Below are 121,896 nucleotides of genomic sequence, written 5' to 3'. Positions count from 1 at the left end.
GACTCGTTGTTTTCTTTGCAGTACATTAAGCTTTTGTTCTGCTGATCGTGCTTGCCACATTTTTGTTTCCAACTAGAATGAAATGTGCAAAAAGTACTGAAAAAAGCGTGTGTGGGAATGAAGTGGTGATAAGCCGAATTCAAAATAATTTTTCTCAACTTTTTTTATGTATAAGACATTTTTCTAAATCATTCATTTCGGTGGGTGCGATGCGAAGCATGTAAAACATTTCATAGACGACGTATGACTTAACGCGTTGCACATTTTACATTTTACCATTTATTTATCAAGTTGTAAGCTATGCTTTATGAACAATTTTTTATTGGGAATTTGAAATTCGGTTCGCATTAAGTTCTCTATTTTATTTTTAAACGAATAGTGTGCGGTCTCCTTTTTAAATTGAATTCTGACTGGCCTACAATAGCGTGTAGATGAAGGTCTGGGACTTTTCGAAATTATTTTGGAGTTACTTTCAGCACATACTTTTTGAAAACTTTTGCTTGTATTCACTGGGCCCAGTACTGCCATCAAAACACCATTTTCACCTACTGTTATGTCTTTTGTATATTTATATGTTGAAGTCTTAAATTTGAGAATTTTCTCATAGCTTGGCAAAATATAGCATGTAGCTTCACTATTTATGAATTCACGAATAGGCAAGTATTGGGGTTTCGTTATTGCAGTGTCCATTAAAAGCGATAGAACCTTTTCAATATCTGCTTCGTATGACTGAAATCGGCAAAGCAGAAGCTGCAGACTCATCATGTTTTTCTAGCAGCGCTATCCGACGAAAATTTTGAGGACTCGGCAAGATCAATTTTGAGTCGTCCACGTTCAGCGCTTGAGCCTTTTTGTTGAAGAGGCAATTATAATTGTTTCAGTACTGTTTAGCCAATTGAATTGATATTGAACAATTTAACTCTTAATACGATTGTATTTAGCCCAATAAGCAATAATATTTTGCACATGTAACTAATTCAGTTTTCAAGTTTATTCATCTCAAAAGCAAACGTAACTCCTTTCCGCTGCAAAAATGGACAGCAAAGGTATTTGCTTTTAAAAGTTTCTTTGAGGGGTTTTTGTATTTCATACAAGTTTTCTAGTGAACAATGGATTCTTCTAACTAAATTGATCCAGCGCCCCGAGCCCCAGCGGCAACCGCCACTACAATCGCTTCTCATGGTGGCACGCGACCCTCCCCCACCCTCCTCAGCACCAGCAGCGAAACTTCAGCGCAGCCGATATCCCCTTTGTCGGCGCCCACATCGGCTAAAACATTGTAGCTTTGTAGCTGAAGCCTAAATTGCTTGACTACCTAAATGATATTTGAAAAAAATGTATTTTGCTAAGTTAGTAGAACTATCCGGAATTACTATACCAAATATACGCGATCCGTCAACCAGCTTGTTTACAGTAGCTGCTTAAGTCGGTACCTCAGTAGTACGTTCTGATTTTTACAATGGATAAAAATATCGAACAAAGAATTTGTCTCAAATTTTGTATTTCTAACCAAATTTCGTGTATGGAGTCGTTGTGAATGTTGATAAAGGTTTACGGTGATTCAAAACCACAAGTCTACAAGTGGTACAAAGCCTTCAAAGACGGTTGGGAGAAGGAGAAGGAAGGATATGGTTAGGGTTTTGAATTTGCGCGCCACGCGTAGGATGCATTTGCACAAATCATATCACTCATGGTTGCTATCCAAAACTCGACCTCTCAGTTGAGACCGTTAAGAATATTGTACTTGGTCAATATAACTTCAAGGAAATAAATTGTGGATTTTCACAAGTATTTGTCCAGCGATAAAAAATTAGTTTTATTAAAAAAGATTGGAGCGTCCGAAAAATATGTGAAAAGAGATGTTAATAAATGACGATTGTAGCAGCTTAGTGATAGTTCTCAAGTAGAGGCGGTATTACAATTGCCGTTATTCAGATAATTTCGAGAATGTTTGCAGTAAAAATTGATTCGAAAAATGGTATTAATTTTATATCTTCTTCTTAATTGGCGTAGACACCGCTTACGCGATTATAGCCGAGTTAACAACAGCGCGCCAGTCGTTTCTTCTTTTCGCTACGTGGCGCCAATTGGATATTGCAAGCGTAGCCAGGTCCTTCTCCACTTGGTCCTTCCAACGGAGTGGAGGTCTTCCTCTTCCTCTGCTTCCCCCGGCGGGTACAGCGTCGAATACTTTCAGAGCTGGAGTGTTTCCGTCCATTCGGACAACATGACCTAGCCAGCGTAGCCGCTGTCTTTTAATTCGCTGAACTATGTCAATGTCGTCATATATCTCGTACAGCTCATCGTTCCATCGAATGCGATATTCGCCGAATATGAACGAATGCGGCCAACGCACAAAGGACCATAAATCTTTCGCAGAACTTTTCTCTCGAAAACTCGCAACGTCGACTCATCCGTTGTTGACATCGTCCAAGCCTCTGCACCATATAGCAGGACGGGAATTATGAGTGACTTATAGAGTTTGGTTTTTGTTTGTCGAGAGAGGACTTTGCTTCTCAATTGCCTACTCAGTGCGAAGTAGCACCTGCTGGCAAGAGTTATCCTGCGTTGGGTTTCTAGGCTGACGTTGTTGGTGGTGTTTACGCTGGTTCCAAGATAGACGAAATTATCTACGACTTCAAAGTTATGGCTGTCAACAGTGACGTGAGTTCCAAGTCGTGAGTGCGACGACAGTTTGTTTGATGACAGGAGATATTTCGTTTTGCCCTCGTTCACTGCCATACCCATTTGTTTTGCTTCCTTGTCCAGTCTGGAGAAAGCAGAACTAACGGCGCGGGTGTTAAGGCCGATGATATCAATATCATCGACATACGCCAGCAGCTGTACACTCTTATAAAAGATGGTACCTTCTCTATTAAGTTCTGCAGCTCGAACTATTTTCTCCAGAAGCAGGTTGAAAAAGTCACACGATAGGGAATCGCCTTGTCTGAAACCTCGTTTGGTATCGAACGGCTCGGAGAGGTCCTTCCCGATTCTGACGGAGCTTTTGGTGTTGCTCAACGTCAGCGTACACAGCCGTATCAGTTTTGCGGGGATACCAAATTCAGACATCGCGGCATAAAGGCAGCTCCTTTTCGTGCTGTCGAAAGCAGCTTTGAAATCGACGAAGAGGTGGTGTGTGTCGATTCTTCTTTCACGGGTCTTTTCCAAGATTTGGCGCATGGTGAATATCTGGTCGGTTGTTGATTTTCCAGGTCTGAAGCCACACTGATAAGGCCCAATCAGTTTGTTGACGGTGGGCTTTAATCTTTCACACAATACGCTCGTTAGAACCTTATATGCGATGTTGAGAAGGCTCATCCCACGGTAGTTGGCGCAGATTGTGGGGTCACCTTTTTTATGGATTGGGCATAGCCCACTTAAATTCCAATCGTTGGGCAAGCTTTCGTCCGACCATATTTTACAAAGAAGCTGATGCGTGCTCCTTATCAGTTCTTCGCCGCCGTGTTTGAATACCTTGTCCGGCAATCCGTCGGCCCTGCCGCTTTGTTGTTCTTCAGGCGGGCGATTGCTTTTCGAACTTCTTCATGGTCGGGTAATGAAACGTCTGCTCCATCGTCATCGATTGGAGAATCGGGTTCTCCTTCTCCTGGTGTTGTGCGTTCACTGCCATTCAGCAGGCTGGAGAAGTGTTCCCTCCATAATTTAAGTATGCTCTATCGGTGACTAGATCACCTTTGGGGTTCTACAAGAGTATGCTCCGGTCTTGAAACCTTCTGTAAGCCGCCGCATTTTTTCGTAGAATTTTCGAGCATTACCCCTGTCGGCCAGCTTATCAAGCTCTTCGTACTCACGCATCTCGGCCTCCTTCTTCTTCTGTTTGTAAATGCGTCTCGCTTCCCTCTTCAACTCTCGGTATCTATCCCATCCCGCACGTGTAGTGGTCGATCGTAACGTTGCGAGGTAGGCAGCCTGTTTTCTCTCCGCTGCGACACGGCACTCCTCGTCGTACCAGCTGTTCTTTTGCACTTTCCGAAAACCAATGGTTTCGGTTGCAGACGTAAGGAGTTTGAAATGCCGTCCACAGTTCCCTTATACCGAGTTGTTGACGAGTGCTCTCAGAGAGCAGGAGTGCAAGCCGAGTAGAAAATCGTTCTGCTGTCTGTTGTGATTGCAGCTTCTCGACGTCGAACCTTCCTTGTGTTTGGTGGCGGGCGTTTTTGCTGCACAAAGGCGGGTGCGAATCTTGGCTGCAACAAAATAGTAGTCCGAGTCGATGTTAGGACCTCTGAGCGCACGCACATCTAAAACACTGGAGACGTGTCTTCCGTCTATGACAACATGATCGATCTGGTTGGTAGTTTTTCGATCCAGAGACAGGCAGGTAGCTTGATGAATCTTCTTATGCTGGAATCTAGTACTACAGATAACCATATTTCGGGCCCGGCGAAGTCAATCAGCCTCAACCCATTTGGGGATGTTTCGTCGTGGAGGCTGAATTTACCGACCGTAGTGCCAAATATACCTTCTTTGCCCACCCTGGCGTTAAAGTCGCCAAGCACGATTTTGACATCGTGGCGGGGCAAGCCTTCATAAGCGCGCTCAAGCACTCATAAGAAGGCATCTTTGGTCACATCGTCCTTCTCTTTCGTCGGGGCGTGGGCGCAGATCAGCGATATGTTGAAGAACCTCGCTTTGATGCGGATTGTGGCTAGACGTTCATTCACCGCAGTGAATGATAGTACTCGGCGACGGAGTTCTCTCTCCTACCACGAATTCAACACCAAACTTGCGCTCCTTTATATGGCCACTGTAGTAAATGTCACAAGGACCTACTCGTCTCTGTCCTTGTCCCGTCCATCGCTTTTCTTGGACGGCGGTGATGTCAGCCTTTGTTTTTACGAGGACATAAACCAGCTGGGCAGCGGCACCTTCCCAATTAAGGGACCGGACATTCCAGGTGCATGCCCTTAATTCGTAGTCCTTATTTCGTTTGCCATGGTCGTCATCAAAATGGGGGTCTCTCATCCGAGGCTGCTCTTGGTTTTTCATTGGGGTGAGCTTTTTACGTGGCGGGTCCCAAACCCAGCGCACAACCCTATGTAGGGGATGTTTCGCCTTCTCACTTTAGCTCTCCTTCGAACGGATGTTCTTAGGCTACCCAGAGGATACTTGGTCAAAGACCGGAAGTCGTGAGCTTCTTGAGCCATGTGTAAAAGAATCGCTTCTGGCCACTCCCAAGTGAATGGCGATCAGAGAACTTTCCTCACTTGCGTGAACTTCTACACATGACCCCATTAATTTGATTTAATTAATTTTATATACTCTTAACTAAATCGAAAGAATGATCTAAGAAAAAACAAAACGATGACAATCGGATGTTGTCATCGTACATACCATATAGCAGGGCGAGAATAATGAGTGACTTATAGAGTTTGGTCTTTGTTCGTCGAGAGAGGACTTTACTTCTCAATTGCTTACTCAGTCCTGCTAGCACCTGTTATCAAGAGTTATTATTCTGTGTTGGATTTCGAGGCAGACATTGTCTCAGGTGTTAATACTGGTTCCAGGATAGACGAAATTATCTACGACCTCGAAGTGACTGTCAATAGTAATCAATACCATCAGCGTACGCCAGCAGCTGTACACTCTTATAGAGAAATGTGACTCCTCTATTTAGTTCTGCAGCTCGAATTATTTTATCCTAAACTTAATTAAAGAAGTCGCACGATAGGAAGTCGCCTCGTTTGGTATAGAACGGCTCGGAGAGGACCTTCCCGATCATTCCGGAGCTTTTGGTGTTTCTCAACGTCAGTTTACACAGCCGTATTAGTTTTGCGGGAATACCAAATTCAGACATCGCGGCATAAAGGTAGCTCTTTTTCGTGCCTTCAAAATCAGCTTTAAAATCGATGAATAGTTATAGGTGTGTGGTGATTCCCTTTTCATGAGTATTTGGCGCATGGTGAATATGTGGTCAGTTGTTGATTTTCCAGGTCTAAAGCCACACTGATAAGGTCCAATCAGTTTGTTAACAGTGGGTTTTAATCTCGAGTATGTTCGATAGAACCTTATATGCGATATTGAGGAAGCTTGTCTCACGGCAGTTGGCTCAGATTGTGGGGTCTCCTTTTTTATGAATTGGGCAAAACACACTTAAAATCCAATTGTGAGGCATGATTTCGTCCGACCATATTCTCCTTACCAGTTCTTCGCCACAGTATTTGAATAGCTCGGCCGGCAATCCATCAGTTCCTGCCTCTTTGTTGTTCTTCAGATAGATAATTGCTATTCGAACTTCTTCTTGGTCGTGCAATGAATCGCCATCATTTAGGGAACCGGGTTCACAATCTCTTGGTGTTATGTTCTCGCTGCCATTAAGCAGACGGGAGAAGTGTTCTCTCCTTAATTTTAGTATGCTCTGGGCATCAATCACTAGATCACCTCTAGTTCCTGTTTTACTCAATGGGAATTTCGCTTTCGTTTCAAAATTAATTCGCATTGAATCGGTACAATCTAACAATTGATGTGAATAAGCGGGTAAAACATCTACATCAAAGTTATTTTCTCAAAATGAACTCAGTGATTTAACACGTGATCAAATTAGGAATGCCAAAACATTTTGTCAAAGAATTTTAGGATATTTTATAGAACATTTCCGAAGCTTAATATAGAAGACTTTGAAGGAAAAGTCTAAAGAGGGAATAAATGATGGTCTTTATATACCGCAGTTATTGATAGATACAGGTTTTGTCAAAGTTATGACTATTCTAGAAAGTGAAATAGGTAACCATTAAATACCAAATTATGAAGAAATTGTGCAAAATAAGCTGCGAAACTGTCAGACCCTATTTGGTTTCAAGTTGTCTGATTTTTGTAGTGCAAACTAGAAATAAAGTTTACAAATAAACGAGAGCAGATCTTAACAGTCCATAGACAGGTTTATGAAATGTGGGTTCAAATACGTAGGGGAATCCCGGGCCAGCGCGATATTTTTTTCCCTAGTATAGGTTGACAGCTGCAACCAACTGTCATCGGCTCGTCTCATACTAAGCTCAGTTTCTATATAGCACTCGAGCTGTGAACACGTGTTATAACCTCTCTGCGACAACAAAAAGAAATTAGACACTCCGAAAGTTTTTTTCTACTCTGTGTACAGTTGATATTTTTCACATTTTCCAATAAATTCATCCAGGTAAATATGTTTATTAGGGTGATTCAGAAAAAAATTTTTATTTTTTTTTCAATTAGTACTCGCAAAAGTAGGTTCCTAGACACCTCTAAGAAAGCCTCTCCAAATATGAGTTTTTAATTGTAACGGGAAGGTCCTTAACGGTTTTCTATTTTTTCTTATTATCAGATAGAAAAATTTATATCTTTCCAACTACTTGAAAAAAATATCTTGTTAATTAGGTTTTTGAAATTGAATGCTCTAAAATATGGTCTCTTATGATTTTTTCGTAAACCTAACCGTTTAAAAGATATTAACGGTTGAAATTTGACAATTTTTGGAAAAATTTTTTATTTCTTTATAATTTTATAACTCAATAAAAAAAAAAATTATAAGTGATTTTTCGTGCAGAATTTCAACAACACAATAGTTTTTCAACATTTCCTGATAGTTTCGTGCTCCGAAAAATTTTTTTAGTCATTATGCCGCGGTACTATCCCAAACAAGAGAAAATTGTTGATTTCGACAACATTTTGGAGGCGATCAAGTCGGTGAAAATACATCACAACAGCGTTCGACAATCTGTGACGGCACACAAAATTCCGACGACCAACCTGATGCGTTATATTGCAGCATTTGATGGTGCGAGCATCGACGTTACTACTGCCAATGCCGATGTAATGAAGAATTTGCTGGCTGAAAGCACGACGATGGGCACAAAAACAGTGAGTTCTGCTGGTTTCTTTCCTTTTTCTTTCATCGAATAATAAATATTTTTTTTTTTATTTCAGATCTTCAACATCGAACAAGAGAAGGCGCTGATAAGCTACATTCCCCAGGCCAGCGACATCAACTATGGAATTAGTTTGATGGAGCTTCGTAAGCTCGCGTATGAATTTGCTCGGAAAGTTGGCGCGTCGTATCCGGATCCATGGAACGACAATCAACAGGCGAGTAAGGATTGGCAGTTGGCGTTCATGAAACGTCACAAAAATTTGTCACTGCGAACACCAGAGCAAGTAAGCCAGAGCCGTGCGAAGCGATTCAACAAAGAGAATGTCGATGCATTCTTTGCCAACCTTTCATCCGTTCTCGGTAAGACGCCGTTTGAACCTCACCGAATATGGAACATGGATGAAACCGGGTGCCCGACCGTGCCAACCAGACCTGTCAAAACCATCGCGCGCAAAGGACAAAAGCAGGTCGGCTCATCAACATCTGCCGAAAAAGGCACCAATGTGTCTTTGGCTTTGACTGCTGTGGCCAGTCTATACCGCCATTCTTCCTCTTTCCCCGAGTCAACATGAAAGAGATTTTTATGACTCATGCGAGTCATGGCGCTGTTGGTGTTGCGAACGGTTCTGGTTACATGAACTCTGACGTATTTCCTCAATTCATGCGTCATTTCATCAAGCACACCGGTGCTAATGCCGATTCGCCAACCATGTTGCTGCTGGACAACCACGGTTCGCATTTATCGATCGAGGCGATAGATTTGGCGTTGGATCATGGCATCACGTTGCTGTCTTTTCCGCCGAAATGCACGCACAAAATGCAGCCGCTAGATGTTGCGGTATTTGCACCATTTAAAGGCATGAAGACCGTGAAGCATGATGCATGGAAAAAGTCCAACATTGGTGTCACTTTCGATCTGCATCATGTGCCGCTCCTTGTCGATCAGTGCCTCGATGTTATGTTAACGCCGCAAACCATCAAATCCGGCTTCCGACCAACTGGCATCTACCCGTTCAACCCGCAAATTTTCACTGAAGTTGACTTTGTCGCTTCGGAACTGAGCGGCGAATATTTGTTCGGTGACGAAGAGAAAGACGCCGACAATCAACGTCGAGTTCTTGCCTCTGGTGATGCCATTGTGACTATTTTATGAGAAGGCGTCAACGTCGGAGGCATCGACAAGTGCCCCAGCTTCAACAAATGGTGCTGCATCATCGTCGTTGTCTCTTGTTTCGGCTCCACAGCTCCGTGATGCATTGAAATCGGTTGGCCCGTTGAAATTGGTCACACCTGCGCCGAAATCAAAACGTGGCCACAAGACAATGGAGTCAACGATTTTGACATCGCCTGAGGTTGTTGACAAGGCCGAAAAACAAAATTGACGAAGGCAGCCGATGAACCAGCAGCCAAGAAGCAAAAAGGCCGTGGCAAATCGAAGACGCCACGGAAGAAACCGACATCGAAGAGGACTTCGATTTTTGCACGATTTGCGAGAAAAAGATGCCGAAGCACGAGAATCGTCAAAACATGGCCCATTGCATCGTTTGTGATCGAAGGGTTCACTTGACATGTGCCGGACCGAACCCGAACACTTACATCTGCATCCACTGCGAGTCGGAATAATTTTTTTCGCTAATTCCTATTTTTCTTATTATTTATGTATATCTCTTTCATTTCCATTGATAAATAAACGTTTTTCATCGGTAACAATCATGTTTTGTTGTTGGCCCGACATTCCCCACCTTTTCCATATAACTTTTAAATTTTTGTAAAATATTATCAAACCAATGTTATCAAAAGGAAGGTTACGACTCGCACTACAAATCCATGCTTTGGAATTTTCACAAAAAATAACTTTTATGTGACTTTTTAACCGAAATCAAAACGTGGCCCAACATTCACCTTCCCTACATACATATGTACATATGTATATCCAAAATCGTATATGGTATCTAGGACAACAACAGCACTTTAGATCATTGTAAAAAAATCCCCAGCAACCAGCACCAATCACCATTTAAAACTCGATTCTACACAATTTTGTTTTTGTTAAGTTTATTATATTATTTACTCATTTATATAATATGTTTATGTATGTGTGTTTTGTTTCCTTTTTTGCAGCTACTCGCTTTTAGTTAATGCATAAATCTTTTTACTTTAAATTCACTTTTTTGTAATGTTCATGCATTGCATCTGTGTATGGGTATGTGTGTGTGTGTGTGTACATAGATTTTCATGCATTTATGCAGTGTCAAGCATGTAAACACAAGTAAATATTCTTAAATTAAGACACATACAGGGTGTTCACTTTTCAATTAACTCATGAATGCGTCTGTTTGATTTACATATTTCTTATATTATTTCTGTATGTAGCTCCGGATTGCTTAAATATATTTAGTATATATAAGTATATATATATAATAATAATTGTCTATTCTTATTAAATACATCCGTTCATATGTAGTCTGCGGCTGCACGCAAAGATTTTACTGTATTATTATTTCTTATGTATATATGTATGTATGCGTACATATGAATGTATGTGTTTATGGTTTTTACATACATACTTAAACCATGTAAATATTTTACTATAATTTACATCTAACAGAGTATTTGAGAGAAAGACAACTATGAGTGCTCTATATATTATTATTTGTATTGTTTCTTTTATTTTAATTACTTTCTTTTACGAAATATTTATTTATTGAAGTGTTTTTTTATCAATTTGTTTTGCGGCTTTCAGCTTCGTATTGTTGGTTGCTTTCGGTTATTTAAAAAAAATATACAACTTCTAATGCAATTTGTGACACCTCACCTTAAGCATATTTCCAAGCAGCGCATTTGAACTCTCTAAACTAGGCCCTAAATCGTAAAGAACCTTTAAGCCAGCGAAGCTTGAAATAGCAGTATTTGAAGAGCTAAGCTTTGAATCGTAAAGACTATCTTATGCAAAACATTCATCCTTGAAGTAGCAATATTTTCAAAACTGAACTTGTAATTGTAAAGAACTTCCAGTCCAAAGCAGTCATCTCTGAAGACAGTATTTGCAGAACTTAGCTCTGAACCGTATTGAGCTTCTAACATTTCGTTGAAATTTCAAATTGTTTCACGTCACATGTATACAGAACTTGTTTAATCACTACATGACTTTCTATATATGTACCTACACATACATAAATACACATCGTCACCTGAAATGCAAAACAACACCAAGATCATCAAAAATCGAAATTTGTTTTTTATTGCTTATGATTCACTAAATCATATTATATATGTGATATCGTAAATTTTCAAGCTGAGATAACCGATGTATAGGTTATCTCTGAGGTCGGAAAACCAAAATATAGCATCAATATGAGTGCTTTCTATTACAGCGTTTTTCTATCGCCTGTAAAATTAAGAAAAGTGAGTTTACGTTATTTTGCATTCTATGTGACGATATGTATGTTAGCAGTCGTATACATATGTATCTATGGGGAATGAAGCACTAAGGATTCGCAAAATTCCTTCCAACGCAGTACATAACTCAAAAGCGTGTGGAACAGCATACCGAAATTTTTCTAATCTATTCCTTTAGCAACATATATGTATGTATAATGCTTTCACATTTCAAAGCTTTTACACCAATATCATGTATAATGAGTTACTATACATTTTAGTACGTGCAGCAAATGATGTGACCCAGACAGGCCAGCGTATCTACTTGTAATGAGTGAGTAAAGCTTTCATAAAGTCAAAAGTGTAAATAGCGTAGGTCATAAAACATGAAAGAAACCAGCTGGGAAATTTTATGATTTTGCTCAAAAATCAGTTTAGGCATCAAATTTAATATTAATGAACAATTAAAAAATTATCAAAACAAGAAAAAAACGTTAACTTCAGCTTCACTGAAGCTATAATATCCTTCAAGGCATAAATGAGTATTAGAAGAACTTTATCTTGAGTTTGATCGTTCAGTTTGCATAGTGAACCGATCTGAGCAATTTCTTGGCAGATTGTTGCGATGTTTTCGTGAAGATACCATAACGAATACAAAGGCTTGAGTCGATCGCTCAGTTTGTATAGCAGCTATATGCTATGCTTGTCCGATATCGATGATTCCGACAAATGCGCTACTTCGAACACACAGACGGACATGGCTAAATCGACTTAGCTCGCCACGCTGACCATTTATATGTACATATATATAAGTATATACTTTATAGCGCATCCGAAGTTCTCGTTTGGGTGATACAAACCTTGTGGCAAACTTAATAAACGCTGAACCCTCTTTGGTTATGTACTTATGGCTTAAACTAAAGCCTTATGAAAGTTTATTAGGGGAGGTTCAGAGGCTGCAATTCATATTCACAATAATTAACGAAGTAACATTAATATTATGAATATGTTGGAAGGAAAAACCCCCCAGAAAAATATTCTGCTGCTGTTACTGGTGGAGTCTTTGATCTAAATATTGTGTATCATCGGAAATTTGTTAAAGCATCAAATTCACTTAAGCTAATGCTGTCATTCTAAGCATCGGAGCACTTGCGCGCAATAACTGAGGCTATCTTGGCGTATTAGCGCAGATATTTGTATGGAGCGTTTAGAGGAATTTTAATTTGCGTTAGCCTATATGCTTCTAATTGCATAAGTACATACATATGTATGTATGTTTGTATATAATAGTTATGGACTTTAAACTTTTTTGAGCGGCATTTATTTACAAGTACATATGGGGTATTGCATACCAAATCGACCACTTTTGAACCCGACCCCTTTAGATTTTGCTGAAACTTATCCATCCTTTTCTATCCTTTGAAAAACATTTTTGAGAATTTTTTCAAAATTTTTTGTCCAACTTCAAAAAAGTTATGAATTTTTCAAAAAAATGGCTTTTTTATTTTCAAATAGCCATAACTTTTGTAGAAATTGACTTTTGGGGATCTTTTTTTTTTAATTTTTGTTTTTGAATGAACTTTTCGAAAAAATACACGAAAAAAATTTAACACGATCAATTATATAAAATAATCGGTTTTTTTAAGTAAAATCGTCATTTTTTTTTTTTTGGAAGTTCGCCATTTTTTTTTTTTTTTTTTCCTCAAAAAAAACTTCAATTAATTTGACAACTATCCCTGCTAATCCCGGAGTGGGCCGATTTTTTTTATTTTTTTTTATTTTTTTCATTTTTGAAAATTTGACAATTTTTTTTTAAATAAATTTTTTTGGAAGTTCGCCATTTTTTTTATTTTTTTTTCCTCAAAAAAAACTTTAATTAATTTGACAACTATCCCTGCTAATTCCGGAGTGGGCCGATTTTTTTATATTTTTTTTATTTATTTAAAGAAAAATTGTCAAATTTTCAAAAATGAAAAAAATACAAAAAGGCGAACTTCCAAAAAAAATTAATTTAAAAAAAAATTGTCAAATTTTCAAAAATGAAAAAATAAAAAAAAAATATGAAAAAAATAAAAAAAATCGGCCCACTCCGGGATTAGCAGGGATAATTCTCAAAAATGTTTTTCAGAGGGTAGAAAAGGATGGATAAGTTTCAGCAAAATCTAAAGGGGTCGGGTTCAAAAGTGGTCGATTTGGTATGGAATACCCCATATATATGTACATATCCATACATATGTATTTTAGCACATGTGTCACTGCATGTGGTACATATATACGAGTACGTGTCTGTATGTATGTACGTATGCTTGCATGCATATACATATGTATATATATGTTTCTAGTTTTCTAATTTATGTTGACTTGCTCGCAAAATAATTACGCGTGTGGCTTCATGTGAGTGTGTATGTATTTACAGGACATAAATATGTATATTACATGTATGTATGTATGATCAAAAGCGCAGTTATTACTAGCCGAGTTTATATAGTAATTCATTCGACTTTCTTTGGCTTCACGTGCTTTACTTTACTTGCATTGTGTTGAATTATTTATGATTTCTTTATTAATTTAACGAAATTGCCAATTTAATTCATATTTTTTATTTTAGTTATATTTCATCGCATTTCATTTTATAAATTTAAACTCGTCAACAATGCGTTGAGTATATTTTTTAAGTGTTTTACGACTAACAAACTAATATACACACATATTCCAGCGTTTTACAAACATACATATCTACCAAGTACACATGTGCATATGTATGTATGCTTGTTTTGAGTTATTTCTCTTTTATTTAACATATATGTATAGCTTTTATTGTACTGCTTACGGTTCGGTATCTGTTACGGTTTTGCACACTCACAGCTATTAAAACTACACTTTAAACTTCACTTTAAGCTTATTACTCCACACGCATGCGTGTGTGTATTTTTACTGTGTCGGATTTGTGGTTTCCCAGTTGAAGAATGCTACATTTCCCACCTAATCTGCAACATATATATATCTATTATGTACTTATCTATGTATGCGTGTGCTTAACTACTTTAAAAACGGTTACGTATTAAATATGCATGTATGTATGTGTGTCTGTATGTATGTGTATTCGAAAAAATATTAAGTGCCGAGGCATATTTATTTGACTGGGTTTTTCTGAAAGAATTCTGTATTTACGTTGGTTGGACATTGGCTTGCAGCAGTTTGTAGATTGAGAAGACTACAGATTTCATATTATGGAAAGTTATTGTGCAGGTTTTGAGTTTTTCAATTTTTTTTTTTGCATTTGTTTTACAGTATTACGCTTATTTTGTATGAGCAAGTATCTGTTGTAACTTGTTTTATCAAGACAGTCATAAAACTGTTTTCCAATATGCTAAAATGCTAGCTGAGAATACTTTCGCTGTGTTAAGTAAACTTAAGTCTTTCAAAAATAAATTTATGTGTTGAAAATGCACAAAACTGTTTTGCTACCGCAACTGCGTAGCAATTTCGCGCCTCCGTTCTGCATATTTATATAATTGAGTATTATATTTTACAAATAATTTCTTACAGTCTGCTAAATATTCATACAACTATTTTTTACACAAACATATTTTACATATTTTGAATATAATTTGGTGTTTTCTTTGCGAAACTCTTAAAATTCAAATAAAAATATCAAATTTATATAAAGAAAAGCTGACTTGTTGAGCATTGAAAAGGCTTTAAATTAGGCAAAGAAAAATTTTTTCTTACAAATCACATTATTGTATGAAAATTAAACGCCTTTTAAACGTTTGTGGTAATTTTTAGCTTAAATTAAAGCAAAGCGCGGAAATAAAAGTTTTTTAAAAATAGCAAAAACACGCAGTTATCTAAAAGAATGCCTTCCATCTAAATATTACCGTAAAATTACATAAAATTTTTCTACTAATTGAAATCCTTTGCTAACAAAACCACACACTTCTACTTTATTTGCGTTTCACTTCATCAAATTCTTTTAAAAGTACATATGTATGTGTATGTTTTTTTTTTTATAAATTCAACATTTGATTGTGTGTGTGTGTTTCTGTGATCTGTCCATGTTTCGAACTGCGTTGCTAATACGTACAGGTTTTATGCTTATATTACAGTTATAGGTGAGCATGCTATTGCAGTTTTATAATCGAAAGCTGATTTATAAGTTTTGCAAACTTGCGCTTTCATTAGTAATTGGAATTATGAATTTCAATTGGTTCAAACTCTTTTGTACGCGTTTAGCATATAAATATGCATATACTTGCTTATATCTGTATTGTGTGTGGTATGTTTACACATATGTATGTATGCGTAAGTGGTTTTGCATTACTTTAACATAATTTAGCAGCTTGTATATTTTCAGTACAAAATCTGTGCCCACAGCAGAAATACATTTCTACCCGAAAATAGTTTTCGTCTATTTTTCCTCCACTTTTCATTGTTTTACTGTAAGTTTTTGTTGTTATCTTACTCGTTGAGCTTGTGCCATTCGGCAATTTGTCTTCGTGGTGAATTACACACTTCATTCCAGTGGTTCAGCGCTGTGCCACCAGAGTTGGGACCGCCAAGCTCCAAACGACCAATTACCTAGCAAAGGTGAATGAAACGTTTGTTTTTCAGTTATTCGTTGTGATTTCAATTTTGGTCTGCAAGCTTACCTCATTCTTGGTAACCCGATCCCAGTCCAAAAGCATCAACTCCAGTGAAACACCGTCGAGTGTGGCGCCGATACCCTGAAAATGACAACACATTCAAAATAAAGATATTTCATACGAAGGAATATCCAAAGTACCGTACGTATAATTATATATGTGTGTTAATATTCAATGTATTAAACGTATGTTTTAGTGACTTAGCTTCCAAGGAATACTTCCTAATCGTAATGCCGAACAAGGAAACAAAGCACAGATTTGAACATAAAAAAATCGTTAACTTCGGTTGCACCGAAGCAATAATACCCTTCACATATACAAAAGATTCCATACAATAACGTAAATTTGATCATTGTATGGCAGCTATATACATATGTGTGTATGTATGTATGTATGTACGGTACTATAGTAACCTGATTTGAAGAATTTCTTCGGAGATTGCATCATTGCCATAGGCAATAGCACTACGCAACAAATCCGGATGAAAAATTTGCAATTTATTTGCTAAGTATTTTGTGGGGTATTTGAGGTGTCCTGTTTTGAGTTCTAAAATTTTTCATCTGGTACAGTTATTTTTGTAATTTTAGAAAATGTTGATGGTTTGACGCCTTCACCGCTTGCCTAAAACACAAAAATTTCTATGTGTTAGGAAATTTGCACTATCATTTTCGATTTTAACAGCCCGAAATTAGAAGAAACCTCTAACATCACAATATATATAAGGGGTTATCCAAGTAGAGGTACTTTTTCAATAGCTTTTTTAGCAGATCACGGGTGAGTCGTGTCAAGTTGCAATGTTATTTTTGTTCAGTATTGTTTGACATTTCATAATGGAAAGACTTACGCCTGAAGAACGTTTACAAATCGTTCAACTTTATTACGAAAACTCACGTTCTTTAAAGAATGTGCTACGCTTCGCTCAACTTATGGTCAACATAATCGGCCTACTGAACGCACTACAAGTATTCGCAACACCATCACCCATCTTGAGACCCTAGCATTCATTATTTAGCATGCAGTGAAGAAAATATAGCAGCCAGAGCTGACAGTGTACACGAAGACCAGGGATAGTCGACTCGGCGCCGTTCGCAGCAACTCGAACGGACGTATGGAACGATTTGGTACATTTTATGTCGAGGTCTTAAATTGAAAGCATACAAAATATATCTTGTGCATGAGCTGAAGCCGCTCGAGTTTCCAAAGCCACATCGCTTGCTTCTATGGGCTCTTAAAAAGTTCCTGGAATATCCGACGGTTTCGAAATAAATTTTGTTCAGCAATGAGGCCCATTTCTGGCTCAATGGGTATGTAAATAAACGATATTTCCGCCTTTTGGTCGAAAAGCAACCTGAAGAGGTTCAAGGCTTGCCATCATCGGTAAATCGCTGGAATCATCGGTAAATATTTCTGCAGAAATGATGCCGGTGAGAACGTAATCGCCAATGGCGACCGTTATCGCGCCATGATAACCGACTATTTGATGCCTAGAATCTCTGTGACATTTGGTTTCAACAAGACGTCGCCACTTCCCGCACACCGCATCAATCAATAGATTTATAGATCGGGCCGGTCGATTGGCCACCAAGATCGTGTGATATGACACCGTTAAACTTCTTCCTGCGGGGATATGTAAGGTCTAAAGTCTCCGCGGACAATCCCGCTTTGATTCAGGCCTTAGACCAAAACAACACGCATGTCATTTGCCAGTTACCAGTCGAAATGCTTGAACGAGTTCAAAAAATAAATGCCAAAGAATGTTCTTTCGAATGATAATAAATATTCCCCATTAAAAGTGAAATTTCTGTGATCTTTTTAAAAAAAAGTAGGGAACCTCGAAATTGATCACCCTTTGCATAATGTCAATTAAAAAATGTTTTTCATGTAAGGTCTGTATTCTGATCGTTCAGTTTGTATGGCAGCTAAATGCTATAGTGACCCGATGTCGGCGGTTCTGACAAATGAGCAGCTTCTTGGGGAGAAAAGGTCGTTTCCAAAATTTCAGATAGTTATCCTAAATACTGAGGCATTAGTTCCCGTTTAAAATTAGTTCAATATTCATCCCAATACTATTTATTTAATTTGGACTTTTACAATTTAGTTGACTAGTATATGCAGGATATGGTTCAATGGATGACTATGAAAGAGTAAATTTTCTATATGGATGATAGGAGGATGATATGGAGGATAGATCTTGCAAGTTCTGTACTTGTATAATGCTTGAGAAGTAACCGTGATTGTACTCTGATTTAATCTCCACATAACCTACATGAAGAACTACTTGAAATACCAGAATGAGCGGGACCTAATTTTTTTAATTTCGACGGTATAACAAATTATTTAGCAGATTTATAGCAAATATCCAACTTAAAGATAATGGTTGAAGGGAAACGTATTCCATTATATAGGAAGAGAGAGAATATATCTAACTTATTTCGAAATAATGCAGATTTGTCATGTAGTTAAAAGTGGGATCGAAGAAAAGTGAACTGGGCCATGTACATTTTACAAAAAAATTAAAACTTTCTAAGTATTGTATCAATCAATACAAAAATAAAATAAAATACAGTTCAATCAAATCAAAGTGTCAGTACAAAGTATATCTATAAACTTAACACACTTTGGAAACTTTCTGCATAATAGTAAATTCCTTTGTCACTCACCTCTGCAGCGGGTATGTCGAACGCGAAACTTTCATTAAACACTGGACTCAGTGTGCGCTTCTTGACGTGAGTCTTCTTCTTCGCAATACGTTGGCCATTATACAACAAATAGATCTTAACGTATGGATCGGCTAAACCGGTCACGTCCATGCGGGGCAAATTGCGGGCCTTCAATAGGACAACAGTCAAACGACCGGCAGCTGGTTGCCAGCACAGTGAAATCAACAACTCGCCACGTCCTTGAGCACGAATCTTTAAACTACGTGGCTGTATTTCCTTGCTAATAGAAAGTGCCTCCTTGGAGATGTCACCGATTTCAATGGATGATAATGGGCAAACTACCTCGCCAATGACATCATCACGCGAATAACGATCGAAGCTGAGTATAACGAAGTGCAGCGACATGTTCTGTAGATCGCTGATATTCAAGCCGTAAAATGTGAAATCCTCATCGTATACTGGATTGCGTGTATTGCGTACAACGCGAGTCTTCACCTTATGTTGTTTGTCGGGCAAAAGTTGAAGTTTTACATACGGATCGGTGGCAGTTTGAGTACGTCCATTCAAGCCTGTCGGTAAGTCATTAGAACCGTTGGAACCGTTTTTGTTGCCATTGCTGTTACTGCCACCATCACCACTAGCGCCATTGCCGGTACCGGAACCGCCACCACCACTCTTACAGGGTAAACCGCGGCAACGTATAATCGACACCATCAGTGCATTGCGTTCGGCCAAATAGCGTAGCTTAAAGTAAATCGTGCCCAATTTTCCATACTGATCGATAGTCAATTCCTTGGCTGTGTCTTCCATGGCACTCAAATGATGATGATGATAGTGATTGTGTCCATTATTGTTGCCATTACCGCCCGTGGTCTGACCAACGACGGTGGCGTGTGTCTCAATGGTAGGGGAATGCTTCTGTTCGCCGTTCATTAGCTGGCGACTGTGTCGGGTTGGTTGTATCTCATCTTCCTCCACATATTTCATAGTCGGTGGTGCAATCGGGGAGGTGGTCTGATCTTGCATTGGTTGCAAAATGCCCAATTGTTTGGTGCCAGTCGGTGAGGGAGATTTTTTCAGATAGTGTGGTGGTTGGCCGCTTGGCGAGCGCACAGCAGTTGGGCGCCGTGTTGGCTGAAAGGGAAATGATGCGTCATGCTGATTCTGCTTACGGTTGCGTGCACGTATTCGCTTTGCGCAAATGTATACCACAGCTGAGAGTGCTGCAGCGGCAGCAAAACCCAAAATCGCTGGAATTACTGTGAAAAACAATTTACATAAATAATTCGATTTCATTTGGATTTCATTTATGACATACTAATGATTATCATTAAATATTTGTGGTAATCAGTATATAATTTAAAGAAATATGGTAATAAACAGCAGCCTTTACATGCCAAATTATTTGTTTAATGCAACATTCTTTAGGTCTGGGTTCTTCATCAAACAATCAAAATCAAGTAGTGTGGGTAATTATAATTAAAAAAATTACATTTATTCATTCTTTTATTCGATGATTATTTATAATAACCAAAAAGCGTTATTCAATGTTATAAATTATATTGTTATATTCAATGTATAAAGTGACTTGGGAATGCGAATATATTTATATTACGTATAAGTGGACCCAGAGTAGTATTGACCCCATTCAAACCATTTTTGAAACACAGATATATTATTATCAGAAAAAGACTCTCTCTGAATTTTTATTGTGTATTCCATGATAGGTCAATTCGATCAAAAGTTAACTATAGACACTGGGGTCCACATATTCCCTACCTAGGGGTTTGAACAGTTTTGGTTGGATTTGGACAATTCTCAAAATATGTTCGTTCACTGTGACATAGGATTATGAAAATAACGCCACGTACTAAATATAGTCGAAATCGGTCGGTCGGGTCCCGACAAATACAATTTCACCAAAAAGTGGGCGACCCGGCTCCTATAAATCATCTCGGAGGTAAAGTTTAGTGAGTTATTTGTATTGATTATTCGTAGTTTTGAGTACCATTACATGGAGATTTGATTTCTTCCGATTTCATCCATTTTCACACTATCGGTAGGAGTTCTTGTAATATTCGTATTGAGCCAATTTGATTATCGTGGTTTAGGAGATATGTTCATTAAACTTATTTTTCAAAAGTTAACTTGCTTTGTCGCCAGGAGCCATACCTTTACTGTGAAGGGAACAGACGGTGAAAGCCCACGAAAGGCTTAGCTTGGACTATAGCAAACATGGAGGAAAGCCGGTCATACTATGCGTCTCGGCCACAATTTAAATCCACGGATCCAAGATTCGCAAACCGGATGATGGACGGGATTGCAGCCAAAAGACAGCAGTCTGCTGGAAACGAAACAGTTGGTCCAGCTAAAAGACCGAGGAAAAAGGACAACGCTTTAAAGCCAATCGTCAGGTTCGAGCGGGAGAGACCCTCTACGTACAAGGAGGCGACGACTGCCAGCGAGAGAGCCAAGAGACATTTAATGGTGGAAATTATTGAGAGAAGCAACCCCCCTTGAACAGATTAATCAAAAAAAAATAAAAAAATAGAGAGCGATAGAGCTGAAACAGCTGCTTGTGGTCTTCGCATGTTTGGAAGACCGGAGCTCGCCCATGCCAACGTTTTAAAATGTAAGGACGACCTCTCAATTGTATGGAGAAATAATTGTTTGCAAAGCTTTAAGGCCTCTGGGAGGGCGCCGTTCTGGCAATAGTGGAACATGTATCAGGACTAAAGTCACCAATAAATTTTACATACGAGTGCAATAAACAAAGTAAAGAAAGGTATACATTCATATATTGGTCTAAATTTCTTTTTAGATGACCTGACTAACTGGCGTAAATGAAGATTACACGCTACACGATGGTGAAGCGCCATCAATAGAACTCCGTAGGTTGGTGAATGTGGAAAAAGCTAAAAGACCACTGGAACAGCTTCTGCGGGAGGTCAGAAAAAACAACTAAGCTTAGGAAATTACTATACAAGCACCCGTCTATCCCTAAGCAACTTTGTAAAAATGTGGAGAGTGGACTGGATGCAAGTAAAGAATTACTTACAGACCTGGTCAACATGCATTTTCCAGAGTGTACTGACGCTCTAAATCTCCAACTGGAAAGAGGTAGTCCAGAATGTCTCCCTACCGGTGCGCAAATGCGAAGGGCAATCAGTGAAGGCCAGTATGATCTAACCTAACCTATTTGTGGCAGTTGCCAAGAAATGGTGTAACTTTATCATAATGCCATATTTAGAACATATGTTGGAAAGTTACTTTCTTTTTTCAGCATACGAATGATTTGAAGCGTAGATCTTTTTCATTCAAATATGTCGAACTACTATGTGTCTGAAAAAGTGTTTTCCGGAGAGTTCCTATTCTTTAATTTAATATGAAGAAAACATTAGCCGACAGTCATCGTATTTTGGTGGAAGATTATAATGAACATACAATAGTTAAGCGAACGTTCCAAAAGTGGTTAAACCAAAAGCACTTAAATATGGTGATTTTCGAAGAAAAAGTGTTTTTTGGTCAGATTGTGATTGAAGAATAATTAATCCATTACGGGAAATTTAAATGCAAAAAATGTTATGTGAAACCTGGTCTAACAGCCAGAATAACGGCAAATCCGAATATCTATAACGCCATGGAAATGATCTGTACTTGGTAATGTCAAAATGGCGTGCTCAATTATGAGCTTCCAAAAGTGTGTGAAATCAGTGTATATCGCTGATTTGAAGAGAGCAATTGTCGAACAAGCACAGGAATTTGCGGCTAAACACGTTGCAATCATTTTCAAACGCTCGAGCTCAAAGAGAGCTCAAAGGCGCCAAGCTCACATCTAACCTTAGCGCCCGCTACAGGCAAAAGTTTGACACGGGACTCTCCATATCCGCAATATTTTCAGTATTTAAAGTCCCGTTATTTTCTGAACACACCTCGTAGATCCAATAATTCTGCTAATAAATGCGCCCCGTTCCGTATTGTAAACTTAATTTTAAAAGTGGTACATTTGTCACCCGTTTTACCTCTAAAAGAAAAGTCGGCATGGTTGAGAGTGCTTAAACAGGTTAATTAGTCTTCTTATTAGCGTTTTCCATTTTCTAACGAAAAATCCTGTTTAAATTATGAGGATTGTAAAATACTTGAATATTACAGAAATATTTAATTTTTCCGATCAATAAGAAAGAGTTCCGACTAACGGTAGTTATTACTACTTTACAGATAAAGAATCTCTTTTGGAGAATATTTAGCAAATTAGAAGCATAATTATTTTCGCAGTCAATAGCTTCCTTTAATTCTGAAGAATGTTATCTTTCTTCTCTAAGATCAAATTTAGCAAGCCAATCGCGGTATACTGTGGCTCAGTGGAGCTTCTAAAGTGGGTTTTATTGCATTTATATTTATCAATTCCTGGAATTGATGTTTTTATTCACATGTATATGTAAATTTTATCACCAATTTTCTTTATGTACATATATTGCGACATTTCCGCCATTTGATGTTATGAGCCTTTGTTTTCTTTAAATATTTCAACGCAAAGAGTATTCGGTTATCCGGCAGTTACTAATTTCGGAGATATTAGTGTATTTTAACTTAGAGTAACCGGCTATCAAAACTTGAAACATGTTTTTCTCGAAACGCTGTTCATTCGTAAATACATTTTATAGGACTTCCAATGTTTCCTTCTGCTTTCCAGATATCTTTCGTATTCCCCTAATCCTTCTAAAGAGATTATCGGTCTTCAATAAAATTACGGACGAATCAAAGATTGTTAAGTTTGGCGGAAACGGATCGCGTCAATATGTAAGACGTTCACACAATGCCGAATACCAGCCGAAATACAAAAACATGGTGGTGTGGGACCCCTTTATTGCATTCAGGAAAGCATGACTGGTGATTCGTATGCCGAAATACTTCAGAAAACCATCTTGCCGTATGGCAGGGAAGAAATACCGCTTTTTTGGACGTTCCAGCAGAACAACGATCCCAAGTACACAAGTAAAGTTGTTCAAAAGTGATTTGAGGAAAGCAATGTGAAGGTAATGGAATGGCCGCCACAGTCCCGTGACATCAACCCCTTCGAAAATTTGTGGACTGATGTTCAGGAGTCAGTATCCCGATGTAAGCCTACATCGACCACGCAACTATGGGAGGCTGTGAAGAACACATGGGAGTCTATTTCCATCGAAATATGCCAAAAACTTGTTGACTCAATGCCACGACGATGTGCTGCACTACTAAAAAATAAAGGTCACACAACAAAATTCTAATTTCATAAACAGGCAATTTACAATTAGAAAACAAAATGTATTACCTTTTCGTCGAAATTTCGGGTTTATTTAGTTTGTAATACAACTAAGTTTTTGACTGCCGAAATTCATTATAATTTTTTTTTTGATATATTATAATTCATTAAAGTTAGTTAAACATTCAGTTTTTAGGGCTTTTATGGTATGAAATAATTTGTATTTATAAAGGCGATACTAAGAATTTGACCGCAGCTGTATTTTAGGATGGTCGAAACACAGAAATTTTTTTCAAATGGTACTCTGAAAATTAGGTTTTTAGACACCTCTAAAATAGGTCATTTGACATCTGTAAAATAGCCTCTACAAATATGAGCTCTTAATTGAACGGAGAAGGTCCTTCGCCTTACCGTTTTTCTATTTTTTCTTTGGAAAAGCTTTTCACCCAGCCTAGTATATAAATATGTACATATATCGTACTTAAAGAGACTTTTTTAGTGGTGTTTAAGGATCTATTTTTCAAAAACAATTTTCGTTTTTTATCCACTCAAAGTTCTTTTGTGTCGAACTTCTTTTTGCACTGGCGGTGGCGCTTCAAACAAAAAAAAATAACTCTGGTCGTTTCAACACCGGGCTGTTCATAGTTTTTTTGTGTCGAACTTCTTTCGGTATTGGGATAAGAGAATACGGTACATTTGCTTTTTAAAAGCATTAGATTTAGCTTTAGCAGAAAATATTTCACAAAAACTTAATTTTGATCGTTTAGTTTATATGGCAGCTATATGCTATAGTGGTCCGATCGGAAAAGTTTCTTCGAGGATTGTACCGTTGTCTTGTACAATAATCCATGCCAACTTTCGTGAAGATATCTGGTCAAATAGAAACGTTTTTTATACGAGAACTTTATTCTGAACGTTCAGTTTTTATGGTAGCCATACGCTATGGTAGCACGATATCGGCGGTACGGACAAATGAGTAGCTTCTAGGGAGGAAAAGGACATAGGCAAAATTAGGTCGATTTCTCAAAAACTAGGAGATGGACGGACAGACGGGCATGGCTAAATCGACTCAGCTTGTCTTGCTGATCATTTATAAATACATTTTATGGGGCGCCGACGCTTACTTCTGGGTTATACAAACTTCGTGACTAACTTAATATACCCTGTGCAGGGTATGAAAAGAGAAAGTTCACGTAATACCTAGAAATATGCAACTTTCTTTGCTTTTTAGCTGCACTACATTGCACTTACTTGTCTCCATGGAGCTGACATCTGGGCTGTACTCGTCGCCCATCTTGATTGCAACAAATCTGTTAATGCGTCGATGCTTAGTTGTATTTGTTGTTGTCGTGCTGAGTGTTCACCACGAGCTTGTTGACGTTGTTGAATAACGCGAATTGGAAATTTTTATCGAAATCTATGAAAAATCCCAAGCACATCTACATCTACGCATCAAACGTTTAGGCAATTTCTTTTGATAATCACAAATAACTGTTTTATTGTTTTATCTGAGCTTGATTGTGTTAATACGCGTTGCGTTTGAAAACTTCGACAAACGTAATCGATTTTTCCAATATGGCTCACACGAATAAACAAGCAGCTGTAATTACTATTCGCTGAATCGAAGAGAATTGTCTTCGCGATTCCCGAAGTCGTCGTCCTCGTCGTCGTCGATGTCGTATTTATCTACGGTGTGTTGTTGAGCTGGTGTTCCCAGACGAGTTCCATACGCTCTAGCGTGTTCTTTCGAAATCTATGCTTTGTACTTGGTGGTGGTAAGGATGTTTGTTATTGGTTTTGTTGTTATTGGTGAGGGTGGGTTTTGCCGCGGACACTTGCGGTTACGCGATGCCTGCAGGTAGCAAGGATTGTATGAATCACACTTTTTACTATAGGCCGCTTTCGTCGCTTACTCCTCGCCAACTCTTTCAATGACTTTGTGAGTAAGCCAAGTTGATGATTTTTTTTCGAACAAAAAATTCTTTCAAATTTTACCCTTATACTCTCTTATTACTTAAAATACTTTTACTTTTTGTTTTGAATTTTATAATATTATGTGTGCTGTACTCTCCAATTGTGTTGGTGTTTGGTATTTGGTATTTCACTGTCTAATTATTTTTGCGTATTACGCGTAGGTGTTCGGCTTGCGCAGGTAATACTTGTTAAAACTTTTAGTTTTGTGTATTTCCGCACTGCCACAGTGTAGTTCGCACTTCAAAAACTGCAGTTTACACTTTTCCTAAATTCCTAGTATACTTTCAGGCTTATCGAAAAAATGCGTATAGCAGAATTTTTAACACTTTGCAAATGCGTTGGCACAGCGCGCGTTAGCGTCGATATTCCGATTGTAGTCGTCTTCGTCTGCTGCGAGTTCACGAGTATTTACTGTTACAACTGGCCGTTGACTTCGTCTTGATGCGTAGCATTCAACGAGTTTGAGTCCATAAAATCATTAAACTGGCACATGCGCGGTGCAGCGCTTATTAGTTGGCTGGTGAAGAAAGCTAAGTTCATACGCTTTTGGCAGTTTACAGCAACGAGCAAAACAAATAGTAACGAGTTGTATATTTTGTTTACCTGACAATCGTTGGTTTACGTTTTGGCAACGAGTGGCGAATATTTTGTGTAGTGGAGACCGCATATCTCTACATAATCAAATAAAAACCTTATGACTGTGCACATCACAGCATAAATCACTTAGTTTGATATAAACTAATCAAATCAAGCTGGAGAGTCAATTTCTATTCTCCACACAGTCAACAAAAGTTGAAATACCACTGGGTATCTATATTACTGTTGATTTACTATTTCAAATATAAGGCTACCAACATTTTTGAGGATTGGATTCTCAAATCGAAACAAGTGAAAGGTTATAGAAAGACATTTTCTCCCTTAGAGCGGCCAGTCGTGGCATAAAAATTGCAATTAGTTTATTTTTCGGTCATGAAAAATTATCTATTTTCGTCCTAATAATACGTTTATTACAAAAAATATAAATTTAGAAACCAGACAAATAGTTTTCAACATTGCTTGTTTAACTTATATTACATTTAATAAAATCTCAAGCACACGTGGTTAACCTTTCCACGACTTTTAACTATTTTCCAATTCTTCGTACTAATGAATCGAGTTTTGGTAGGTATGGGTCGGGGGCCGATTCACAATGAAGTGAGGTCCCAATTTCACAATTATAGTTTTACTATGCTTTGAGATGTCAAATTATTCCAGATGACGGAGTAAAGACAGAGAACTCATAACAATGAGAAAATGCAGGTTCGACATCGAACATTTGTAAAATTTCATAACATTTGTAAAATTTCAAATTCACCTTACGACAAGGGAACTCACCCTGTGCAATATTAACATTGTTCTGATTTATAGCAGAAGGAAACCTGTAGAATGACAGCTCTGTTAACATGATCAAACAGGTACATTTGATGAGGGACCCAGAGAATTTATGAATGCTATATACCTTTTTTATACTCTTGCAACATGTTGGTACAGAGTGTAATAGTTTTGTTCATTTAACGGTTGTCTATACCACCTCAAAATATCTATAGTGCTATGTATGTATGTACATATGTATATATAAATGATCAGCGTGATTAGACGAGTTGAAATCCGAGTGACGGCTGTCTGTAGCCCGATTTCGTCCGTTTTCACACTGTAACATAAAAAAGTCAGGGAAATGCCACATACCAAATTTGGTTGAAATCGATTGATCAGGTCACAAGATATGGGATTTCACCTAAAAGAAGGCGGTGCCACACCCATCGTTCAATTTTTACCCCGGCTGCCATAAAACTATCTGAGGTGTACAATTTTATGTCTCTGGCATATTTAGTCATAGATTTATCTCACTTTTTGTAGTTATTAACAGTACTGTTCTATGGGATGTGAGCGGGGTTATCTTCCGATTTCATTCATTTTCAGACTGTCGGTAGTTGTAGCTTAAGTGGTTTAAAAGATATATACATTAAACTTATTAGAGGGACCACGCCCACTTTTTGAAATTTAAACAAAAGTGTTATACTCTATAGCAATATGTTGTAAGAGTATAAAAAACTAACAAGTAGTATTCAAAAAAAGTTGATTTAACATTTGAGGCTTATCTATTCATTAACATTATCTGGTGCCGTGGTTTATTGATCTTCAATACAAAGCGTGAGCGATTTCGAGGTTCACTACTTGAAACAAAAAATACAGAAACTTCAAATTTAATGGGGAATTTTAATGATCATTCGAAAGAACATTGTTTGGCACTTATTTTTTGAAGATTATTTCTATCAAATGTTGCTGACCGATGATTCCACCGGCCCACAAACCACTCCAAACAGTTGGTTTTTCTGTATGAAATGGCAGCTCTTGAATCCCTTCAGGTTGCTCTTCGTCCCAAATGCGGCAATTTCACTTGTTTACATACCCATTGAGCCAGAAATGAGCCTCATCGCTGAACAAAATTTGGCTCGCAAATGGAGCTAAGCGATGTCGCATTCTCATCTTTGGCTGCTATATTTACAGTAAACGTAGAAAATTTCTACGCAAAAGAGAGGACGTGGGATTCGAAAATCTATAGCGATGGCCTTGAGAGCTACGAAATGCAACATAAAAAACGTAATTATTCGTAGTCGACCATTATATAGGGCAACTTTTTCGTCAACAAAAATATTATTAGTCGCTTTTAAAATATATTTTAAACATCAGCACGTCAATATTAAAGGAAAAAACTCTAGTCATTGACTTTGGAGCCTTTTTGGTTCTTTCGATTAATTTTTTTTGATGTTCATTTGGACTGTTCCTTTGTGCGGAGATTTGAGTTTCGGGCATATGAAAAAGTTATATGGGAATTGCATGCAGTGAATGAGGTCATTTATATTTTTATACTCTCGCAACAAAGTTGAAGGAGAGTATTATAGTTTTGTTCACATAACGGTTGTTTGTAAGTCCTAAAACTAAAAGAGTCAGATATAGGGTTATATATACCAAAGTGATCAGGGTGACGAGTAGAGTTGAAATCCGGATGTCTGTCTGTTCGTCCGTCCGTTCGGTGAAGCTGTAACTTGAGTAAAAATTGAGATATCATGATGAAACTTGGTACACGTATTTCTTGGCTACATAAGAAGGTTAAGTTCGAAGATGCGCAAATCGGCCCACTGTCACGCCCACAAAATGGCGAAAACCGAAAACTTATAAAGTGTCATAACTAAGCCATAAATAAAGATATTAAAGTGAAATTTGGCACAAATAATTGCATTAGGGAGGGGCATATTTGGACGTAATTTTTTTGGAAAAGTGGGCGTGGCCCCGCCCCCTACTAAGTTTTTTGTACATATCTCAGAAACTACTATAGCTATGTCAACCAAACTCTATAGAGTCGTTTCCTTCAGGCATTTCCATATACATTTCAAAAATGGAAGAAATCGGATATTAACCACGACCACCTCTCATACAAAGGTTATGTTGAAAATCATTAAAAGTGCGTTAACCGACTAACAAAAAACGTCAGAAACACTAAATTTTACGGAATGGAATCGAATTAAATGGCAGAAGGAAGCTGCACCCAGGCTTTTTTAAAAACTGAAAATGGGCGTGGCGTCGCCCACTTATGAACCAAAAACCATATCTCAGATATATTAAAACAACTGAATCTTTCAATACTAGACCGATTTAGTTGTCAATTAATGAATATTTTTAATCTGATGACATGTACGAAATATGAAATATGGTGAAATCGGTTCTTTGAAATTTATTGTTTTAAATATTTATTGACGATCTTGAACGGCGGCAACAATTTCTCCGTTCCATATATTTTTGGTATAATTTCAATCTGGCCGTTCCAGTCATTCCTTCTTCCAATACAACGCTATTTTGAATTCCATCTGATGCCTTCTCTGTATAATACATATATACATTAGGAACCAATGATGATAGCGGAATAAAACTTTACACAAATACGGTATTTGAAAAATATGTAAATGACGGATAATGAAATCTCGATTATCACTTTATCATGCGAGAGTATAAAATGTTCGGTGACACCCGAACTTAGCCCTTCCTTACTTGTTTATTAGTGTTTTGAAAAAAATCCACTTTCTTGGTTTAGGACTGGCGGTGAGGCGTCAACAAATTCAGCAGAGATGTGGAAACATCGAACTTCACTTATTATTTTAGGTTACCTTAGCAGCAACATTTTCATTGACAGCATCAACTATGCTATGAATTGTGAGTAGTCAAAATTATCAGAGCAAATTTTTACTACCTAAACAATGAATAATTAACCTTAAAAAAACTGTACGACATTAAAGGGTGAGAGTTGGGTTATGTAAGAATTTAATACCTTCGAATAGTTTCACCGAAGAAAGTTTGGTTAAGACAGAAGTTTAGCCGATTTCTTAACTTGGTTATACGAGAAGGAGATACAAAAGTAAGCGAAGTTTTATGGTAAGCACAATATGGTCGGAAGATTTTCATTGCGCCCTTTTGATAGTGAAATCCAAAGACCTTGATGATGTTGGCACCTCTTACATGGCACTTTGAAGAGCTTGAGACAACTAGTAAGGTGTTTTAGAAGTTAATAATAAAACCGCGAATATTAAAAATAAAAAATTTGAAATTATTCAATGCACATTGTCTGATTCGTGCCCAGTGTTGCAAGATGGCCACAGAAAAATAGTAGCAACAGCAATTACTCGCTTGCTGAAAGACTGGCCACAGCTGAGCAAATCACAACACTAGCAACGCCAATTCCCGCTGCGTCGCCGCTCTCAGCGACTTCGGCAAATGCAAGCACGAACGCGTGTTTATAAAACAGCGAGGCAGACTGCAGAAACGGTTGTTTGATGCCGAACGCGAACGCGGAGGTTTGAACAGCTGACCACAGAGCAGCAGCGATCGAACGGTTTACAGTGCTTTATTGTGCGTTTCACAGTGCAATTCGAACAGAAAACTATTGAAACAAAGTTAAAGTGATTGTGTAAAGTGGAACTTATGCAAGCAACATAGTGCGAGGAGTTCTTCAATTAAACTGTCTCTTCGGGAATAAGAAAACAGTGTCGTGTTTACGAGGCAATAATTTGCGCGCTAAAGTATAAACAAAAACGAAAAACAGTTGCAACTAACGATATTCGGTGACAAGCAATATTCGCCAAGACAAAAACATAATTTACCACAGTCTGTCAATACTATTTGCAAGTTACTTGCAAGGGAGACCGTGAAACGGTAAATCGAAAATACAGTAAAACTAAGAAAGCATTCAAAAGAACTGTGCGCACATACACACACATACATACTTGTATTGTAAGCAGCGCTTTGCATAAGCTTAGCTTATGAGCACAAAAGACTAAAGCAGCGAACTCGGTTGGCTGTGTGTGTTGCTTGCAGCAAACGGACTTACAAACTTAAACGCCAATTTGAAATCTTTATCGACAGCTCAACGCACAAAAGCCAAAAAGTGGGTGATGCCTTGAAAGAAGCGCTTTTGGCCGAAAAAGACATACAAAAAATATAAGGAACCAACAACAACATTGCGCAGCGATTTCCTTTTCCTTTGTAAGTAGAAAAAACCAAAAAAAAATTAATTACCGTTACAAGACGAACGAAGAAGCACCGCGTATATGCACACACATAACTAAGTGCTGACGTGAGGGCAAACGTGTGTATCGATTGAAGGTTAAGTCAAAGTAAAAAGAATTAGTTGCAGCCGTTAGACTATGAGCCACAGCGTTAAGGAAAATATATGAAATATACGTATGTATGATTCTGATTACAGATTTCACCAAAAATTAGTACCAAATAGTCAAAGTCAATAAGTCAAAGTTGAGCTTGAGCGTGCACGTTGCAAACCAGCGAACTTTTTTTTAAGTTGCTTGCATTTTGCTCTTCCGCATTTACACTTCTTTGCCTATTTTGCAATAAAAATCTTGCGAAATTCGCTGCATTAAGCAACCAACTGCTCGTTCAATGAAGAAGCGCATGAAAAATAGCGTTTTTGGCACTCAGTAAAGAGCTTACTTTACTTAGGAAAATATTAATGTGTGATTTTTCAGATTTTTTTGAGTTTCTAAACTTACTTCAGGCTTATCTGTGACGAGTCTACTGTGAGTGCTTGCTAGTATTACAAATACTTGCATTTTTACGTTTATTTTAGTAAAGCATGTAATCTTCAGTTAATATATATTTGCTAATTTTATATTTAATTTCGCATTGTTTTTCTGCAAATATTCCCAGCATAACGAGATTTGCATCGATTACCGCTAAATCACATATAATTTAATAACATATATTAATATAGACAAGCAAGTACAATTTATATCAGCAAAGCAATTATAATTATGTATATAAGCATAATTTATATAAATTACAGAATTTTCTGATAATTTTATTTTATCAAATAGAATCATCAATTACAAACAATAGTAAAGTTAAAAACTTTTTTCTCAAACTTTTTCCTCCACCTCAAAAACTACGGCCATAAATATACAAAGTTTTAATCTAAACTTTTTGTGACATAACCATTTGCACCGGTTGAGATTCGAGAAATCCGCAACGAATTTTCATTTTACAGTACATCGAAAACATCAATATGTATTTTGCTTATAGCGTTGTTGAGCGCCATCTGTTTTTTCCTCGCGCAATTTGACTTCCTTAAGGTTTGGTTTTGTACAAACTGTTTTAATCTTTTTGAAAATAAAACAATATAAAGCTGTCACTCAATACTTTATCTTCTGATTTACAATTTTTTTGTGAAAAATCGAAATTTATTTAAAGATCACAGGAACTGAAAGTTATATTCTAAATCTATTTCGAGGTTTCATACTTTTTTAAAGAAAAGATCAAAGAAACTTCTAACTTAATGGATAATGTTTATTACCATTCGAAAGAACATTCTTTGGCATTTACTTTTTTGAAGATTATCTCTTTCAAATCTTGGCGCTGCCACCCCTCATATGGTCCAACCGTTGAGGCCAATTTTCGATGACGGGTTCGAGCATTTCGACTGGTATGATATCACATTGATAGCCAATCGACCGGCCCAAAAGTGAAATTATCTGCTCATTGAAGTGTTCTATACATATATAGTACATATGTTATACTATGTATTAACATTTCATATCAATGCAAGTACTAACTTGATGCTGTCAAAAAGAGAGAACATATGTTCAAGCCTACTAAAATAGAGAAGCCTGTTTCTACACAATCCAGACATTAGGAAAAACATGGTTCCAATAGTTATGCAGTAGACTCCAAATAAGTAAAATAACCATTTACGACAGTTCGTAGTTAGACTCACAGCCCCCAGAACATTTCAAATCAATTTTTAATTTAAGTAAAAAGTTTTGAAAAGTCTTTCTTCCCAATTCAATCAATAAAGTATAAATATAATTAATATAAGTGAAATAATATTTTGTTCTTGCGTATATAATTTATCCATTACATACTAAGTATAATGTGGACATGAGTACATGTTTTGAATAAATGTCAGATATCAGACACTCAGTGCACTATCGTATTATGGCTAAGTATGCTTGCAGCAATTAGTTGCAAGTATGTGTTAATGTGTGTGTCTAAGTCGTGCATTCAATGAACTAGAGCTTAGGTGAGTCGAGGACTTAGACACTAAACTGAGACTAAAAGTTATGCAACTGGCAAAGCGCATGTATGTGCTGCCATATATATAAGAGTCTATATATAGTTAAGCATTTACATATGCCCATTTCAAACTAAGCATAAACTATGTATATAAGCTGGAGCTGCACACAATTTATGGCACAAAAGCACGCGTCTATCTCTTATAATGGGTGATCCAAGTAGAGGTACTTTTTTCAATAGCCGTTTTTGATAGATCACGCGTGAGACGTGCCAAGTTGACATGTTAGCTTTGTTCAGTTTGCCATTTCATCGTGTAAAGTCTTACGCTTTATTACGAAAAGTCACGTTCTGTAAAGAATGTGTTTCGCGCGCTTTGCTCAACTTGTGGTCAACATAATCCATCTACTGAGCGTACTATTCAACACACCTTAGCCCAACTTGAGACCCAGCATTCATTATTGGATAATATTCGAGCAAAGAGACAACGTCCAGCACGCAGTGAAGAAAATATAGCAGCCGTAGCTTAGAATGTACACGAAGACAGAGTCGATTCGGCGCGGTTCGCAAGAAATCGGACTGACATATGGAATGACTTGACCCAGATCTTAAATTGAAAACGTAAAAGAACTGAAGCCGCTCGACCTTCCCAAGCGACTTCTCTTCGCTCTGCAGGCTCTTCCAAGTTCAAAGAAGATCCGACGTTTTCGAGCCAAATTTTGTTCAGCGATGAGGCTCATTTGTAGCTGAAAGAGTACGTAAACAAACAAAATTGCGGCATTTGGAACGAAGCGCAACCTGAAGTTTGCTGTTGTTTGCGGGTCGGTAGAATCGTCGGTCCATATTTCTTCAAAAATTATACCGCTGAGAATAACCGACAATTTGATGCCTGAAATTAAAGCTCGACATCTTGGAGACATTTGGTCTCAACACACATCGCTTCAATTAATGGATTTATTGAGAGAACACTTCGGTGAGCAGACAACTTCACGTTTTGGGCCGATCGATTGTCCTTTCGAATGATAATAAACTCTCTCCATAAAATTTGAAGTTCCTGTTAAATGTACGTGACCTCAAAATGGTTCACCCTATATAAGAGTCACTTTTTTGCACCAAATGTGGCACGATTGAACTTAGCGGACAATGAAGTTGCACATTGGAGCGCTTAATAAAATCATTAAAAAGAAATCAAAACATTTTGCTATATTCAAAGTGAATATAAAACTAAACAACGACTTCAAATAAAAATTCAGGATGATTTGTGTATTAGTGATGAGCTTGGGCACTCGTGGCGCAAGCGTGGAAAATCATGAGTTATGCAATAAAGATAATAATGTGGAGCAGAGCGTAAAATGTAGCGATTGAGCAGCGAATCCGCTTTTAATTGTTCATTCAATCAAGCGCTGCTTGAGCATGATATGTGTCAAATATATTATTAGGGCGGAGCTAATTATTTATTGCATAAAAATTTGAGAAAAGTATGTGTCTCTATGAACAAACAAAGTCATGTAAATATTACAAAAAAAATATTTACTATTTTTGAACCATTAAATGACACTCACTTGTGGTCTAATCATCATTTTTATATAAAATAAAAATTTCTATAGTACCAAAGTGTTTCTAATGTGTTACAAAATTAACCATTTGTAACGAACAACATGCAAATTGAGCCGCACTAATAATGAAATATACTCCGCATGTATATTTGAAAGTCTATTATATAGACACGTATTTACATTTCTATATTCGACACAATTGAAATATGCGTTCAGGCAACACTCTGCAACTGCCGGCCGTTTTACAATTCTGCGTTCAAACAATAGCTCAATAATAAAAGACACATCAGGGCAACCTCAATTTCGCCAAATAACAATCAATGACTCCAACGCCAGCCAAAGATGATTTTGAACGGAGATCGCCCAAAGCATTATAAGCTTCACGCACATAATAAAAGTCCATCTACAATGAGTCAAAGAAAAAATAATAATAACAAAAGGCGAATTGCAAATGTAACACCATTACGAACATAAGCGCTTCAAACGCCACCAACTCATTGCAATGAGTTGACGAAATAATTACTGTTGAATGGATCGTTCCGAAAACGCACGCTTTGCTGACACGCCATTCCTTTGAATTTACCCAATTTTGCTTATGCACTTTTCTTCGTGAATTTCTCTTGCAGATTTCGGTTTAGTAAAGTTTGGTAAACTTTTTTAACTCGCAATTTCTACGAACCAAAAATATTGAGGTGTTATATGCAGTTAAAGAAAGAAAGAAAGCAAATTTTCCAGAAATGCTTCTAAGATAACTTTTAAATTTATTAATCCAAAAATTTGTATAGATATTATGGTCTCTTTTAGTTGTATGTTAAGACTTGATATTTGTAAAAATATTTATTTAGTAGGAACAGCTGATCTCCTCTCAAAAAAGACGTTTTGCGGTAACCACTATATCCCTGAACTGAATACTCTGAAATTAAAAAACCAAACAGATTTCGTTATAGTAATTTTAAATCTAGTAAATAGTCGAAGGAATAAGCAAAATATTTTTTTTTTGACAAAATGGCGGTATCTAAGAAAAAATCTATTTTTGACCAAAATTTCGGCTTTAAATTGTTTATAAAAAATATTTATCGGTAAGAAAAAATCTTCGATTAAATAATAAAAAAATATATTTAACAAGCTCGTGTTAAAATTTGAAAGTAATCGGTTTCGCCGTTTTCAAGTAATATTGGTCACCGACTTTGAAAACACCATTTTGAGAAAGACACGTATAAAGTTTGGCCTTGTACTTCCAAGCACTTAAATTTGCATGTAATTTCAAAAATATTCACCGGAACGATATGAAATTTTCTGTGTATATTTTTAAATATACATATGTACATTAAGAAAACAAAATTAAAAAATTATATTTTTTGAAAATTCTAACTGTATATAACCCCTAAAAACGCTTAAGCAGATTTTTGACGGCTTCAAAGCACCGTTTCGATACATAACATCCAACATGGCAGCTCTTTGTAATCTAAATGAATAATTTTATTAACGACTAAAATAAATGTCAATATTTATATCACTTTGCATTTTAATTGGCCAAAATATCGTCGAATCCAAAACAGTTTGAGTGAACCCACGCTTATGGTTTCTCGATTTCTCTAGTGAAAATAAATCTTAATAGAAGTTTATATAGAACAGACAACAATACAACAATTGTCACACAAAAATACGTTTGTTTGTATCCAAATTGACGTCAATAAATATGAGTAAGCGAAATTGCAAAAGAGTCAAATGAGTTCAAGTTTAAACAATGGTTTGCTTTGATTCCTAAAAGAACGCATGTTTCTTTTGCCCCAAAGACATCATTAGCTTTGCTTCTCTTATTGCATTTCATATTCTGCTTTGTGAGATTTTTTAATTAACGAAGCGACATTATTTATGCTCTTTCATCGCTGAAATGGTCTATGCTTTCTTATAACAAGTCTTTTTGATGTCAACTAAGCATGTTTGCTAATGAAATTAAACGGAAGAAAGTTTTTCAAGTTCTTAGAAATAGTGTTTTGTCTGGCAAAAGAGCGAAATTTCCCTAAAGGCAAACTTTTCTACAACATGTCACTGTATCACTACTAACATTAATTATGTGTTTACTTTATTTATTTATTTTTTAAATAATAAATTAGTGAAATCATAAAACTCCGGAACTGGTTACTGGCTGTGAAAACTTTTCTTAGCATAAAAGGCTTAAGCATGTTGTATACGTATTCTAACATCATAAGCAATTACATTCGGGCAAAAAAACGATTAAACGTGGATAAAAACGAGGTAGTTAACTGAATAATTAACTAATTGAAATCGTACTTAATAAATGTCTTCAATAATGGAGTTCAATAGATGAGTGATGCAAAATGTGGTGTCAAAATGCCCCGGTGTCAAAATTTTCTGCGCGCCTCTTATTCTAAGTGTAGAAATAAGTCCGAATTCGGAATTCGGAAGTATAATAAGCTAGCTACGAAGTTTGTAGCATCCAGAAAGAAACGTCGGAGACCCTAAATATATGTATATACACATATGCATATAATTGATCGGAATTAAAAGCAGGGTCGAACGTCTGAACGATCAGAATTAAGAGCTTGTAAAGGGTGATCCATTTCGAGCTTCCCTACTTTTTTATAGAAAAAAACACAGAAACTTCAAATTTAATGGAGAATGTTTATTGTCATTCGAAAGAATATTCTTTGCTATTTATTTTTCGAAGACTAACTCTTTCAATTATTGGCCGCGACCACGACTCAAATGGTCTATCCGTTGAGTACAATTTTCGATGACTCGTTCCAGCATTTCGACTGGTAACTGGTCTATGATGCGTGTGATGTTTTGCTCCAAGGCCCGAATCGAAACGGAATTGTCCGCATAGACTTTAGACTTTTTAAATTCCCACAGGAAAAAATCTAACGGTGTGATATTACACGACCTTGGTGGCCGATAGACCGGACCAAAACGTAAAATTATCTGCTTACCGAAGTGTTCTCTCAATAAATCCATTGATTGATGCGATGTGTGGGAAGTGACACCGTTTTGTTAAAATCAAATGTCGCCGAGATGACGAACTTCAATTTCAGACATCAAATAGTCTGTTATCATGGCGCGAAACGGTCGCCATTGACGGTTACGTTCACACCGGTATCATTTTTGAAGAAATATGGACCAATAATTTTACCGGCCCACAAATCACACCAAACCGTTATTTATTTATGTTTTTTTTTTGAGTGAAATGGCAGCTCTAGTAACTTTTCAGTCAGTGGCTCTTCGTCCCAAGGCGGCAGTTTTGCTTGTTTATATACCCATTGAGCCAGAAATGGTCCTCATCGCTGAAAAAATTTGGCTCGAAAACGTCGGTTGTTCGTGGAACTTTTCAAGAGCCTATAGAGCGAAGTGATGGCGCTTGGGAAAGTCCAGCGGCTTCAGTTCTTGCATAAGCTGAATTTTGTTCGCTTTCAATTTAAGCTCTCGACGTAAAATGCGCCAAGTCGTTCTATAGGTTAGTCTGAGTTGCCATGAACAGCGCCAAATCGACTCTCCGCGGTCTTCGTGTACACTCTCAGCTGCAACTGCTAAATTTTTTTCACTGCGTGCTGGACGTGGTCTATTCGGTCGAATATTATCCAATAATGAATGCTGGGTGATGGTGTTGCGAATACTTATAGTGCGTTCAGTAGGCTTATTATGTTGACCATAAGTGGAGCGAAGCGTGTGAAACACATTTTTTACAGAACGGGACCTTTCGTAATAAAACGAACGTTGTTCAGGCGTAAGTTTTTCCATGATAAAATGCAAAACAATACTGAACAAAAGCAACATGAGAGCTTGATATGACGCGTGATCTGTCAAAAAAATGATATTGAAAATAGTACTTCTACTTGGATCACCCGTTATATGTAAAGCTTTTTCATTTGACGAGATATTATTGGGATAAGATTTGTCATGGGTTATTGTCGAAAGCAATCATGCAATCTTCGGAGAAATTGTTCGGAGCGGATCACTATAGCATATAGCTGCCTTACAAACTGAACGATCGGAGTGAAGTGCTTGTATGGGAAACTGTTTCATTAGAATAGATTTCTTCATAAAATTTCGCATGGGTTATTGTGCAAAGCAACGGCGCAATCTCCGAAGAAATGGTACAGCTCGCTCAAAATCAAGTTTTTGTAAGGAATTTTTTCTATTTGTTGATACCGAGGTTAACGATTTTTTTTGTTTGAGATTTTCCATTGCATGCAAGCGGCCACCGAAATTATCAAATCAAAATATTATACAACGAGGATCTCATATCGTATGCAAGTCCATCGCATTGGCAGTGAATTGTTGTTGGAAAAAAGATATGACGAAAATAACATTATTTAAAGTCTGCAATAACCTCAAAATTATATTTTCTCAAAACCACTTTTGTACATAGTAAGGAAATATGTATTTATGTAATTGAGCTTAACGGCTAATATTGAAAACCTTGAAGGTTTTAACTTAAAATAGTCTTAAAACTAAATAAAAATTTGTATTGTGTGCTCTTGATAGACGTCTCATTGGGAAAACCACCTCGGTCTGAAAAGAGAGTACGACTCTTTACCATCTAATCACATTCGCTTTAATTTGTTAACAATAAAATATACTAAAAATGTTAGTTGTTAGAAGTTGATTTGCGCCCAGTCAATTACTAAAATGTTTCACTTATCTTTATAGTAAATTAAGTAAACAACCTTTTTCGAACATCGCTTTAGTTTATTTATGTAAACTAGCTCGTATAATCACCAAGTTCATTAGCAATTTGTTGAAATATGACAAATTAGCTTTTTATTATTTGAAATAACAACTTTAACGAATTTGTTGATAACACCTTTAAAAACTTTGTTGATAAGAACTTTAACGCAAATTGCCGGCAGATTTCATTATATTCTCACTGCAACCTTTACTAATTGTGTTTTGCTAATTTCCAGTAGCTTTTTAGTAGCCAATTGTTACTTTACGAAACAGAAAGCCAAAAATGGATAAGCTGAAAAGATAACTCATTTTGCCTTTCAAATTAAGTACCTTTAACTAAACTAGCTTTTCACATAACTTTTTGCTGTAAAATTGATTAATAGATGTATGAGCATGTAAGTTATTACAAATGTAAGCTTTTTTGTGATACGCCTCTAATAAGTTTTAAACAAAGTAATTAAAAGTCGTGCGATAAAATTCATTTCTAATAATGTTCTTCCACATCTGGGTATTTACGTTTTATGTGCTGTCACGTTTTTTTACTTTTAACTATTTCCGTAACTTTAAATACAGAGTTACAAAGTCTATAAAAACGCCAAATCATTACACGATGGTTGCTCGAAATTCCCGTGACTCAGTGAAGAACAGAATGTCAATTGCATCTAAAGGTAAACTCTTTTTGAAAAAATAATAATAATTGATGACACTGGTATTTTATCTATACACATAAATTACATATGACATTATTCGTAATTGCATTATATCTTAATAATGAACATTACGGTCTACTTCATTAGTTGCATGTACTATACTATATTGGAATGCTGCATTTTACTATGTTAAGGGAAAATACTTTTCTTTGGTGAAATAACCGATCTATACTAACATAGATCCGCAATATACCGGTTATATATTTTCCAACTTTTCAATACCGTTTTTGTGACATCATTCCCTTTTGCTTCAAAATATGTCTTATGTTTGATAGCAGAAAAAGTCGCTGGCATTCAGTTCCGGTGCATACGATGAATGCGAAACCAATTCGAATATTCATCAGATAATACTTTACATCAAATTTCTTTATATGCGTGATGTATACAACTATATGGTATAGTAAGACTTTTTAATTCAAATTTCGCGCGAAAATTCATTATATATTTATATATATATATTTATTTTTCTCAGGGTTGATATGACTGTCCGTGATATTTGTGTAAAATGTCAAATCAAAATAATCCTTAGTACTTAGCATACGCTTGTCTTTCCGAAGTACATAAAGTGCAGTGCATTCGGCGATTTTTACGATGAGTGAAATGTTGGAAAAGGCCTTCGGTGATAATTGCTTGTCACGAGCAAGTGTTTTTGATTGGCACAAATTATTCAAAGAGAGTCGAGAACGCGTTGTCGACGACCCATGTCCAGGGCAGCCATGAACATCAACTGATGATCAACACGTCAATAAAATAAAGGAATTGGTGCTTGAGAATCGACGATTAACAGTCAAAGATCTTACTGGCATCGTTGGAATATCGGAAGGATCACTGAAAACCATTTTGAAAGATAATTTGGGCTTAAGAAAAGTGAAAGCACGATTGGTTCCAAAATCATTCAATTCTTTCGAAAAATAGCAAGCGTTAGCGTCTGTGAAACAATGCTTACCGAATACCAGGATAACATGAAACGTATTGTTACTGGCGATGAGTATTGGATCTATGCTTAAGACCCGGAAACATACCATCAATCAAATGTTCGTGGCTAAGTTGAGCCGAAGCCGAAAAAACCACATCAAATGAGGTCAAAAATCAAACCTTGATAGTTTTCTTCGATCATTGATGTGTTGTGCACTCCGAATTCCTTGCGATCGGCCAAACTGTCAACAATTAATACTATTTGAGTATTATGCGTCTTTTGCGCAAAGCTATTCGTGAAGAGAGGCCAACAAGTCTTGGTTTTTGCACTGCGTTAATGCATTCTTCGTGAGTTTTTCGCCAAGTTTTCAACCAATATCGCACCGTAACCACCGTATTCGCTTTATTTAGCTCCGTGTTACTTCTGGCTATACAGAAAATATAATGGTAAGCAAGCTCAAATGGCCGCTCCGAGGTAACCGTTTTGAGTCAATTGAAGACATTAAACGTGAATCGCCCGCACATTGAGGCTATTCCTGAAATTGACTTTAACGAAACTGTATCGAAGATTGGAAAAAACGTTGGCACAAGTGTATTGGGGCCAACTTGATTTTTAAGAATTTAAAATTGGTGTTGTTGTTGTTGTAGCGGCAGAATACTACCGAGTGTACAGTCCTTGACCGGATAAAAGTCCGGGTCCGTTCCGATTACGTAGACCCAACTGTCATTGAAACGAAGTAGAAGATGGTCTTGTGGAGCAATGACTATGAAGTCAATGCCAAAACTAGTTCAGGTATCTTTAAACGTAAATAATTATTGTGGGGACATACTACAATCATTAATTTTAATTTCATAGAAAATGTATAAAACATTTTCTTAAAAAAATTTATTAATTGATATAGAGTTAAATATGTAAGTATAACAAAATGAACAGGATGACGAGACGAGTCTCTTCGTTCGTATGAAAATACTGCACAGGAATCGGTGTAAGAGTTGAACAATGGGAGTAGCACCGATCTCTTTGACCTGAGGACCCATTCGACCATTTTCAGCAAAAGTTAGTGCACAATATTATGCTGACGTGCTTATCGTAAAGTGTGAAAATGAGCGGAATCGGATTTCGGAGATATCACTGAAGATATCGGAATAAAACTTCATAGATTTTGTTAAAAACGAATCACAACTTTCATTCAAGTCTATAAATAGGTAATATGTAAATCTCAGTGCCTGTGGCTGACTTTTACCAAAAATGTAAAGTTTATATATACCGAACAGGGTATAAGAGTATTAAGTTTGCCAGGAAGTTCGAAGTACTCAGAAAGAAACGTCGGAAATTCTAAAAAAATGTATTTATTAATGATCAGCATGACGAACAGAGTCATTTTAGACGTGTTCGTTCATCTGTCTGTCCGTCTTTCTTTATATACGGAAACAAGTCTCTAGTTATTGAGATACTGAACTGAAATTGTACATACGTGCTTTTTTCAAATGAGCTGCTCAATGTTTGGAAGCAGCGATATCGTACAACTATAACATATAGGTTTCAGACAAACGTAACGATCCAAATCAGGTCCTTGTCTGGAAAACTTGTTTACTTATTAACAGAGCTTCTCGAAATTTGGTATTGATTATTGCCTAAAGTGAAGGTACAAAAAATTTTTCAAATCGAACCGCTACAAACGGATCAATCAAAATCTAGCCCTTGTATTAACAACTTTTGTATTTGACGAGATACCTTCACAAAATTTAATTTAGAATAGATGATGTTTACAATTAATATCAGCCAATGAAATATGATTGTGAAAGTTAATATGTTATCAGCTTAAGTCGAAGAAGCTGATAACATATGATGTGATTGTAAAAGTAATTCTTGGTTAAGAATATTGAGAGAAGTCAACAATGCAACCGACCTTATAATATGAATGCGCCAGCAACATAGCTTAGCTGCATTTCATTTGAAAGACTTAAATGAACAACTTGTCTTACAGTAGCCTTCATTTCGTATCAAAAATATAGCCAGATTCAACGTACCTGATATAATTCAAATGTACATAACAAAATACCTACATAACTACAATCAGCCCAGATTTCAAATGCAGCATCTGCAGCGAAAAGCTTACGCTTTGAGTGGCTGGGAAACTGAAAGTCGCCAACTATTTCTGCCGATTTCATACTATTACTTCTCAATTTAAATTTTCTATAATTTGCATAGAAATTGCCGATTGGAAGGTCTAATCTCAGTTATGTATGCAGTTAAAGGTCCAGAAGGGCAAACTGAAATGCAAATTAGGTTTACTCATCGCAACGATTCATTATGTGGGAACACAAATACCACGATTTCTTCAAAACACCTACAAAAACTGTCGAGTCGTGCTCTGGCAGGTTGCAGAAATGGCGAGAGGCATTAAATTGACGGAAGTGTAACTGTAAGCAAGCGCAACTGTTGCCTTCGGTTTTTGGTGGAGGCGACAATTTGATAATTGCAATAATTTTCGCGTAATTTTCACTTCAAGCTGACGGCAAAGAAATTTTCACAATTTCTTGCCAATATAATGCCAACTTATGGCAGTCATGCAAATATCTGATGATATACTCGTATTAAAGTGGTCACGATATTTTAAATTAAAGTGAGCTATAGAAATGTGAGGACAGCAGAAGGAGACAAATCAAGAGAATTTTTATTTTGGTTTTGTTAAATCATATTCACTTTATTTTTGACTCTCTCTCTGAACTCGCTCTTCTAAAAGTTTGGCATCCATTCAGTTATGTTACATTGGTTAGGCTATTGGTTGATGCTAGTTGTAAAGTGGCTTAAGTAAGGTTAAGTTAGGTAAATAGGCTGATTTCTTGTAAAACCACGAATAATGTCACTTTGACAGCTAGAAACGCCAGTCCGTTTCTACGTAGTTGAAGGGAAGTGGTAACATCTACTAAATTCTTCGATTGTTTTCTTTCTCAATCAAATAAGTTTCGATCCCTATGTAGGACATCGTTTCTCACATAGAAAGAAGCGCCCATTATAGTGCGCAGAACTTAATTTTGAAATATTTGAATTACTTTTAAATTTGAATTACCCTAGTTTTGAATGTCATACGTCCAGATCGCCCTAAATACCTTATAAATTAGCAAATCATTCTCCAGATTAAGGCGAGATCTAGGCCTAAGGAGCCTGTATAACTGCGCCAACTTTAAACTTAGCTGAGTTCTTTTTATTTTTACGTTATCTTTCCAAGCCGCTTATCAATTCTAATCCCCAAATATTTTGCGCAGGTGTTCGCTGGTAACAACAGATTAACGTAGGGAACGTCCGACTTTTGTATTGATACCAAAAATAAGACAGTTGTTCTGCAGTTTTCTGGAAGCAATATTAGGGTTGCCACTTGATGTCAGCAGCGCAGGTCATCAGCATAGGTGGCCGTCATTTTGAGACAAACTTGACCACTGGAAGGTCTGCTGTATAAAGAATGTGGGACACAGGGGGGCGAGTACTTTGGTCACAACAGCACCAAGAAGTCTCAAATCCGAATCAGTATCACGACTTCTTAACGTAGAACTTGATTGATAGATTTTGCGGTGTATTCCTCGTTTATCTATCAATTAATTGGTACTTTTCCTTTAATATGAATAATAGACATTGATGCCAGACTTTCTCAAATGCCGGACAGCAAGGAACTCAGTAGAATAGTATTTTTTTATTTTCCATAGCATCAGTTATAAAGTGTGCTACCCTATAACATTGTTTAATTGTGCCCAGATAATTACCAGTACACTAATTGGTCGATAAGAATTAACCAGATGTTCGGGTTTCCCGGGTTTAAGATTTGAAATAACCTCAGCACATTTCCATTGCGATGGGGAATGACAAAGTCTGAGCATTCCATTAAAAAGCTTGACAATCATATACGTTTTCGGGTAACGACAGGTGGCTTTTTATTTTCCAATGCTTTGATCTCCTCCTGCACTTCGACAGCATCTATTTCAGCAATCGGAAATTTGAGAAGTAACATCCAAACAATTGCTGAATGTCACGTTGCTCGATCCATCACTAAACTATTTAGGAGTAAACGTGTTTTGGAGGTGTGTGGCAAACACTTCGGCTTTCTCTGTCTTGCATCAATGGCCTTTGCTGTTTAAAATTGGTGGGTCGCATTACAAATATCGTTTACTGGATCTCCTGGTTTGACAGCAACCAGAACGTCTCTAAGAACTTGTTGCACAATTTCCAGAGAGCATGCTTCAGCTCCTTTGTGGCACGATTGAGTAGTGTTTTATCATTAGGACTTGCCGTGCATGCCGTATACGTCTCTTCTTTCTGAGCTTCGCCATTACCCGATTGGAACAGAGATGTCTGTCTCGCTTTGTATATACATAAATTGCATAATTTCGCTCATACATTACTCAAAACTTAGTACAATTTCGAAAAATTATTGTGAATTCTGTGCGTAATCGCCTGTGTGTGAAGGCTTTTATTTTCGCTTGCGTTTACGTCGAAGCTCAAAAGGATGCAAGTTTCAGGTTTCCATTTGCGGTATTGGGAGAATACGTGAGAAAATGTTACGTAACAACAACAATTAAATAAGAACCAGATAATTTTAGTCCGATAATTTAATTTTACCTTCTTTGAACGATTTTTCAACGACATGAGAGTGATGCACTGCACACAGCAGAAGCAAGAGCGTTTAAAATTCGGCTTATAAGGACAATATATTTGCTACTTTGTTCACCATAATCGTTCACTAAAAATGTGACTATCCAAAGTGGGCAAGAGATGTGAAACAATACTTTGTTGCACATCTATTTGATGCACGCGCTGCATTTGCTGTTGAGTTTGTGCGCTGTTGCCTCGTAGCAAGTTGCGTGTTCGATACCAAAATGAAAACTTTTGAAATTAATTTTTTAATTTTACTCTTGAAGACTATCTTGTTTGTATGTTTGTAGTCTTGAGTAGAAATATACTTACTTTTATATCTCTTCAAACTTCGCAAAACCTTTTCTATATATTTTTGACTGCCACATACATATATTAATTTATATTTGCAATTGTCAATAGTGCAAATTGAGCGCTTTGTTGAGCCTTCCTGTGCTTACACTGACATTATCAAATTTTTAACTGAGTGTTCCTCTTACTCTGTTGCAAGCCACTTGTATGTCTATATGCTTATCCAACAACATATTGTATTTCGTGGTTGCATGTTGTATATCTCTTGCACACGGTCTTCTGCCGTTCACTTGACATTTGCAAAACTCAAAAGTGATGTAAAAAACTAAAATTATAACGTTCAGTTCAAAAATAAACTAAGTTCTCTACCAACACTTACGGATACATACAAGCGCACACAATAAATGCCGAAAACAAAAAATCGTAGGCATCAAAATTGGCAATAAGAAAATATTTTTGAAACCGAAAACCTCAGAGTTGTTTGCCTCGTCGCTTAGTGTAACCGCATATTTTTTAGTTGCTGCAGCGAGCGGCAACTCGCTCGCTAGCTAACGACTTCTTCAGTCTATTTCATTTTGCTTCGTTTTGCTCATTTGCGGCTTGTGGTACATTTCATCGTAGAATGAAGTCGCTCACATTGCTTCTTCTGAGAAAAAAGCTGCAATGAAAAATAATTTGGCAATTTCGATTGTTGAACAATCAGAAGATTCGTCAAGTCGATCAATTGTTGTGGATTGTTGCATAGCTTACGAAATGTTGTGGTAAAAATGCACAGAAATTCAGATTGGTTAGAAGTGCCTATATTTGAGTTACATTTGCATAGTGCTTATGAAAGTATACATTTGATGTTTTAGCTAAATATTTCCAAATTATGGTACTGAGGGTTATATACAGTTAGAAGGCCGAAAAAAACGTACTTCCAGATTTTTTCTGATAAAACTTGTAAATTTATTGATCCAAAAATTTGTACAAAAAGACGTTCACCAAATCGACCGAAAAAAGAAATGAAAAAAAAAAAATTATTTTGGGTGATCTCTTCCCAATAGTTGACGCTCTCAAGATAGAAAAGGCACCGTAGTCCACATATATAATAATTCCAATGAACATTTGTGTAGGTGAAAGCAAAATGAAAGATACGAGAGCATTCAATCGGTCGATTCACCCTGTCACAAATCAATGCAAATTATCAAAAAATTACTGCATAATAATAGAGTAGAAAATCGACTTTTAGTACAAAAATAAGTTCTTCATATAAACTAAAGGATATTTATTTTTAGACATGTGGTTTTCAAGAAGAAATAAAATATCTATAACTTAATGTCATGGCCAAGAATTTAGCTTCATTGTAGAGATAAGAGTACGGCCTTTAAAGCCACGTCAGCAATAACGGGCCGAATATTATCTTCCAAGCAATCAAAAAAATAGTCCGGCGTTGTTAAGGGGGTATTCTGGTATAGAAATTTAAAAAAATCGAATATTTTCAAAGTTTAACTATTCAAGAATATGTGTACAAAAGGAGTTTTCAAAATTCAAATTATTTTGGGAAATATAGGTATTTTTCTGACCCGGCATCCAAACTGGTTCAGCCGGAACTAATCGAACAAAACTCAAAACTTCTCAAACTTCTCAAAACTGACTTTTTCGGAACGATACCCACGATTTCTCAGGTATCTCAGGTTCCCGATTTACTTGAAATTTTTATAGAGTCTTCTTTATAGGCTTGTCTATGGTTGGAACTAGCCCCATCCCCAAATTTTTATTTTTATTATTTTTAAAAAATTCGAAATAGTCAGAAAAAGTGATCGAAAAAAACTTTTTTTCAGACAGTCGCCATTTTGTGAAAAAAATTTTCCCACTTTTCCGTAGTACCGGCCATTGCGACATTATTCTAGATTAATAATCTTTTTTTTTGGTTTCAGATAACTGGGAGGGTTGAAATCATGGGTATGGTCACGTGGAAATTTTTAGAGACCCCCCACTTCGTCAGCTCATAATATTTGAAATTTTTTACTTTTTTTAGTTTTTAATTTTTTTCTGTACTCTTCCAAACTTAACAAATAACTTGCCTTTTTTTTACGACACTTTAAAAATTACCTGAAATTCATGCTTCTAGACCAGAATACCTCCTTAAATCGCACGATCTTAAAGGTCACATCACAGGCTCATGACGCGAGGTAATGCGCTCACCAAAAGTTTAAAGAGTTGATTGTTTCGTTGGCTAGAGTAAACATGGTGCTAAACCGATACATGATTGCTCGTCTTACCGACTGCTGGGCTATTACTTGTATGTCAACCGTTGTCGTTCCGAAGTAATTCCGTTCATTATAAAATGACATACCAAACTATGTAAAGATCAACTAACAGCTATGAAAGTCCTACTCCAAAAAAATATTGCTCCTTTAAAAAACACACGTCTAAAAAATCAGTCATTATATAAACTTTTTAGATTGACTGGTATACATTGTACTATAACACCTAGAAGAAAATGTCGGAAATGCTACAAAAATGTATATGTAGAAGATCAGAATGACGAGCTGAGCTAATTTAGACAAATCCATCCATCTGTAAATACCCGAACTAGTCGCTCAGTTTTTCAGATATACATAGTTCTAAAGCTTTGCAGACGTCCTTTTCTTTTCAAATAGCTACCAATTTTTGGAAACGAAATCGGATCAAGATCGGCAGTTATGCCATACAAGCTAAACGATCAAGGTAAAACCGTTTTATGGAATATTTCTTCTTCTTCTTTATTAGCTTAGACGCCGCTTACGCGCACCATATGGAGATTCTAAGTGTAGCCAGGTCCTTATTCACCTGGTCTTTTCAACAGAGTGGAGTCTTTGTCTTCCTCTGCTTCCCCCAGCGGGTACTCCGTCAAATATTCTCAAAGTGTTTACATCCATTCGGACGACCTGACCCAGCCTGAGTAACCGCTGCCTCTTAATTCGACTGCGGTACTCGCTGTTGCCAATGGGCAAAAGACCATAAATCTTCCGAAGAACCTTTCTCTCGAAAACTCGTATTGTAACTGCTGCCTCTTATATCGACTGCGGTATTCGCTGTTGCTAATGGGCAAAAGACCATAAATCTTCCGAAGAACCTTTCTCTCGAAAACTCGTATTGTCGACTCATCAGATGTTGTCATCGTCCATGCTTTTGCAGGACGGGAATAATGAGTGACTTATACATTATATTCTCAATTGCTTAGTCAGTCCAAAGTAGCACTTATTGACAAGAGTTATTCTGCGTTGACTTTCGAAGATGACATTGTTGTTGTATTTAACAGATTACCTTCACGAAATTTATCGTAAACTATTACCAAAAGCAACGGTACAATCTGCGAATAAGTCTTTTAGATCGGACCACTATAGCATAGCTATGTGCCATATAAACTAATATCAAATTCAAAATCAAGTTTTTGTTTAGAAAACTACATTACTTGTGAAAGACAAAGGCCATCGAACGTTTTTTCTTAAAACAACATTAGTTTCCGACGAAAGTGAGCAAGTAATATTTTTCAGAATTACAAGTATTTGCATTTTATGAGAAATACCGCTCAGCAAACAGCTTACATTTTTTGACAAATTAATCTAATTCGTTAAATATATTAAAGAAAATTGAATAAACCCGCAAAAAGCATGTCAGTAAGCTAATCGGACTATCGCTTTGTCACTCAGTCATTAACTAATTTAATATGGACAATTTAGCATTTTATTGGCACTAATTGAAGCGCTGAATGCATGAATGAAATTTGACTTCTGGCGGGCACTTAGCGACTGACTGTCTAAACGACTGATTGCCTGGCCATCTGACTGGTTAGGTTTGTGCATATTATATGCAAGCGAGGAGTAAAACAAGAGCCGAAAGTGACAGACCGAAATCAAAACAATCCGCAGAGTTGCAACATCAACTGATGCTGCAGCAGCAAAAGCAAATGCAAGAAAAACAACAGCAATATTGGCCAGAAGCTTGTTACGAATGCGTTTTTGTTCAGCATTACGCTTTGCCGGCGAGCGAGTAGCTGTCTATGCGCCCAACACTGAATCTTAGATGTGACTACATACTCATATCTATGTGTGTGCTTATATTCCTTTGCTTATTCGTATGTAATTTGCTTATTATGCCGTTGCCAGCAATGTGTCTGCGCTGCCGTGCAGCTTTGCGGCGAAATTGGCAATGTTTGTTGCGCCTTTTGGCCTTCTTGCGTTTCCTATGTCTGCAAGTACATATGTACGTCCGCACGCAAACCTCGATGTAATGTGCTTTGCATGTGGTTTTGGTTAATGCTACCTTTTGGCATTGCGCTGCATTGCCAACTTGTCACACGTATTTGCACAGAGCGGCGCATTGTGCCAGCTGTTTTGGCAAAGCGAAAATTTACCGCGCGTGAAAAAGCGGAAAGTGCGGTAATTAAGTGCGTAGCCGTTACTTTTGCGCAATTATCTCGAAAACAACAAAACAAACAACAAACACAAAGTGCATGAGAAGTCAAACTCACCGAGAAGCCTGAAAAAATGGAACCACTTTTTCTAATTTCGTTTGGCTGAGTTTTCATTTTTCCACTTTAAATGTTTTCACTTTCAATTAAAGATCGAGTTAGCCGCTTCGTCTATGGCGTTTGCTCGCCACGCAAATTGAATTTTTGTGTAATCGTTGTAAGCACCGCACACGCATAATTTCTGTTTTACATACATACATATCTACCACATAAGCCAGCATTTGGGGCATGTTTTCTATGTTTTATGCCGTGTTTTCTAGATGTTGTAAAATTAAGCTTGTGCTCGGCAGTTTTTACCATTTTCATATTTACGCAACAGTCATTGCGTATGCGATGTATAACAATAATGAACACTTAAATGTACAACAAGGCAATTATGCGCAGATTTTTTGTGTGAAAATCACTGCAAATTGACATTGGCTTAAAATATAAGCGCTGCAATTTTTGCACATAAAAAATAGAAAAAATATTTGCCTAAATATCTAAGGAGAGCACAGCTCGACATTGGTGTTCATTGAAACGGAAATTGGTGCGAAAAATGCAAAAATATAAAAGCAATAAAAATAAAATATTTAATGAAATACAAGAAAAAGACTTAACTAATGAACTTCAATTCGCATAGAGTTTATCGAAATACCATTGTATTGATATAAAGTATATCACAAATATATGCACTCGCACATTTCTTACATTCATGCTGGAAATATGCCCGAAAATCGAAAAAGTGTAAACCTAATTAAAATCACTTACTTTTAATGGCAAACGGCCAGCCAAAAAGTCAATAAAACAATTTACCCAAACAGTTGGCTTTCAAAGCACACAAAAATAAGTATGTACATAGATAAGCCACGATGGCCTTAACAAGCAATGCAGCGCCAATAAATAGAAAACAATAAAATCATCGATTGCAACAACAATTCCTCGGCAATAACTTGCAGTGTCGAAGAAGTATTTACGGTTGTTTAAAGCAACAATGACCAACGCGGCATCCGCTGTGCCAGTAACAGCAAGCAGCAGTCAATGAAAGTGAAAATAGGAAGTAGGTGCCACATACGAGCCACCATGGTGGCAAGCAACAGCCGCCGCTATTTAGAAAAGAGCCAAAGTACTGTAATATTTCCAGCGACAGCTGTTCGCGTTTAAAAACAACGCAGAGTACCTTTGTTAGCAGCTGCTGTTGCCATGGCTTCAACGTCAACAAGTCGCCTCAGTTGCCCAGCTTCTTGAGCTACTTGGCAATTTGTACGAGCAAAAGCAGCGCATGGAAAAGCATTTCTTTCGCAACCGTTATTTGTTGTCTTGCTGCAAGAAATGGCATTTCGCTGCATGCGCTTGTGTGCGTCTGTTTGCATGTCTATTTATGCATTTGTAAGCCTATGGCCGACCATTATGGCCAGTTGTTACGGTTGCAGTTGCAATGGGGTTGGCACTCGTCGCACATGTGTTGTACATGCCGCGAATATCTCCGACGATTAGCATTTAAAGTTGGTGATTAGATGCATTTTTGTACACCTGTTACTGTTGTTGTTGTGGTGGGTATTGTTGCAAATATTTTACTCCAGATATTTGTGTTGTGCCGTAACAAACACACTAATTAATCAAATGTATCACTTTGTGTCTGATTATTTGCCGTTATACATACTTATATACTTGTATATCTAGCTCTGACTTTAATGCTGTAACATCATGGCAATATCTTGCCTGCAAACCCATTTTTTTAAGAATTTGGAAATATGCAGTTATTTATTGATGTGCTGCGTCTTGTAATGTTTATAAAACCATTTTACATTTGATGGTTTTCATACCCTGAACTTCTACAACTCATCGTTCCATCGAATGCGGTATTCGCCGTTGCCAATGCGCAAAGAACCATAAACCTTTTTCTCGAAAACTCTTAGCGCCGACTCACCAGGATGTTGTCATCGTGCTTGCCTTTGCACCGTATAGCAGGACGAGGATGATGAGTGATAGAGTTTGGTTACTGTTTGTCGAGAAAAGACTTTACTTCTCAATTGAATACTCAGTCTGAAGTGGCACCTGTTGGCAAGAGTTATTCTCCGTTCGATTTCGAGGCTGACGTTGTTGTTGGTGTTAATGCTGGTTCCAAGATAGACGAAATTATCTACGACTTCGAAGTTATGACTGTCAACAGTGACGTGGGAGCCAAGTCGCAAATGCGACGACTGTTTGTTTGCTGACAGAAGATATTTATGCAATAGGGCAATAGCTGACGGAGCTTTTGGTATTGGTTAACGTCAGTTTAGACAGCCGTATTAGTTTTGCGGGGATATCAAATTCAGACATGGCGGCATAAACACAGCTCCTTTTCGTACTGTCAAAAGCAGCTTTAAAATCGCCGAAAAGGTGGTGTGTGTCGATCTTCTTTTCACAGGTCTTTTCCAAGATTTGGCGCATAGTGAATATCTGGTCAATTGCTGATTTTACAAGCCTGAAGGCAAACTGATAAGGTCCGATCAGTTTGTTGACGATGGGCTTAATACGCTCGATTGGGTCTTATACGCGATGACGCGACGATAGCTGGCGCAGATAGTGGGATCTTCCTACTTGTGGATTGGGCAGAACACACTTAAATTCCAATCGTCTGGCATGTTTTCGTCTGACCAAAAGAAGCTGATAAGAGCATGTATCAGTTCTTCGCCGCCGTATTTGACTAGCTCGACCGGCAATCTCATCGGTCGAGCAATGGAACGTCCACTCCATCGTCATTGGTGGGGGAATTGGGTTCACCACCTACTGGTGTTATGCTTTCACTGCCATTCAGCAGGCTGGAAAACTGTTTCCTCCATAAGTTCAGCATGCTCTAGGCAGCAGTTACTAGATCACCTCTGGGGGTTCTACAGGAGTAGTATTTCATCCTCTCCCTTTTTTGTCAGCAAGTGCGACTGGCTTCCCTCTTCACTATTCACTGGTATTAGCGAGTGGGAGCGCAAATCGAGTAGAAAATAGTTCGGTTGTCTGTTGTGATTGTAGTTTCTCGAGGCTTTGTACTTGTGTAGTACTGACTATTTTGCTTTTTTGCAGAACCGCCGCCTTCAAAAAGGTCTTGAACCTCAATTAGAACAATATATGTATTTCATTAAGGTTGTCGATTCTTGCATGCGCCCTACTGTTATTATGATTTATGCATTTTCATTGCCACGCGTGCTTGACTCATAATTTTTTAATTACTTAGTGGCATGTGAGCAAAGGCAAATCTTCGTGTAGTTTGTTTAACAGTTTGTAGCGTGTCTTCATTGGTAAGGTTAATTAAGTGTGGCAGAGATAACGGCAAACCATAACACATAATTTACCGACATTTGTCTGAAAGACATGGAAAGAAATGGAAGATGGTAATCTTAAGCCATTATTTTTAGATCAGTTAAGAAATATGTATGCAATTTTTTTTGAGAAAAATTAACTAATTTATAAAAGAAATATAATTAATAGAAAATAGTTTTCTACACCGGTGAGCTATTTGTTACAATACCGATATTTAAGTATAATTGAAATATTATCTGAATAAAATTGACATCGAGGGAAAATTACGTAATCACAAAATATGCATTCATGCATTTTTAATAAATTGATTGAAATAGGCTGCTGAAGTCAATGGGATCACAAAGAAATCCAGGAGATGAAATCAAGAAACTCAGTTCTTTCTTTCTAAAAATATCGAACAAAGAATTTGTTTAAAACTTTGTATTTATAACCAAATTGCGTGCATGAAATCGTATGGAAAAGGCTTACAGTGATTCATTTTTATCAAACCTCCAAGTGGTACAAAGCCTTCAAAGACGATCTCTCGACGGATCGTTGAAGACATTTCTCGTTCTGGTCGACCTTCGACTGATGAAAATATTAAAAAAGTGAAGGATAAGGTACTTGAAAATCGTCAGAGATGGTAAGAGAGCTTGACATCTCTCTCGAGGCCGTTCGACTGATTTTGGTGGAGACATATTTTGAATATAAAAGGTGTTGTTGCTCGACTCGTCCCGATAAAGCTAATTTTTATTCAAAAAGAGTTCTGTCAACATATATCTTTAGAAATGCTTGATCGTGCCTATTCCGATCCCACATTCATGCAGAGCATTATAACTGCCGATGAAACATGGGTTTAGGAGTTTGGCATGCAAATAAGTCGACAATCATCGGAATGGAGTCCGTTTTCAGTCGATGGAAGAGATAAAACAAAATTCGCAGAAGGAGCTGAAGGACCATCCGAAAAAGCGCTTATAAAAAGTGTTTCGAGGACTGGAAAAATCGTTGGCATAAGTGTATTACATCTGGTGGGGATTACTTTGTAGGCGACAAATAATTATTGATGAATAATTAAATATTTCACGTTATAAAATATTAAGAATTCGGCGACCAGTTTAAAGCTTGTAGAATCCTCATAACAAATGCAAGAAAAACTCCATTGCAAATACCCGAAATTTCAGTGTCATTAATCATTCACTTTGGTAAGTCAAATGCTTGTCATCTAAAGTTCTGCAAATTAAAAACTCATTACTTTAATGAAATTAAACTCATAATTAATCAAATTTCGCCAAAAGTAAATAGAATAACGCTAATAGCGATGCTTGCAACATTTTCGAATTCGAACTCGAATTTTGCTGCATTTTATTGTACACAGTTTTTGTTGTAACGTACGGTAAATTTCGATTTCTTTACTATGAATTATTCATTATTTTCGCCTTTTCATTGTTTTTGTATTTGTTTGCGGCGTTTTCTGTGGCCTTGAGGCAGCTATAAATTAGAGCTGAAATTGCGGCTGCCGGTAGACATTGTAGCATTGCCCACAAAAAACGGCATTACCGTTGTTTTTGGCAGCTGCTGATTTTAATCGTCGTTTTGTTTGTTTATTTTTTAACGATGCGCCTAGTTTACAGTTAAGGTCATGCGAACTTTAGGAAGAAAAACTTTATGAATTTCAATTGTTTGTTTATTATTTACACAAACATACATACTTATATTCAATGGGAGCTTTTTACGCATTTGGCGGCTGGAGGTGAGCCAATCTTTTTTGTTTTCAGTTACTGAAGTTTACCAAGCCTCAGCGAAGTTTTTTTTAACATTTTCAAATTATATACTCAGTGATGACTGCTAATTTCAGAATGGAAATTATGAAGTGATCCTAATGACAAAACTCCATAGAATGAGTGATTTGTAGATTTCTTAAAACTTTGACGAGGCTGGTTCGAAAATTCAGTGGTAAAACAATTTTGCAATAATTCAACGCCAAGTTCACGAATCAAAATCATACATAACATACATATGTATGTATTTGTCAGTAATTGCTTTAACCGCGTTAGTGAAGTGAGTGACACTGCATAGATCATATAAAACTCATGTAAATCATTGTGACTTTGGTCCAAAATGTTTTCATGTTTTCTTATTTACTGATATTTTTTGTTGTTGTCAAGTGTGGATAATCGAGGTTCTCAATCCTTGAAAGACTGTTTCTTACCTAACATTTAAAGGCACTATATACTCAGAGCTGATAAAAAAGTTGGTACGAGAGAAGATAATTCGCGAATAACTTTAGTAAAAATTATTCAAATCGTTGGTGGGCACTTAGCAAATAAAGTTAGGTAAAGTTTACGCTCCGCTAGCTTCAAATTTTGAGTTACTATATTTTGCCACGCTCCTACGACAGTCGGGTCTAAATAACCGGAACGGACCCGGATTTTTATCTGTTAATATACTGTAAACTCGGTACCAATCCTTGAAATTATTTCAGGAATGTTTCTTGCTGCTACAACAACAACAACAAACATTAACAGGTGTTTTTTTTTCGAATTTCGTAAGCTTTTTCTCCTGAATTAAGGTACTTTTCTGAAACCAAATATATATGTTCATTAATTAAAATAATATAAAGTGAGTCAAGTAAGACCGTGGTCGTGTTAATTTATACAAAAAATTATTTTATGAAACTTTCATATTTATATATATATATACATTGTATACATTACAAACAATGATGCAATTTGGTCTATAATGTGTGCAGTCACCACCGGCGTCGATAATTGCCTGGCATCTCCGAGGCATGCTTTCTACTAATTTGACGGCGTATTCTAGTGGCAAGAATCTCCAGATCCGACGAATTTCGTAAGACAACTGCTTCAAAGTGTATGTGCGTCTTCCACGAAGCTTCTGTTTAATATATGCCCACACATTTTCAATAGGGTTTGCATCGGGCGACTGCGACGGCCAATCCAATGTAACGATGCCAGATTGAGTTTTCCACTGAGTACAGAGTTTTTCAGTCAACAGAGGCTTCTTCATTGTGTTGCGCCATTTCAGATCATGAGTACGAAGAAGGGTTCGGATAGTTTCGTAGGATATATCTAAACCTTTTGCCATTAATTTTGCTTGTCCTTGCCGCAGTGTTAAAGCAGGATTCCGCGAAAACAGATTCACTATTCTTTTTTCATCTTTTTTGTTCACTTTTCCTATCGAACCACGTTCTGGTAAATCATCGACATTTTTAGCCACTTTATATCGCTGTATCCACTTCTGTACAAATACCTTCGACTTTCTCATATATTTAGCAGCCGCTGATTGCGACATTTTGGGACCTTTCGGGTGGATGCAAAGGAACACAGCCTCGTAGCGCGACGCGTACTTAGCACTCATGGCGTTTAACGTGATTCTCTTTCAAAAGATCAACGACAACTGAACCTTTGTTGACAATGCATCAAGGACAAAGCTTCCCTATATCGGTTCGCGAAGGAATTAGAGCGAAATCTTTCATTAACTGTCGGTAAAGTCGGTCACGCTCTTACTTGACTTACTGTAAATAACCGAACTTAAAACGTTCAAATTCACGCAAAGTTAGTACACCATACTTTGACTGATGTTTATAGTGCTGGGAATAATATAGACCATTCATCTCTGCTCCGCAGTTACTCTATAACCAGAAATTCAAATAATAAATTGTTGTTTTATTTACGCTCTTTATTTACAGGTCAAGCAACAAGAACATACGGCCGAAACTGGATCGTGCAGAATTGATCAGAAGCGTGCAGACAGAGGCTTAACACTAACAAAGCAATAACAAGTGTGGCATAATAACAACAAATGCACTAAGTGCATAAGAGTGCAACATTAGTTTTTACTTTCAAAAGCAAGCTGAAACCAAAGCAAAAACAAAAAGAATTAACTCGTCTATAACAACAACAAGCCGTAAATATGTCAACCGGCCGTTGCGATTGTCTGGTGAGCGTGCCAACCGGTCCCACATTAGCATCCACTTGTGGCGGCAGCGCGTTCATGCTCTTCATGGGTCTGCTAGAGGTGTTCATACGCTCGCAATGTGATCTCGAGGATCCCTGTGGCCGTGCCACGCCAAGGGTAAGTCGAAACATGCTAATCAAATGAGCAATAACCATGAAATGTAAATGTAAGCGCACACGTACTATTATTCAAATGGTGCATAATATTATTTTAATTATTATATTTGCTGTATTCAGTAGATTCTTTCACTAACAATTTTCATTGATGAAAACTTCTATCGATTTCTTAAATTTGTGGAACTTATGCCTTTCCTACATTCCTACTTATGTATAGAGGTTAGCCCCAATAAAGGTTAGATTAGGTTAATCTGGTAGGCCAATAAGTCACGCTTGGACCAGTTTTGGTTCTTTGCGATACCAGATGGAGTTCAGTTGCTAGGTCCAAGAGGAGTAGTCATCCTTTAGGATATTTGCGCTTGACACGAATTTTAACAGACTCTGCGGTCGCACTAGCTATACCTCATCCAGTGTATCATATCGTGGAGACTCCAGATGCTTACAGCGTAGTCTTGCCAATGCGGAACAAGTGCACCAGAGATGCTCCATTATTTCCCTGGTGCCCTGCTCCAGACATTTCTTGCAGTCTTTTCGATCTATCAGCCCCATTCCGCGGGCGTGTGTCTCTACCAGACAATGACCAGTTAGTATTCTCATCATGTTTCTACAGTCTCTTCTATCGAGTGCCAATAGGAATTTTGTGTACTTCCGATCTACCGTTTTGCACATGACTTTTGCCGTTTTGCTCCCGGTAGCTCGTTCCATCGGGTTTTGATTTTCTTTACCATGCTTCTGTCGTGATCGTCGTATAGACAATACCTGGGTTTCCCAATGTTGTGGTTTTCGGATGTTAGCCGTTCACCATAGATGTTTAGAATGTTGCGCATAGCTAACATACCTTTACGTCAGCCATCTTCTTCTATGTTTACTTTGAACCTTCTTTCCCAGTTGAAAAGTGGGATCATGTAGGCGGTGTTTGCCCAACTGCCATTACACACCTAGCTATGCCTGAAGGTTTCATGTATGCAAATTCTAATGCAGCCAGTAGAGGTCTATAAGTGACAGGTTTAGTAACAGTTCAAGAGCCGCCGTTGGAGTTGTTCTTAAAGCTCCCGTTATGCACAGCGCCCAATAAACATTCCACATATAATTTTGAGAAATACTGCCGATCCCCATTTCAGTACTTAAGCATAACTTAAGTATGAACTCTAAAACACTATTTTCCTGTTTTATCTTAAGCAAAACTTAAGTATGGACTGTGAAACCGTGAATTATTCTATTCATTTTGGTTTGGTTCGAAATTACGTTTTTTAATTTCTTTTGAAATAAAAATGTGGGTGAATAGGAAAGCCAATTATTAGCAGTAACTTTTGCGAAACACGCACCCCCTCACTTTTATTGTCTAAACCCCTCATTTATACAAATCATATCGATTGATTTTTCCGCCAGTCTAACAGTTTGTTCAACTAGCTTGATTAGAAGCCGTGTGCTAGCTAGATTCTGAACTATTTAAATAAAGAGCTAATGTGGTGTAAACTGGCAATGAACTATTTATTTGCCTTTGAAGTTAGAACGATTACATGTCTTACGCTGTGGACCAGAAACCAGTTTGCTACTATCCATTACTAAAGCTGATTTTTATAAATTTATTAATTCAGATTTTCCTTCTTATTAAAAATAACGGCTTTTGGACGTGTGCTTTTCAATGAGGCAATACTTTTAACGGAGTTAGTCTTTTTGACTTGATTTATACACAGCTTAGTTTGGCATTTTATAATGAGCAGAATTATTCCGAAACAACGTTTGCAACTAGCGCAAATTTTGGTTGGGTTCGCGGGACGCATTGGCGCGTTGAGACTAATATTCAATCATATATCGGTTACCATCCATTGAGTAAGATAATACGCATCCTCAGACACCCCGTACGGAAGCGCTATTGCTGCTATCGAAGAGTTGTAGTGTCGAAGAAAACCCGAATGAGTCCATCCGCCATTGGCCGCAACAATTGAAGCTGTGTCTATCCACTTTAAGGAAGGTTTTGTGGAGGGATCTTGGTTTCCACGCGTACAAATTCCTTCTAGTGCAAGAATTTAAGCGGAACGTCTATCAAGCGAGAATCACGTTCCGTGAATTAGTCCAAATCGAATGGCTACCGATTTCGTTTTTTCTTCATTCAGCGATTAAGCTCACTTTTAGTTGAAAACAAAATTGTCGCATCTCGAGTGATGATAATTCACAAGCCATTGTTGGGACGCCGTTACATCTTAAAAAAGTCATCGTTTGCTGTGCTCTATTGGCAGAGGGAATCATAGGACCATATTTCTTCAAAAATAAAGCCAGTTATATTGTTACAGTCAATGAGCAACACTATAGAGTCGTGATTAAGACAGCGCTGCATGTCATGCCATGCTATACAACCAATGCAATATTATGTGGGGTAACGTGAAATCCCTTAGTTACGCAGATAAGTCCGAGACTATTGATTGCTTGAAAGAGAATATGTTCAGCTGACATATGGCTGCAAAAAGTGGTCGAATATTCGGACTCTTAGCTGCAATTCATTGGAGCCAGCCGCGGCGATTGAAATCCAATTGGCGCCACGTAGCGAAAAGAAGAAGCGACTGGCGCGCTGTTGTTTTTATGTTCAGCTGACATATGGCTGCAAAACACTTTTTAGCTGGCCAACTTTCATAGGCCAACTTTCATACTTATAACAAAGCTAAATCCTTATAATTATAAGCATTTTTTTACTTCTTCGTTATATAGTATAATCACGCAATATGCTCAGCACTCTCCATAATACAACTGTCCTCGCTTTTCGAGACAATTCATACTCTAACAACGAAGCGAAGAGAGCAAAGGGCATGCCAGAATGAACGCTTTGATTTTAAAGTTACTCTTGAAAAAAAAAACGGCGGCTGTTGCTTGGCAAAGCGTAAAAAGGTGAGAGTTGCCCAATATTTTGCTTCGCCTTGATGCGTTTCGCTTCGACGTGAACGTACTCATAGATAAGCATACATCGAACCTTTCCGTAAAAGCAAATGTCCTAAATAAAGCGAAGAAAAAGTTCTATGCGAATTACATATGTAGCCATAAATGATATATTATATATATTTCGATATGTGAGTCAAGCAATTATTTAAAAAGTCAAACACAGATTAAGGACAATTAAGGACAATACAATTTCTGCTATTTTTCGTTACATCACTCAACAAATCTGAAGGAAAAATTTGCTACAGATGTGCTGAGAGGTCTGTGTGGTATTTGAGATGACCTGATAAGTTCAAAAAATTTGAATTTGAGTTCAAAAATTGTCATCACGTACAGCTATTTTTGTCAGCTTAATAAATGATGGTGGTTTGACCGCTACCCCCCTTGACTGCAACACAAAAAATCCTACGTGTTAGGAAATTTTTACTATCATTTTCGGTTTTAGCAACCCAAAATTAGCAAGAAACAGCCTCTAACATCAAAGTTGTAAAATTACTATAAACAAGGGTTACTAAACACCTTACTCATTAGGTACAGATATACTGATACTTTACTTGAAATTCAGTAATACTTGTAGTAAGAGTGGAATTGAAAAATTTGGATTCATCATATCGGTTCCAGTCTCATAGGAGACTCCTTACAATTATTTTGCCATTTTATAAGTTTTCCATTAGCGACATTTTATTTTCATAAATATTTATTTTTTATTCGTTTTCTCATACCATAGTTTCGTTCGGAGCCCGATTATGATTATGATTTTATTGTGATTGGTGGCGGCTCGGCTGGTGCGGTTGCTGCCGCGCGTCTCTCGGAGGTACCCCAATGGAAAGTGTTGCTCATCGAGGCAGGTAAGTGTTGACCAATTTATTGCTCAAATAATTATGGCGGTAACTTGATGTGGATATGAATATGAATATGAGTTTTGATATAAAATTTAGTGTTTGCATTTGCACATGCTACTTGAGTGAATGTAATGTGATTGTAATTTCGTAATTTACCACATGAGTTTTAATGAGTGTAATCGTTCTTCCATTTAATGCAACTGTTATATTTTATAGCATAATGATGCTTTTGTAATTTTTTGTCACAATTTTTTGTTTATTTTGATTTACAGAATTGAAATATTAATTCAATGATGTTGATTTCTCAGAACTTGTTTCTCTTTGATAAATATTTGTAGTAGTTTCACTGGGTCTGCAGACACCTTATTTGTAGAAATTCTAAAGGCCTGTTTGAGAGATTAATTTGGTGAAATTTGTCAGATTTCTTTACCTTTTGACACTTCAAGACTTTTTTCAAATGTCAATAAATTAAGAGGTAACAAACAAAAGAATAAATCACATTATAAAGGCCTGCTATTCTTATGGTTCAATTAGTGCAAATCTAACTATATTTGTCTGTGTCTTCCCATAGTATACAGTCTCTTTCAAAACGTGATTCAAGTAGTGCTACCTTTTTCAATAAGCCCTTTTTTTGACAGGTGACGCGTGAGTCGTGTCAAGCTTTCATGTTTTTTCTATTCAGTATTGTCTGAAATTTAATCATGGAAAAACTTAGGTCTGACGTGTGATATCACACCGTTAGACTTTTTCTTGTGAGGATATGTAAAGTCTAAAATGCGCCAGTTACCAGTCGAAATGCTCAAACGAAAAGTGAACTGAACGGATGGACCGTCTAAAACGTAGCCGCAGTCACCATTTGAAAGAGATAATTTTCAAAAAATAAATGTCAAAAAATATTCTTTCTAATGATAATAAGCAATTCCCAATAAATTTGAAGCTACTCTGTTGTTTCTTTAAAAAAGTAGTGAACCCCGAATGAATCACCCTATCATATGTCCACCTATTGCGTAAAATAAAGTCTTAATAGCGAGCAATTTACTAGTAAAATTTGGACTAGTTGTTCATATGCTTTTACAAGTCGATTAATGGCTCATTTAAATGCGTAGCTTAAATACTTTTACATGCACATACATACGTACATAACGTACATAACAAAGTGTAATCAAAATTTTTACATCGGTTTTTTTGCAATAACTGATTGCTCACAAACGACAAGAACACGTTGATTTGAATTTTGTTGGCTTTATACATGTTGCATGTAACAGTACAAATCAGATAAGAGATATAGTATGCTTTAGACAATTAAGAAAACCAACACATTAAATACCGATAATGAAATAAATTATAATGTTTTGTGGTTAGTAGATTATCGAAAAAAGTATTGCTGAGATTTTATTGAATTCATATTTTATCTTAGGAAAATGATAATATTCATTTTCATTCACATAGGCAGAATTTCAGACAATAATTTAATATTTATGGAGACATATCGTAGATAATACTAATTAAATGAAAATAAAGAAAAAACACAAAGTGTTTAATAGTTTATTATTAAATTATTCCTTCGTGAAAAAAACTCTCTTAAAGCGTTCAAATTTCTTCCATTTTCTCTTGGGTATAAATTAGCACAATGACATTGCTTGACATTAATTTATGCTGAATACTTGAATATTCTGGAAAACATTCGTCTTAGTTTTGAATTCTTCTTCTTCTTTATTGGCGTAGAAACCGCTTACGCAATTATAGCCGAGTTAACAACAGCGCGCTAGTCGTTTCTTCTTTTCGCTATGCGACGCCAATTGGATATTCCTAGCGAAGCCAGGTCCATCTCCACATGGTTCTTCCAACGGAGTGGAGGTCTTCCTCTTTCTCTGCTTCCTCCGGCGGGTACTGCATCAAATACTTTCAGAGCTGGAGTGTTTTCGTCCATTCGGACAACATGACCTAGCCAGCGTAGCCGCTGTCTTTTAATTCGCTGAACTATGTCAATGTCGTCGTTCCATCGAATGCGATATTCGCCGTGGCCAAAGCGCAAAGGACAATGAATCTTTCGCAGAAACTTTCTCTCGAAAACTCGTATCGTCGACTCATCAGATGCTGTTATCGTCCATGCCTCTGCACCATATATCAGAATGGGAATAATTAATGACTTCTAGAGTTTGGTTTTTGTTCTTCGAGGAGCTGCCAGTTTTAATAAAATTTGTTGTGTGAGGTTACTCCGCCAAAGGTCGTGCACATCAACATTTTCCAACTGGGACACGGAAAAGTCATTTATTATGACTCTAGAGCGTTTCCCATTGACTGAAAATTTCGTTTATTAACGTTCCCATTCATCCAGAGAGCTTAATCGTCGCGCGAACCGAACCATTATTTTGGATATAAATTTGCAAACGTTATCCCGGAGTAAGTTTGTTCATTAGGAAATAGTTTACTAAACTTATTATCAAGTAACAAATGTCAATAGGTCTAACTCCAAAAAAAATTATTGTATAAAAGCATCATTGAAAACCACATTTCTAAAAACTCTTCGCGGCAATTTGATTCCATTACTTTACTGACTTGACAAGCAAGAAGGAATCTTGTCAAATTTTTGATGCCCTGTTCTGATATGAACCGTATACCTGTGAAGCTGTTCTGCATCGACCGTATCTAGTACGAAGGGCCAAATTTCGGGCTAAAAAGCTGATGAGACAAAACTTTCCAGCTGCTATTTCGCAATAGTCACATTGTCTAGTGGCAAATTCCAGGCGTTTCGTAAACCGCCCGTTTCAATTTGATGATCCCATTAATGTTTCACATATTAGCTTATAATGCATTCCTTGGAAAAGACCCTTGACAAGACACACAACCTCTTCGAAGATTTCAAATCTTGTCAAGCTGCCTTTATGCCGCAATGTTTTGATGCAAAACTAATACGGCTGTGTGATGACGTTGAGCAACACCAAAACCGTATACTCTCCGAGCCGTTCGACGAGGTTTCAGACAAGGCGACTCCCTATCGTGACTTCTTCTGCTGGAGAAAATAGTACGAGCTGCAGAACTAAACAGAGAAGGTACCATCTTCGAAGCTGCTGGCGTACGCCGACGATATTGATATCATTCAACATCCGCGCCGTAGGCTGGAAGCACAGAAAATGGGTCTGGATGAACAAAACGAAATTGTCATCAAACAAACAGCTCGTACTCGCAATCAGTCACATGACAGTCATAACTTTGAAGTCGTAGATAATTTCGTCTATCTTGGAACCAGCGTAAACACCACCAACAATGTCAGCCTAGAAATCCAACGCAGGGCGTTTCGGACTGAGTAAAGTCCTCTCTCGACGAACAAAAGCCAAACTCTATAAGTTCATAATTTTGCTATGAGGCTTGACGTTGTCAACAACTGATGAGTCGACGTTGCGAGTTTTCGAGAGAAAAGTTCTGCGAAAGATTTATGGTCCTTTTTGGCACACCGTATTATGGAACGATGAGCTGTACGAGATATACGACGACATTATCAGCGAATGCATACGCTGGCTAGGTCATCAATATTTGGTTTTGCCGTTGTTTGGAGAAGGTGGCTGCTTGGCCAGGTTTCACACTGTTGATTTTCGTGTTTACGGTTTTCGTCAAATGGATTCATTTGTCATCACAGTCACAAACCGATGCAAAAACGACTGCCGGCTGCTTTTAAACGCTTTTGAATGTCTGTTAGTGAGTCGGCTGCATGAGACTCTGTGAGCTCTTCTTTTGCTTGGGAACAAACTTATCGCGTATTGCTTCCTATTTCCTACCTTTTCGGGCGTCCAGGGCGTTCTTTGTCTTCTAATCCAAAATAACTACTTTTAAATCGTGCAAACCACATTGGCACGTTTGCTCACTTAGAACATGTTTAACATACATTGTGACAAATTAGCACCCGGAAATTGTAATTAAATTACCCAGGTAAATGATATTCAAAAAAAGATCATTGAAGACATGCCTCGTTCTAGGCGACCTTCGACCTCCTCAGCTGATGAAAATATTAAAAAAGTGAAGGATATGGTGCTTGAAAATAGTCAGGCAAGTGTTAGAGAGATGGCAAGAGAGCTCGACCGCTCTCACGAGTCCGTACGAATGATTTTGGCGGATATTTTGTGTATGCTTCTACTGTGTATGCGTTCTTGCTCGACTCGTTTCGATAAAACTGATTTTTTTGCAAAAAAAAGTACCGTAAAGAGGTCTCCTTGGACAATGCGAGATTGATTATGCGAGTTCCGATCACACATTCATGGAGAGAATTATAACTGCCTATGAGACATGCGTTATGAGCTTGATATGCAAACAAGTTAATAATCATCAGAATGGAGGAAAAAACGAGCCGAAACCAAAAAAAAAGGCCAAAGCCTCAAAAATCAAGGGGTCTCATTGTTTTTTTTTCGATATTCGTGGTTTGGGGCATCATGAGTTTCTTCCGGAGGAACTGCTGGTCAATAGGGCGTTCTATTTTGCCATGTGTGTGACCGAATTTAAAGCCAAAAATGCAATGAATACCATCGATCAACCACCGTATTCACCAGATTTGACTCAGTGTAATTCTTTTGTTCCCCAAACCGAAAATGAAGCTCCGTGGTTCCCGTTTTCAGTCTATCGAAGAGATAAAACAAAATTCGGTGAAGGCCATCCCAAAATGTGCTTATGAAAAATGTTTGAGGACTGGAAAAATCGTTGGCATAAGTGTATTACATATGGTGGGGATTACTTTGAAGGCGACAAAATAAATATTGATGAATACTTAATTATTTTGCGTTTTATTTACAATTTCCGGGTACTTTTTTGTCACAATATACTGTATAGTTACCTCTATTTAATTTTTTATTTGTGGAAATTGATTGTGAAGTTAGTTTACATAATGTGTTATGTGGAGTAATAAATAAACTCGCTCTAGCGCTGAAAATGTGGGACAAGTTAAGCTTTGTAAATGACAATTGTCATAAGCAATTAAAAGTGTTAAATCAAACGAAAGTTAAAATGAGTACAATTGTTGTTTTTGTAGAGGGGTACATGCATAAGCGAAATGTTGCACATCAGCACCCATTATAATGAAACTCGTTGTATGCCACAGCGTACCACGTGTAATTATACGTTAGGTAGCGTAATTAAAAATTAGTCACAATCATTGCATATGGCCGCAAACAAACACCCATACACACATAATATTCATGAAATAGTATTTGGATTTAACGACACGAAAGGAACTAAATTCGGACGGGCAAAGAAGAACGAGAATTTATTTTTCAGCTCGAAGTGCAACTTATTATTATACGATATCTCTTCATAATAAATCAGTCCAATGTGATGATATTTTTCATGATTTAGATGTTAACCACACCAGAATTTAAATATTTTTAACTAAATAGCTCATTAGCTATCCAAACATTGCATTTAATTGATTGAATGTATGTACTTTCTTCCCATTTTCACAAGAGAAAATCGTTTCTTAAAAGTGAGAAACATATATTCGATCAAACTCCTCTATTTTTGATATAATACAATAATATAAAAAACTAATTTCTTATAGTCTGAACATTTATTGGGAAACTGGATTTTAATCTAAAGGGTGATTCATTTCGAGGGTTCCTACTCTTTTAAAGAAAAAACACAGAAACTTCAAATTTGTTGGGAAATGTTTATTATCATTCGAAAGAGCATTCTTTGTCATTTATTTTTTGAAAATCATCTCTTTCAACTATTGGCCGCGGCTAGGTCTCGGATGGTCCATCCGTTGAATCCAAATTTCAATGATTCGTTCGAGCATTTCGACTGGTAACTGGCGGTCTAACGATGTGATACTCGTATTACACGATCTTGGTGGCTAATCGAAATTATCTGTTTACCGAAGTTTTCTCTTAATAAATCCATGGATAGATGCGCTGTGAGGGAAGTGGCGCCGAGATCATGAACTTCAATTTCAGTCGCTAAATAGACTTCCCAGCAGCATATTGTTAAAAAAATATTTAAAAACCTAGAAACCTCCTAGGTAATTTTACTATGTACATACAGTTAAAATTTCAAAACCAACTTTCTCTGAGTACCTTCATTTTTCGATTTGAATCGAGAAACTTTCTCTTCACTATTTTACCAATTATATAACGTTTGAAGAACCTAAAGTTACAGAAAATTTTGTATATCTAGCGAAAAATTTCGGATGACCTTTTTCCTAGGAATTGAAAGGTTTATCTTTATAAATTTTCTATTTATCCAAATGCACATTACTCTAATTTCAACACCGGAAACGTACTCTAATAAGTACAAATTAGTGGCCAACCCAGTTTAATGCTGTCGCAAGTTTTACAATATTTTCATTTTCTCAGTATTTTTTTACGCAAAAGCATTTTAATATATTTTTAACCTATGTGTATCCAAGTAGAATGCTTAAAATAACGAAATATATTCCAAAATCAAATTCAACTCTCTTCCGCTGCTTTTAGGGCGTTTCATATTGCAAGCTGATAAAATTAGTCAAACAGGATATCGAACACTTAAAATATGGCAGCTTGGGCGTAAATGTTACATATCTGAATTTCGAAATTCCTTGTCGCCGCTCATTAATACTTGAAATAGCTAAACGACGGCAAACATATCTTTTTGGCGTGTGAGTTTTATTTTTAAAATTTTTTTTGCAAATATCGGCAAACCAGTTGGTATTACATACATATAAATACTCTATGTATCTATGTATATGTATTGCGTATGCATTGCGTAAGTGAGCACTAAGTGCACACATCACTAACTATTTGCTGCAACGAGTGACAAATGATGGAATGATGGATGACTGAGTTAAGTTTCCATAAAAGGGAATTTCTCGCCAAGGAAGATGTTACATTGTAGTCTTCTGTTTTTGTTTCTCTTTTTTGCTACATAATAAAAAAAATACATATATTAAAAAAATATTTATCAACAGCTAAAATAGAAAAGGGTCACTAACTATCGAAAGCAGGACAAGCACAAAAGATGTTTGTTACCCAAAAATATATTTGTTCTGGGACGTTTCCTTAGATTCAGATTATTCTCTTGTTTTAGAGCAGATTCGTATCATCCGATTTTGGAAATTTAGGAGTTTTTAATAGGGTGCTAGAGACAGCAAACGACGCCATTTTTTTCTCGCTCTTTTGACATTTCTCTTCAATAATGTTCGCCACTTCATCACGTTAAGATATACGGTCATTAAAATTATTAAAATTTACTACCGAAATTCAGATTTAGTGGCCTCAACTTTAAGAGCCCTACGACGTATGTTCGTGAATTAGACTGAGCAACAACTTGAAAATGATCCGGATTTTCATCGAAAAATCATCTTCAGCGATGAAGCTCATTTCTCTCTGAATGGCTTCGTCAATAAGCAAAATATGCATTATTGGTCAGGCAGCAATCCTGAACGTACTTCATGAGTCACCATTGCATCAAGAAAAAAATTACGGTTTGGTGCGGTTTTTGGGCCGGGGGCGTCATTGGGTCGCACTTCTTCTGTGATGATCAAGACCGGCACGTTACAGTGAATGGGAATCGCTACCGCTCAATGCGAACCGAAAATTTTTGGCCTGAATTGAATGATATGGACTTGGACAATATGTGGTTCCAACAGGATTCAATACATTGAAAACCAAGTTTGATGAACGTGTTATCTCCCGAAACGTCCCAGTCAATTGGCCGCCTTGGTGATGCGATTTGACGTCGTTAGACTATTTCCTGTTAGACTTCGTCAAGTCTATGGTCTATGCCAACAAGCCAGCGACGACTGATGAACTTCGTACGAATATCTAACGTGAAATGAACCATTAGTTTATGACGTTGCTGCTATTTTATATACATCTAGCTGTACCTATTTTCTAATTTTATTATTTTCTAACAGAATCAATAATCAAAGATCTGTGATGACATATGTACACATATAAATGAACTATACCATGGTCCCAAAAAATGCAAAAACTGGTTTGAATTTTTATCTGTTTACAATTTCAACGTCTTTAAGAAACCATTAGTAGTCGGAAAATATAACGCCGTTGACCCTCCACGTTGAATGAATACATTCTTAATGGTTTGCAAAATTAATCGTTAGTGTGGCATTCAAATGCAGTAAGGGTACATTTTTATAGCCGTAAATTTGTTTGGTAGCATGCTTCGCCAAGTTCGTGTTTTAAGTCTTTGGTCAAGCGCTTGAACGGCAGCTTGGTGACCTGCGTAACCGCTTGCAATTGGGCCTAAATAACCAAAAACAAATTAAAAAGTCTTTATAATACAAGCATTACTGTAAAACAAGTTTACCGTAAATAGCTGATTTATTGTAGCTAATTTATGACTGAACCGACCATTAAGTTTGCAAATTTTGTATTTTTATTGTCCTAACAATGAATTTTATATTGCGTGTAAGATGCAGCTTATTTTGCTATTCTTCAGTTCATTTGTTTTACATTTTCTAGGCTTCATATTACTATTTGATTACTATGAAACACACATACCGGTTTGGCTTCACACATTTAGGAGTGAACTTCTGTAGCTCAAGAACACAATTGTCATAAAATGCCATCTTCTAATCCGAGAAAAATAATTGCAAAAATTTCATAACTGAGAAAATTAATTATATGCATGAATCATACATATATTTTTATTAAAGTTACCAAAAATCAAGTGAAAGTAGTCTCCAATTCGTTTTTCCGACGCAGTTTGATTTGAGTGACATATTCTAAACACCATAGCCGCTGCATTTTAATCCACTAACACCACTAATGTCATATAGTTCATTCTCGATACAACAATATTCTTTGAGAATGAAGACAGTTCCTGCAGCGTTGGCAGCAGATCGCGATCAAAATAATAAAAGTTGTTCCATGCACTTTATCAGGGTTTTCCACATTTAGCCTAGCCGGTGGAGAAGGAGCTGGCTTCGCTTGGAAACTCCAATTGGCGCCACCTTGCGAAAAGAAGAAACGACTGGTGTGCTGTTGTTGAATCGGCTATATCGCATATGCGGTTTCTACGGCAGTAAAGAAAAAGAAGAGTCGATACTCATACGATCTAGAGTGCTTTCATATTCAAGTCCGCTTTATTTTTTTTTTGTCTGTAATTCTTAAAGAGAAGCCTGACTCCATAATATCCAATTGGAGAATCGAATTTGTCACTTTAGTCCCATTCAAAAGGTTGCAGAAATGATCCTTCCAAACATAAGTGATTAGATGTCAGTTGTCGTCAATAATAGTGATTGAAAATTTTTCGCGCCCATGTTAAATTGGCCGTTAGTGCACATCGCACTTTTAAATTAACTTTAGGGAATACCCCACATCCAGCACGCAGTGAAAAAAATATAGCAGCTGTAGCTGGGGGTGTACTCGAAGACGGTAGAGAGTCGATTCGGTGCCGTTCATGAAAAGTTCTAAGAAGATCCGACGTTGTCGAGCCAAATTATGTTCAGCGATGAGGCCTATTTTCTGGTTTAACGGGTATATAAACAAGCAAAATTTTATAAAGAACAACCCCAAGATATTTAAGAATTGCCATTTTATCCAGAAAAAACAACGGTTTGATGTTGTTTGTGGGCCGTTGGAATCGCCGGTGCACATTGCTTCAACAATTACGCCGATGTGGACGTGGAATCAGCGGTCCATATTTCTATAAAAATGATCGTAACCGGTGTGAATTTAACCGCCAATAGCGACCGTTATCGCGCCATGATAACCGACTATTTGATGCCTGAAGTCGAAGCTCGTGATCTCGGTGACATTTGGTCTCAACAAGACGGCACCATTTCCCGCACATTGCATCAAACAATAAATTTATTGAGAGAAGACTTCGGTGAGCAAATAGTTTCACGTTTTTGGCCGGTCGACTGGCCACCAAGATCGTGTGATATTACACCCTTGACCCCATATTGAGGCCTTGGAGCAAAACATCGCGCGTGTCATTCTCCAGTTAGCAGTCGAAATGCTCGAACAAGTAATCGAAAATTGGACTCAACGGATGGACCCGTAGCCGTGGTCAACATTTAAAAGAAATACTTGTAATCTTCAAAAATATAAATGGCAGATAATGTTCTTGTGAATGATAATATATTTGAAGTTTCTGTGTTTTTTCTTTAAAAAAGTAGGAAACCTCGAAATGGATCACCCTTTATTTGGATGATGTGAGTAAATAAAATGGTGTAAAGTTGACATTGCAACCATTGCAGCTTTTTGGCAAAAGTCTCTCTTTAAAAACCGTCACTCATTCTACTGCATCTTGATCTTTAAAATCATTCCACTCCTAAAGAACTTACCTAATGTTTTATGGATTCATTCAAAACCATATGTGACGAATAGGTACTATATTCAGTAGTATTCAGTATTCTTAGCTAAGCTGTTATATCGAAGACACTTTAAGAACTTTCACAATTAAGAGTTTTTAAGATTAGAACCCCTCGCTCAACGACCACTTCTATTACAAAATATGTATTATTATACAAACAATTTCTCTACTAAAAAGTTTCACTAATTCTCTAAGCTTAAGTGTTAGCCAATAAAAGAATAACTAAAGAATTCTATACACTCACAAAGAAACTCAATGCCATTGTCTAAATTATGTAAATGCGCCCTGAATTTCTCAACTCCTAATAGTTACTCGCAACATTTTGTTATATTCAACATAATTGCAACAAATTTTTACAAAAGAAAAATTAAAGTCCGCCTAAAACAAAAACAACAAAAATGCATAAATCTCACATGAAGAGAATTAAAGTAAAAAAAAATAAAAAAATTTAATTCTCATGATAGTTGGTCTCAAAAAGATTTCGTACATATTCGCGCACTAAATGAAGACTTCATGTACTTGACCTTGTTGTTGTTGTTGCATTGTGCTTTATTATCAGTAAAGAGGAAATGCGCGAAGCGTGTGATGCGTGTGCTAGAGTTGGCATTGGATGTATGTGTGTGTACGGCCATCCACAATTCAGCAGCAGCAAGTCATCATTAACAAAAACAAAAACAAAAGTCATCTTCTGAGAAGTGAAGGTGAGAATTAAAAGCCCGCCTCCTTAAGGTTTTTGTAAAATAAAAATTGTTCTTAATATAAAATTGGGAAATAATAATGGATAAATTCATTTAAATTATTTGACAGCTTTGCAAATGATTGATTAATCTGTGTATGGCACAACCCGAATTTTGATTTAAAAAAATTTTCATAAAAATTTAGGCATTTTTTCGACATTACTACAAATGTTCCGTACCAACCTTTTTCTGCACCGAATTACATTTCCAGTCAATGTTATTAAAAGAGCTTTCAAACCGACCGATATATACGGTCTATGTATTTAGTGTATAGAACCATGAAGTCTGACACAAATTATATTCGTTTAGAAAAAAATCGAGTTCTTCATATTCGGTGCATTGTGGCTATGAAAAGATATAGGCGGACTATGACTATATGTGGCTCTGAATTGGCACATATCAGTATCTATATATTTAGTAGATTTGTAAATTGTTAATGCAATTTTCGTTTTCCAAAGTGTATAAAGAGTTTATTGCAAAAAATCTTGTATTCATAAAAAATATTTTTTTTTACTATACGTATACCTGACCTTTATTCAATACTTGCTCCAGTCTCACGCGTTGTCTGATATCTTTGTTGGCAACTCGTAACTAAGTTTTCCGCAGGAAGCGACCTCCAAGTATATTAAATGTTTTATTGCTAGTTTTGCTGTCATTAAATCCCAAACATTTTCCATTGGATTGGCGTCTGATGATTGTTCCTGACCAATCTAAAGTAACAATGTGGTTTTCTTGTTTCCATTTCGTACAGAGTCTGCTCCCTTGTTTCGGTTCATTGTCTTCTTGCATTATGTATATAATCATGGTTATTTTGGCCGTAAAGTATTTCAACTGACTTTAGTAAACCCTTTTTATCGAAACTATGAGCAGAGAGCAACATGCAACATGTGCTTAACATGCCTTCGAATAAATGTTATTCCTTTTTTTGCGAAACACGTCTCAAGTGATTGAGAAAATACACAAAATAACTCATCTGTAAATATTGCATCCAATCACGGTTGATGTTTTCATGCTCCCAATGCAACTTTTCTTCAATGAGTGTTTTTGTTAGTAGCGGTTTGATTACAACAACGCTGCGATCTTAACACTTTCTAAGCAATTTTTTTGCTTCTCTTAGATTAAGCAGTAGTTTTTTCTTAAAAAGGAGAATAAAAGCAATAATCTTCACATTTAGATGGCAAGTGATTTCTACCTCCTCTTTGCTTATCATCTACGTTTCCAGTTTCTCCATAACCACCAGAGCACCTATCTATAAATGTACAACCTATTTATAGTCTAGCCATTTAAGCTTAAATTGGGTAAATGTATACAAGTATTTACAGGCATATAAATGGGTATATCGAATTCCGAGGTGAACTTACTATAATGACTGGACTATTAAATATTCGGTCACAATCGTGGCTCTTTGTGATGGTGCATTATTATTATCGTGTAAAATCCATGAATTGTTCTTCCACCGTATCCGCCATTTTCAGCGGATGTTCTCACGCAAACGCTTCAATACGGTCAAATAAAACTTTTTATTGACCATCTGTCCCTCCGGAACAAATTCATGATGTACCAAACCACGAATATCGAAAAAAACAATGAGCATCACCTTGATTTTTGAGAGCCTTTGGAGTGGGTTCTGTTTTGGTTTCGGTCCGTTTTTTCCCTCCAATCTTTTATGATTGTCCAAAGAGACCGGTTTACGGTACTCTTTTTGAAAAAATCAGCTTTATCCAGAGGAGTTGAGCAACAACGCGTTTCATGCCCAAAATATCCACCAAAATCATTCGAGCGGACTCGCGAGAGATGTCGAGCTGTCTTGCCATCTCCCTAACACTTGCCTGAAGATTTTTAAGTACTATAATATTCATTTTTTTTAATATTTTCATCAGTTGAAGAGGTCGAAGATCGTCCAGGACGACGGAAGAAATACAAAATTTGGGAGTAATTCCTTGTTCGATATTTTTATCCATTGTAAAAATCGCAACACACTACTAAGGTGTACCGACTTAAGCAGCCGCTGTAAACAAATTGGTTGACAGATCGCGTACAGTAATTAAGGATAGTCATACCAACTCATCAAAATACATTTTTTTAATTTCAATTACCCGGGGAATTATATTAAAATTCTTGGTGCTGTTTTGTCCCAATGCATATATAGTATAACAAGTAAAGAAGGGCCAAGTTCGGTTGTAACCGAACATTTTATACTCTCATAAAAGCAGGGAAGCCCACTTTTGTCTAACAGGCATACCATTGTTAGAAAAGGATTCTCTCCGAAGTTCTATAATATATCCCACAGATTTACCGATATTTTTGATAAAAAAAGTTTGCAATTGAAACTTTTGTCCACAAATTCGGTCCATGGAGGCTTGAATAGTTTTAGGCCGATTTGGACAATTTTTGCTTACTGGAAAGTGAAAGAATCAGATAAAATTTAAAAGTATGTTATACGAGAAATAGGCGTGGTTGTTATCCGATTTTCGCACTGAATCATAGAAATATCAAAGGCTAAATATGTTTGACATCAGTCGGGTAGGTCCTGAAAGGCGGATTTTCACTGGAATGTCGGCGGTGCGACGCCTATCATCCCATTTTGAGTGCGGCTCCTATAAAATCCTCTTATATCATCCTAGGTGTAAAATTTAATGACTCTGGCGCATTTATTTATTGATTTATCGCACTTTTAGTAGTTTTCAACGGAACCCTTATATGGGGAGAGTATGAAATGTTGAGTTATTCCTTCCTTACATGTTGTTAACTATTTTCGAACACTTAAGCAGCATGTTGCGTCATTGACACTAGATGAAATGTTTTAAAAACTATATTCATGGAATCTCTCATGCGGCAGAGTCTTTTTCAATTACCAATATTTTTTTTTCATTGCTAGAACAGAAATACACACATAGATGACAAGTGACGCTCGGTTAGATTATACCCGATTTTAGTTATGCTAAATCTTTTTTAGGGTTCCCAGCTTAGAACTACCCAAATATTAAAAAAAATTGTTACATGTTCAAAAACCATGGTTGAGATTAGGATGTCTTACTATAAAGAAACTAGGTTACCTGGTCAGAAACCCGGTAAAACAAGTGTGCAGAATGGATATGTCAGTGGATAATGGGCATGTAGGCATTCAACTAACCAACATACAAATGTACTCAATTAATCAATATGTTTAATGAGACCAACGGGCGCGAAATCCAAAATATTTTCCAATACAGGTTTTGCGTGCGATAAATTGTCGTCAATTATTAGCAGCCAATTGCTGGCGACGGACAGCCAGGTATAGTCGCTAAAAAGCTGTTGATATCAGAGCGTATACCGATAATCGCTAAACACCTGAATTTACAAATTTCAACTGGTCAACCGGTAACTCATTACAAATAAAATTAATTACTAATTTATGCATGTATGTATGTGTAATAGTTATGGTGCTTCAGTGCTTGGTGTATCTAATTTAGTGTAAAATAAAGGAGAAGCAAAATAATTACTTGCAACGTTCCATTAAATTCATCAACAGCATTGACGAGTTGCAAGAGCTACTTGCGTGTGTGTGTGTGTGTGTGTGTACGACAAGTAGTATATTTATTTTAACCAAAATAAGTGATTATGAATGATTATGAAAGTCATCTTTTTTTACACATTTTCTCTGTTTACTTAACTGTTGTGAAAAGTAATTATGTGATTTTCATTTCTTTATTTATTCACTTGCCTTTTTGGGTACTTTGTATTACAAAACTAAAGCCAAAGATAATATTTTTGTGTATTTAGCAATGTAAAAACAGCTACTCGTCTTTGAGATTGTCTAATTTCTGGAATTCATTGAGTTTCCCTGCAAAAGCCAGTGGGCTTAGAGATGGCTCGCTGACGCCATCGCGCAATTAACCTGTGAAAATTGCGCCATTTAACCACATAATTTGATATTCTCCAACCAGAAATGGAAAATATCAAAAACGAAGAAAAAGTAGCGGTAAATGCGAGGGCTTTAAAGTGCCGACTTGCAATTGATTCCAACGAAAATCGTTGCAATGCACCTTTGAACTGTTTCGCCGCACGAATTAGTGGGCGTGAGATGAGAAAAAAATAACAATAAAAGATTAGTTAAAAGTGAAAATAAAAACGGTAAAAGCGAACTGGATTCTTCTTGTTCAAATCAAGATTGCGCCAACGATACGTCAACTTTGACATTAACTTAACCGCAAGCTAAATGAAGACATTCGACAAAAAAAAACACATTGGAATGATGCGGAATTGGGTGAATATAAGTAGAAGCGAATTTAAAGCAACAAAACTGGGGAGACAGTTAACTGCGCAAAAAAAGCTTCCAACTTAATTGCGTTGATTATTCGAACCGTGGGATAGTAAGGAGGCAACAAATGAAATTGAAGAATATTTAGATAAATTAAATTGAAAACATACCACCATAAAAGCACTGTAAAAAGCTCATAAAATATGCAAAAACGAAAAAATAACATATAAATTAAGACACGATAAGATAAGATAAGATAATATATATTAAAATAAAGTAATAAATAAACTTTGTGATAATTAAACTGAAATTTCTTCCCCATCAACGCTCAAGCCCTTGTTGTTATTGTTGTATCGGCAACCTTCCTTAAAACTGTTTTAGTTGGGGAAACGCAGAGACGCGGAGAATATCTTAATTAGGATTCATGTGATGATGAGACTATTTATATTTCCAACTAATAAAAAGATAGTTTTGGGCTTCGAGGGCATCACTAACTACTTTTAGGACGGAGGTTTTTCTTGCATGCCGTCTCACTGCATTCGCTACAAGCGTAGGCCTAAAGCAACATTGATAAGGTCCAATCAGTTTGTTGACGGTGAGCTTTAATCCTTCACACAATACGCTCATTAGAACCTTTTATGCGATGTTTAGGAGTCTTATCCTACGGTAGTTGGCACAGATTGTGGGTCTCCCTTTTTGTGGATTGGGCAGAGCACCCTTAAATTCCAGTCGTCTGACATGCTTTCGTTCGACCATATTTTACAAAGAAGCTGAAGCATGCTCCTTATCAGTTTTCGCCGCCATGTTTGAACGCATTTACTCGTAGAAATTTCGAGCATTACCCTTGTCTTCCAGCTTGTCAAGCTCTTCATACTCATTCCTTCCTATCACTAGGAAGGTATAAACTGAAATAGTTCAAGCGAATAATAAATCTTAATAAGTGATAAAGAAGAGATACTGGTGGAAATATACTAAGGCCTCTTAACTTGCTTCTTGATCCTTAAACCTATTAAAACCATTAGAGTTATGCGACTAAATAAGATGCTGTGAACTGAGGACACAATTTACTGATCTCAGTGCAAACCTCATAATAACGGCTGATCCAAGTAGAGCTACTTTTATCAATCGCCGTGTCAAGCTGTCATGTTATTTTTATTCAGTAAGGTTTGCCATTTCATCATGGAAAGATTTACGGCTGAACAAAATTTTCAAATCGTTCAACTTTATTACGAAAAGTCACGTTCTATAAAGAATGTGTTTTTCGCGCTTCGCTCCACTTACGGTCAACATAATCGGCCTACTGAGCGTACTATTCGCAACACCATCAGCCATCTTTAGACCCATTGGATAATATCCGACCGAATAGAGCACGTCCAGCACGCGGTGAAAAAAATATAGCAACCTGAAAAGATCCAAGAGCTGCCATTCCATCCAGAAAAAAGCACGGTTTGGTGAGCTTTTGGGCCGGCGAAATCATTGGTCCATATTTCTTTAAAAATGATGCCGGTGGGAACGTGTCCGTCAATGGTGACCGTTATCCCACCATGATAACCGACTATTTGAAATAGAGGCCATTTGAAAGAGTTAATATTCAAAAAATTAATTTCAAAAAATAATGTTCCTTCAAGAAATAATAAGCATTCCACACTTCTTTAAAAAAGTAGGGAAACTTGAAATGGACTGGTAACTGGAAATCGTATGATTAAAACTGCTCAGTGTCCATAGGTCAGAGAAACTTCTTCTTGAAGTTATAAAGGTATATGTACTCAGCTATGCCCCCTTGAATACATTTCTCTGTCTAGCTCTTTCGATAAAATAATTCAGTACAAAATTAAATAGGCTTAGAGTTTTAACTCCGATAGCCCCTAAATGGACTCAATTAAGGGATGCCAATTTCGCTGAATAATCCATTTAAATCTCTACTGAAAAAAACTGTAAGAAGTGAAGAAGTTGAAAAAGTTTCTCTCACATTTCATTAATCGATTAAAGGCGGCTTAAAAATTGAATAACTTTCCATTTGTCGAATATTATCAGAACAGTACAAAAATTAGATTCAGGATTGTCTTTGAAAATTTGTTACAATTCTGTTCGATTGACTGCTCAGCCAACATTCATTGCATGCTGGATAAGAAAGAGGTGTTGAAAAACTTTTTCTCTGGTGTTTGTCTTGCTATCGTTAGGATTGTTTAAAAGTAGTATTAAAGGTAAAGTAGTTTGAGTAGTTGGCCAAAGAAGCTTCCGATAATAATAGATGACATACCGTAGTGATTTAAGCTGTCAGCACCGAAATACAACTCAGAAGCCGAATAAGAATAGCCGTTATTTGAAGACAAAAACGATGAAGAACATCTAATATCTCAAATAAGCCTGCTTAACACATAATCATATTTTATTTTGAATATATTTGGTTTCTGCCTTTATTTTCCCAAACTACCGTACTGATTCCACTAAGCAGCCATTCATCACTTGCAATTAATTAACAAGGAAGTTAGATAATTTTCACATCGTCGTTAAAGAGACAGCTGAGAAACGAGACATGATTCAATTGCAAAAAGACATTGGATTGGATTTTTGTGATTTCATTAATCATTCATTCGAAATAAAGTGGTAAATAAGGAACGAAAAAAAAGTAAAAAAAAATGGAATAAATGTATAAACTTGTGTAAGTTTCTATTAATTAACCAAAAACTGTATTATTGGAATTTCATTTAATTTAAGATTAATTCAAATTATTCAGGCTATAAATAGAAGAGTGTGAAGCTTCAATTAAATATGCTGAGTCTTTTAAACTATTGCGGAAGTGCGGCGTTTTTCATTTCTTAACTTAAGAATGATGGATGATGTGATAGATAGAGAAAAAATAATTTAAGAAACATTAACACATTTCAATTAGATCTAAATAATTTATTACAAGAACGTCTAATTGATGCGTACTTTCAAAAAGGTGATTTTCTTTTAGAAAATTTTTCATAAAAATATCGTTAAATTGCAATCTGAAAAACATTTCATATTTCATAAACATTTGCAGACCCATTCTCATCATGCTAGACTCTTAAACCCAGTGCTAGTGCGCAGTTGTGACCGGTTCAAAATCTTATGAAACGGGGTTGTGGTTTTCCTCTTGACTGTCAAAATAGCTCCAGAAATGTTTTATTATTATCTGGAAAGTCTTGTCATTAAAATGCTCCGAACAACTCTTAAAGATTCCAACCCGAAATGCATCTCCTGCAAAAAGTATGACAATCGAAAAAGCATTGAATTTGTCATTGTACCATGCCTTCATCTGACTATGTCAGTTTTCGTACTAAATAATAGAGCGTTTCCTTAGGTGGTCTCGCTGTTTTCAAAAGAACGGAACAATAGAAGGAATGCTGTATTATTCTGCACGATAAAATAGTAAGCTTCATCCAAGATCGGTACAAATTGCATCAATTTTTTTAAAGCACAGACGAACCTTAACATATTTGCAAACGATTCTATTCATTTACCAGTTCCACTAATGCATTGTTTTAAGAAGAGCCGTACGTCAAATAAATAAATATTAATAAGACCTTTTATTCGTTTTCTTCTTTCATTTTAGGTGGAGATGAACCGGTTGGTACGCAAATACCTTCGATGGTCCCGAATTTCTTTGGCAGTAGTATTGATTGGGCGTACACTACCGAGCCAGAAAGTAGTGCTTGTTTAAACGCAGAAGGACGCCGTTGTACTTGGCCGCGTGGCAAAGTTTTGGGTGGCACATCGGTACTAAATGGCATGATGTATATACGTGGCAATCCCGAGGATTATGATAACTGGGCTGCATTGGGCAATCCTGGTTGGTCATTTGAGGATGTACTGCCGTTCTTTATGAAATCAGAGGATAATTTACAATTGGATCAGGTGGATAAGACCTTACATGCGAAGGGTGGACCGCTACCAGTTTCACATTTCCCCTACAATCCACCTTTGTCGTATGCAATATTGAAGGGCGGCGAGGAGTTGGGTGAGTACGATTATTATATTCATAGAAAAGGTAACACCATCCCTCCTTCCTCTTTTAATGGACATTTATTTCTAAAGTAAAATTTTTGGACAGCATTGGTCTCCTTTTAAGTGGAGGAAAAATTTTGTGATATACGCGATAAGAACTTCTCATATGCGTGTGCATATACATACTTAAAAACCCCATGTTATCTCCTTTCAGGCTACACGGTGCAGGACTTAAACGGTCGGAACTCCACCGGTTTTATGATTGCCCAGATGACATCTCGCAATGGCATACGTTGGAGTTCGGCACGTTCGTTCCTACGACCGGCACGTAATCGCAACAATCTACACATTCTGCTCAACACCACCGCCTCGAAGGTACTCTTCAAGCCCGACAGTAAAACAGTTGTTGGCGTAGAAGTGATGGATCAATACGGCAGCTCACGCAAGATATTTGCCAAAAAAGAAGTGATCGTCAGCGGTGGAGCCGTCAACTCACCACAAATACTACTGCTTAGCGGCATCGGACCATCTGATGAGCTAACGAAGGTACAATATGAGGCATAGATTTAATTGTTAATAACCTTATTTTCATTCGATACAGGTGAACGTACGCCCCATACACAATCTTCCCGGTGTTGGCAAGAATTTACATAATCACGTTGCCTACTTCACCAACTTCTTCATTGACGACGCAGACACGGCACCACTAAATTGGGCCACCGCTATGGAATATTTACTATTTCGGGATGGTCTCATGTCGGGCACCGGCATTGGCGATGTCACCGCAAAAATCCATACACGCTATGCCGATGTACCGAATGTGCCCGATGTGCAACTGTACTTCGGCGGCTATTGGGCCAGTTGTTCGCGTACTGGTCAAGTGGGCGAATTGCTCTCCAACAATATGCGCTCCGTACAGATTTTCCCCGCAGTGTTGCATCCCAAATCGCGTGGTTCCATTACGCTTGCCTCCAACGATCCGCTGGCACCGCCGCGTATCATCGCCAATTATTTAACCGAGGATCGCGACGTGAAAACGCTCATTGAAGGTATAAAATTCGCAATTAAACTGTCACAGACAGCACCGCTCAAGCAGTATGGTATGCGGGTGGACAAGACACCGACAAAGGGCTGCGAATCGTTAACTTTCGGCACGGATGCGTACTGGGAATGCACAGTACGACGCGACACTGACCCGGAAAATCATCAAGCCGGTTCCTGTAAAATGGGTCCCGCGAGCGATCCGTTGGCAGTGGTGGATCATGAGCTGCGCGTACATGGCGTGCGGGGCTTGCGTGTCATGGATACGTCCATTATGCCACAGGTAACATCTGGAAACACACATGCGCCGGCGGTTATGATCGCCGAGAAGGGTGTGTACATGGTGAAGCGTGCATGGGGCGCCAAAGTTTGACGGCTAGACGCAACGTGGACGCTGCATAGAGTAATTTAAAAAAGAAAGCGAAAAAAATACAAAAAATTTAAAACAAATTCAAGAAAAATCGTTAAAAACATATTAGAAAAATCGTCTAAATAAAAATTTATTATTAAAGTAATTATTTTAAAATTAAAAACATATTTATTAGTATTAAATCTATTATTCTAAAACCACTTCCTGTCTAACTTCCAAACGGCACTTTAGTTAACTTAAACCATTCATGTAATTTTAATTTTCGACCTAAACTAGAAACTATTGGGTGAACCACTCACGACTCTCTGCCGCGCTTCATCGTTGCCTGACCACATTTAATGCAATCACGTACACTTCTAAGTACATACCCACTAAAGAATACACTTTATGACCTTTAATGTTAATCTAATTCCTCGCTTCAATACCAACCAACCAACCGCACGAGGTTAGGCTTTTTTTGAAATCTTCCTAGAAACAGAGCACGTTATAAAAACCGCTTTCAAATAGTTCGAAATATGGAACTGTTTGCCAGTAGCTCAGAAGTAACCTAATGTCGGTGCCTCTTCAAGTAACCGTAATTTAATTCCTGAGAGAGTGATGGCACAAAAACTCTCTCCAAATAATTTTAAATCGCATAATTAACAGTTATATTTATAAAGATTTGGTTTTGATAAAAATATAAAGATAACAATCTGCAGATTTTCAATAAAAGCCTCAATAGAAAATATAATTGCTTGGGAAGAAATGTAAATAGTTAAGCTCAAATTCTTTATATTGTTCTGAAGAGTAGATTCATAGTATTAATCAAACGCAAAACATTTCAAACCAGAATTGCATTATCTTTAAAAGAACTATATGTATGTATTTGTATCAATTATGTTTTTGTTGGATATTTCCTAAATGAAAAAAATTGTATTTATTATATCTTAATTTAAACATTATATCTGAACAGTATCTTTCTTGACTTCGTAGAATGGAATGCGTGTTCTTACTTGTACGAAAATATCTTGTATGTGTATCAGATTCTATAAATAAATAAATAAATGAATAAATATTTTGTGTCTTATAAGCTAGTCGAGATATCACAGCGAAATGCGGTAAGAAGATTAACAAAGACTGGTAGATTCTTCACTATTCATAATAAAATACTTTTAGTATATATTTTTCGATAACTCTCTAGCTAAACTTAGAAACCAGCTGTAAAAACTTGACTACAAGAATGCTTAGTCAAAAGAATGAACCTCATCACTATTCAGTACCAGTCTGAAGTCAAAGTATTCCACGGTTTCTCGAGGGACATCGCTGGTTTTGTTTTAACCCTTCTGCTACCTTAAGGTCATCTCTTGACCCTTTTATGTTATTTATTCTATATTTCATAAAAGACACAAAGTTTCGGGATTTCCTTTTACAAATTCCTGCATTGAGAGAAATCCCTTCGAAAGAGTGCAACATATTTTTTATCACAGAACCGATTGACGATGGCTAGCGCCAGAACAGGAAATATAATTCGACGATACCCCCCCGGGGGTACAGTATATGCAGTTCACCGAATATCAAATATAAAAGAATTATTTAACCTGTGCTTTACACCGCAAAAAAAAAACTATTTTAGAGTTCACCAACTTTGACGGAAATAATATATAAATCAATTGATGAAATATAATTGATTTTTGGGCATTTTGATATTAGGAGGTACTTCAAATGGTACATTTATATATATGTACTTGTTAAAATACATATAATTTAGGAACCTCATAGATATATACATATAATTACAGCCATTTATCGGTCGCATACAGAAATTATCCACAGTCTTTGGGACGAAGTTCATGGTCAACCAATATTTTGCGCTGTAATGTCACTTACAAGGTTTTTGTGAATATGTGCTGAGCTTCGATAAGAGAGACAATCGCAGAGTTCAGAGAGTGTACGATAAACTTGCTCCGATTCGGGATTTATATATATTTATATAAATGCCTACGTTTTATGGACAGAAATCTACCCCAATTGGAGGATTTGGTAGGATATTTCTCGAAAAGCTTGGCCTAGACCTTGTTTGGGGATACCCTTACAAAACTCTGACTAAGTCATTCCGTGACCTTAACATCACAAGTGCACACTTTTTATTAACATAACAAAAAGTTTAAATTGAAGATCCGCTGTTTTGTAAAAGTGTAGAGTCGGGAAGACTTTCGTACGTACTATTGCAAACGCAATTTCTTTCTTTATTCCAGAAGTGTCGCATGTGAACAGCTCCTACTTCTCAATGTGACAGATGACAGATGATTTCTGTGTCGAGTTTTTCAAACTGAGACTACTCTCCAAACCCGTCAGTTTGCTTCGGTTAATCGTCTAATTGTTATCTAACACGATGAATATGAACTTGTTAAAAAACACTTGCGTAAAATAACAAGCAACTGTGCCACTTGCTTTTGTTGGAGAGAAAATTTTAGTTTTTAAAGGAGCCACTAAAAGTTATTAGTGGAGTCTGATAGAAAAAAATTACCTCACCGAAATCTTATATTTGCCACTAGTCACGCTTAATTCCCAAAGGATCGAAAACTGAAAATCATACACATAAAATCATATCACCATTTAACTCTCATTTCTCCAGTTTTGTGAACAATAATCAATAGATACTCAAAGTCTAATACGAGATATCATTCAAACATAAGTACATAAAGGAACAGCTTTTTTTACTTTCTCATAGTAAAAAACCTTAGCGAAATTCCCAAGCACTGTTTTATCCAAACTGAACGAAAACGTATCAGTACACACGACAAGAACCGAAAATATTCGGATTTACTTGTAACAACGTGCCAGCCTACCTCATCATTTTCGCTACTCAAAATCAATATGGTCCCAAACGTACTCTTTTGATACGTTTTTCTTATAAATTTATCATGAGATATTGTATTTGTTGTAACCGTATAAGATGTTCCAGAAATCGTTTCGAAAGTTGGTTTGAATCCGACTTCGACTACGTCGACACTACTATTACTATGACGAAATACCATATTCTTCTGGGTCTATCATTAAACTCTAGTTAAATTATGACCTTTGGGTCTACTTAACAGTAACCGAGCAGGATTTTTAACCAACAAAGGGTTAAAACTCGGCAGTATTTCTCAAAATGATTTTTAGAATAACACTTAAGCTTCCATGCAAATTTGAACTGAAAAAATTAATAATAGTAATGGCAATTTGTGTTGTTCTAATTCCAACCGAAGCTTCTTCTATAATCCTTGGAGATTCGTCTAAAATTAATCGAGCAGGAAAAATGAGTTAATAGATAATCCTTTTTTAATTAAAAAAGTGGCGGCCTCAGGAAAAAAGTATCGTTCGAACAGATACTAATTTTTCATGTTTTCAAAAAGCTGTACAAATGTAATTGAAATCAACCGAACGGTTTTCGAGCTACAGCGGTCACCATTTCAAAAAAAAAGCATTTTGACCAACGCGTATTTGAAGTTTTACACTCAATTTACGTTACGCTTACACTTCCTGCCAGCTAGCTCTCGAACATTCCCGAACTTTACTTTAAGCAAATGCAAAAACAAATATATTTTTTGAAAATTCTGACTACTGGAAAGCGCTTATGTCAATTCGAATTTAAAATAAACAAATTAAAGTATATTAGTGTATGCCATTACAACAAAAATCTATTAAAGATACCTGCTAGGTGAATGCTTATTATTATTCGCGTACATACATACATACATATGTACTAAAGCATTATTATATTGAAAAGCGTAATTATTGCACACTGTATTGTTGCTGCACTTTTAAATAGGCAATTTCAACTTGAAGTGTAATGATATTATCCTAACAATAAAATATAATTGACTTAATAAACTGAAGAACACGCTCCACAATAATATATACACATTGTTCACACTTAACTGGCTTCCTGTAAAAACACATAAAACGAGTTGGCTTCCGGAGTTGCGTACTAGTGTCACCCATGCTCCAAGCTTTTGAAAGTAATTAAAAAATCTAGAGAAAATGAGTAACAGTAATGTATTTGTGATTTTACCGTTAACGATGATACTGCTTTATTGCAGCATTATGGCGTTGGCACAGGATCGAGCCAAGGATAATGGTGACATTTTTGTGCAGCACAAGGAGCCGCGAGAATGTGTTGCGCCAATTATGGTGCAAGCCAATGGCAGCAACAGCAGCGAGGGCATGGATGTGGCGCATGTATGCAATAATAGTTTTTCCATACCAAGCGGTAAGCGCCAATGAAGAAAAATAATATTATTTTCATTAGAAAACATATTACGACTGTATTCTATCCAGATTATATTGTGCAATTCAATAGGAATGGCGACCTGCCAGAAACAGTTGACAAAACCGGCATGGTAAAATAGCTTCATATACATACATACACATAAGAAAATAATAATTTTTACCCGTTGTTTAGTGTTTCATACGGTGCTACTTTGAAAAGGCAGGGTTGATTAAAAACTGGCAATTAAATAAGGATTTGATAATGCAAACCATGTGGCCGATAAAAGCTGATTCAATTGCGTTTTGTGAACCAAAAGCAAGTAAGACGTTACTAATACACATTTATCACTGTTTTATATTTACGCACATATATATTTATATATCTTCATTTAAGAACAAGAAATGAACGCTTGTGTACGTAGTTATGCCATCGCAAAATGTTTGATGGAACGTGGCTTTCAAGATACCTGCAATGATACTGTTGCCTAAAGGAGATTTTAAGCTTATTAGAAACTTAAAAAGTTTAATTTATTAATGGCAATGTAATGCAATAAAAACTTTGCTTAGTAAATAATCTACATGTTTTTTTTTAATTTAGTTTAGCTTTGTAAATATGTATATTACTTTATAAACTAGCTATGACAAATTCAATAAATGCATTATTTCTACATAATATGTAAGTATAGTATTTTTCTAAAGTTATTTTATATTATTTATGCCCACTTTCACGTTCTTTGTTCCTGCTGTTGCAATGTTGCATCGATTCTATTTGCCACATTCTCTTCGGACGCCTCGGGTCTACAAATTGTGCTGTAATTAAGCAAACGATTTAGGCGCTTGCCGATTTGTTTGGGATATTGTTGATTTTTTATGCGAAACTCTTTCGACTGATGTTCAACAGCACCATTATCTAACTGGTACTTGCATAACGTATGCAGCGGACGTACTAATAATTGTCGCAGTTCACTACGTTGCTCCAAAATGGATAAAGCTTGTGCAGCAGTTTCAAGAGTACTGAGGCAACCTTCGGTGGGTTGTGTGCGTATAATGTAATCACTATTGCCCGCAGCTATTAGTTTCACCTGTCGCATGCGATGTAGTATGGGACTACTGGCGTAAATAGCTTTTGCTTGCGGCCAGGTACCATCGATAAGCACTAATGTAAAATGTTCATCTTCAGACGGTGCAATTATCTGAGAGCCAAGGTTTTCTATAGGCACCGAGTCTTTACTGGGATAGAGAAGTAAAGAATTTGGCGAGTTTAATATTGGTTCAAGCTCAGCTTGATTTTTCGTCGATGGAAAGCGCTTTCCCTTATATACAACACATTTTCCTGGTGTTACACCAAGTTGTAACATTAAGGCTGTGCGCAAGGATCGTTTCTCTTCGGCAGGATGTTGCAGTATAACTATAGAAGACTTAATGTTAATTGGTGGGTTTGGTAATGACTGACACCAACAAACTACAGATGGTCGCCTACAAATGTTTGCAATTTAGTTGAGTACATATTGAATTGAAGTTATAACTTACTTGCATTTATCACATTTATCACGCCTATCTGGCGGATCCAAGCGTATGCTAAATAAATCTTCACAACATTCTTCCAACATTTGATCAGAATTTTGCATTACAAATTTATAAATGAACTAGCTTTTACTTAATAATAATAGTTTTTTACAACAAACGAAAGAACTGACCGAAACGGATATAAACCAAACAGCTGTTCGAAACACAGGGGAATGAGAATAATTAAATTTGAAGTAACTGCGAACATACTTTGAGTAGAAAATATTCTTATGGCTATGTCGCAGAAATAAGTAGATACTAGAATGAAGGAAAGCATTAGATTTGATGTTAAAAAGTTTTTGTTTACTGGAAATAAAAATCCGTCTTCAAGATTTGCAGAGCAAATATTATTATCGCATCAACACGCCTAAAAGCATGCAAAAGTATTTTATTGTGCCATACCCTTTTAACACTTTGCATCACAAAATAATATTTTACCGACGTGTAAAATATTCTCGGATATGCTTGACAAGATAATAAGTTAAATAGATGTTCTAAATTACCGTTTAATACTGCAGATAGCTGTTTTAAGTAATGAATACACCATAGCTTGAATTGAATTATATTTTCATTTATTCTACCAACCCTGTATTAATGTTGTGACAGCTCTCATTGGTCATCAGCTGATTGTTTTCCTAAGAAAAAACCGTGTTTATTTTCTTCTAAGATTTGTTATCGTCAGTCTGACTTGGTGTAAATTGTGTTTTTCTTGTTTTCTGTTAAAATATTAATATTTATTTTTACAGTAGATAGTCAAAATTTACAATTTATTTTACGAGTTCTTTGCTATACTTCGCTCACACCAAAAGTAATTTTCTACCTTTTTATAAATACAATATGAATAGCTTAGGATGGACCTTAATAATGAAAAGAGGTTGTCTCTTCTGTTCCAAAGAGACAGTAAACATTAAAGGAACAAAATACATTATACGAGATCGACTGGCTCAGGGGTGAGTTGAATAAATTGTTTTAGTACTCTTATCTAATATTGTAAAAACATAATTCCTTACAGTGGTTTCAGTTTGATCGATCTAGCAGAAAATGCTACAACACACAAACTATATGCAGTTAAGCGTATAACTTGTCACAGCATAGATGATCAAAATATAGCCCTGCGTGAGATTGAAAATTGTAGACGTATCGATTCAGAAAATGTAATTAAAGTAATAGACTATGAGCTGAAAGGATCTGCGGATATTGTAATCAATACCACTAGTGACCTATACATAGTACTGCCATACTATAAGAACGGTTCGCTGGCAGATCATCTAAGTATGCGTGCACGTAAAGACGATCACATGCCAGAAGCGCAAATTTTGCAAGTATTTCTTGGTATCTGCAATGGTTTAAGGGCGGTGCACGAAACTAAACCAGTGCCGTTGGCACATCGAGACCTGAAGACAGCAAACATATGTTTGTCTGACACTTTTGAACCGATAATTGTAGATTTGGGTTCAATGACGGAAGCTCGTTTGCAAATCTGTGGGCAGAATGAAGCGCAACGACTGCAAGACGAAGCAGAGGAGCGCAGTTCAATCGTGTATCGTGCACCAGAACTGTTCTCAGTTAAGTCGTATTCCACCATAGATGAACGTACAGATATTTGGGTTAATAACACAATTATTTAAATGTCTGAATAAGATATTAATTTTGTAAATTTTACAGAGCCTTGGTTGTGTTCTTTATGCTATGTGCTTCTTCCATTGTCCCTTTGATTCGGTTTATGAAAAAGGTGATAGTGTTGCGCTGGCGGTGCTGAGCGGTAACATCAACATTCCTGAAAGTTCCATTTATTCTGATGATATGCACGATTTAATTAAATATATGTTGCGTATGGATCCTATGGAGCGACCCTTTATATATAGTGTAATCGAAAAAACCCAAGATTTAATACATAAGCTTGATGGACGTGTTTAGCTGTTTAGCTAACTATAACGTATGTGTTTTTAATTTTGCTTTTTGAAAAATGTGAATGATATTTTGACGTAATTATTGCATTTTGTGAACAATTTATATATGATGATGAACAATTTGATGATTATTATAGAAAATTTTGAAATTTTAGCTTAAAGTATGTAATTTTCTATATTTCTTAAAATAAATAGAATAACAGTAATTCAACATTATGCCGCTAACTTATTTGATTACCATTGGAAACATTTTTTAATGGTCATCTCGCGATTCGCCCGGACAATTGCTGTTCATATCATTTTGATCTTTGTAACGTACCCCACACCAGAAACAAAATTTGTACGATGTGCGCAAATAACTGGTAAGTATTTCCAATTTCTCCGCGGGGGTATATTCTTCCTCATTATCATTCACTCCAGCGCTTTCATTCGTTTCATTGGCTGCTTCATCCGAACCTTCTTCATTTACATTTTCACTGCGTTCAGGCCAAAACCAACTAAGCTCGGCTTCTTTAATGCCGTTCTCTAGATCCAATGTTTCACAGGATAACTGACTTCGCCTGAAATTTTACATTATTGTAAATCATTGCCACTTTGCGTTAAACTTTTACTAACTTTAAGGCACCAATTGCGAATCGCTCGTCGGCTTTCTCCTGTGCACGTTTACGAAATTGTTCCACCGTTACGGTTTCACCTCCAACAAGGCGATTTCGCAGCTGTTGCTCTCGTTTTTGTCGTCGACGTTCGGCTAAATCACGTAACGCTGTTTCACGGCCTAAACCACCTCTATCAGATTTTATGCTGATACCAATTGGCTCAATAAGGCGGCTATCTGTTTCTTCACCAGACATTTTCTTGCCAAGTGCCTCCCCTGGTTTATAGCCCATTTTAGCAAGCATTTGAAAGCCCTTGTTCTGATTCTCTATTGGCTTTTTGAGAGATTCTTCTAACGAATTATTATTCACAATTCCTTTGCGTGACAAGCTTTCTTGCTTTTGACGCTTAATATGTTCCTTTTTCTTCTCTTCCAATGAAATTTGTCTTTTTTTATTGGGTTGTTGTACAAGGCTAGGTCGAACGTCTCTGTAAGTATAGTTTAGTAAAATTTTCAATTTATAAACACATTGAAACATGCTCTTACCCACAAAGGAACTTATCCGACATATAATCATCTTCGTCCGACATTACCAAAATTATTCAATTCTGATTAAAAAGCTCTTAAAAAGTATTTGCAACTTAAATGCATTTCATCAAAGTTTGGATTTCTTACAGCTAATGTAATCAAGGTTGCCACACCTTCCTCCTGACTAAACATTTGTAATGACAGTTTTTTTGGAATAAATAAAATTTTTTTTTATGTTTTTGAAAAAAGAACAGAAAGGGTTTTTCGCAGATCAAAAGCTCAAGTGGCCGCGTAACACCAGCGTTACTATTGCAGAACTTCGTATTTGATATTTCAGTAGACTCAAACCCCCTCCTTATGCTAGTTGTACTACCACCCTCCAACCTTGTCGAAAACGATCCATTCCTATACCGTAAAGTTGGCACAAACCAATTGGACTTAATTGATATCATCAAAAATTTTTTAACAGCGCTGGTTTACAATAAGAAGAGTGTGTTTTTTACCAAAACTCCAGAAATCGAATGTATTCGGCCATAATTTTTCAGCAATTTCTCATAGTGAAAATACAAAAAAATAGGGTTGGCAACTATAAAATCTAACATCTGTTCTTGTTTACAAATTGAACTGTTATAACAGCTGTTCTTAAAGTAAATGCCACTGAATTAAAAATGATATATTTTCCATTCTTATATTTTAAATTTTATTACACAGTGGTAGCATTATAGCGTCAACTACAGTACACGTGCGTTTGGCTTTGTTTCAATAACTATTTTGAATCAGTAATTTGTATATAAAATGGGCACGGTTTGTAAATAATATACTTCCATAATTACATTAGTTCGTTTTCTATACTAATTTTGCACTACAAACTCTCATTTCATTCAAAATCAAGACAATATTAACAATTTTAAAATTTACAGAAAAAGGTGAAGATTAGTTCAGTGAAACGCAACGCACATCTCAAATCTAAGAAGACTCCTCTTACCAAACAACAACAACATAAGTTGGCTCAGCAGAAAGCGGCTAAGGATCGAAAACAAAATATATTCAGACAGAAGGCGAAAAAACGTGAACAATTGCCACAAAAGCGAAAACAAAAGGCTGATATTTACGATGACCCACTTGATAATGGCGATGATAATGTGGATCCATCTGAATTGGTTAATAACATAGCGGATATGTTGGACGGTGATGATTTGGAATATTTGCATGAGAAAGGTTTAAATAAGCAACGTAAACGTAAGAATACAGCTGTTGTTGCAGAGGAAAAAGAATCAGTGGGTTTAGAAAAAGCTTATACAAACAAAGCAGTTGTGGACAATGAAAAGAAAAAAGTCAAAGTCAATTTATTGCCCATAAAAAGTCGTGATGGCCAAATCATAACACGTACCGCTGAAGTAGACTACATACCTAAACCAAAGGTTAAACGTAGTGAGAAAGAGGATGACGGAGCAGAAGGAGATCAGGATGAGGTTGACGAAGATGACGACGACGTTGTTTATGAAGATAGTGATGATGATGTAGTAAATGATGTTGGCGAAGGCAGTGCCCTACCTGAGCCGGAAAAAAAGCTGATTTCTACTACTGATTTGCTTATTGCGCGTCAACAGGAAATTGAGCGTCAAAAATATCGTATTGGTATAATTTGTTCTGGTTTACTTGAAAAACCAGAAGATAAAATGCGAAATTTTAATGCTCTATATGAGCTGATGGAAGAAACAAATGCAGCTGGTACACCAAATCTTTTAACAGTACGAAAATTGGCAATACTCTCGGTGACTGAAATATTCAAAGATATTCTGCCTGAATATCGCGTAGGACAGGTCGACACTAAAATGCAAACAGGTGTGAAATTTTGAAATACTTTGACCGCATTTATAATTTAATACATCAATATTATTATACACTTTAGTTCGCAAAGCCACTTTGGAACGTGTGACTTATGAAAATGCCCTGCTTCAACAATTTAAAAAATTCCTGCAGAAACTTGAGAAACTTACAGCAATAGTAAACAAACGTGGACAGGGACGTGTAACACCACAGGCGATTAAAATGGCTGAGGTGGCTGTGCAAAGTATGTGTGATATACTCAACGCGCATCCATATTTCAATTATGTGCAAAATGTTGCACAGCTCTTGGTCTATATGTTGAACTGTAACTATGAGAATATGCGTGAAACAATTAACAAGTGTTTCCGCACCTTTTTCGCCAATGACAAGAAATTAGATATGACACTGTTCATTGTGAGGCGCATAAACCACCTAATAAAGACTAAACTCCCAAATGTGCATGTCGAGTGCATTACTTGCTTGCTGGCACTTAAGATAAAAAATGTTAATTTAGATGCTGAGAAAGAGAATGAATTAAAACAAAAAAAGTTGGAGTCGCACAGACAGCGTTTGATGAGCTTATCAAAGAAAGAGCGCAAACGACGGAAGAAATTGGCTGAAGTCACGAGAGAGTTAGACGAAACCCGTGCCGAAGAAAATAAGCAAACAAAACTTTACAAACTAACGGAAATAACAAAAATGGTTTTTACAATTTATTTCCGAGTTTTGAAAAACGATCCAACGTCAAAGGTTCTGAGTGCTATTTTAGAGGGTTTAGCAGAGTGAGTAAGCGAATTTTTATTTTTTTAATTTAAATAATAAATAATTTTTTATTATGACATTAGGTTTGCACATGTCATCAATTTAGATTTCTTCTCTGACCTCATTGATGTGTTGAATCGCATATTAGAGGAAATGGATCTTGGTTACCGTGAACAATTGCATTGCATAAAAACGATTTTCGTTATACTCTCAGGTCAAGGTGAAGTGCTGAATATTGATCCAATACGTTTCTACCAACACTTCTACAAAAATATGCTCACTGTGAATGCGGGAAAAAATCATGAAGACTTCCGCATCATACTCGGTACTTTAGATGAAGTTTTAGTGAAAAGAAGACGCAATATGAGTCAGCAACGTTTAATGGCATTCATAAAACGTTTGCTTATGCTTAGCTTGCATTTATTGCATCATGGTACACTAGCCACCCTTGGCACAATAAAAACCACCTTCCAACTAACATCGGTATTAGACGTTTTACTGGATACAGACACTAGCGTAGGATCGGGTAATTATGATCCGGAATTGGAGGACCCAGAGTATTGTAATGCTTCAAGCACCGCGCTATATGAGCTTACTATACTGTCTCGCCATTATCATCCAACGGTGCGTAAAATGGCTATGCACATAGCCAATGGGGTGCCGGCATCTGGAGAAGGGTCCTTACCACCAGAAATTGGCAAACTGTGAGTATTAGAAGCTGCTGGAAGTTTATTTTTTATGACTCTTCTCTTTTAGATCCTCTCATGAACTCTACGATCAGTTTAATAGCACGCAAATGGTGTTCAACCCAGTTATACCGGTGCCGAAGAAGACTGATCCAAAAATCAAAAAAGGCAGACAACAATTTATCAATTCTGATTTCAAGCCATTTTGCAAAAACTTTTTGCAAAGTGGAACGCCACCGAAGAAAACAAAAAATAAAGCCTGTCCAAATTTTAATTTCTACGATGCTCTTGTAAACAATTGTTAGCTTATATATGTATAATAAAAAGGTTTTTTTTGTAATATACGGCTTTATAAAATAATGCTGTCAATCACAGTGTATGTAGACAACTACAAAAGATGATAGATTGATTTAGTTTAATTCAATTTCATTTATTGTTAAATGTGTCGAAATAAAAAAGGCATATTCCTGCCAGTGATTGTGAAAATATCTTTAATTATACTTATAAAAATTAATTAATATATTATGAGAATAATAAAATACATTTTTAATATACCGGCAAATAATTGTAACAAAATAGTGTAATAATTAAAAGGTAAATATACATACATCCATCTCTAGGTAAAATATCAGTTAAGAAAATCCATTTTATTCCTTATGCAAATTATAGATGCTCTACATACTTGTTAGGCTCGATTGCTTCGCCGTTGTCAAAAGAAATTTGGCAATTGTCCATGATTATGAAATAGTGCTTCCTCCAAACAGATGAAAAGCCTATTGCTATAACGGTACTCGAGCGCTATGGACGATATTTCATCCACGAGGAATAGGAATTGTGTTTCATCTTGGTCATCAGTACATACTTTGCTATTTGCAATAATCCAGTGATCGGTACGCAATTTCGGTATATGCAAACGGATTTGCAACAAAAATTTCATTGGATCATTTATAATCCCAGTGTATATTACACTGTAACAATATAAGCGGCCAGCACTTGCCTCTAAAGGATACAGCGATACACTGCCTAAAGCCGACATTTTTCCAACGCAAGCCTGCAAGCACCCGAATGCAAATGCATCTTCGCAAAGAATATTTATGAACGTATTATTATGATTCATGCTATAAAAAATAGGGGTGACTTTTTTCGGCTTTTGATGTTTCTCAATTTCGTTAAGAATCACAGAACGCATAAATTTGAATGCTTCTTTTGTTATTGGACTACTATTCGCTAATGTAATTTCTGCCACAATAAATTCTTTTCCAGCTATTGTTTTAGAATTTAGTGGAGTCTCCGAGTCCATGAGCATTTGTAATAAGCATATCTCGGTGCGAAACTGTACGGCTAAATCGTACAGCATACCAGACAGAGCTGGCACTTGAGGACTATTTGTATTGCCTCCGAGAGGGTTCTTGTTGGGTACGGTTTTAATTGCGGCTTGAATTTTATTAACTGCCATTTGAACTGCAGCACGTTGAGCTTCCCTTTCACGTTGACGTAGACGTTTTCTTTGTTTTCTTGACAAACCAGCCATATTAGTTGTTAATGAAACCTGCGGTATGCAATAGCCAGGTAAATTCGTTTGGTGCGTTCCCTGCATTATTTTAAAATTACTTTTACACGGTAAGTGTTTTTGAAAACGTTATTGCCAACAATTCGTATGCGCTGGCCCTATTTTGAGATCTTACGTACAATTTTTTTGCTGGGCCTGAGAAATAAAACTATCTTAATAATATAACCACAAAACCACGTTAAGATCATTACCTCTTTTCTGTGAGCTACTCTTTAGCCGTGAATAGATGAAATAGAGAAGCAGCGATCACTTTAATAAAGAAATGTGGATAATCTTGCAGCCACGCTCCACAAAAAATTCTTTCAAATTTGTTTTTGTCGAATAAACGTTATTTTCAACTACCATTCACAATAGTACGTTTTATGTGTACCATAAACGTTCGAAAAAGAAAAAATACCTAGCAAGACATGTATAATATTATATAAACTTGTGTCCCATGAAAATAACATTGAAAGTGTCAAAATCAGTTGATCCCTCGATATTACAAATGTGAATTTAAGTTTACTGAAACCGTTTAACCGATACTCATGAAATTTGTCCATAAAGGAAAGTACTAGAAAGGACATATTATTGAAAAACAAGAGAAAAAGTTAACTTCGACTGCACTGTATTAGGGTATAAAAAGATATTTTCTGGAGTTTGATTGTTCAGTCTTTATGGCAGCTACATTCACATATACTATAGTGGAGAATGGAGTCATGTGTAGAGGTTCACGCAAGTGGGGAAAGTTATCTGAGCACCGTTCACTTCAGAGTGGCCAAAAATGATTCTTTTACATTCAGTCTTCACAATGAAACATCCCCAAATTTTGAGTTGAGGCTGATCGAATTCACCGGGGCCCGAAATATAGTTATCTGTAGTAATAGATTCCAGCATTAGAAAATTCATCAAGCTACTTGACCGCCTTCGGATCGAAAAGCCACTAACCAGATCGATCACGTTGTGATGAACGGAAGATACGTCTTCAGTGTTTTAGACGTGTGCAGTAAAAAATGCACTTCAACAAACACAAGGAAGGTTCCAAGTTTCTCGACGTTGCAATCGCAACAGATAGCCGAACGATTTTCTACTCGACTTGCATTTCTGCTCTTTAAGAACATTCATCAGCAACTCGCTACAAGGGAACTGTGGGACGGCATTTCAACTTCCTTACGTATGGCTGCAAACGAAGCCAGTGGTTTTCGGAAAAGGCAAAAGAACAGCTGATACGATGTTCAGAGTATACTGAAGTTATAGAGGGAACACTTCTCCAGCCTGCTGAAAGGCAGTGAAAGTATAACATGTGGAAATGACGAACCCGATTCCCCAATCGATGACGATGGAATAGATGTCTCATTGCGCGACTATGATGAGGTTCGAATAGCAATTATCCACTTGAAGAACAACAAAGCTGCAGGGGCCGATGGCTTACCGGCAGAGCTATTCAAATACGACGGCGAAGAACTGAGAAGGTGCAAGCAATCGCAATGATTGGAACCTAAGTGTGATCTGCCCAATCCACCAAAAGGGGACTCCAAAATCTGCGCCAACTACCATGGGATAAGCCTCCTCAACATCGCCTATAAGGTTCTATCGAGCGTACTGTGTGAAAGATTTAAGACCATCGTCAACAAACTGATTGGGCCTTATCAGTGCGGCTTTTGGCCTGGATAATCAACAACTGACCAGACATTCACCATGCGCCAAATCTTAGAAAAGACCCGCGAAAAGAGGATCAACATACGCCGCCTCTTCGTCGATTTTAAACGCTTTTGACAGCACGAAAAGAAGCTGCCTTTATGCCGCTATGTCTGAATTTGAAACTGATGCTGAGCAATACCAAAAGCTCCCTCAGGATAGGGAAAGATCCCCCCGGGTCGTTCGATACTCCCTATCGTCTGACTTCTTCAATATATTGCTGGATAAATAATACAAGCCGCAGAGCTAAACAGAGAAGGTACAATCTTCTATAAGAGTGTGCAGCTGCTGGCGTACGTCGATATCATTGATCGATCACTAATTTGTTGAGAGGACCAATGTCAGTTTCAACTCTGGGTTGCCCAAGGTATGACTGCCGAGATGTTTCAACCTCAGTCTTGCAAAGGCTGGACAATGGAGTAGAAATTATCAGAATGTTTCTAACCCCCCTTCTATCATAAAACTTTGACCATTTGCGTTCGACTGGATTTTAAGCCTTACATCATGAATGCTTATTATTATAGTAAAATTAATACGGTTTTTAACGGTAGAAGGCATTTTATTTTGGGTTCTTAGTAAACAAATAAAGCTTCTATTAAATTTATTTAAAAACACATACAAACTTATGCATAATTTCTGCACACATGTATGTATGTTTGTAAAAATATTGTTTGAGTACAAAAATTTAAAATCTTAACAATAATATATTTCCTAAAGATATTTCCTATTATGGGCAACAATACCTCTTATTTTCATGTCGGGAAGTTTTAATTTAAGACTTATTCCCGCTCATCATCTATAGAAAGCTTTATTTCTTGATAATGTTGCACATTCGTAAGCGCTATAAGACTATCCCTGCCGCAATTGCTTTTGCCTAATGGGGCGTGACTTACTACCCCCAGCAAATGATATCGTCCTTGGATATATCTGACGAAACCACCACCACTGTCGCCTCGACAAATATCGCCTGAGGTTCCTTTGCGCACAACACAAAACTTATCATCCGGCAAATCATACTGTTTATCATTGCTGCTTAACCTCTCAATGCAACTGTGATAGGACACCGTGGTTACTTCCACTTTCTGAAAGACGTCGACATAGTTACTGCTCTCTGTGGGACCCCATCCGACTATGAAGCCATCGAGGTCATTCTGCACGGTGGCGGCTTCCAAAATGCGAGGTTGAAAGCAAATCGGCTTCACGGAACGATCGAATGTGAACGGCTTCTCTAAGGTAATAATCGCCATATCCCCGTTAAAATTATCTCCGGAACCTTTATAACTAAAACAACACAATCATTTTTTTCTCTTCACTATTATTAAGTATACTCACTCTTTTCGAATATACACTTTGGTGACATTGATACCATCAGCGCTAACATAAAGATTTGCCATCTTTGCTGGAGACACTTTGAAACGCCAATTTTCGTACTGTTTTTCATTGGCTTCATCATAGACGCAATGGGCGGCTTTATACAGTAAAAGAAGAAGACGAAATTATGTACATCAATAAATATGTTTTAAATGAGGCACATATACACTCTTCTATATATGTATATGAGTTTAATTCTTGTATTATCGTAAAATATAATATAGTTCTCTTCGAGATTTAAATGTCCATATTGAAGCCAAAAGAACCGAAATTAAGTAAGCATTATATTAGGAAATCAAAACGAGATTCTGTTCAGCCCGCAGTTTGGGAAATTTACTAAATTTGCTCTTGTGTTGCTTAGTTGGTACAAATGTTGTGGTAATACAAAATTTGGAATTCCAAGTTCGAAAATGATTTTAACTGTGCAGAAAAATGTGATCTGAACTCAGCTCTAATATCTCCAAGAATTCAGCAGTTTCCTTGACTTAATTATGCTTTCTGGAGGAGCTACTATTCTGTAAGTCAGCTGTCGGCTAAATTACCGGTTTATCACTCAAAATTAGCGCAAAATTGGAATTGAATAACGGTTCATGTATCACCTAAAACTAATAGAGATAGATATAAATGACGGTTGACTATCTGTCTGTCCGTATCGTTCGTCAGTTCAAGCTATAATTTGAGTAAAAATTGAGATATCTTCGTAATCGGACCACTGCCACTGCCACGCCCATAAAACGCCATTAACGGCAAACGTATAAAATACCATAACTAAGCACTAAATTAAGATATAAAACTCTAATTTGTTACAAGGGATCACACTAGCAAGGACCTGTGGGCAAAAATGTTGAAAAAGGGGGCGTACCCCTCCTTCAATATGTTTAATGTTCATATCTCTTAAACCACTAAGGGTACAACAACCAAATTCGCTCAGCGAAAATATTTTTTTTTTAACTCCTACCGACGGTGAAAAAATTGATGAAATCGGAAGATAACCCCGCTCACATCCCAATTTTCAGACGTTTCAGAATGCTTCGAAGTACAAAGCCAAACTTTAATCAAGACTTTCTCAAAAGGATGTTTTCAAAGTCGGTGACCAATATTACACGAAAACGGCTAAACCTGATTCCTTTCCAATCCCACCAAACCCTTAGCATAACCTTTCGAGGCGTCAATCCTGGTTTTGAGACCATTTGTTGAGCTTCACCACGCTTGGACCATGACCTTTTTCGCACATTATTGTCGTATTTGATCCACTTTTCGTCTCCTGTTACCATTCGCTTCAGAAATGATTCAATTTCATTTCGTTTCAGCAAAAAATTGAAGATGTTTATGCGGTCCATTAAATTTTCCAAATCATGTGGTACCCAAAAATCGAGTTTCTTTGTGTAGTCGCCCATTTTTAAATTGTTCAAAACCGTTTGATGATCAATGTTAAGTTCCTTAGCGATGTTATGGCTGCTTATGTGATGGTCGTGGTCAATCTCTTTCATAATTTCATCGACTTTCTCAACGATAGGTCGCCCAGAACGAGATGCATCTTTCACATTGAAATTTCCGGAACGGAAGCGAGCGAACCATTGTTGTGCTACACGAAATGATGCAGCATCGTCTCCGTAAATTTCACAAATTTAATTGGTGGCTTCCGTGGCATTCTTCCTTTTTTTATACAAAAATTTCAAAATACTATATAGCGAATTTCTTTATTATTTTCACGCATTTTTCTAACTTTTTTCAAATTACCCGAATAAAATTTTTTTGGTTAAATGAAACTTAACTCTCACCTTTCCAACACTATATGGTAAGACACAATGTGATTGGTAGCACTCGAGATATTCGACTGCAACGACATCTATTGATACGAAAAGACTTTTTCGACTACCCAACATTACGTTAGTTTTCGTACAGCCTTTACCATCTGCCTACTTAACTTGGGTGTTTAGGGAGCAGGGTAGTTTGGACCTATTGCCCAATTGCCATATTTACCAATATTTGTTCACTCTGTTCTAGTATGATATAAAAATTATATTATAGCCTTTGAATGGTCAAACAGTTGCACAGAGTCTTATGAAAAGAGGAACATAATTTTTGACTTTGACATTGGTGTTAAGCGCAAAAATAAGTTTCAGAACAATATTTTTAAGGAATAAGACGTCGAACTTATCTGCTTGATATACTAAATAAGCTTTTAACCGAAAAATACTCTGCTAATATTTAAACCAATTCGAAATAGCAAACTCGGATCGCAACCTTTAGCCTTTTCTTATTTATTCAACAATTTACCTGTCACGACGAGGCGTTTAGAAACTATGGATCCGCCGCAATTACGCTGAAAATCCCTTTCGTTTAGGTTGACATAAATGCCCACATGCCACGGAGCCTCAGCAATTTTAATCTCTACGCCATTGCGAGCATATGGCAACCCAAGTTGTTGCACATGTCCACATTGAATTTCGCATGGTGTTCTCGGGTGATTCCAATTGTAATTATTTGTACAGCGTAAAGTAGTTTTTTGGGCGAAACTAAAATGGCAAGAACATTTTTGATTGCGTGATGGAGAACAAAGAAATACGTAAATATTTACTTACTATTTTTTCTCATATCCTGTTGCACACTCGATTTCCGCAATAGTGTTTGGTCTAATTTTATCACATACGACAGGCGCACTGTCGAAGAAGCAAGTGGCCACGGTAGATTTATCCTCATGTAGCATTGCTGCATCGCAGTATTCTATGAATAAACAAACACATTTGTACGGGTCCGAATCCACCTTGAAAGCTTACTCACCGCGATTGGTGCAGACTGGCAGCCGTTTGTGCCAACCGCCGTTTGTGCAGAGCAACACGTCTTCTCCGTCTAAACTGTAGCCGGGTTGACATGCAAACTTAACAAGCACATTTGTTGGCACACTCGAACCGACGGCGATACTCGTACCCAAGTATACATTCGTGATTATTGCATTTGCAAGATTGGCAGGGATTTGGCACTTATTTCCAATTTGTAGAGCTGTTTGTGTTGTAGGCTTCTCCGTTGCTTTCGGCGTTGGTCGTACGCCGGAACCTTTCTTTCGTATTCCACCACAGAGAGCGTACGATTCGTCCGAACCGTCGTGACACTCTACGGTGCCATTACAGGCGGCTTTACCCTCAATACAGGCACCGTAGGCGCATCTATAGGCGAAGGACTGGCACGTAAATGGTGCGCATTTTTCCAAGGTCTCGTCTTCTCCCTCCGGGCAGTCGCGTATGCCATCACATAACTTATCACTATCTATACATACACCATTTTTACACTGCATTTCCGATTCACTGAAATATTACGAAATTAATTCCGTGACTTTAGTATAGAGGTTTGTAAGTATTTACCCACATTGACCGCGTATTGCGTTGTTCAATTCGATACTTGTCATTTGACATATGGTTGGCAGTTCGTCCGAGTTATCTGCACAGTCCTGTTTTTGATTGCAACGAGTTTTACCCGTAATGCAGGCGCCATAGGCACAACGAAATGCGAAAGTCGGACATGTTGTATTGGTGTAGCAGTTTTCTATAGTTTCATCCGAGCCATCGGCACAATTGATAATACCATCACAGAGATATTCACTTTCCAAGCAGTCGCCATTGTCACAGCTCCAATCGCATTCTGTTCTCTCTAAAGTTATTGAATAAAAAGGAGTTATTCTGGGTACTAATGATGGAGCTAACCCGGGGGGACTCTGAACACTTAAACATTTTCGTTATGTAGATAACATTTAAAGAGTGCGTTTGAACTGCAAATGTACTTACATACATATGTTGAAATTGAAGAATAACCAGATTTTCGTTTTGGTACAAATGCAGTTCAAGAGTTGTTTCTATGAAGTTGACTCAATTTGAATTTGGTTCCTCTGTTTTCTAGAAGTGATTGTATAAATTTGATATTTGTTGTCGAAGAACGTGTACAACTGGAAATTTTAAACCCATTGTATACTTATTTTGCTTAGTACCTTGTATGCAAAAAAAATATTCAGGTTTCATAGTAGTATTGATTCTACATACATATATCAGTGATAAAAGTTTAAAAACCAAGTAGAAGAACCATTGCTTCTGGTCCCATAAAGTGGAATGATTGTGTATTTTTCATATAATTGAATAGGAGATAAGGCAGACATACAATATCTCATAATTATTTTTTTTATTTAGTTGGAAATCCCAACTTGGGCTATCGAGTTCTTGAATTCAGCAAGCTGTAGCAGTCGACACGGTGATAATACTGAGGCAGAAGAAACCAGGAGCTCTGCTTTAAATTTTGAGTCTGTTTACGAGTGTTTTTGTATAAGTGCAATTTGTTTACGAAGAGGCACACGTATGTATGTATGTTTACATGTACGCGCTTTTAAGACTCTCTTAGATCTCTTTACAATTTGCAATAATTTGTGATTTACACAAATGAGTCAACAAACAACAAAATACTAAGAATACGCCACTTTTTCATAAATTTCATAAATAAATTAAGAAAAATAACTCAAGCACAAGACAAAAGTTTTAAAATTTTTACTCACGAAGGTGACCGCCGCCGATAATTGCCAAGAACGCTATCAAATATATATTTATATGCTTATTGAATGAAAAATCAACAACATTCGAGCCCAGCATAATTTAAAACTAAAATCACAACTGCTCCGTGATGTAAATATGGCACTTAACACTGTTGTTTCTCAGTGTCTCTGTCACACGATAACTTTTAACAGAGCTTCACAATCGCCACTTGAGACATCGTCGAGATCTCGAAAGCTACTGAAGCTGCCGGTTTGTGCTCAGCTTCATTCTCAAATGTACGAAAGCCAATGTACAATTATACATAGTAGTGCACATATTTACATACATATGTACTGCACACATACATATGTGGTTTGATAAGCGGCGATATATTTTTTAGCTATGGAGACACCGCGAGCGTAAAGAGAGCGCGGGTTTAGAATTTTCAAATGCTATTTGCTCGCCCTTGTAAAAGCTTTTGTTTTGTTTTGATAATCCAATGGCTTGAATCTCTTGTACCTGAATTTATAAAGCATGAAACCAAAATTATATATCTAGTCCTGCCAAAAGTCCTGTTACAAGCTTTCGCTGATATAAAAAAGTAACTATAATATATATTTAAAAAAAAGTTCCTTTTATTTAATAATGCATATTTTAAATGAATAAATGAAGAAGAAGATATATTAAATGTACGACGTTAAAAATTGTATTTGAAATGGTTATCTTTCGCTTTCATGCAAGCTCTCAAACGAATCGGCCATTGATGTGCGTGCTCTTACTGTTTCTATTGGCCCTGACGACGCTGCTCGAACCGCAGACTTTTTGAGAATCTCCAAATTTTTATGAGTTATTTGCCAGGCTATGTTCTCCAACTATGATCACATTGTTCATTCGACTTCCAGACGACCAATCATCTGCAGTTATGAAAGCTGGAATATTGCTTTTAACCGACTGCTGGGGTTTGAGCCTTGTGTGCTGGAGCAGAATCCTGCTGAATGATCCAATGTTCTCCATCGAAGAGAGTATTGCTTAACTGCTTTACCGCGCCTTCTAAAACATGCTGCTGGTAAATTTTCATCACAGTTTTAGCCCCTTATTCACAGAAGTGAAGCTGTGTAATTCCTTTACAGAAGATTCCCCACCAAACCATTAAGCAGCTGCATGATGACCATGTTGAACCTTTGGAATAATATTTTTTGTATCTTTTGAAGTTTGTGCATAGATTTTGTCATTTTACTTATTAAATGCTTCTTTATTAGTGGAAAATATTTTAATACTTTTATGGCCGTTGACGGCTTGTATCTGTTGAGCTTAATTTGCTTTGATCGTGTTGCGAGCAGATTACTAGTTTCCGTCAGTCGACTTTCATGTGAAGATCAGCTCAAATAAGTCTTGAAATTGATATCCATTTTCATTGATAAAGCTTTCTGTTTTCTTGTTGGATTTCTGCGAATCTGTTCGCGAACAGTTTTTTTTGTTAATTTGTTTCGAACCATAGGAGCACTACCATTTCTCTTTCTCTCTTCAACTAGAGGTGTTTCGGAAAAACTATCAATAGAATTCTCGAAATATTAAGTGTTTTGAAAAGCTCATAAATTTCACTTGATACACTTACTTATGAATAAAATACAATTATCAGCTATATTCACTGTATACTTTGTCTGTAGCAGCCGCAAAGGTTAGACGTGTTTTATGAGCTTGACGATTTTCGTGTGCTAAAAGAAATTGGTCAATTAATTTGTTAGAGAATTTTTGGACAAAAACAGTACAATAGCGAAGTCCTAGCCTCCATATTCGCCAGACATGGCATCATGTGACTTTTTCCTATTTCCAAAAATAAAGAGAACCTGAAAGATCCGTCGTTTTACAAGATAGATGAAAGCCATGAAAGAGTTAAAGGTTATTCCAAATATCGAGTTTGATAAGTGTTTCGACGATTAGAAGAAGCGTTGGCTTAAGTGTAACGGATTTTTCAGTAAAAGCGCTACAAAAACGGTATGGAATATCAACGAAATTCTTTATTCCTTTCAGGCACGCTTGCAGAAGTTCAAACGCTGGATTTCAAGCATAAATCGGCCGATACTGCTGCAATTTCACGTTCGATATTCGTACGAAGTTCATCAATCGTCGCTGGCTCATTGGCTTAGACTATAGACTTGACGTAGCCACACTGGAAATAGTCTAAAATAGTCTAACGGCGTCAAATCGCATAACTGAGACGGCCAATTGACTGGGCCATTTCGTGAGATAACACGTTCACCAAGCTTGGTTTTCAATAAATCGCTTGTGACATTCGCTGTATGGCTTGTGGGTCCATCCTGTTAGAACCACATATTGTCCAAGTCCATATCATTCAATTTGGACCAAAAATATTTGATTATCATTGAGCGGTAGAGAATCTCATTCACAGTAACGTGCCGTTATTGATCATCACGGAAGAAATACATCCCAATGACGCTGCCGGCTCATAAACCGCACCAAACCGTAATTTTTTTCAGGATGCAATGGTGACTTATGGAGTATATATGGATTGCTGTCTGACCAATAATGCATATTTTCTTATTGACGAAGACATTCAGCCAGAAATTAACTTCATCGCCGAAGATGATTTTTCCATGAAAATCCGGATAATTTTCAAGTTGTTGCTCAGCTCAATTCACGAACATAACGTGGAAGAACGGTCAATAAGGAATATTTCCTGCAAGTTATGCTCGGATTTGTGGAAGAATAAAAATTGGCTTTTGCACCACGATAACGCCCCTGCTCACACATCGTTGCTTGTGTGCGCGACTTTTTGGCCAAAAACAACACACTAATGATGCTGCAGCCACCGTATTCCCCAGATCTGGCCCCTGTGACTTTTTCTTGTTCCCTAAACTGAAGAGGCCCATGAAAGGACGACTTTACGCTTCTCTTGAAGAGATAAAGACGGCATCGAAGGAGGAGCTGAAGAAGATAAAAAAAAATGATTTTTTGAAGTGCTTCGAAGATTGGAAAAACCGTTGGCACAAGTGTATAATATCTCATAGGGATTACTTTGAAGGGGACAAAATAGATGTTCATGAATAAATAAATAATTTTTGAAAAAACACAAAATTCGCGATACTTTTTGAACACACCTCGTACGACGATTCTAGTGGTCAAGCGGCTTCAGTTCTTGCGTTAATTTGATTGTGTAAGGATGTAAAGTCAAAATTCGCCACAACGACGTTATAGCGATGCCCACCGTTTGAGAACGACGTATTCGAGAGTGATTTGTGTCTTCCTCAATTGATGCTCTAGCGGCAGCAATATTCTCAACAATGCGGACACTTCTTTATCTTACTGGCACGGAAACATTTTGTACTGTGCCTGTGAATTCAAATTTTTCACTAGAAGCTCAATTGTTGATCTCACAAGACGACTATGATGACCATAAATTGGTCGTAGCGCAGTTGAAGCCCCTGACTTCGAATTTCGGTAGTAAATTTTAATAATTTCGACTCGTTATTGGATCGTATATCTTTCCATGATGAAATGGCAAACCTTACTGAAGAGATATATGGCGTCGTTAGCTGTCCCTATCGGTCTGCTTTTGTAGCGTATCTACTTATATCCGTTATAATATCGAAAGGGGACTATTTTGAAGGCAACAATATTGATGTAGGCGAATGAATAAACATTTTCTTCAAAACAAGAAAATTCCTCGTATACTATATGTATATGTATGTAAGAAATCGATGAAGTGTATAAACGTAAGCGAATTCACAGTGTAGAAATTTCCAAGTTTTTACATATGTAAGTAACTTAAAGAATGAATGACATAAAATACTTATTTGACATTACACATACGTTCGCACGCAGTTACAATTCTTTGCAACTTTGAAAATTTTTGTTCTTAAAATCAAAATAAAATCCATTTTATCGAAGAAACAACATTTTGAAAGCATTGACCTGCTACTACAACATGCAAGCGCAGCGTAAAATGTATATTCTCTTCGGAGTGTCCATCTTCATTGTGGTGTGGTGTCTGATTCTCATCATTTGCCTCTCCGGTTTTTCGCATGAGTCACGCAAGTTTCGCGCGATACTCTTTGTTATTGTTGTCGTGGTACTCTTTCACTGCCTTATCGGTGACTTTATAAAATTTCTCGGATACGCGTGCTACTCAGCATTGCGTAAGAAACCCGCTGTGCAAGAGGGTCCTGACGTAGGTCGCTCTTCGATCACCTACAATTACGATGAGGATGCGCTTGTGCGCTTACAGTTAGCCAGCCACGAGGCTGCAATGTACACAACACCTTCGCATTATAACGAGTCGCTGAATCTCAAATACAAACAAATCATCAATGAGCTGCGACTGTATGGATTGTATTTCGTATTGCTGTTGCTCTTAGTGGTGGGTTCACGCAACTTTCAAGCTTATTACAACACGGAAACGCTAAAAACGGTGCTGCTAGAAAAACGTTTGGACGCGATCGGACTATATTATGTGAATACTTTAGATGATATTTACGAATATATACGACGCATTGTTATTGAAGCTTTCAACCAGGGACACGACTACAACGAGAAGGTGATAGAGGAGCCTGGCTGGATACAATATAATATCGCGAAGCTTCTAAGCGTAGTGCGACTACGGCAAGTGCGACGCGAGGAGCCGTACATCGGTTTGAGTACACCAGATTTCGATGATAAAAATTTCATGCCTCGTTGGCAGCTGCCTTACGAGCAGTTACACTATATTTCTAAGTATATACATACTTACGGCCCTTGGTTAGCGGGACAAATGGATTGGAGTATGTTTACTGCCAGTCATCATCAGGGCAAGTTGCACACGTACGACGAGAATAATGGTTATGCAACATTTCTATCACGCGATCTAAACAATAGTCTGAAAATACTGGATTATCTGGAGAAAGCCCATTGGTTTGATGCGCGCACCGCCGGCGTTTTCATCGACTTCACGCTCTACAATGCCGATTCGAATTTATTTAGCGTCTGCACAATTTTGTTGGAGTACACACCATTCGGAAATGTGCTCTCTCATGTTGATGTTCAGAGCGTTGGGCTGTTGTTAAATGTGGACAATTTGCCTGCCGTGTTTTTGATCATATTTCTGCTCTACCTTTTTACATTGATTTATTTTCTCAAGCACCTGGTTTTGAATTTACTGTACAAGACGAAAATGTCCGCTTCGCCATGGAATTGTGTGGACGGTGTTATAGTTCTACTGAATGTATTTATCATCATTTTGATTATTGTACGTGAGATTAAAGTGTCGACGTTGATGTCAGAATTCGAGGAGTCGATGAAACTGGAGTTTATAGATTTCCGTGTGCCGGCAAGTATTGACTATTTAGCAAATTTGACCATAGGATTTCTCATTTGTCTGACCACCGTACGTTTGTGGAAGGTGTTTCAGTTCGCCAAACCGTTTCGTGTCTTCACACGCACTCTGTATCGTGCGCGTTGGGCACTACTCACACTTCTGGTAATCATCGTCATTTGGTTATTCGCTTTCGGCATCAGTTCGTACATAATAAATGGCAATGACACCGAAAATTTTACACATCTCTTGAAGAGCTTCACCGCATCGATGAGTTACTCATTTGGTTTCAGCAGCACAGTTAGTCCGTATGATCTTGGTTACGGTGGACTCACACTTGGCTTCATTTTGTATGCTTTGTTAATGTTTGTCATTGCCATTGTTCTGCTCAATCTGTTCATTACGCTGATCTGTGACTTTTTTTCGGAAAACAAAAGTACACCGGAAGATGATGAGGCGAGAGAGTTGAGTTTTTGGCAATTTCTCAGAGTTGAATATGGCGGTTGTGGACGTTGGTGTAAGCATTCGTTGTGCAGTTGTTGTGTGAAGCGTATTTACAATCCAGAGAAAGGAGATGTTAAAGAAGGCATTGAGAAATCTGTACTGAAAACAGAGAAAAACTTAAAGAAACGTAAACTGGCAGGCCGTGAAGACAAGGGTCCTCCTTACGGGCGCCAGTTAAGAGACCTCAATCAAGTACGTGCAATGGCGCGAAAATTTAGCGCGCAGGTGGCACTATTACGACGATACCAACGTTGGCAGCAGTATTAACCATAACCTTTAATTTTGTTATTACATTAGTATTTGTTGAAAAGGAACAATAAAAATTATTGAATATACATTTACGATGTTTCTTCTGAGGTGAGGGACATTTATTCAACTAAGTCTGTTCAGTAGCCGCTCTTCTTAAGGGGTTACATGGGTTTACGGGTTTCAAAAAATCGAATTTTTCTTATTATCTTATTAAATTCTACAACATCTATAGAATATTGTCCTAAATTTTCAAGTTCATCCGAGTAATTGTTTCGGAGGTACAGCTTGTTTTTCTCGAAACTGTGTTTTTGAAGTCGGTTGGCAAGATTTCTCGAGAACTTCTCAATCGATCTTCATGAAATTTTACACAGGTCTCTGAGATACAATTTTTGAAGACTTTGACGAAGGACTTTTTTCGATTACAACTGTTTGAAAAAAATGTCGCGAAATTTTAATTTTTTTGTAAAATTGTCTGCCAAAAATCCAAACTTCAGTTTTTTCTTTCGTCTAAGTTCTAAATTAAGGTTTTAACTAAAACACGTATTTTTTCATTTTAGATGATCCTGTAAAGAATTATTCTGACAACGCGGACTTCTCAATATATTTATTGTCTTGAAGGTTAGGTTATGTTCCACTGGCTAGCTAGAAGTTTAGGTCGCACAGGATGTCAACGCTTTTGCGAAGTTTAATATAGACTTATTATATAATTCTGATGCTTCGTCTAGTCCCATTGAACCGCGAATCTTCTAGCTAACTAAGACTAAAGATACTGCAGTATTCCGGAGGCATGAAGGATCGCCTAAGATTCAACTCAGAGCAGTAAATCCTGTACCGTTGTCGCATAAAAACTATACTAGTTCCGTACTCTAATAATATGACTTGTTTTGTAGTGTTCTTTAAAGAAGTTATACCTGTTGAATAACTGTTTATGTTCACGAAGAAATTAAAGAAATGAAAATGTTCTGGGGATTCAATAGTAAGTATTATCTCGAATTCTCCAACTTTCGAATGAGAAGGTATCAAATGCTTACTCCATTCCTTATGAAATTCAAAAAGCCGTTTAAAATGTATTTTCATGAATACTTTATTTTGTAAAAAATATGTAAAATCGTTCTAGTAATTATATTTATTAATGAAGCGAACTAAGGGTAGGAAACCGTAGAAGGTGAGCGAAAACAGGCATGCCTTTGAAGAGAATAGTGTTGAAGTATTAAGTATGAGCTGGATGGGATAATGAATACTTAATTACTATTATATAAATGGGTCAATGTATAAGTGATTAAACTAAGGTGTACAACGTAAACAGTAGTACGGGTGGATGAGAGTAAGGACAGCATAAGCCGGGTACAGATGCCAGTGGTCTTTAATATTACAGAAGGTTGATTTTTATATACTACTCAATAAAGGCGTAGATTTAGGGACGTCGCTGCTGTTGCGATGGTGGCAAATATTCACGATTGCTATTTGCGTTAGCGTTGCTACCGCCTGCCGGCACACTGCCACCGCCGCCGACACCAACACCACCGGGTCCATACGTAGACTGCGCGACTGCAATCGGTGCAACGGCAGTATTGAAGGCCTGCCCGCCGGCTGGCGAGCCAGTAGGAAAGCGACCAGTATTTGCATTGTAGCCCGCAGTCGATGGCACTGGAGTCACTGTGCTAGGGATCGCGCCGAAAGCGGTGGGACGTAGATTGGCAGCACCGAAAATACCACCAGCAGAGGGCAATGTAGGGCTTGTAGCACGTAAGCTGCTGCTACTAGCTGCGCCTGGATAACTGGGCGATTGGCGTGCTCCTAATGCTGCGCCGCCCCCAGTACCGCTGTAAGCGCCTGCAGTGCGTTGTTCGCTACCATAATCATATATGTAAGCATTGTTGGCATATAGAGCAGGCGCCGTTCCGCATTCAAATTGATTCCACCACACGCACACGAGGGTCTCCTGACTAAAGATCGTGCCATTCGGACAGAGGAAAGAGTAGGTGCGATTGAGTGCGCAAATGTGAAATACTTGGCACTGCGCTTCAACGTCCGAGTAATAACCAGGCAGTTGCTGTGCGCAATCGAAATTGGTTTGTGGCACCTCCGCATATATGGGATAATCAACGGCTGGTACACCCGGTATGGCGGAATAATCACCTTCGCCACTATAGTCCACATCGTTAAGTCCCGAAACGCGTGGTGTATTACCGTATGCCGACTGACCGCTTGTAATGCTCGTCAGACCACCACCGAATACGCCTCCACCACCGCCGCGTTGTTGTGACGCCAAAATAGGGCGCTTACCCGCGTTGAAACCACTGCCAGTTTGTAATGTCGCAGCGTTTGTAGCACCTGTATACGGGCCTTGTCCAGTGGCACCTAACGCTGACGGCTGCGTCCCGAAGCCGGAGAAAGGTGCAGTCGCAGCGCCGCCGGTGCCGCCATAAGCTGTGCCAGCGGTGGATGGGAAGCCCAGAGGCGAAGTCGGTGTGGCGGCCAAGGCGTTGCTGCCGACGGGCACTATCGGGCGCAAGACATTTGAGCTGCCAACTCCGCCACCACCGGCGTTCGCAATTTCAGGGCGTGCATAGTTGTAACCACTTTGCGCCTGATGGGGAATAAAAAAAAGTTAATCAAATATGTCCTTGTAGTAGCCTAGAAATGAGACTCACCTGGGCACACGTGCTGAATAGAAAAAGCGAAATTCCTGAAATGATACGAAAGAGAGTCTTTTATAGCAAGTAAAATGAAAATGCACAACACACATAAGGCGATACATATGCACAAATTTGTATATGTTTCGGCCACTGCAGCGCGAAATGAATTAAAGACGTCCGCTGCTGCAAATCAAAACGCTTCGGTCAAAGCGCGGCGCTGGCCCAGTTTTTTAAGGCCAAGAGCATGCCCCTAGCAGGCGCTGCATGTGATTACAATCTATTGTGGCCAATTTAAATGCGAACATTTATCATTGGTTGTGGCGGCGTTGGCGGCACCGACTTTAGCTGGGTTTAGCTTATATTGGCCGTAGGTATGTCAACACTTTTTGCTCCTAAAGCACTTGAAGCTTGAGTCTGTTCTTAGTAGGCAGGTATATGCATATGTAAGTGCATCTGAAGTCAGTAAATTTATAAGATTGTGGAACTGCATACCAATGTTGGATATATAAATGTGCAATTCGTATTTAAGCCGCACGTGCCACACTCACCGTATTTGCTTTTTTCATTTTTGCTTTGCTGCCGGCTTCCGCTGTTCGTGGCGCGGGCAGCGAATGACCCTGATTTCTTAAACCATTACCGTTTGCAAATATTCAGCTTCGTATTGCTGTATACGCCTATTTATACTTTTGCATTTGTTCTTTATGCGTTTCGATAATTTTTCAAACTTCGTGGTATTTTCAAACTATCTTTAGAAATAAAACAATGTCGTGTTAGTGACACCATTTGTGTTTCAAGAAAGATTGCACTGATTTTTCATCAATATTAAAGGGCCTTAGACCTTTTTACACCCTTTTATGGAGAAGTTAATTGATTCTAAAATTAATTATATATTGTACAAAGATAGAATTTGGTTTCAATTCCTGAGATATTATAGCAAACTAAATATTATTGACATAGAAAGTGCTATGTATGTAGGGTATTATGACTTTTTGGCTTTAATAACAATTTATCAAGGTTAAAAAGAAAAAAATTTGTTAATATTTTTTTCCTTACAAAATGAGTTTTAATATTAATAAATTCAAATTAAATTAACAGTGAATGTGAAAGTGGTTTCATCTTCAGTTTTATAACTGTTTTTGGAAGTATACATGCGAAATTTGTACTGATGAGTTAGAGTGTTCAAGGTAGAACATCCCTTCAGCGACATTTAAATTGAATGACTTAAACTAAAATACGTAAATTTACAAAATTTTCTTTTTGAAATAGTAAAGTAAGGTTAAATTTACAAAATTTTCTTTTTGAAATCCTAAAACAAGTTTAAATTTACAAAATTATCGCTTTGAAATTCTTCGCCTAATTCAGAAGTTTAACTGAATATTATACGAAAAAGTGAAGGGTTTCGTGCACCAAGCATTCATGCAATTTCCAAATAAACTGTTTTATGATTTTAGCGTGCGCACAACTTTGACTCATTCACAGTAAACTGAAGTTTGAAAAATCTCAAAGCAACCGTCAATGCTTTATTTAGTTTAAATTTTTACTTTCACTTACCTAAATAATTAAATATTTTCAACATATTCGCCACGTTTCTGAAGCAGTGAAGCAGCCCAAAATTATTTTTCAGAATAAGTAACTTTCAAAGAATTTTATTTATTTTATTTATATTTTGTTAATTATTTTAAGTCAACTCTGTTCACTAATATACAACCGATTGAACACAGTTTAACTTTCACACTTTACCACACGGCGTATACGCAACTATTATTTGCCTGGTCAATATGAAATGTTTGAACACCAGCCGACCGATCGACCAACTGACATTGCATTTGTGTGCATGGCTCTCCGAGTTGCAGCCCTTTTTATACCATCAAATACATTTTTGCCGCTTGCAAACGCTCATCTCATCCACCAACAGTTTGCTGGAGCGCTAGCGCTGTGGTCTCCACAGAGAAGCCTCATAAGATTGGAGCTGGAAATAGCATAAAATTCCACAGCAAACTATACAAATTCTATTTCCATTCTAATTGTGTAGAAAGAACACTCAGCTGTTATACAATTCGTTAGTTGGCACTACAACTGATTGATTACATTGGTGTTTATTGTTTTTCGCTACATTGTTCGCTATGCAGTTGCAGTTGTTGGTGTGTTTTGCATTACGCTGGCTGTTTGTTGCATCTTTGTCGAATTTACGATATGTGATTTTTTATCAATCCCCTGGGCACATGGCTGCAAGCATAACTATACAGGCATATGTATTTGTGTGTATGTACATAAGCCTCAACTCGTTGCTTCTCGGTTTTGTGACGTCGCTAACAACTTGTTCATAATTTTTGCTCATTTACTTTTAGCCTTTTTCTTCGTGTTTGCATTTGAATGTAGATTTATTACCGTGGATAATCCTATTGTTTCTTTGGTAGTCCGACCCGGCCCATTAATTGAATTTAGTTAATCAAATGCGTGGTTGCCATATGGTACGTTTTTCTTGTGCCAACTTTTGTTTGAAAATTACCGGGGAGAGGAAAATAAAGCAACTGGTTGCGCTATGTAAAGTGTAACTCATGTGTCCTAAGAGAAGGTCTGTGCCATAGGCATATATTTCTGATACCAAACAATATCGGGATAACATACTTGACTAATTTTTTACACATATAGATACCATATATTATTCCTTTAACTCCGGTAGGACCGTGGGCCCAAAGACTTAAAAAATACTGAGTATAAAATCCATCCAAGGCAAGTATATGATCTATTACGGTATTTGGGGGTTGCGTGAAGAGCTTTTTGTCCGGGGCAAACTCCTAAACTACTGAACCGATTTTCGTAAAGTTTAGCATACTATGTTCTGTTTGATCTAATTTAAAGGATTGGATAGTTTATAGCGGCGTTTTCTATAAGAGAGCTAAAAAATGTTTTTTAATTAAACAACATTCTCCATTGATGCGCTTGCGGCAGCAATATTCTCGACACTACGGGCACTTCTTTGTCTCACCGGCACGATAACATTTTGTACTGCGCCTGTGGTTTCAAATTTTTCCATTAGCTGCTCAATTGTTGATCTGTCAGGACGATTATGATGACCATAAATTGGTCGTAGCGCTCTTAAAGTTGAGGCCATTGACTCCGGTATTAAATTTTAATAATTTCGACTCATTGTTGGATCGCATATATTTCCACGTTGAAATGGCAAAAGAGCAGGAAAAAATATGGCTTCGTTTGCTGTCCTTATCAGTCTACTTTTGTGGCTTCCCTATTGAAAAACCCGTTATATGAATTATAAAAATCAAACAATTAAAAAAAAAATATTTTTTAAACATAAGAACAAATAAAAGAAATATATGTTTTTATTAAAAAAATATATATAATATATAAATAATATTTTCATTAATATGGTTTTAGGACAAACGGTAGTTAAAGACCGCGTTTGTTCATTTTTGAAGGCTTGCCAAATATCGGCGCGCATATAATAAAGAATTTAAAACTTTGTATTGATTGTGTGCGAAATATCATATAATATATATAGCATACATATATAAGGCAATCCAAAAACACTTCATTAATGTGGGTTTAATTTACACCATGTGGCAACAATTGTTTCGCAGTTCCACTGTTTAGTTGAGTAGAAATATATGTATTTAGCTTTTGATACAAATTGCAAACCACTGACATATTTTTGCTGATTATATTTATTATATAAAGCAGTTGACATAGTCACGTAATTCAAGGTCAGATGGTATCCTTGTGGTATATAACTATCCTATTGAGCTTACTATTAACCATGGTTGAATGTGTTACTGACCTCTAAATGGCTTTTGTATTTGTGCGACCTTCCAGAATTTTTGCACTTTAACAAATCAAGGAAATGTCAATGTCTTTGCTGTGAAAATATTTTTAAAATAATTGGTCGATTCGTTCGTAATGCACTCATTGCGTGATTAAAGAATTATTCAGTAGTTTTGTGCTTTTATTGGATTAGGGCAAAATATGTTCAACAAATTTTCAATTACGGTGAGATATCTATAATGTTATCAACTGATTTGCATAATAAGTACTTGTTCGACATATGTGACCTGGTCTACGAAAAGGGGGCTAACGTGCGAAAACTAGTTTTCTGGGAAAAGCTGTTAAAAATAATCGTCAGTTTCTCGTTATCTCATTAATTGTTCTCCTTTTTTTTACACCTAAGCCCCCTTTTCGTAGACCAGGTCACATATATAGAAAATATATATTCACTAATAAGACCTTGAAAACACTATTACAGATTCATAGTATGCTGCGAAAAAAAGTCATTCTCATTTTTTTATGACATGGCATTGTATGCGCAGTACTTCTCTCTCTCACGTACTCCATTCTAAAAAATCAGGTGGAGAAGAACCTGGCTATAGTTGAAATCTTCAAACTGCGAAAACCGCCGAGTGTTACGCCAATAAAGAGGAAGAAGAAGAAGAAAATTGAGAAAATCTATCATCTTGGTGCCGAAAAAAACTGAAAATGATACGTAAAGTACCCTAGTATATAAATAATATAATTTTCGTATTTCGTTACGTATTGTAGGGGAGCGAAATCAGAACATAGTCACCGACACAATACGTCATTAATAAAAAACTATTAATGGCTATAACTTAGCCACAAATTGAGATACAAAACTCTAATTTAGTACAGATTATCGAAGAGTTTAGGAACATTTGCCAAATTAAATTTTGTACCCCCATATACCGACTAAGTTGAAAGCTACTACAAAACTTCGGAAGGGCTTCAAACGAACCGTTATTTAAAGAGGACAATGGACGTAGCACCTCGCATCTTTAGGAGAAATTATATATCTTTGGAATCCCTGGACCAATTTTGACCAAATTTGCTGCATAATTTTAACGAGTATTTTTGGGTTACATTGAGAAAATACTTGAAACCATGCTCCCCCATACACCACATTGGTCACTTCCACTTTACGGTATACATATATCAAACACCAATAAAATATTCGAATATAGCTTTGTGCGAATAAGCCTTAAAGGTAGTCACCCTCAAAATCTAAAAATTTTCGAAATCAATGTTTTCTTATGGAAGCAATCAAAATAAATGTTTTCGTACTTCCGGTTCTTTAGACTATATTATAATTAGCGGTCAATATAAAAGTTCTTAGAGAAATTAAGTGAATGTACAATATCGGATATTGTATTCTTTAATGACCAAAATGGTCCACGAATTAACCCAGCTGCAAAATTTAATCAATAATGATTTTCGTTAAACAGCCTCAGATGATGACGACCCCTGAAAACGTGTTAAAACTATGAGAGTTGCCCCGCCCCGATGTTAAAATCGTGCTTGGCGACTTTAACGTCAGGTTGGATAAAGAAAGTATCTTTGGCACAACGGTCGGTAAAATCAGCCTCTATTTGACGTGCGCACGCTCCGAAGCCCTAACATTTACTCGGACCACTATCTTGTTTCAAAAAACGCACTTCAACAAACACGAAGAAGGTTCGACGTTTCTCGAAGTTGCAATTACAACTGATAGCCGAACGATTGCACTCCTGCTCTCTGAGAGTACTCATCAGCAACTCGGTGTAAGGAACCTGCGGGACGGCATTTCAAGTTCCTTAGGTTCAGCTGAAAACGAAACCATTGGTTTTCGGAAAAGACAAAAGAACAGCTGATATGATGAGGAGTGCAGCGTCGCAGTGGAGAGTCGCCCCACCTCGCAACGTTACAATCAACTACAGCACGTGTGGGATGGAATAGATACCGAGAGTTGAAGAGGCAAGCGAGACGCATTTGCAGACAAAGAAAGAGAGAGGCCGAAATGCGTGAGAAAGAAAAGCTTGACAAGCTGGCCGACGGGGGCCGACGAAAAGATGCAGTGACTAACAGTAGATTTGGAGCCCGAAGCATAATTTTGTAGAACCCACAGAGATAATCTAGTGGCCGATGTTCAGAGTATACTGAAGTTATGGAGGGAACATTTGTCCAGCCTCTGCTGAAGAGCAGTCAAAGTGTAACATCTGGAGATGTCGAACCGAATTCCCAAATCGATTACCCGCCTGAAAAATAACAAAGTAGCAGAGGACCCCAAAGTGGCCAGGGGGATTACCGTCTGAGCTATTCAAACAGGGCGGCGAAAGACTGAGAAGGTGCATGCATCAGGTTCTTTGCAAAATACGGTCGGATGAAAGCATGTACTATGATTGGAACCTAAGTGTGCTCTGCTAGATCCACCAAAACGGGACTCCACTATCTGCGCCAACTACCGTGGGATATGTTTCCTCAACATCGCTCCATACGAGAAAGAGGAAGACATTCACTTTGTTGGAAATACCAGGTGGATAAGGACCTGGAATCTCCAATTCGCACCAGACAGCGAAAAGGAGGAGCGACTGGCGCGCTGTTGTTAACTCGGCTATAACCGAGTAAGCGGTGTCTACGCCAATAAAGAAAAGAACATAGTGATTTTTGTTAGCATACTCTATATTGAATATTTCCGTCCGCAGCCCAGATTGTCCTCCTTTCTTAAGGGGGTACTCTCATGTGAACGCATACATTTTACCACTTTTTAGGAAAATTTTTTTTATGCGACAACAAAATTCAATCATTTTAATTTTTTAATATATTTTTATTTGTATTTTGAAATGTACAAAAAAAAAAAATTTCGGTTTTTACATTTTTAATATATATATTTTTTTTAAATCAAAGTAGTCCCCAACAAAAAAAAGTAGTTCCCTGGTCATGGTGATAGCGGCTGTTCATGTTGTCTGAAATCAAAAAATCTAATGGATTATTACTCAGTAGTTCTGCGACTATCGTCCCTACCAAATATAATCAATTTCATAAAAAAAAATGTCGAACTTCAAAAAAAAGTCACGAAAATCTTGTTTTTTTTCGTTAAAAATCGTTTAAAAAAAATATGAATTTTCGAAAATAAACAATTCTGGTAGGAACGATAAAATGAGTAGAAGAACATTTGTAAATTTTAAATCAATCGATTGAATACTTTCTTTTTTAGGACCATGAGAGTTTCAGAAAATGATGATTCCAGAAAAATGCGATTAAAGTTTCAAGAGAGGTAGACAGTCGCTTATGACACGTTGGCGACTATAAGCTGTAACTTATCAAATACCATGAATTTCGGTCTGATTTTTCACAGCATATTTTCAATAGGTTTTACTGTCAAAATATAAAAAAAAATCGATTTTTCGAAGTGATAACATGAGAGTAGCCCCTTAAAGACGCAACATACAGTGAAAAATGAGAGGCAATTTAGGAATAAGTGGCGAAACATTACTATAAGGATTCTTCAATAAGGATTCTGGGCAAGCGCTTATGAAGGATGTTAAGTCTAATTACAATTATTCGCTTATAAAAAAATATCCTGAATATTATATCTTGATTTCGTATAAATCTATATATAAACTATAACTTGTATAAATATTTCTTAAATTGAATAATAAACATAAGTTTTATAACGTCATACGTTCGACCAATCTTATTCGTGCACATACTTTATCTACATATTATCCCAACTCTCATTCTGACATGCCTAATATGTCAGTCAGTGTATGAGTTGTAAGTATATTTATAAAATTGGTTGCAAACATGTTCTCAAGTACAACTGAGCTATGTCAACAGTTAACGCAATCAACACAGACACTTCTCTGCCTTCAGTATGCCCTATATAATGATCCTGTCTTTGAACCGTTTAGGGTCAGGGTACTGAACGATCCAGAGTGCAATAGTGTAGTATTACTAAATTTTTGAGTGACTCGAAGCCCTTTTAACCCATTAACCATCACTTTTTAGAACAAACTTTTGTTGACCGAATCATAAGCATTTAAATTGGTCACCTGTGTCATGTCATTTCACATTGTTAGACAAGTTTTTGTGGGGTTGAATCAAGTCAATGTTTTGAGCTTATAAAACAGCTACGAAATTGATCGTTCCACTTGTTATTCGTGATATAAGGCTGGCTATATTGGTAAAAGTGGTGGAAATTACAACAAAATTATGCGTTTTATAAGGCGTCGTCATGTTAGTTTTAATAGAAGTTCTATAATTCTATGAAACAGCTTTTAATATAAACTCTACATAAATTTCAAAAGACATATCTCATTAATTTATCTTATTTTTATTTATTTATTCGTTTATTGCGTAAATTGTTGGTATTAATGTACAAAAAATAATATTACAGTGTGGCAGAATAAAACGTGTCTCTAACAAGTAATACATATTTACATTGGCGACAAAAATAATAAGTCACTTTTTAGAAATAAATCATAAATAAAGTAAAGAGTTCACAAGAAGCATTAAATAAGAGAAACCATTCAATGATGCTCTCTCAGAGTTTGCCATAAAAAATAGAGCGCTTTCGCATACCAGATACAATACAATAAGCGGTTTGAGTATTATCGGATTCTCCATTACAAATGCATTTGCACATATATATAGGTCTTAATATATAATAGACCTCAGCTAAATACTCGTTCATCCAGCAATGACAACTTAATATTATTTACAAGTAAACGTTTTAGAAAATTAAATATTAAAACAATAATTTCATAATTACATATGTTTATACCAAACGATTTCGAAAAGCCAACATTAATTTCATTGATAAAAATATTAGCTAAAATTAAGAGTAGCAAATAATAAAATAAAATTAAATAGAAAATCATAAATGTTAACAACTGGGTAGAAATTAAATTAAATAACTAAAGAAATTGCGGGCGATAAAGGAAGGAGTGTTTCGCTTGAAAAGCAGCTATTGCGAAGTATTCGATCGGACGGTGTAGCCATCGCTAGTCTTATCGTCTGCTTGTGAACTTTGAGGCCAACGAGTATAATGACTTGAGTAGCTCTAAGGCGCGTTCATCTGAATTCGAACTGGTGCTGCCGCTGCCGCCCCCGTGGCTCGATGCAATCGTGTTGACTGTACTCTCCTCGGGCTCCTCCACACGTATCTCGAATTTCGTTGTCTCCTCAATACTACCACTTGATTGCGTGACTGCGGGTATTGTTGTCGTCGTCCACGCGCCGGCTTCGGTGGTAGTGCTGGCGACTAAGGGAAAATTAGTTGTGGCTGCCTGCCGAAGTGTGGTGTCCGCTATGCGTGCGGTTGTGGAGACTATTGGCTGAGGTGCCGCGGCTGCAGCTGCTGGCACAGAGGACGCTTTGTGGTGAGCAGACTTGCCACCCTCATTCGCCAACTTGCCGTCCATATCAATGAGCGCATTCAGCAGATGCTTGCGTGAGCGTTCCAAGGCTCTGCCATTTTGGTCGTCACACGTCTGTATGAGTAAGAGTAATAGACTTAGCACCTGACGATTGTGCTCCGCTTGTTGCATAACATTCTTCAGATGTAATGCTTCCGATTCGTTGAGGCCGCCGAACAGTTTGTTGGCAATACGTTGCAAACCATTGCTAGAGGGCAGTGACTCTTGAGGCAGATTGTATGCGTGAAACAGTTCTTGCCAAGAGTCGAATTCAGGTGATTGGTT

General features: G+C 37.1%; 13 protein-coding genes across 15 annotated transcripts in view; 6 read left to right on the top strand and 7 right to left on the bottom strand.

Moving 5' to 3' along the window:
- Nucleotides 1–7,747: 7,747 nt before the first annotated feature.
- On the top strand, nt 7,748–8,439 carry LOC126751311 (uncharacterized). Its single transcript, XM_050461469.1, has 2 exons — nt 7,748–7,857; nt 7,924–8,439. The coding sequence occupies exons 1-2, from the start codon at nt 7,750–7,752 to the stop codon at nt 8,437–8,439; spliced, it is 624 nt and encodes a 207-aa protein (XP_050317426.1). The 5' UTR covers nt 7,748–7,749.
- A 1,466-nt stretch (nt 8,440–9,905) lies between these two features.
- LOC126765127 (synaptotagmin-4) lies at nt 9,906–26,188 on the bottom strand. Its single transcript, XM_050482729.1, has 4 exons — nt 25,045–26,188; nt 18,552–19,810; nt 15,898–15,972; nt 9,906–15,826 (listed from the first exon to the last, which is right to left on the bottom strand). Exons 1-4 carry the CDS (start codon nt 25,085–25,087, stop codon nt 15,707–15,709), a joined length of 1,497 nt encoding a protein of 498 aa, XP_050338686.1. The 5' UTR covers nt 25,088–26,188; the 3' UTR covers nt 9,906–15,706.
- Nucleotides 26,189–30,646: 4,458 nt separating this feature from the next.
- On the top strand, nt 30,647–83,593 carry LOC126765095 (glucose dehydrogenase [FAD, quinone]). 2 transcript variants are annotated; one of them, XM_050482714.1, is made up of 6 exons: nt 30,647–31,341; nt 57,653–58,038; nt 61,696–61,816; nt 80,667–81,071; nt 81,273–81,604; nt 81,660–83,593. In XM_050482714.1, the coding sequence occupies exons 2-6, from the start codon at nt 57,877–57,879 to the stop codon at nt 82,470–82,472; spliced, it is 1,833 nt and encodes a 610-aa protein (XP_050338671.1). In that variant the 5' UTR covers nt 30,647–31,341; nt 57,653–57,876; the 3' UTR covers nt 82,473–83,593. The 2 variants fall into 2 exon arrangements, with proteins under 2 accessions (XP_050338671.1, XP_050338679.1); XM_050482722.1 differs by lacking the exon at nt 30,647–31,341 and adding an exon at nt 39,898–40,018.
- A 2,756-nt stretch (nt 83,594–86,349) lies between these two features.
- Nucleotides 86,350–87,280, top strand: LOC126765173 (general odorant-binding protein 84a). 2 transcript variants are annotated; one of them, XM_050482758.1, is made up of 5 exons: nt 86,350–86,452; nt 86,534–86,703; nt 86,772–86,833; nt 86,896–87,022; nt 87,097–87,280. In XM_050482758.1, the coding sequence occupies exons 2-5, from the start codon at nt 86,538–86,540 to the stop codon at nt 87,189–87,191; spliced, it is 450 nt and encodes a 149-aa protein (XP_050338715.1). In that variant the 5' UTR covers nt 86,350–86,452; nt 86,534–86,537; the 3' UTR covers nt 87,192–87,280. The 2 variants fall into 2 exon arrangements, with proteins under 2 accessions (XP_050338715.1, XP_050338710.1); XM_050482753.1 differs by having other exon boundaries at nt 86,417–86,703.
- LOC126765159 (tRNA-uridine aminocarboxypropyltransferase 2) lies at nt 87,125–88,410 on the bottom strand. Its single transcript, XM_050482743.1, has 2 exons — nt 88,233–88,410; nt 87,125–88,178 (listed from the first exon to the last, which is right to left on the bottom strand). The coding sequence occupies exons 1-2, from the start codon at nt 88,328–88,330 to the stop codon at nt 87,428–87,430; spliced, it is 849 nt and encodes a 282-aa protein (XP_050338700.1). The 5' UTR covers nt 88,331–88,410; the 3' UTR covers nt 87,125–87,427.
- A 516-nt stretch (nt 88,411–88,926) lies between these two features.
- Nucleotides 88,927–90,389, top strand: LOC126765146 (serine/threonine-protein kinase 16). Its single transcript, XM_050482735.1, has 3 exons — nt 88,927–89,218; nt 89,281–89,875; nt 89,934–90,389. Exons 1-3 carry the CDS (start codon nt 89,106–89,108, stop codon nt 90,183–90,185), a joined length of 960 nt encoding a protein of 319 aa, XP_050338692.1. The 5' UTR covers nt 88,927–89,105; the 3' UTR covers nt 90,186–90,389.
- On the bottom strand, nt 90,328–91,465 carry LOC126765167 (G patch domain-containing protein 11). Its single transcript, XM_050482750.1, has 3 exons — nt 91,320–91,465; nt 90,794–91,261; nt 90,328–90,738 (listed from the first exon to the last, which is right to left on the bottom strand). Exons 1-3 carry the CDS (start codon nt 91,361–91,363, stop codon nt 90,432–90,434), a joined length of 819 nt encoding a protein of 272 aa, XP_050338707.1. The 5' UTR covers nt 91,364–91,465; the 3' UTR covers nt 90,328–90,431.
- A 544-nt stretch (nt 91,466–92,009) lies between these two features.
- LOC126765077 (nucleolar complex protein 3 homolog) lies at nt 92,010–95,056 on the top strand. Its single transcript, XM_050482692.1, has 5 exons — nt 92,010–92,105; nt 92,222–93,146; nt 93,214–93,913; nt 93,977–94,597; nt 94,650–95,056. Exons 1-5 carry the CDS (start codon nt 92,097–92,099, stop codon nt 94,882–94,884), a joined length of 2,490 nt encoding a protein of 829 aa, XP_050338649.1. The 5' UTR covers nt 92,010–92,096; the 3' UTR covers nt 94,885–95,056.
- A 223-nt stretch (nt 95,057–95,279) lies between these two features.
- On the bottom strand, nt 95,280–96,436 carry LOC126765153 (uncharacterized). Its single transcript, XM_050482739.1, has 2 exons — nt 96,341–96,436; nt 95,280–96,284 (listed from the first exon to the last, which is right to left on the bottom strand). The coding sequence occupies exon 2, from the start codon at nt 96,174–96,176 to the stop codon at nt 95,289–95,291; it is 888 nt and encodes a 295-aa protein (XP_050338696.1). The 5' UTR covers nt 96,177–96,284; nt 96,341–96,436; the 3' UTR covers nt 95,280–95,288.
- Nucleotides 96,437–98,410: 1,974 nt separating this feature from the next.
- LOC126765086 (modular serine protease-like) lies at nt 98,411–103,955 on the bottom strand. The gene is made up of 7 exons (XM_050482704.1): nt 103,735–103,955; nt 102,560–102,845; nt 101,982–102,502; nt 101,783–101,924; nt 101,478–101,716; nt 99,159–99,294; nt 98,411–99,107 (listed from the first exon to the last, which is right to left on the bottom strand). The coding sequence occupies exons 1-7, from the start codon at nt 103,826–103,828 to the stop codon at nt 98,606–98,608; spliced, it is 1,920 nt and encodes a 639-aa protein (XP_050338661.1). The 5' UTR covers nt 103,829–103,955; the 3' UTR covers nt 98,411–98,605.
- Nucleotides 103,956–107,657: 3,702 nt separating this feature from the next.
- Nucleotides 107,658–109,790, top strand: LOC126751310 (polycystic kidney disease 2-like 1 protein). Its single transcript, XM_050461467.1, has one exon. The coding sequence runs from the start codon at nt 107,658–107,660 to the stop codon at nt 109,788–109,790; it is 2,133 nt and encodes a 710-aa protein (XP_050317424.1).
- Nucleotides 109,791–110,831: 1,041 nt separating this feature from the next.
- LOC126765142 (elastin) lies at nt 110,832–114,694 on the bottom strand. Its single transcript, XM_050482730.1, has 3 exons — nt 113,963–114,694; nt 112,427–112,461; nt 110,832–112,362 (listed from the first exon to the last, which is right to left on the bottom strand). The coding sequence occupies exons 1-3, from the start codon at nt 113,985–113,987 to the stop codon at nt 111,187–111,189; spliced, it is 1,236 nt and encodes a 411-aa protein (XP_050338687.1). The 5' UTR covers nt 113,988–114,694; the 3' UTR covers nt 110,832–111,186.
- A 5,862-nt stretch (nt 114,695–120,556) lies between these two features.
- LOC126751261 (probable serine/threonine-protein kinase nek3) overlaps nt 120,557–121,896 on the bottom strand; it is a 10,337-nt gene continuing 8,997 nt past the window's right edge. The window contains exon 4 of the mRNA XM_050461378.1: nt 120,557–121,896. This exon is cut by the window's right edge and continues 2,937 nt beyond it. Within this exon, the coding sequence (XP_050317335.1) occupies nt 121,204–121,896 (693 nt within the window). The 3' untranslated portion in view covers nt 120,557–121,203.

Source organism: Bactrocera neohumeralis, chromosome 2 (genome assembly GCF_024586455.1).
Source record: "Bactrocera neohumeralis isolate Rockhampton chromosome 2, APGP_CSIRO_Bneo_wtdbg2-racon-allhic-juicebox.fasta_v2, whole genome shotgun sequence".
Classification (NCBI taxonomy): domain Eukaryota; kingdom Metazoa; phylum Arthropoda; class Insecta; order Diptera; family Tephritidae; genus Bactrocera; species Bactrocera neohumeralis.
This window is presented reverse-complemented; position numbering and strand designations above follow the sequence as displayed.

Excerpts from the sequence above, each read along its gene's own strand:
- LOC126751311 (XM_050461469.1), top strand. The coding sequence starts at position 7,750 with ATGCGTTATATTGCAGCATTTGATGGTGCGAGCATCGACGTTACTACT. Across the intron at positions 7,858-7,923 it reads CGACGATGGGCACAAAAACA|ATCTTCAACATCGAACAAGA; the intron begins GTGAGTTCTGCT and ends TTTTTATTTCAG.
- LOC126765127 (XM_050482729.1), bottom strand. The coding sequence starts at position 25,087 with ATGGGCGACGAGTACAGCCCAGATGTCAGCTCCATGGAGACAA. Across the intron at positions 15,973-18,551 it reads TCGACATACCCGCTGCAGAG|GGTATCGGCGCCACACTCGA; the intron begins GTGAGTGACAAA and ends TGTCATTTTCAG. Across the intron at positions 15,827-15,897 it reads ATCGGGTTACCAAGAATGAG|GTAATTGGTCGTTTGGAGCT; the intron begins GTAAGCTTGCAG and ends CACCTTTGCTAG.
- LOC126765095 (XM_050482714.1), top strand. The coding sequence starts at position 57,877 with ATGTCAACCGGCCGTTGCGATTGTCTGGTGAGCGTGCCAACCGGTCCC. Across the intron at positions 58,039-61,695 it reads GTGGCCGTGCCACGCCAAGG|TTTCGTTCGGAGCCCGATTA; the intron begins GTAAGTCGAAAC and ends CTCATACCATAG. Across the intron at positions 81,605-81,659 it reads CATCTGATGAGCTAACGAAG|GTGAACGTACGCCCCATACA; the intron begins GTACAATATGAG and ends CATTCGATACAG.
- LOC126765173 (XM_050482753.1), top strand. The coding sequence starts at position 86,475 with ATGAGTAACAGTAATGTATTTGTGATTTTACCGTTAACGATGATACTG. Across the intron at positions 86,704-86,771 it reads TAGTTTTTCCATACCAAGCG|ATTATATTGTGCAATTCAAT; the intron begins GTAAGCGCCAAT and ends TATTCTATCCAG. Across the intron at positions 87,023-87,096 it reads GTTTTGTGAACCAAAAGCAA|AACAAGAAATGAACGCTTGT; the intron begins GTAAGACGTTAC and ends TCTTCATTTAAG.
- LOC126765159 (XM_050482743.1), bottom strand. The coding sequence starts at position 88,330 with ATGCAAAATTCTGATCAAATGTTGGAAGAATGTTGTGAAGATTTATTT. Across the intron at positions 88,179-88,232 it reads GATAAATGTGATAAATGCAA|GCGACCATCTGTAGTTTGTT; the intron begins GTAAGTTATAAC and ends AAACATTTGTAG.
- LOC126765146 (XM_050482735.1), top strand. The coding sequence starts at position 89,106 with ATGAATAGCTTAGGATGGACCTTAATAATGAAAAGAGGTTGTCTCTTC. Across the intron at positions 89,219-89,280 it reads CGAGATCGACTGGCTCAGGG|TGGTTTCAGTTTGATCGATC; the intron begins GTGAGTTGAATA and ends AATTCCTTACAG. Across the intron at positions 89,876-89,933 it reads ATGAACGTACAGATATTTGG|AGCCTTGGTTGTGTTCTTTA; the intron begins GTTAATAACACA and ends TAAATTTTACAG.
- LOC126765167 (XM_050482750.1), bottom strand. The coding sequence starts at position 91,363 with ATGTCGGACGAAGATGATTATATGTCGGATAAGTTCCTTTGTGG. Across the intron at positions 91,262-91,319 it reads TCGGATAAGTTCCTTTGTGG|AGACGTTCGACCTAGCCTTG; the intron begins GTAAGAGCATGT and ends CTATACTTACAG. Across the intron at positions 90,739-90,793 it reads TTCGCAATTGGTGCCTTAAA|GCGAAGTCAGTTATCCTGTG; the intron begins GTTAGTAAAAGT and ends GTAAAATTTCAG.
- LOC126765077 (XM_050482692.1), top strand. Across the intron at positions 93,147-93,213 it reads CGACACTAAAATGCAAACAG|TTCGCAAAGCCACTTTGGAA; the intron begins GTGTGAAATTTT and ends TATACACTTTAG. Across the intron at positions 93,914-93,976 it reads ATTTTAGAGGGTTTAGCAGA|GTTTGCACATGTCATCAATT; the intron begins GTGAGTAAGCGA and ends TTATGACATTAG.
- LOC126765153 (XM_050482739.1), bottom strand. The coding sequence starts at position 96,176 with ATGCAGGGAACGCACCAAACGAATTTACCTGGCTATTGCATACCGCAG.
- LOC126765086 (XM_050482704.1), bottom strand. The coding sequence starts at position 103,828 with ATGCTGGGCTCGAATGTTGTTGATTTTTCATTCAATAAGCATATAAAT. Across the intron at positions 102,503-102,559 it reads GCAATACGCGGTCAATGTGG|TGAATCGGAAATGCAGTGTA; the intron begins GTAAATACTTAC and ends GTAATATTTCAG. Across the intron at positions 101,717-101,782 it reads ACAGGATATGAGAAAAAATA|TTTCGCCCAAAAAACTACTT; the intron begins GTAAGTAAATAT and ends TTGCCATTTTAG.
- LOC126751310 (XM_050461467.1), top strand. The coding sequence starts at position 107,658 with ATGCAAGCGCAGCGTAAAATGTATATTCTCTTCGGAGTGTCCATCTTC.
- LOC126765142 (XM_050482730.1), bottom strand. The coding sequence starts at position 113,987 with ATGTTGAAAATATTTAATTATTTAG. Across the intron at positions 112,462-113,962 it reads GAAAATATTTAATTATTTAG|GAATTTCGCTTTTTCTATTC; the intron begins GTAAGTGAAAGT and ends GTATCATTTCAG. Across the intron at positions 112,363-112,426 it reads TATTCAGCACGTGTGCCCAG|GCGCAAAGTGGTTACAACTA; the intron begins GTGAGTCTCATT and ends ATTCCCCATCAG.